Source organism: Haliotis cracherodii, unplaced genomic scaffold (assembly GCF_022045235.1).
Source record: "Haliotis cracherodii isolate W230 unplaced genomic scaffold, xgHalCrac1.p SCAF_15, whole genome shotgun sequence".
Classification (NCBI taxonomy): Eukaryota; Metazoa; Mollusca; class Gastropoda; order Lepetellida; family Haliotidae; genus Haliotis; species Haliotis cracherodii.
In genome coordinates, this window is record NW_027266270.1 from 35,091,017 (window position 1) to 35,198,166 (window position 107,150).

At 40.8% G+C, this 107,150-nt stretch overlaps 5 protein-coding genes and 1 long non-coding RNA gene across 8 annotated transcripts; 3 read left to right on the forward strand and 3 right to left on the reverse strand.

Annotated features, from left to right (window-relative positions):
- The first annotated feature begins 14,102 nt into the window (after positions 1-14,102).
- Positions 14,103-17,441, forward strand: LOC139462098 (uncharacterized). Its single transcript, XM_071243598.1, has 2 exons — positions 14,103-14,760; positions 16,891-17,441. Exons 1-2 carry the CDS (start codon positions 14,103-14,105, stop codon positions 17,439-17,441), a joined length of 1,209 nt encoding a protein of 402 aa, XP_071099699.1.
- Positions 17,442-25,638: 8,197 nt separating this feature from the next.
- Positions 25,639-36,018, forward strand: LOC139462099 (uncharacterized). Its single transcript, XR_011653012.1, has 4 exons — positions 25,639-25,704; positions 32,808-32,909; positions 35,203-35,413; positions 35,813-36,018. It is a non-coding gene; the product is annotated as an uncharacterized lncRNA (long non-coding RNA).
- Positions 36,019-54,995: 18,977 nt separating this feature from the next.
- Positions 54,996-61,731, forward strand: LOC139462100 (lipopolysaccharide-induced tumor necrosis factor-alpha factor homolog). Its single transcript, XM_071243600.1, has 4 exons — positions 54,996-55,158; positions 59,492-59,596; positions 60,439-60,679; positions 61,386-61,731. Exons 2-4 carry the CDS (start codon positions 59,539-59,541, stop codon positions 61,495-61,497), a joined length of 411 nt encoding a protein of 136 aa, XP_071099701.1. The 5' UTR covers positions 54,996-55,158; positions 59,492-59,538; the 3' UTR covers positions 61,498-61,731.
- Positions 61,732-70,535: 8,804 nt separating this feature from the next.
- Positions 70,536-77,539, reverse strand: LOC139462101 (lipopolysaccharide-induced tumor necrosis factor-alpha factor homolog). 2 transcript variants are annotated; one of them, XM_071243602.1, is made up of 5 exons: positions 77,458-77,504; positions 74,592-74,647; positions 73,984-74,470; positions 72,611-72,779; positions 70,536-72,105 (listed from the first exon to the last, which is right to left on the reverse strand). In XM_071243602.1, the coding sequence occupies exons 3-5, from the start codon at positions 74,459-74,461 to the stop codon at positions 71,994-71,996; spliced, it is 759 nt and encodes a 252-aa protein (XP_071099703.1). In that variant the 5' UTR covers positions 74,462-74,470; positions 74,592-74,647; positions 77,458-77,504; the 3' UTR covers positions 70,536-71,993. The 2 variants fall into 2 exon arrangements, with proteins under 2 accessions (XP_071099703.1, XP_071099702.1); XM_071243601.1 differs by lacking the exon at positions 74,592-74,647 and having other exon boundaries at positions 77,458-77,539.
- Positions 77,540-78,403: 864 nt separating this feature from the next.
- Positions 78,404-83,254, reverse strand: LOC139461669 (uncharacterized). The gene has a single exon (XM_071243127.1). The coding sequence runs from the start codon at positions 83,252-83,254 to the stop codon at positions 78,404-78,406; it is 4,851 nt and encodes a 1,616-aa protein (XP_071099228.1).
- A 5,581-nt stretch (positions 83,255-88,835) lies between these two features.
- LOC139462555 (cell death-inducing p53-target protein 1 homolog) lies at positions 88,836-106,704 on the reverse strand. Of its 2 annotated transcripts, none has more exons than XM_071244366.1 (4): positions 106,598-106,704; positions 93,146-93,326; positions 91,652-91,829; positions 88,836-90,440 (listed from the first exon to the last, which is right to left on the reverse strand). In XM_071244366.1, exons 2-4 carry the CDS (start codon positions 93,306-93,308, stop codon positions 90,329-90,331), a joined length of 453 nt encoding a protein of 150 aa, XP_071100467.1. In that variant the 5' UTR covers positions 93,309-93,326; positions 106,598-106,704; the 3' UTR covers positions 88,836-90,328. The 2 variants fall into 2 exon arrangements, with proteins under 2 accessions (XP_071100467.1, XP_071100468.1); XM_071244367.1 differs by lacking the exon at positions 106,598-106,704 and adding an exon at positions 95,956-95,998.
- Positions 106,705-107,150: the final 446 nt, after the last annotated feature.

Here is a 107,150-nt window from a genome sequence, read left to right on the forward strand (position 1 = left end):
AATTTCTGTACAATCCTGATTCAAGGAAACCAAGTTAAAGTTCAAAATCTTGTTGCCAAGCTGGAGCCTGTCTGTGTCTGCGGGAATATCTTATGCGCTGCTGTGCCCCACGAACAGCTGAAACACTGTTAAAGTCATCGATGTCAATCGGCAACCCAATCTGTTCATTTCTTGCCTCTCTGCAGGTCACCTCAAGCGAAACATTTCACCAGGATCTCCTGCATTTGTTGACTGTCCCTCTGTAACCTCTGTGTCCTGCGGGGCGGTCGGGTAGCCTAGTGGTGAAAGCGTTCGCTCGTCACGCTGAAGACCCGGGTTCGATTCCCGACATGGGTACAATGTGTGAAGCCCATTTCTGGTGTGCTCCGCCGTGATATTGCTGGAATATTGCTAAAAGCGGCGTAAAACCATACTCACTCACTCACTCTGTGTCCTGCAGGTGCATAGGTCTAGCAACATGTCTCTTTAGAATTCTGTGATTCTCCACCCGAGTGCGCCCTGATCCACCAAGAGGCACACTTTTGTATGTTGTCTCCGTCACCGTGGATGAATTTTACCCATGTCATGATCCAGTGTTGCTGTGTTCCCCGACTTTATTTCCGATACTGCTCGGTAAACTCCAGCGGCCGATATTGTACAGTGTGTGATCATTTGGTGTTAGAGAATTAGTCGCCCAACAACGGTAGTCTCATATATATCCCTCTGTGACATTTTCGTATGCTTGTGCCAGCCATAAGCTTCTCCTGGGTAGCCCATTTACAGCTTCTACTCTCGTAAATATTATCGCCCAATATTACTTCTTATAAATCAACTGTACACTCTGATAACTATTGTTCGTAATCGTCGTTTGTATTGTTCAATATCAAGAATTTTGGCAAACGTTTCATTCTTCTTTAATTCTCTGTACCATGTGTTCATATACACTCGGCTACAGACAGTTTCAGTTCTACTTTCTCCAGCATGTACAGCATGTACTTCAGTGACATGTCTGAAATGCCATCAAGATGGTATATTACCCAGCACTTAACGACGGAAAGCAGTCCCATGGCCACTGGCTTATACTATCGAGTGACTTTTAATATCTGGTATCATCAATGGGTGTTGTAGCTTTGATTTGCCAAGGGGTACTTGACACACTTGTTAAATGGCCGGCCCACCATTCGTGCACAACTTGAATCGGTTTTAACTTTTTTAAACTACTACTACTACTACTACTACTACTACTACTACTACTACTACTACTAATAATAATAATAATAATAATTTTGACATAGAGGTCCATACATGGTACGACCCAGAAATTGTAAAGGGCGTCATGGAAAATGATAAACACAAAATTCTTTAGAATAGGCCCGTATACAGCCTCAGACGTATCTAGACCAACAAACCTGATCTTGTACTTTTTGATAAATCCAACGAAATAATTTATATCATTGAATTTTCTGTCCCTTTTGACAGTAATGTGATTGACAATATTGAGGAAAAACATGGCAAATATGCAGACCTCGCTTTCGAAATGTCACGCTTGTATCCCAAGTACCAAGTTGTCCGACTCCCTTTTGGTACCTCCCAATCTGTTGACTGACATTGGGAGAGTACCCGGGTTTGCAGCCCTTCTGACAATCTGGGTAACCCAGAAGGATGTAGTGTTGGGGAGCCTTCACATTCTCCGAAAAGGTTCTCCGGTGTGTTCGACTAGGCAGCGCTTCCTGGGAGAAGTCCCATTCGCTGTCAGGGCTGCGTGTAGAGGGGGCAAGGGCCCTGAGCTGATGAAGAGCCTAACAAGCCTGACAGGGCAAGGATCACCCAAACCCTTTTCGCTGCATTTAGTTATTTTAATGCATTATAAATAATTTAACTCGAGGACGTCTTATCCCGCAAAAATATTTGCATAAAATACTAATAAAGTATGTTTTCTTCCAGTAAATATAGTCATACAATAAGCGAATACCAAAGTGCGAACACAGGGTTTGGGGCACATGAATGGACTGAGTGAGTATGGTTTTACGCCGCGTTTAGCAATGTTCCAGCAATATCACGGCGGGGGACACCAGAAATGGGTTTCACACATTGTGCCCATGTGGGGAATCGAACCCGGGTCTTCGGCGTGACGAGCGAACGCTTTTACCACTAGTCTACCTCACCGCCCTTAATTAGGAGCTACTGAACACTTAGTTTCAGATTCCCATGGGACATGATTTCCATTGTTATATTAATTTTGTTTTACGTTTTTGTTTTCCATGAATACGAAGTCTTATTTTTTATATGGTATTCTGTAAGCTTTTTCTTATGGTAAGAACAGTTTTTCACCGAAGTGTGTTACTCAGAATGCTATGATGAGAGAAAACATATGCTATGATGTATATATATCTAAACCATATCATGTCAACTTCCATAACAATAAGGATGGAGCGATGTTTATTTCCAAACATAAAGACTCCTAACTTGACAAACTGAGCTGGCTACAAGGGGATCTTCTTTGAGAGCGCCTGTGTGTCCAGCCTCAGTGCAGCCTGTAAATGTCATTTGTTTATCTATATCACTCAAACGTTGCACAGTCCACCTATATATCATCCCAACATCAAGTTATTGTATGAAGATGATATATATATAGTCAAAATTAATTTGTGGAAAATTCTGCCTTGCTTTCTGAATATTTAACATTTTAACTATCATTAAAGGAGGATTTTTAGAGAGGAACTTGATGAGAGCATGTCCACGATCGACGGCTGTTAGTATATATACGATATAAATCGTCAAAATGTATTTATAGAATGATCTGCCACGGATTCTCAATCTTGAAAATTGTGAGCATGTCCACGATCGACGGCTGTGAGAACGTGCGATGTAAGATACAACCTCGTCCTCATCAATCTCCTATACTGATTTCCAGGTCTCTCGCTGCCTTCATGAGTGGAATGTTTTCATTAAGAAGGGGGCATGCAGGTAAGTAAAAGACGAGATATCCTCTTCCTTATGAAACATTTAAGTTGGGCATTAAATTATTTAACAATAAATATGCTTGAATAAATACGGTTCTGTGCATCAGTTTTTTAATAGTCATCAAATGTTGTCCGGTGGTGGACGATCTCGCTAAGCCTAGAGTGCAATGTACATAATGTGAAATGTCGGCTTGTCTGTTGTGATGTTATAGGGTCTTACATATAAATTTCACATCGCAGCTCTGAGGTCTAAACGATGTCCAGGCCGCATGTGTGCCACTCAAATGCACCTTAAGAAAATACGCCCGGCAACGAATTATGATACAACGGCTTTGTATCGTTCAAGGCGTGAAGTCTATTTTAAACAATGTTTCTCGCCAGGCGTCATCAATATAAACTATACATTCCTGTACATGGAAGAATTGAATCTTGGGTACGTTACAGGCAGGGTAGATAAATGTATGTGAATGCATACGGTGTTCGCAAAGAAATGTAATAATTGATAAATGTGCGAGTCCCAATTGTCAGCATATCTGGGGCATTTTCATGTTTCACTATTCCACACAAGGCAACACCCTTCTACCATTTGTATGGTGTTATCAAGGAGGCGCCTGGCTTGCTGCAAATTGTTATCTACACCAACGTTTACTTACTTACTTACTTATATTGGAGATTTAACGTGCGCTTTCCGACTGCAAGCGTATGTCGCACACGGGCCCGGTCAGGCCATTTAATGTGTTTCCAAAAAGGGGAAAAGTGAGTTTGTGCAACCCAGGAGGGGGCTTTAGGGGTTACTTATATAGTAATTTTGAAATTTTGAGATTTGGAAAGAATGCCAAGAGTGGGTGGGGGACGAACTAAGGGAGCTGTGTGTGTTGGGTGGTTATCAAATAAGGTAGTTTTGGTTTTAATATTTTATTTGGGGTTTAAATGCGACTAATTAGTCCTGTTTTTATTAGGTATATGCCTAAGGCTTTGAATTTTTCTAATTTATTTTGTGGGTTTAGGATTGATTCTAGTGTAAGTCCGGTTTTAAGATTTAGGGTGGTCTGTAGTGTTGTTCGGTGTGTTTGGTAGTGTGTGCAGTGAATGAGTACGTGTTCTGGTGTTTCTTGTTGTTTGCAATGTGGGCAGTTTCCTGTTGTGTGTAGTTTAGCTATTTTACGGTGATTATTTAGTTTGGTGTGGCCTGTTTGTAGTTTGGTAATTATTCTGTCGATTTTTTTGGATGGGTGTAGTATTTTGGGTTTATTTAAGGGTTTTTTGAGTACTTTCCTGATTTGGCTATTTGAGTTTTGGTATATATTTTGCCATTTTTTGTTAATTTTTTGTTTAGTGACACTTTTGATTTCTGATTTTGAGCTGGGTAAGTTTAAGCTTATTTCTGGGAGTTTAAGGGATATTTTTGCTGCTTTATCTGCCTTTTCATTTCCAAAGATTCCTACGTGGGCAGGGATCCAAATGAACTCTATTTGTTTACCTACCTTAGTTAAGTTGTTTGAGCTATTGAGTATTTGATTTATTAGTTTGGGGCGGTTTTTAGTGTTTTTATTTTTGAGGGCTTGTAGTCCACTGAGAGAGTCGGTTAGGATGAGGATTTTTTGGTGTTTTTTAGATTGCTGATTGTGTAGTGCTGAGGCCATGCCCATTAGTTCGGCCGTGAATATGGATTGGTTGTTTGGGAGTCGGTAAGATTGTGTGTCTTTGGTTGGTTGTGCGATGTGGACTCCGAAACCTGTGTGTTTTGAGATCGGATCTGAGGATCCGTCTGTGTATATGTGACACCAATTTGGCCAATGTTCATGTATGTATGCTAGTGTGGTGGTTTTAGCGATGTTAGGATCGGTCTGTTTATTTAGTGTATCGGCTAGTGTTGTGTCTATTTTTGGTATTTTAAGTTTTGGAGTGAAGATATTGGATGATTTATTGTTTTGTTTAAGATTATTTATTTTGTGTTCGTTTAGGTAATTGGTTATTCTTTGGGAAATTGGAGTAAGTAGTGGATGTTTCCGGGCTAGGGCTTGGTTTCTAGGGCTAATATTTTGTTTTATTAAGTTTTCGATTAGTGGGTTTGATTGGGACGCGGCCCAGAAGTTTAGGGTAAGTTGTTCCCTACGTAGTTTAAGTGGCATTTCTCCTGTTAAGGCCTGGAGTGAGGTGGAAGAGGTGCCATGTTGAGTTCGTGTGATTAGTTTTAGGGCCTGATACTGGATTGAGTCTAGTTTTTTAATGAGAGAGTTGTTTAAGGTGTCGTAAATGGCACTGCCATAGTCTAGTTTGGACCTAATTAGTGATATATAGAGTGAGAGGAGGGTGTTTTTAGAGGCCCCCCAGTTGGAGCCGGTTAGGCATCTTAACGTGTTTAGGTCTTTGCTGCATCTGGTTACAAGGTTTTTAATGTGAGCATCCCAGGTGAGATGTTCATCGAAGATTAATCCTAAGAATTTGGTTTGTTTTTGGAATTTGATTGGTTTGTTGTTTAGTTGGAGGTTTAGGGTGGCGGGTTGCATATTTTTGTGTTTAAATACTATTCCTGTGGTTTTTTCTGAGTTTAGGGAGAAGCCCCATTTGTCAGCCCATTTTTGTATTTTATTTAGAGATTTTTGTAGTAAGTTTTGGGCCATTTTAATGCTTTTAGTGCGGATCCAGAGGGCTCCATCATCCGCGAATTTTGATGTGTTTACTTTGGGGGATAGTCCCTCGAATAAATCGTTAATCATAATATTGAAGAGGGTTGGGCTTAAGATGCTGCCCTGGGGAGTGCCATTTTCTAGGGGACATTGGTCCGATAGCGTTTGGTCTATGCCCACGGTGATTTTGCGGTTTGTTAGGAAACTTTGGATGTAGTTAATTATTTGACCTTTAAGTCCTATTTTTTGTAGTTTTTGTATTAGTCCGTTATGCCAAACCATGTCGAATGCTTTGGAGAAGTCTAGAAAGATGCCTGTAGTATATTGTTTGTTAAGTTGGCCTGTTTTAATGTCCTGCTCTAGTCGGGCGAGGTTATCTAAGGTTGAGCGTCCAGGAGTGAAACCGCTTTGGTCTGGATTTATTATGTTGTTTTGTTCTAAGTAGTGTTGTAACCTGTTTTTGGCCATTGATTCCATTACTTTGCATAAGTTAGAAGTTACGGAGATTGGTCTGTATGAATTAGCCTGGTCAGCTGGTTTATTGGGTTTGGGGATTGGTATGACCAGGGCTTGTTTCCAAGGTGATGGGACCTGTCCGTTTAGATATATGAGGTTATAGAGTTTCAGAAGAGTTTGGAGTAGTTTGGGTGGTAGTTGTTTAATTATCTGGTATGAAGTAAGGTCTAAGCCTGGGGCTGTGCCCTTTTTCCTATTTTGTAGGACGTGGAGTAGTTCTTCCATTGTGAAATGGAGATTAATTTCTAGGTTATTATCTTTTGGCTCTTTGGTAAATTTGGTTTCTGCTTTTAGTTGTTCCTGGAATTTTTGGTTGACCAACGTTTAACGTACAGAGCGTTTCATACGTTCTTCGGGCACTACGGCGCATCGGGGGACTAATCCAATCACAGCAAAAGCAAGGACAAGACACTACACATTAGTACAATAATTTCCCTTTGACTGCTAACATTTTGTTAGGCACGCTTTCCTCATTGGTGTACAGCTTTCAATACATTATCTCCCTTTAACTGTTCGCAACGGCCTCCCTGACTTATGTTCACACACACACACACACACACACACACATGTACATTGGTTGTGTTTGTTGTTTAATGCCGCAATCAGCAGTATTCCAGCTATAAGACGGCGGTCTGTTAATAATTGTCTAGACAATGTGACTATTAGCGCAGCGTGTACAAACTGGTGTCTATGTTTATAGCTCAGGTCAACAATAATAACTTCACAGACTGGTTAGTTAATAATAAACATATATATGTGGTTTACTGTTAAGACATAATCAGATATTACGAGTTTATTATAAAGCCCTACCCAACATAATATATACATTGCCTTAGGCTAGTAGATGTAGATTTTGTCGCTTCATACTGATTTAGAATAAGAATATAAGGAACTGTGAGACATTCTTTTAAACAATTCTTCCAAATAATGTTCATTTCATTTTCGACTGCTGTTTTTATCAATCATGCTTAAGTTTGCAAATACATAATGTGGTGAAACCATAGAAAATACTCATGAAAAAGTTCATATAATTGAAAGCAATCATTAAAAAGTCTTCTCACTTCTATGCAAGACTAATATAATATTTGCATGCCGTCCAGACATATGACTCCAATTTGAGGGTTTTAGAGTGGAAATAATTGTGAATGTTGTACTTTGTAAATGAACATGGCATTCTACGGGTTAATGCGCAATAAGAACACGTATTTTGTGAATGAATAATGAATTGCGCATGACGCCACAGGCAGAAGAGGTTGGTTACAGTGAGTTTGCTGATTTCTCTATATTTTTGTATGTACATGTAGGCTTAATGTGTTATAAACATGTATGATATCAGATCCAATTAAACCTTTAGAAACGATGATTACAGCGTGTGTATTTTTGTGGTTTATTGAAAAGCGATGATTAGATACGCGTGCATTTAGCCCTACTCAATAAACTTTTTAAGCACCAATGTCTAGGACGTCCATGTTGTGGCTTCACTTTAGTTCAGAATCATTATATACGGAACCTCTAATCCGGGTTGATACAATATTCTCATAAGTTACTTGACTAATGTCTACCAATAGTGGATAAAGGTAATTTTAAAAAAACAAAGGTTGGCGTTTAGTTGAGCCGGCGACATTTTAAACTGACTGCCGACTTGTCAAGGGGATTACCGTTATTGGTCAGCGTGTCAATCTTGAATTGACACGCAGCCGGTGACTGTAATCCGAACTGACATCTATTGTCGAAATTATGTCTCGCGGCATGTTTTTACAACCTAAGTGAGTTACCGTCATTTGTGTGAGATGCCAGCCTTTGTTTTTTTTATTACCTTTATCCACTATTGGTAAGCATTAGTAGGTAACCTATGATAATATTGTGTCAACCCGGAACAACACATGAAATAACAAAGGAACTAATGGTGACAATAATTTAAAATAATGTTTTCAAAACTTAACCAATCAGAGTTTGCTATGCGTCCCTCCACTATATAAGTAGGTGCAGTTTGACCACTTAGTCACACTGCAGCTGAAAAAAATCCTGGGACGCTAGCAACTCTGATGTTATCATTTGTTTTCAATTCTTCCATTCTATTTTAAGGTAAGACATTTCCATGCGTTGTTTCAATGGTTGTTTTCATTCATGAAATGAACATGGAAGAGCTAACAAGACTAGCTCAAACAGTAGGCAAAAATGGGATAATCCTTGTGACTTTAATGCCCACAGCCCTCTTTGGGAAGACAGGAATGATTCATGCAAATACGGCAAAATAGTAGACAAATGGGTTGAGGACGACAATCTCATAACTCTGAACAACGGCAGTCACACACGTTATGACCAAGTCCACAACACGTGGAGTTCCAATTGATCTCACAATTGCCACCAAAAACCTCGCCTCACATTGCCAATGGCAAATCCATGATGACACTTGGGGAAGCGATCACCTACCTATACTACATAGGTAGCCCACCACATTTAGAGAAACAGCCCAATCATCAGCCCACATGGGACTATGCAAAGGCTGACTGGCCTAAATTCAGGAAGGAATGTATATCATTCAAGTCCACAGAAACTGCCTCGGATGATCCTGATCTTTTTAGCCAAAATCTCACCTCAGCAATTATTGCCGCAGCTGAAAAATCAATTCCAAAAGAAGACCACAAAACTTGGCAAAACGCCGGTACCATGGTGGAACACAGAGACATAGCAAATGCTAGGAGAGTGAGAAAGAAAGCCCTAAATAGGTCAAAAAGGGATAAATCAGCCTTCACCCAAGTCCGAGCAGCCAGGACAAAAGTAAGACAACTCTTAAACGATTTTAAAAAAGAGTCATGGCAGACCTTCTGTATGAGAAAACAAATGCTAAAACAGTCTGGAGCAAAATACACGCAATCAGGGGTAAGCGTAAAGCCACAAAAATTTCCAAGTTAGCCAACGCCCATACAGTCAAAGAAAAGGCCAACATTCTAACTGAGCACTTCTCATCTGTCAGCAGCAACACAAATTGCAGCGAAGAATTCTAACAGGAAAAAATGCTTATGCCTAAGATCTCAAAACGGCCGCAAAGCAAGCATCTGGTATAAAATATACCATTTACTGTGACATAGTTTGATGATGCCATGTAGTGAACCATTCACAATATATATATATATAAAATACAAAAAATATATCAACATGGCGAGTGACATGTCAACGGTTCTTTCTAAATATCTTACACGGACATAAATATATTTGGACACATTTTTATATCTTTTAGCCTTTAGGTGAAACAGCTCTACAGAGTTTTAAAATATTTGGCCACTAGTAGTATTTATTTGGAATATATGTATACAGAATTCTTTGTTGGAGTAGAGCTTCGCATCTGTAAAGATAGTGAAACTCCTACTGAAAGTGAATCACGGAGGTGAAAAAGTCTTTCTTCTCTTGGTATATTCTGCCATCGGTCAAAGACAGTAAGGTTGGTTGGTTGGTTTGTTTTCAACGACGCACTCAGCTATATGACGGCGGTATGTAAAATAATCGAGTCTGGACCAGACAATCCAGTGATTGACAACATGAGCATCGATCCTCGCAATTGGGATCGATGACTTGTATCAACCAAGTCAGCGAGCCTGACCCCCCGATCCCGTCAGTCGCTTTTACGACAAGCATAGTCGCCTTTAACGACAAGTATGGGTTGCTGAAGACCTATTCTATCCCGGAATCTTCACGGGTCAAAAGTCAGTTAGGAGACAATCGAGTGGTAGGAGACAATGGAGTGGTAGATTTACATTTCTAGCTCTTTTTAATAAGCAGTGCATCTCTTTCGTCGCACTTCCAATCACTGCTTTTATTCCCATAACAGATCTTCTGTTTCTATTGAATTTTATTCCTAGGTATGTATACATGTAAGTGTCTTCTGTTTCCAGTGACCGTCTATTTAAAAGAATCATTTTTTTAGGATTTAGCCGGTCCTCCTCCAAAAATTAAAACCATGGTTTTTGATATACTAACGTTTAGTTTCCACCTAATACAGTAGGTTTGAAACACATCTAATGAATGTTGTAGACCTTGGTGTGTTTCGCTAAGAAGTACAGTGTCGTCTGCATATAGGGGTACATGATATACTAAGTCTTGTAAACAATTTATTTCATTTTCAATCACACATGGGAGTTCACCACATCCACTCAATATCACGTGCGCATACATCACATACAAACACTGCCCACATACTCATCCATCAATCACAAAAAAACATATACAATATATACATCACTGCCCGGCACGTTGTCGCCGGAGAAACATTGACGTCCCTTTTGCGGCCAGAGGTTTACACAAGCTGACACACTGCATAAGAAGCGAAGTTGATCACAATATATAGAAATGGGTTCCGTGTGTGCGTGTGTGTGTGCGTCCCGAAATCGTTTCCAGAGCGTAACTCAAAAACCGTTAAATAATTTCTACAAAACTTTGCATGTTTACCAGACACATACTGAACTGGTGCCTTTTGCTATTTAGGAATTTTATAAATTTTTATTTTTCTACGTTTCCAAAGCAACAAGTTGGACTTAGGTTCTATAGGGTAGAGTTTGTTTCCGGAGCATAACTCAAAACCCATTCAATACTTTCCAACAAAAACTGCATGTTTACCAGACACATACTGGACTGGTGCCTCTTGCTATTAAGGAATTTAGAAGTTTTTTATTTTTCACGTTTCCATGGCAATAAGTTGTACTTAGGCTCTACAGGGGTGTTCGTTTCCAGAGTGTAACTCAAAAACCGTTAAATACTCTATTACAAAACTTTGCATGTCTACCAGGCACATACTGAACTGGTGCCTTTTGATATATAGCACTTTTTATTGTTTATGTTTCCATGACAACAAGTTGGATTTCAGTTTTAATATAGGATTGATTTACTTTAGTAGTATAACAAAGAAACTGTTAAATATTTCCTTGCCAAACATTGCATGTCTATATATAAAGTGCATACTGAACTAGTGCCATTTGATATTAAGGAGTTTTAGAAATGTTTATTTTAGAATTTCCATTGCAGTTTTGACATGGGCTAAGAGGAATGTTGGGACATGATCAGTTACCTGGTTTGGGACCATAACGTGTTAAAATGGGCGGGGGATATAGATGACTTTGTCAACTATACGCTTGTTCCTGTTAACCATGATTCAGGGATTTCACCAGTTTAAAGAATTCAGTATGTAAAGGGGCTAATGAATCGACACGGTTAATGATAAAGTCGTTTTCTGCATTATCGAGACGTGCTGCTTTGTTCCGTTTTAAGTTTCTTTGCTGCCTTGATAATTTCATCGGTATTGATATCATAATTCAAAATATTGCAGTCACTTACATTCCCGTCTAAAATCTAATCATTAAAATCATCTTCGTCTTGTTTGGGGTTCTGGTTTATTTTGTTGTTGAAAAATTCGAAGAAGCTAGCAATATCCGGTATATTTTTCTTTCCTGTTTACGTTGTTTATTTAAAATTTTCCAAAATACTTTTGGCTAATGTTTGATATTTTTGCGAATATTATATTAAGTTCAGTCAATTTGTTATTAAAATTTCGAATATGCTTGTCTAGCATTGTTTATAACCTTTCCAGTTCTGTCGGTAGAAACTTAATGTTTTATTTTTCTTGAAACGACGTTTGCCTTTTCGCATTCATTTCCGAACCATGGTTTATCAGTGAATAATAGAACATCCGTTGTGAACAGCAGATGCAGCTGAGTTATCAAATTGTCCTGAAAGGTTAGTCCTATTGCTATATCTAGATTTTTTACCCCAGGGGCTAGAGTCTATACCAGGATCAGAGTCTTGTAAGCATGGGGTGTGAAAAATACCAGAATAGGCACACGTGAACCGTCACATTCCTATGCTTGACTAGATTGTTTTCGGGGAGTCCTGTATGGTGGTGGGGTGTGAACATCCTGAAGCACTCTGTTGATGTACAGCTTATAAACCACAAGGTAAGCCTGCTTACCCTTCTGTCGAGCCTCTCTCAAAAGTGGCATCAGCATTTCTCGCCTATACTGATAGAAAACGACAGTAAATGGGTTTACCCTTCAATTTATTCGCTGCTGTCTTTACCAGATTTCATTCCCCCGTGTAGATAAAAACTTTGCTATCAGGACACGGGGCCAGACAGATCTCCAGCATGTCATGGGGGTCGGGGCCTGCCTACTCTGTGGACTGGTATACATTTCATGTTTTCGGCTTCTAAATCCAAATGTTCTTTAATGAAGTCTTTCCAAAAATGCTCCCAATGTTCAAGAGTCGCCTCCGGTTCCTTTTGTGTTCCGGTTGAAATGTGTACTTGTGCGCTTCCATCTTATATAATTCTATCCGGTATTTAAGAACACGCAGCTGGCTATGTACATATATGCTACAGCAACCAGTTAAGTACTGCCTTATTTGACGCAAATTTACCAATGCATACAAATCGCTTACTAGCGATGGTCTTATAAGCCATGGACAAATTTAGTCCTGGCGACATAATGAATCCTTATTATTTATATTAACTGGCAACTTATAAATGTTCACCAGAAATCCAATTTTCATGCCTCGACACAATTCCTTGATTCTAAAAAATAATACCATTGGTTTTCTCAAGGTTTACCTCTGAACCCCTCTTAAACAGAAGGACCGCAATATATTAAGCTGTATCTGCAAGCCTACCACATAGAGTTGGACACCAGAACAACATCATCAGCAATAGCATAATATCTATAATGTCTTGTGTCACTAACTCTGAATTGGCCAAGACTTTGTTGTAGAATATTTCTGCCTGATTCCTGATTTGTATAACAATGATGTAGTAGATTCCGTGTACTATATCTAATACTCTTTCATGTTGTTTGTAAAATAAAACATCGTGCCATATTCTATCGAATTTTATATCAGAAAGCATCATAGATTGCCTTTATATTTAACATTGAATGCCTTCTATCAAAGTAAATGATATGACAAAATCTTTAAAAAATGACATAATAGCTACGTGTTTTTAAAAAAACTTTTTCAAAAAACAAACCTGTAGCATACCAGGAAAGCCTGGATAAGCCTTTGTCGTTTATATATGTTTTAGTATGTAATCTATACAGCCATGTTCCAATTTATTTGCTTAAACTGATGTAATTATTTATAACAATTAATATCTGTAGTACTGTGTGTATTCCATTTCATATATATATGTATTGCAATCACTGTAAAGTTATGTACTAATTATGTGTTGACTCTGTTCCTGTAAACTTTGGAACGCACAAGTTTCTCCTCTACATATTCTTACTTCTACTTTAAGGACTAGTTACCTTGAGACAAGCGCGATCTCAAAAGGATGACATCCCATTTGATGATGATCATTCAAGTATGTACATAACGGAATCTACCCCGACTACATTCGAGATAGCTTCAATGGCTGGCATTCCTAAAGAAATCCTAGGCTCAGGCATTTTATCAAAGGCCCCAATCTTCACATTCTAAACACTCATGCATAATTAAATGACCCCGTCCTCATTGTGACATCACGCATGTCTATTAGCATAACACTAGACTCATGAATATTCATAGGGCACTTGCAATGAACTACTCAAACAATGCACTACACTGACTAGTTCACTTTGATATGGCCCATAGTTGAAAGTTCTCAGGCTCAGAACATATTTACCAGTCCTCGTATTTCTGAGCATTTTCTTTTTTAACTATTATATAGTCGATCTCTACAAGGCAAAATATCGGTACGAAATGGTACGAATGGAACACATCTAAATGATACACCATAAATGACACCAGGTGTTCGCGAAAAGGGTAACTATGTCAATCAATACGGGTAGCACCCACCACTCAAACCATTTGTACAAATAAATGTTTGCATTACCAACATCATACTATAAACTACTGGTTTGCCCTTTTTACTACATTCGCTATGAATAATGCGACAAGAAAAATATAAACAAACATGCAGTAACTAAAAATATCAAATCAGCAGTTAACCTGCAGCAAGTCGTCCTTTCTGTAGTATATTTGCTTCTTTTTCAGCAGAATGAAGGGAACCTACAAAGGGCATATCACAGTTATAGTCCTAGTCCTCATGATTTGGACTGTAAAGGAGTATGCTAATTCAAACTACTGGACTCGAATGGACACAAATGACTTCATTCCCCCAGCAAAGTACCCTGGTGTGTCAGCTGAGAGTCCTCGGTGCCCGGATGTGAAGACAGGGATGATGAGAGGGAGATGGAGGCCTCGTATTCTGACAGCACAAGAGAAAGTAGACATACATGTAGGCTCATTTCTCAAGTCAGCCCGACATCGTACCCCAAAGCCAATGCAGAGAAGCGACGGAAAATGTGGGAACGTGGCATATGAAAACGTTTACTACATACGTGCGCTGTGTAACCCGGCAGGTCCTACGCCATGTTGCTATGGCGATACGTGCATCAACAAGACCCCGGATGACTGTAAATGTCCGAACTGTTACGATCTTCGTACTGAGATTCATGCAGAGTACTCTACGTGGGAGCCCGAAGACTCCCGATGTCAGGTGAAGAACTTCACATCTCAGCAGGCATGTGTTCTACTGGAAGGGCTAACAATAGCCTTTGTAGGAAATTCTTTTGTGCGCCACGTGTACACGGCGCTGCTGTTGTTGATGACCAACTATGATATTAATGGTGCCTTCATTGCTGGTAAACCAAAAGGTATGTATATACTTGCCATACTGAAAATATATGTTGCAAGTGGCGAGGGACGGGGAACTTGACATTCTTTGTGGGCTTGGTGTGGTGGGTTGGTTGGTTGGATTGATGTTTTACGCCGCACTCAGCAATATTCCAGCTATATGACGGCAGTCTGTGTAAATAATCGAGGCTGGACCAGACAATCCAGTGGGATGGATTGGGGTCGATGACATGCATCAACCAAGTCAGCGAGCCTGACCACCCGATCCCGTTAGTCACCTTTTTTATGGCAAGCATGGGTTGCTGAAGACCTTATCTACCCCGGGATCTTCACGGGTCTGGTGAGGTGGAATGCAGGGAGTTTTGTATGGCGTGAGTGAGTTTGATTTTACGCCGCTTTTAGCAATTATTCCAGCAATATCACGGCGGTTTTGTATGGAGACTAGATGTATTTTATATGGGTCTTAGTATGTTACAAAAGAAACACAGCAATATTCATGGCAGCCTCAATCTTTATTTTTCAACAATCTGAAGCATTATTATTTTAAATTGTTTCATATGCATTTCTTAGAAGTTGACGGATGGCAAAGTAGACATGGATAACAATTTCTTTATTTTTACTGTAAAGGCGACGTTTCGGTATAGGTCGTTGTCAAGGCTGAATAATGCTGCGACTGCTGCTAATGTATAGAGAATCTCACCCGAGTGTCTTTTGATATCAACTATATCAACACGAGTTGATAAAAGTGGGAAAACTTGCCGAGGATTTTTTTCCACTTTTATCAACGAGTGTTGATATAGTTGATATCAAAAGACACCAGGGTGAGATCATCGAACATCATTCTGTCATTTCAGTTTGTAGAAAGAAATAAGCAGTGTCTTAAGTGTTAAAAGTACTGCTAACAGCTTCAGTAGCAGAGCCATTAGTGATGTCATTTGATTGTGACGTCATGGTAACCAATGACAATGTCCTGCAAAGCATTGTGATGCAATTTCATTGCAGCGATATCTACAGTATAGATATCGCTTGATCTCACCCAAGCGATATCTCCCGTGCACGTGGGAGCCAGTTTTGGATGATAAATAGTCTTTACGACCGCTTCAGAAACAATGCCTGAGCGTTGCAGGTCTTGTGTTGTGGTATATTTGTTTGATTAGTTTATATGTTGGGTTTTGATTTGAGTTTGGTAGTTGAGGCTTATTTGGTTTCGCCTGAGGGGGATTGATGTTATTTATGGCTGATTGTAGGAGAATGTTATTAAGGGAGGTACTAGTTCTTGTACACAGGGCTTTTTCAAGGGCTTTGTATTGGATTGACATTAGTTATTGGAGTTTTCAGCAGATAGGGTGTGGCGGACTGGAGCGGCGAAGTCCAGTTTGGTCTGTATACGGGTTTTGTATGTGTTTTGTTTGTCCGCACGCCAGTCGGTGCGCTGATACATGTATCTCTCACGATTTATGTCATGTTGACAGGAATTGACCAAGTTAGAACTGTGTGGTGCCCAAGTTACGTGTAGGTCGAAATTACTTCTAAACATATTGCTTCTTTTTGGTGTGTGGTTGGATCATTTATCAAGCTGTAGTTAGGGTGATGGATTTGGCATGAAGGGTGTTTTATGTAGAAGAGGTCCAGAAGGAGATGTCGTCAGCGAATTTTGCTGTTGATATGGTTCATAACATAGTTATACATAGCTTTGTGCCAACCTCAATAACTGACGGAACATACTCCTACAAGCAAATCTCTCCGTATTTCCATTTCGGTATTTCCTTGTTTTCTTGTTTAACGCATAAATGTCAAGTCATCATTTCTAAGTAAACAGTGTTCTATTAGAAGGTCGTCTTTGTACAAGAAATTGTCGTATTTCTGTCATATGTTTGTAAATGCAGGCTTCAGAAGGGTCAGGTGACAGGTCAAGGTACAGGGACAGTGGGAAAGTCGAGTAGTAACAGGGTCGGCTATTCATGTCAAAGACTTCATTGCCCACGTGGACATGTTATGTAAAAATCTATTCTTGATGCTTCCCGCCGTATCATGAGAGGAAATTGCGGTTTAAAACCAAACACACTCTGCGTCTCCCCGAACGCGAAACATGACCTATTAGTATAAACCCTGTTTGTCAAGTAACAATATTTATTCTGATTCTATTTCAGACATCCTTTGCAACGGAATGTACGGATTCTCGGATGCACTATGTAGGAAAAGGCTCAAGAGACAAGTAACTCTCTGTGGCGGGAGTGTGACTGTCAAAATGTTGGAATACAATCGAGCCTTGGTGGCGACACAATTCCATAAGGATTTCCGTTCATTTCTCCATAAAAAGAAAACAATGGTTCTAGTTGGTATTGGGATCCACGATCATTTTAAATTTGAAAGCGTGTTTAATGAATATATGTATCCCGTTATTGACATGATGAGAAAGAGCAAAGCTTCATGGCCAAAGATGATCTGGTTTTCCAATCACAAATTTGGTATCCTGAAATCTCCAAAGATGCCAACACAAAGTAATAGTCGCGTAGCAGCCTTCAACAAACGTATGTCTGAGGCTTTGGGAAAGTATCATGTACCCATTTTTGACACTTATAATTTAACATCGGATGTGTCGAGTTCGGACGGGGCTCATTTTGGTATGGGTGTAAATGTCATGAAATCGCAACTGCTTCTGAACTATTTGTTGGAAATGAAATCAAAACGTTATTCGTGAACCAAAAAACTAAACATGACTTGTGTTAATACTTGATTCTGATCGGTTAATGAAGTCAATCAGAGATATACAATCACGTTATACGGGTCTCTGATGAGCGGCTGCGCAAATATATATTTTACGGTAATGTACTATTTTCGTTTGCCCACCAACATGACGACACAGTCTACCGACACGACGATGGAGTACGGCGATTTGGCTGTAAGCAATTACACACTTTTTCGAAGATGGATATAGTGATGATGAGCTCAAGTCATTACTTGCAAATTATAGATTTAGGTGATTATAAAAGTGAATTACTGCACTATTAAAAGCAGAGAAAACAATATTCAGTCGAACTTGGTTAAAGGATCGTCTGCTTTCCTAAAGATTCAGCAAGAATAATTTTTTTGTTAATTCCAAATCATGGCAAAATAGATGAAGCTTTTGATTGTGAAACAAATTACACATTTAGTTAAAATTATTATCAGATTTCGTTGAGGGTATGGCTGATTATGACCCGTTATGACATCGACATCGACATCGAACACCAAGAAAAAGCCCTCAGTCCCAATAAACATGGACACTTTTGGTAATAATTGAAACACAACCATATATTTAGGAGCAAAAGGTTTTTTTCAAATTAGCGGTAGTATGACATTAATATAATTATAAATGTCCTTCAAAAGCATACCGATTTAAGGCCCTACATGATATATTTTCTATAATTTTATTTACAACACTAGATTCAGTCATGATCCCATTGTTATTTGTTTCTTTTTTAACGCCGAACACAGCAATATTCCAGCTATATGACGGCTGTCTGTATATAATCGAGTCTGGACCAGACAATTCAGTGATTGGCATCATGGGTACGATCCACGCAACTGATGCGATGACATGCATCAACCAAGTCAGTGAGCCGGACCCCCCGATCCCGTTAGTCGCTTTTACCACAAGCAGAGTCGCGTTTTTCGGCAAGAATGGGTTGATGAATATCTATTCTACCCCGGATCTTAACGGGTCTATCCCATTGATAGATAACATTGCTTGAACTACCGTTTTCTGACGTACATTAATTTGTTTATGATTGATAATAAGTTAAAACATATTCCGGACAGATATTTGATTTTGATTTAAACATATTTATTCACAAGGAGTGAACGGGAGAGAGAGAGAGACATTGTTGAATGAACAGTTCTTTACACAAATCTTTTAGTTGTACATATATAATGTTGTACTGCCTTAAATATAGCTTCATTTTCTGTAACAGCGTGATCTGCATTGCCGTGTAACAGTAAGTGTACATCAATAGGTATGTTATGAACAATATGTTTAAGGCTGTTTAACATAATTTCACGCTGATGACTAAACAATGGACATTCCATGAGATAATGATATGCATTTTCACATGTATTCGAACATGTACAGTTCGGGTGATCTTTTATACCAATTCTATATAAATCATAATTCAACTGACTGCACATGTATCTCAGTTTTGTGTGTAAGATATTATATTTTCTTTTTCCATAAGCGAAGTACGCAGGTGACGTGGGGTGGTGCTTTTGTAGCGATTTTTTAAAACAAGAAATCGTAGAATTTCGATCTGATAACGGAATAGAGTTCCACAATCGGATAGACGATGGGTAAAAGGATTCACATGTCTTAGTCTTGTGACAGGAACACTGATGTTTTCAGAGTTTCTGAGACTGTATGGGTTTTTTGCTGCAACCGTTTTGGGTAGAATATCTGTTAGATAGGAAGGGGCCATGTTATGATTAATTTTGAAGAAAAGACAAAGTTTACGTTTCTTTCTACGCTCAACTAAGGTTTCCCAACCGGTTTCGTAATATAATGAATGCCTGGGGGCATATTTAGGTAGACCAGTTACAATGCGTGCAGCTTCTAATTGTAATTGTTCTAATTTTTCACTTTGTCCTTCGGTGCAACCATCCCAAACCTCACATGCGTATTCAAAGTGTGGTCTTATGAACATTTTATATATATTGTTAATAGTATTTCTGTGAAGTAGATGTTTGAGTTTTCTCATTGAGTAAATCATCTTGGAAGCTGTTTTAATTATGGTATCTATATGACAAGACCATTTGCCACCGGCTTCAAGTGTAACACCCAAGTGCTTATGACTGTTTACAGAGCTGATTTCTTTTCCGTTAAAATATATATACCAAGAGTATCTTACTACAAAGTCGCAATCTCCTCGGTATCTCCAGGTAGAACAGAACGTGTGTATTACATAAATCACCAGCTGTTGCAGACGGATCCATTTTTTCCGCTGTCAGGCATTTCAAGAAAATATGTAATTGTATACAAAAGTATAGTGTTTGTCAAATACAATCTCTTTTCAATGTCCACTTTGTACATCAAGCTTTAAAGAAATGTCATGCTTATCGATATGTATAGTATACAAGAAACTAAGATCTACAATAACTAAGGAGACTTAATAGGCAATAGTTCAAGCCAATAGTAATTTCATAAGTATGTCTTAGTTTGCTTTTGTACCCCCATTTAGGTTTACAGATATAGAGAAGGTTCAGGGACGCGAACAAATGGGGCGATAAGCCCTTCATCTCCGTGACATATACATGTATGAATGAGTTTCCCTTCACACATTGTACTGGTGTGAGATAGTGAACCTGGTAGGTTAGGGTATGATGTATTCAAACCTTGAGGTTTGCGATGGGACTCAAAGCTCAAGGTGAAGCTGAAAGCGTTGATTCCCAGCCGACCGAAGTGAGGTCGCTGACCATCTTACTGCAAGTAAAAATAACAGAAACCGGTAAACTGTCTCATCAATTTCATATTTAGATCTATTAATAATGATTCAGAGTGACAAAAATGACTTCAACATTCCAAAAGGCAACGTTCCCTTTATGACCCGCTACTCCAGCCTTTGTGGTATGTAATCGAGCATTCTCTTACTATGAAAATTTCAAAGAACACCTTTGACTCTTCCTTCAACGTTGTTGAATCACGCTGGCAACATTCAATGCATCAGTAAAGCTTTCAAAAGGCTTTGTGGTAGACATGTGGAGGACATTTCAAATTTGGCATATCAGTGACAAAGATCATGACACGTACTATATGTTCCCGTGTTTTTGCAGGTGAACAATTGGTTCCCTTAGCATATTCTGGGACGGGTGCTACCGATGGGGGTCACGGGTCACGGGTCAAGATTCGTGTTTTGATTTCTTATGATTATGGAATATATTTTGTCGCTTTTATTGACACAACATGGCCATGGGTTTGCCAAACAATGACAAGTGAAAACCATGTAATACATAATGCACATATAGTCTTCTTTGTATGCCAGATGCATTCTACAGCACTGGATGCACAGATCAAGGATCTACACCTCCTGCTTTACTGAAAGAGTATTGTGGAAAATCATTCAACATTTATGCAATAAATGTCATGAATATCAATAATGAAAATGTTGTTATATTTCACCCCATTTAAGTATTAAACGAATATTGTTTTATTGATTCCTCTTCTTTAAAAATAACCAATTATGCATTTTCTTTCATTTCTGCAATAGGTTAAAGACAGTGTTAAATGTCAGTTCAATGCGCTTTGGACCAAATATTAATAAAGATTGTTATACGTCTGAATATTTTTATTATTTGTTATATGTTTCGCAAATTTGTATGTTTTCCTTATTTGAACACCATGCACTGGTAGGCATTGTCAAATGTGAAGCTCGCTAACTTCTGATGAACAATATTTAAAACGTTTTAGTCGGGATAATAAATGATATCATTGCAGTGTTATATGTTGCATTGTTAAAATAATAACACTTTTTAATAGGTTTATTTGTGTGTAGTATTAAAAATGTACCATTGGCGCTTGTTGGGAGCACCTTTCTTTTATGTGTGCATTAGCGTTTTCAGTGTGATTTCCATATTTGGTTTATTTATAAACTACTCAGGTTTGGGGTAAGGGGCAACAGATAACTGTTGAAGTTGCTGACAGGATAACGTTGTTTGTGTTGGAGTAGAAGTTCATCATTACGTTGTAATGATAGTATTTACATACTACATTAAACGATTTCTATTTCACCAAATCTCACGATCTTTGTCGATCTGTTTCGTTATGCATATAAATCGGAATTTCTGCTCAGGTTGACAAAATCAAAACACGACCAAGAAGTTAAATCTTATGTAAAATGCTGTTCTGACAAAGTTCAATGTTGGTCAAATAGCTATTCCATTCACCTGAAATAAACTAGTGTCCAAAAGAAACGATACCAACTTATTTTCAAAATTGTTTTTTACTAAGTGAATTGTCTAGTATGAAAACATGTCAATTCGTATTGCACATCCCAAACACAGCACAGTCGATAAAAAATACCGGGAACATGTGATCACTTCCGGGACAAAACATAAATTTCGTGAAAGTGACATTTCCCTCTCTAGCATGTTCTGCACGTGCATAAAAACTGTATAAAACCGCTGATCAGACACGTTGATATCACAGCAACAAAAAGAACACAAGATATGACACGTTTGACAGCCATCGAGAGAGAGAGAGCCGTTGGAATGGTCCAACAAGGAGCGTCACACGTCGACGTCGCCAGAAGGTTGGGCTGCGCACGCATCACTATCACCAGGTTGATGCAGCGGTTACGTCAGACAGGTCAGACGTCAGACAGGCCCACGAGTAACCAGGGACACAGGATCAGTCGACAGACCGTCTACAGGAGACTACGGCAGTATCCGGCCACGTCGTTCCTACCGCGGACCGCTCCTGACGCCTCGACACCGGAACAACAGACTGATCTGGGCCAGGCGAGTTCGACGTTGGCAACGGCGGGACTGGGCAGGTGTTATGTTCTCTGAGAGCAGATTCCTCATCTTCAGAAACGATGGACGGCAGCTTGTATACCGACGATTTGGTGAACGTTTGGCGCCTAACTGTATCCAACAGGTCCGGCCGTTTGGAGGTGGAGGGTTAATGGCATATGTGGTGACGTCAAAACGATGCTTGTCGTAATTCGTGGAAACCTGAATGCACAGCGTTATCTTGATGACATCCTACGGCCTGCTGTGGTGCCCTTTATTCAGCAACAGCCTCGTGGACTCCTTTTCCAACATGACAATGCAAGGCCACACACAGCAAGATTGACACAGAACTTCCTTGCCAACGCCAACGTACAGGTTTTGCCATGGCCCGCCTGTTCACCGGACATGAATCCCATCGAGCACTTATGGGACCACCTCGATCGGCAAATCCGACGTCGCCGTGTGCCTCCAGTCAACGTCCAGGACTTGGAACGATGTCTTCTCGAGGAATGGCAACGCATCACTCCCAACGTCATCAGACGTTTGACGTCATCAGTCCGTAGGCGTGTTCTGGCATGTATTGATGCTCACGGTGGACATACCCGCTACTGACTTGACTTTGAGACGTGTTGTGTGACATTTGCCGTTGTTTCTGTGATCAGTGCTCTAACGAAATGTTCATTTTTCGACCCCACCCATCTTTAAAGGCTTGTCATATTGGTTGTACAGATTTTATTGAAATGAAATTTTTGTACAGATGTTGTGAAAGGATTTTTCAAAAGCATAACACCAATCCTAAACTTCTGCATTGTTTAGTTTTTCTTTTATGTCGTTGCAAACAGGTGGTATCGTTTCTTTTGGACACTAGTTTATATATAAGTTAGACCAGCGTAACCGCCTTACCTGTTTCATATTTAGATCTGTTCGTTCAAATTGTCGTTATACGAATCTTGTTCAAAAGTTATTGACCAGGGATATAACATTCTAGTCCTTAGTAAAGCTTCCAAACGTTTTACGGTAGACATGTGGGGACATGTCCAAATCTGACGCATCAGTGACAGTCGGATGAAATTCCCTATTTTGACTTGTACCAGATGTGCTCGTGTTTGTTCAGATGAACACTTAAATTGCCTTAATATGTGTTTGTGAATGGTACCGCCGGTGGGACAGGATACGCCAACCTGGTATCATCACACATGCTTATGCTATTGCCGGATTCGTATTATGAGAGATTTCTTTTGATTATGGACAATTTTATCTCTTACATTTCGGTACAATATATGTGTATGCACCTTTGTTCAAATGGATAAATATTACATGGTTCATGCACTCTCATTCTAAAACTCTCATTCATTTAAAACATTCTAATCATGCCTTTTTGAAGACATCAAACGAAAAATATATTAGAATTATTTTATTCTGCTTCTATTAGGAAAATAATTTGATATACATCTAAAAACGTTCATCCTAAACTGAAAGGGGGAACAAAGCCGTCACACCAACCCTGCTATCAACTCAAATGAAACACTACATCCAATAAGCTGCACATGTGAAATTCAAAACATGTACGTGATTTTTTGGTCTGTAATGTACCCTCCAAACCCAGGTGAATATGTCTTGTTACCTTGTTTATATCTGCCACTTGGAAATATAAATAATCATAGATTGCTGAAAGATAACTATTTGGCTGAAGATGAGTGAAAATGTTTTGATGTCACGCGCATTCATTGAACGTTCGACAGTTACCTGCAGGGATGTAGGCGAAATACTGTCTAAATCAACTTTGTTTCTACTAATTCATGTGAAGTTCCACAGCCTCTGCACTACACTCCATACTTCTTAATCGACAACTGAAGAGCTAACATTTACTCGTCTGAGACAATCTTACAGTTCCCTTAACGCAGATCTCTTCAAAGTAAATGTATCTGAAACTTTGTCCTGCTCTTTTGGAAATGTGAAACCAACATTCACTTCATTCTTGCTCACATTATAACAGCTGGAGCTACATGTACATACAAAATATTATCTACGGTGATGAATCTCTTGCCGAAGGTCACAATAATCTCATTTCAACAGCGTTGTGTTACATGTATGCGTCGTATCGTCCAGTGAAACCGCCTCTTCTGTATCATATTTATATTAGATCTATGCATTATCAAACATATCAGTGTATTCGACATGAAGTGTGCCAAACATATAGGCACTCTTTATCCTAGTGCATTCATGTTTTAAAAGTTTAAGTGTTTTGCTTTATGGCAGTGTATTCGACATGAGATGTGCCAAACATATAGGCACTCTTTATCCTAGTGGCTTGTAGTTTTTCAGTGCATTCATGTTTTAATAGTTTAAGTGTTTTGCTTTATGGCACGAAGTAAATTACTTTTGTTGGGCTGAGTTATTTCATTTGAGGTAATCCTCGCGCCTTTACAGTTGGCGTTAACCATGGTTATGTTACTCACATTTGTGTCTTTGATAATTTGTTCTACCAATACAAGCACATTATAGCCAAAACATTATTGTGAAATATGTTCTTCATTTACAAAGCTCTTAGCATCTTCATGTCAAAAGGGATATCCTGAGTGGGTTTGAACGGTAATTTCAGTTATGCCATGGCGCGTGAGCATGATGGAAAGTAACTGACCTAATATGGTGAAACCCACAAGCATTGGTATAGTTTCGAACCCGCGATTGTAGGTCTCTGACAAGCTTAACGGCGCAATTGCAAGGCCTAAGACGACTGGGCCTGGCGTGCCCTCTCATCAAGATGAAACGGAGGAGTGTCTGTTTATGAAAACGACACCGACTATAAAGAGTGAGTTAGTTGGATTTAACGCCGCTTTGAACAGTATTCCAGTTATATCACGGCGTGTCAGCTTAATGTGGGAGGAAAGCCCGAAGTGAAGCAGGTCTCAGACGTTTTACCACTTCGGTGAAACCCACGAGCACGTGTATGGTGCAGACAAACCTAGAAACATAATTTGGGCGAACCAGGATTCGAACCCACAATCATAGGTTTCTGGCGAGCCCAAGGGACGCAACTTTGCACAGCGAATCGTTGCGCCTTAGACTCATGATGAGGAGACATTTGATACAGACATTTCCACACAAGTACATGGTTATCTATTCATATTGAAGATGCTTAGTGATCTTTTCGTATAATTTTCATCATCATTTTGACCTTTAATCCCAATGGAATCGACACTGGTCATATTCTAGCGTTGACGTTTTGAACTGCTACTGGCTGCAAAAAGTTTGCCTTTAAGGTGCCATAGATTACAGGGTAGGCTAACAGTTTGTTCCCTCTGTTATCTGGTAGCATAAAAACAAGTGCCCTTGCAATAGCATGTATTGATTACACTGTGTACCAGTAGAACCTTGACGACAGCAGGCTAAACATAGCTGCATATGCTCACTATCTGGTCGGAGCCGTACTGGTAGGAGGTGCAGTGTAACTGTATTCCGTATTTACCTCTTTGGTACACAAGGTAAGATTACTTTTCCTTCATTTATTTCAACATTATCCATCATTCATTCAATCCCGCGGCCCATTCAAAACTCTAACCCTAGCCTACAAATGCTACATGGAAACAGCCCCATTATATCTCACCGAACTACTGTCTCAATACAAGCCTTACAGATTTCTCCGTCCTCAGACTAGCCACCTGTTACAAGTCCCGGAAACCCATCTCAAAACCTTTGGTCAGAGATCTTTCCAGTTCTGCGCTTCCTCGCTATGGAACAAACTACCCTTTGATCTTAAGCTGTCGCCATCGCCTTCATCCTTTAAGGCTCATCTGAAAACACACCTTTTCAGACAACACAATCAACTCTACTCCCCTTTCATTAGCGTTATTTGCTAAAACTATGTAGCGTCATGGGCATTAACTTGGTGAATGGAATCTGGCGCAGAATAAACGGACTTTTTATTTATTTATTTATTATTATTATTATTATTATTATTATTATTATTATTATCATTATTATTATTATTATTATTATTATTATCATTATTATTGTAATTAAACTTCTAACCGCCTCGGTGGTCTAGTGGTAGAGCGTCCGCCCGGGGAGCGGAAGGTCAGGGGTTCGATCCCCGGCCGCGTCATACCAAAAGACGATAAAAAATGATACTTGTTGTTACCCTGTCTGGCGCTCGGCATTAAGGGGCTAAAACAAGGACAGGTCGGCTCGGAGTCAGTATACTGTGTCTGAGTGGGGTATTCATGTTAAACTGCGGCATGGTATCTCAGTGTGCTAGCACTATAAATCGGCATCAGTCCGGACTAGTACAAGCAGCCACACAAACACACACACGTACATGCACGTCGCTATATAAGTGCCATAATCATGGACGTTAAACCCCATTTCACTTCAACTATTAATGTCCTGAGTCTATATTAAAGTATGGGGGTGACGATTGTCTTAGCGCTACGATCGCTTTGTGGAACTGGGTCCTGGACGCACCTGCAGAAGAACCCAAAAGCATGGGTTCTCCACCATATGACGTTCTTGATTGGTAGCTCAGGGACCACGGAAGAGAAAAGCAGAGATGAAGCAGATGAAGATTACAGCAGCCAGGTTTATTAATATTATTACCTGGTGAAAAATGTTTCTGTCACTTATACACTTACAGGAAGTCGGACTGGGATTCTTCATCGTCGAGGTAGTCGTTGCTGAAGGCCGTAATGGACGCCAGGATTAGCCGTGCAATCCTTCCGCTCCTGTCGATGATCTGGGCCGGTCTCTGTTATAACATGTCGATCAGATTTTGTTGGTTGATAGATTACATGAGTGAGTGAGTGAATGAGGTTTTACGTTATAGCAATATTCCAGCAATATCAAGACGGGGGACACCAATGTATTACATGACATAGGGCAAGGTCAGTGAACCACGTACATGTACATAGTAAGATCCGGCAACGTAAGAGGGTGTTGACTGACATTTATAGATAGCCCTGGGGATTAAGAGTGATTCCTGGAGGAGGCTTTTAATGATTATGGGGATACGACGAACGTTTGCTGAATACATTATATATTAAGCAACTAGTTAGAGACTGATTAACCACTGGCATTGACGTTTATATTTACTAGTTACAGTTGCCCTATGTGGTATCTGTGTCTCTTCACTGTACTGTTATATTAACATACACGTACACACACACACGTACACACATACACACACGCCGCACGCACACACTCACACATATATTATATTATTTGCCATAATGTTAAACGTGACCCCATTTCACCTGATTATGCTATTGACCAGATCTACCACCCAATCAAGGATGTTAAGTACACTTCTAAACCAAGTGTGTGTTATACTAATTTGCATTTATGAAGAGCCAAGGATAAGGCATATAGAAGCCGCTATTGGTAATACAGACATCAGATTAGGCTGCAACATTGTGTCATGTTGAAGGCAGGGGACCGTCTTACTGGCTGCATATTCAGTGCATAAATCCGTACCCTGATTTAGATGCCCCGGTAGTACTTCAGTGCACGTTTATTTTGTCATCGATGGGATAGGTACAATTCTTATGTGTACGTCAACAAGGACCGGACTAAGTGTTAGGTAACAAAAACATACAGAAAGTCAACACGAGTAAACAACTATCAAGTCTTCATGATCAAACTTTTTAGTTTTATAAATGTGCAATGTTTATTGCAGGTGTGTTTGTAATTCATCCCCGAGAAAAGTAAGATAAACGTGTTTGCAGGCAAATGTGAGATTCTTCACACATAAATTTAAAAGTATTTATTGCGACAGTCTGCAGGGGACTGTATGTTTGCTTATAGAGTAATCTGAACCCTGTTTGATATGCAGTATATCTACCTATTCCCATTATTTACAAGGCGTCGCCATGTAACTAACAATCTAAACTAGGTTATATTTGTTTGAGTGTGAGTCATTTAAGCATTCTTGTGTGCATATCAATACTTCCTGGTAGAGGTAACAATGTTATCGCTGTACAAATACTCTAAGTATAAACCTGCAGCTTTATCAAATTACACGTCTCTTTTAGGTAAATATAGGGCCATATTATTCTAAAACAAAACTGTTGAAGTCTTCTGTGTCGTGCTGATACTTGAATTCTTCATTGTCTACGATCTCCTCCGTGGTCTACCCGGAGAGCGGAAGGTGGGGTTCGATCCCCAGCATCGTCGTAGCAAAAGACGTTCTCCTTTCTGGCTCTCGGCATTAAAACAAAACAAGGACTGGTTTGCATGGAGTCAGTGTAACGTTTCCGGGCATTTGTGTTAAGCTGTGGCATTCGCTAGTACTATATAACCGTGATTAGTACAAGTGCACGCACGCACGCTCACACGCACACACACAGTGTCTCTCTCTCTCACACACACGCGGTGTCTCTCTTTCACACACACACACGGTGTCCCTCTCTCTCTCTCACACACGGTGTCTCTCTCACACACACACGGTGTCCCTCTCTCTCTCTCTCACACGGTGTCTCTCTCACACACACGGTGTCCCTCTCTCTCTCACACACACGGTGTCTCTCTCACACACACGGTGTCCCTCTCTCTCTCACACACGGTGTCTCTCTCACACACACGGTGTCCCTCTCTCTCTCACACACGGTGTCTCTCTCACACACACACGGTGTCCCTCTCTCTCTCATACACGGTGTCTCTCTCACACACATACGGTGTCCCTCTCTCTCTCACACACACGGTGTCTCTCTCTCACACACACGGTGTCCCTCTCTCTCTCTCACACGGTGTCTCTCTCTCACACACACACGGTGTCCCTCTCTCTCTCTCTCTCACACACACACGGTGTCCCTCTCTCTCTCTCACACACACACACGGTGTCCCTCTCTCTCTCTCACACACACGGTGTCTCTCTCTCACACACACGGTGTCCCTCTCTCTCTCACACACGGTGTCTCTCTTTCACACACACACACACACGGTGTCCCTCTCTCTCTCTCACACGGTGTCTCTCTTTCACACACACACACGGTGTCCCTCTCTCTCTCTCACACACGGTCTCTCTCACACACAAGTACACACACACACACACACACACACACAAACACGCACACACACGCACACTTCTGTTACAATACACATTCATTGTTGCTCAGTGACGACCAATTACTACCTCTCACGCCCGTCACTCCTGTTTGTGTTTAAGTTGGATACGGAGTTGGAAAATGGGGAAAAGCCAAAACAGATTACGTGTTGTATTAATTTGATTTATTTATTTAATTATTCCTTTATCCATGAATACATCCGTTTCAAGTGACAAGTGTCACCCAATATCCTTCAACAATTCAGAATTGACCTTCACTTTGTGTGAATTCCTTGGAGTATGAACCTACATAGAGTGAGGGCCAAACTTTATGAACTTCGGAGCTTGCGAAAGGCAATTCTTATATTTTTTTATCACAATTTCCTACCTCAAAGGATGTAGACCAAGATTCAAACACAATTTTATTTAGTACGTATGACTTCATGTTTACACTGACAGCCATACAACAACCAGCTATATCGCGGAATAAAATAGTTCCTCAAAAAGAGAGGTGACATGAGCGTATGCATGCACAATTTGCTCTTCCGAAACATCTTGCGCAACACATATTCGAATAATATCACCATTAGATGAGAAAGGTCTGTAAAGAACTACCTCAGTAAGTCGGTCACAATGACAGCGCGTCGTAATACATTTACATCAAGTACAAGACGTCAAAATGACCGACACGATAAACGTGACGCAAGAGATTTCCGAAGTTGTTAATGAACCTGTGGCAGTTACATGGGTTGGTCATCTTTGATCAACTGGCCGATCATTGAAAGATGATTAAAGATGCGTCAAACAGACACTGAGATAAATTCATAGATTGCTAGAGACGGTCACTGTCAGCCTAGACACGGATCGAGTCGATACAACGATAGTTTGGATGACATTGTGCATTTCTTCGTTTGGTCTTTAGGATGGGCCGTAGCGAGGAAATTCGTGAAAATCATGCAGTCAAGCTCTCTGGCGTTTCTCAATGTATAGTTACTGAAACGCTGAGACCAAGATTGAAGGTGAGGTGAAATGGGGTTTAACGTCGCGTCCAAGATTATGGCAATTATATAGCGACGTGCATGTACGTGTGTGTGTTTGTGTGGCTGCTTGTACTGGTCCTGACTGATGCCGATTTATAGTGCTAGCCCACTGAGGTACCATGCCGCATTTTAACATGAATACCCCACTCAGACACAGTATACTGACTCCGAGCCGACCAGTCCTTGTTTTAGCCCCTTAATGCCGAGCGCCAGATAGGGTAACAACAAGTACCATCTTTTAACGTCTCTTGGTATGACGCGGCTCCCCGGGTGTGTGTGTGTGTGTGGTGTGCGTGCGTGTGTACGTGCGTGCGTGCGTGCGTGCGCGTGCGCGTGCGCGTGCGCGTGCGTGTGTGTGTGGCTGCTTGTACTAGTCCGGACTGATGCCGATTTATAGTGCTAGCTCTCTGAGATACCATGCTGCCTAAATGTCCAGAAAGAACGCTTATGTATGTTTTCGCGCTAGGGAAATCCCATGGTTTTCACTAGGAATGTGGAAATTGTCCGTCAGTGTTTACGTCATTTCAAGAATACGGTCTTGTGAAAAACGTATGACCATCAAATTGTGTCGTTCATACACTTATGAACGTCAATTTCGCGGTCATGTGACCGACCTCTCGTCCAATGGAAAAGACGTATATCGTGTAAACGTCAAATTAAAAAAATATTGTTGTGTGCCTCTCTGAGAGTAGCTCACACTTTTGCTAATACGTCACACGCTGAATATATGCAATAATCGTGAATGCGACGTTTAACCCATTTCAACTCACTGGTATTGAGTGAGTGAGTGAGTGAGTTTGGTTTTACCCCGCTTTTAGCAATATTCCAGCAATATCAGGGCGGGGTACACCAGAAATGGGCTTCACACATTGTACCCATGTCGGGATTCGAACCCGGGTCTTCGGCGTGACGAGCGAACGCTTTAACCACGAGGCTACCCGACCGCCCCACTGGTATTGGGTACCATTGTGATGTAACGTCTACGTCACATTAATTGCAGTAATTGTCAGACGTATGAACGTCTGGATGTACTGTTTCGAATTTAGATCTGAGCATAACAATTCAGTGACGACAAATAACCATAAGACTAGGGATTACTTCTATTTGACAATAGTCAACTTTAATTTCTCTTTATGCCAAGCAGTATCCAGCAGCTCCTGCTTTTGGTGTCTACATTTCACAACTATTGAAATACAATCGACCATGCACTTTCTTCGAAGATTTCATTAAAAAAGTTGTTTGATCGGCGTTACCGGGTACAAGTCCTTAGTGTAGCTTGCAAAATGTTATGGTAGACATGTGGAGGACACCATTACGAATACTTAAATGTGTTGTATTGATTCCTATTCCTTCTTGTGTACATAGTTCTTCATTTTCACATTGTTTACTATGTTAGCCTCATTCCCAAAATATTACAATACAGCCCTGGGTCCTTGGACATTTATCAACTGGCGAAAGGCGGTAGGTGTCCACACCGTTCATTGTTAGCTATGAACCAAGGGGAAAACGCCATACAGTTATTTTGATTGGTCCGTATGTGATAAGAACCCATTTGGAAAAGCTATACGTAACTAACGGTCATGCCAATAATCATACAGTTTGATATAAATATGCAATTATTAGTCGTAAGTTATAAACCTCATAAGCTACACCGCCCAGGCATGAAGATACTCTCACCTCTTTGCTCAGCATAGATTTTATATTTCATGTCTCACCTTCCAACACTGCACCACGTATTGTGACTATTCCTTCGGATATTCTTTGGAGTGCAATTCGTAATCCTGAAGAAGCAGTATGGCAAAATATGATAGTTAGCTCGTTATTACGCAGTAGTTTACTTGTAATTACTCGATAGTTAAGTTGTAATAACGTAGTAGCCAAGTCGTGATTACGGGAGAGCCGAGTCTTAATTACGCCGTAGCTACCTTTTTACGTGACAGCTGAGTTGTAATAGGGCGACAGCTAGGTTGCCACTACGCGACAGCTAAGCTATTATGCCGATTTAGAAAAAAAGATGATTTACCAGTGGCATTTACTCCGAACATGTAGGACCAGAGACAGCTTTCCTGCAACTATTTGTTTGAAGGGTTATAATTCTCAAAACGTCACCTGTTCGGTGAGTGAGTGATGTATATTTTTTTTATCTCGCCTCATCCAGATAGACACAATTCTTAAGGAGCTTAGATTTAATGGTGAAAGTTGGAATGAAATATTGACGTAATGAGTGTGAGTGATGTGACGTTGTATGTGGCGTTGGCAAACCAAGGGTCATAATCAGTTAGAATCAGGTGTTAGAATCTGTGATCAACTGCACATGACGTCTAAATGGACGCAATTCTGCCTCGACTAAAGACACTGGGACAAAAGTGCGGTTTGGCTTATGTTTTAGTTGTGCATTGCTAAACTATTCTCTCTGTCGATTCATATCACTTCCTTTAAGTCATCCATGAGTTTTTCATGTTACAGAAATATTGCTAAAAAAAATGTTATCTCTTGTACATCCTTTTTAAAGGGAGTCCCGGCGTTCAGTGATCTACGATGTCTACAGCAACTCCACCTCCTAAAGGCAGCATGGCTGACAACCCCCCTCCTCCACCACCATACTACGAACCTGGTAGGTATACAGCACCCGCAGTCTAATGGCAGAAAGGCTGACAATCTCCCTCGCCCGCCACCCAACTACGGGCCTGTTAGGAATACAGCACCCTCAGTCTAAAGGCAGCAAGGCTTACAACCTCCCTTTTCCTCCACCACGCTACGGACCTGGTAGGTCTACAGCACCCTCAATCTAAAGGCAGCAAGGCTTACAACCCCCCTTCTCTTCCACACTACGGAACTGGTAGGTATACAGTACACTCAGTATAAAGGCAGCATGGCTTACAACCTCACTTCTCCTCCACCACACTACGGACCTGGTTGGTATACAACACCCTCAGTATAAAGACAGCATGGCTGACAACCTCCCTCGCCCGCCACCCAACTACGGAAATGGTTGGTATACAACACCCTCAGTATAAAGACAGCATGGCTGACAACCTCCCTCGCGCGCCACCCAACTACGGGACTGGTAGGTATACAGCATCCTCAGTCTAAAGGCAGCATGGCTGACAACCTCCCTTCTCCTCCACCACACTACGGACCTGGTAGGTATACAACACCCTCAGTATAAAGGCAGCATGGCTGACAACCTCCCTCGCCCGCCACCCAACTACGGGACTGGTAGGTATACAACACCCTCAGTATAAAGGCAGCATGGCTGACAACCTCCCTCGCCCGCCACCCAACTACGGGACTGGTAGGTATACAGCACCCTCAATCTAAAGGCAGCATGGCTGACAACCTCCCTTCCCCTTCACAACACTACGGACCCGGTAGGTAAGACAAAGCAGACATGCTGATTAACCTATTTTACTGTTAACAGGAGTGCACAAAAATAAAACAAAATACATTTATATCTTATTTCATCAATTCTTTGATCTGTCTTAGCACGTGAGTAAAATGGTTATCAACAAATATTAGGCAGGACTCATCACCACAAGCATGAAAGAAAATGTCGGGTCTCACGTTGAAGTTTGTGTCGGCTTTTTCTTTTATAAGTTGGAATACTGTTGTATAGGTGATCAGACTCTTGTCTGATGTCCTCATTGCATCAACGTGGGTGGCGTTTCGCAGAAGTTTTTCACTGGCTTGATCCTTCGTGAGGGCTGCTAGTTGCAGATAGATGCCGGGTACTGGCGTGATCTCAGTGTCCCCTGTCTGTGCATCTCCGGTACACACGGCCGTTCTTCTCTCTGTGCACAGAATACTTGTAGCCAGCATGATACACACATCTACTACCATGAAGGTTAGGGAGGAAAGATAACTGTGCTAGAGCATTTGCCATAACTTATCATCGTATTGGAGGACTGAAGAGACATGGTTGTTAGGCAGAAATTGGTGTTTTAGGAACTGTAATAACGTCCCATATGTTTAAAACAAGTCCCCCACTTGCAAAACTTGCAACACTCCATTCCAAATCTTAGCTATGTTCACCCGTACTCCAACTATAAGCCTCAACTCATTTAGTTACTTAATTCACTTACAGTTCTTATTGAAAACTAATGTAATTAATCTGATCCCAGTACTAAATGTTTCAATCTTTTATCTGATATTAATCTCTATATTGTCAAACTATCTTAGTCCACTTACATTTCTTAATTGAAAAAACAAAACATTATCCGGTATTAATCTCTATATTGTAGCACTATCTTAACTTATCCCAACCTAAACACCCCTATTCCCATTGATAATCGCTCCCAAACAAATTATACAGGTCTGTGACTACTCGGGTGGGACTGACTCATGGAGTAACCACCCGTGCATGGTTAGACAAGCCAGACATTGTGAAGCTTGTGAAATTGTGAAAATTGAACGACCCGGGTTTATATCCTTTTGTGGAGGGTGTCAGATTAGAAATACACCACCTCTAATACGGGCACGAACACATAATTAATATTTTGAGGGTCTTTTAACATAAGGTGTGATGGATTTATCATTCGGGGAGATAAGTAAGCCCGGTAAATATTATTTCTATCAATGACAAGTATGTCCGGATTTTTTAGAGGAAGAGTTACCCTTCCTCGTCTGAATATTGTTTTGCCAGGTTGATTATGGTTTTGATGTCACTTTTCTGTGTGGACAAAATACTTATCATGAAAACACCTGCATCATGTTCTCATTCCCTAACTGTAAATAGTCAGTGACCCTGGCAAAACTAAAGTAAAACAATGATTTATCAGGTTAGCCAAACCATAAACAAATGCTGGCGGTACAGGCATTGTATTACGCTGACATTGCATTGCACAATGTTGTGCAGTTTTTCTACATGCACATGTATCAATATATATATAAAAACGTTATCATAAAAGGAACGGTTCCACAACTAATGCCCCAGCAGCAGCAACAGCAGCAGCTGAACGTTACCACAGTCAACATGGGTCTTCACGGAGCCCTTGTCATGTTTCCAAGGGTACCAATAAGCCTTACTTGCCAGTTTTGTCAAGCATCGATCGTGACGTCGGTGGAAATGGTCTACGGCGACGCAACCTGGCGAGCAGCATGCATTTTTTGCTTCATTCTGTGAGTCCTTTATCCTGTTCATTTTTGTAAGATGTTTTATTTATAAATACCTTTCCCATTGAAATCGCCCGGATTAACAAGTATTCACTTATGTCCTTTGTATATATGAAGTGGTCCCTAAGATGCCGTTCATATCTTGTGCTTCCCATCTCCAACCTCAACCAGCAAGGGAGCGGGTGGGCGAAAGGAATTTGTCTGTTTATTTTTTGTTCCGAATTCCAAAACTGTTTTTTACTAATTATCTTATTTGAGGACATTTTTAAGTGAAGACCACTTTGTACCAGTCTTTAGATATATTTATGACGTAGATCAAGTCTCTTTGCTTTTGAAACGAATTTTCAATAAATATAACTAAAGAAAGATCAATATTCTATCTATCTAGCGAAATTATTATTTCAGAGGTGTTATCGGCTGTTTCATTCCGTTGTGCATGGAGTCTACCCAAGACGCCGTTCACAAGTGTCCAAACTGCAAGGTCGTTCTGGGAACAAACCCGGGACAGTTCTGCTGAAAGGCGCGGTTTGCGAGAAGATATTGTATAAGACCATACATACTAAGCTTTCATTCCTCTGTTTCCGAAACAGAAATCCCAACGCGTAGCTTACCACTGGATCTTCACCACGTGGGTAATAAAATACGATATGTCCTTCTGTCTGTTCTGATGTAATAGGGTCTTACGTATCAATTTCACATCGTATAATGGAGTTCTGAGCGATGATCAAGCCGCATGTGTGCTTCTCAACTACACTCTTCTGCCACAAGATACTCTACCCATATGGTCAGCAAGTATGTCCAGTATGGGTGAGTATGGTTTTACTCCGCTTTTAGCAATATTCCAGCAATATCACGGCGGGGGACACCAGAAATGGGCTTCACACATTGTACCCATGTCGGGAATCGAACCCGGGTCTTCGGCGTGACGAGCGAACGCTTTAACCACGAGGCTACCCGACCGCCCCCGTATGTCCAGCAAAACGTATCATAAAATAACAGCTTCTGTAGCGTGCGATTTCGGCTTTCTGATTATTTGTATGTTGGCTTGAAGTCTATTTTGAACAATATTTCTGATCTGGCGCAATGAATATGGACTATACACTATACATTCCTGTTCATGGAAGAATTGCAGCAAGGTAGATAAATGTACATAAACGCATCCTATGTTCGCCAAGAATTGTAATAATTGAAAAATAAGCGACTCTCAAATATCCCCATACCTGAAGCAGTTCCATATTTCACTAATCTACACAATGCACCCCAAACACACAAACACACAAACACCATTTTCATTATGTTTTCAATATGGCACCTGGGCTTCTGAAAATGGAAGTGTACACCAAAGTACAGGGGATTTGATACTTCAATCTTCAGCGCATCGGGGGACCACTTCAATCTTTGCAAGAGCACTTCACAGTAGTTCAGTTATCTCCCATTGACTGTTAACATGGTTGAGACACGCTTTCCTCAATACATTATCTCCCCTAAACTGTTCACAAAGATGGCATCGTCTAATTGTTTATACATTTCATCCTCAACAGATATATGTAGATTTTCATGACAAAATTTACGAATCCGGTCTTGTTGGTCTATTTCACTCCAACTTCCTGTTTCAATTGCAAGCTTATGATTTCGCATCTGGATCTACGCAGAGCAACTCTTAATCGTTACTTGCAAAGGTGAATAAATATGGTGCTGGTACTAACAAGGATCTAATTATACTGTAATTTTTTAAATCTAATAACAGTTTGTCCTTTACCAGCAATCCTGTAATCTTTCTTCCATGAAATGAGAGGCACCCCCTACGCCTTATTGTAGCAAACCCGAGCCAAATCCCCCCAAAATTAACCATTTCTCCATACATTTTGCCCAGGTTAGTCTACCTGCTTAGTCCAAATGCTACAACATTACATGATTCGCTTCTGGTACCATTAGGGCAGGACATGGCCCAATTCACCATAATAGCTTATTTTGATTTTAAATGACATATACAACAGTTTTGTACCTTTTCAACTCTGTGAACACACCCAAAACCCAAGCCTTCCATTCCATATTATTACACTGAGGCAACTCTTCTATCAAAGACTAAAAGAGCATATGTTATGTTACGCAGTGACGCTGGTGTTGGGGACTATACATTCATTAGTAGTACAGGGGCAAGCGTAAATGACTATATTATCTCCACCGTACATATGTTTGAACTCCGAACTTGGACCCTCCAACCTCCGAACCTCCGAACCTCCGAACCTCGAACCTACGAACATGGACCCTCCGAACTTGCACCCTCCAACCTCCGAACCTCGAACCTACGAACATGGGGTCTCCGAACCTCGAACCTTGAACCCCGAACCTCGATCCTCCAAACCTCGAAACTCCAAACCTCGAACCTCAAAAACTCATCGAACCTCAAAACCTCATCGAACCTCAAAACATCACCGACCCTCCGAACCTCGGCAAACATCCGAACATCGTCGAACCTCCGAACATCGTCGAACATTCGAACATCGTCGAACATTCGAACATCGCTGTACTCCCGAGGTGCGAAAGTCGCGTTCGAATCGTACAACTTCGAACAAACAAAAGCGATTCGAGCCTCGTCGTACATCTGAGGTTCAACGAACATTATCGAACTGAACTTCGCGGGACATACGTACTAATAAAGTGTCGACATACGTACTCCTAAGTATCGACACACTTCAAAGGAGGTTCAAGGAACGGAGACATTCCCCTTATATGCGACGTTCACCTACAGATCGTTACTCGTCTTATGACAGGCGAGCGGATTATCGCTCATCCCCTTATCATGTCTCACGCAGAGACTATTCAAACCCATCACGTCTAGGCTCGGAGGATGAAAGCTACAACGAGTCTATTAGCCATTCATCCTACATGTCTCGATCTTCTCCTTCACTCATCCAACCGGAGTTTCGACCAAGAGATTACCCTCACACTTTTGATTTTCATCAACTTGGTGATTACCCTTGGAACTTTACTTCATATAGTGCCTATGCACATGAGTCGGAACGATACCAACACTACGGGGATCCCCATCCTCCATGGCATGGGCATCCTCCTGATCCGGATTACAGACCTTATCGGTCAAGCCGGAAGACTAGGCACTTTTGCTTTAAACTGGATCATCCTAGACGACCCATATGTGTCTCGTCTCCTACAAACAGGTTATTCTCTACCTCTTGCCACCACACCTCCGACGACGTGCAAACCGCCTCATCATCCGTATCCAGCCAAACATCTGCCAGTTCTCATAGACACCATAAACACGTTACTTGTAAAGAACGCAATAGAGTGTCTGGGCACTCTGCCAATGACACCAGGGTTCTATTCCCCCAATTTTTCTGGTTCCCAAGAAAAACACTCCTCAACTACGTCTCATCTTTAACATGAAAACCTTCAACAAACTATACCTAGAGACTCCTCCACACTTTCGCATGACATCAATCGCTCTACTACGAACGATTATTCATCCCGGCGACTTCATGATCAGCCTAGATATACAAGACGCGTACTTACACGTCCCTATCCTGCCAGAGCACCGCCATTTTCTTCGGTTTGTGTTCCTAGGCCAACACTACCAATGGCGTGTGCTCCCATTTGGAATTTCTTCGGCCCCGTGGCTATTTAGTCGCTTCACAAAACCTATCTTCAAGTTCCTACATACTCGAGGCATCGTCTTGGAAACGTACATCGACAACTTCATTCAAGCCTACAAGGATTCGAACACTCTACTTCATCACTTCGATTTTTCTCAACGCCTACTTCATCAGCTAAAACTATTCCAACACAACGTCTCCAGTTCATCAGAGCCCTCTTCGACCCTCTTCAGGACGACGATTGTCAAGTCCTAATATCTCTTCCAAACCATCTACACCCACACCTCAAATGGTGGTTAACTCCATCAAATGTATGCGGAGGAGTCTCCTTGCAACCATTCACCCTGACCCTCCACCTGTTCGTCGACGCCTCAACCGTGGGATGGGGATGCTCCGTCATCCGTCGCCAACAACTCTCAATCTATGCGTTTGGCACATTTACAGAAATCATTGATAGCTAAGGATTATTCTGAACGAGTGGCCAAGACCATTGCGGGGGCGCACAGGTCATCTACTAAAGCACTATATGACCATAAATGGAAGGCATTTGAATCGTATTGTCATTCACAAGACATTTCCACACAACAAATTGCTGAATACCTTCACTATCTTCAATCATCTCGTAAACTAAAACGTTCGACTCTAGCTACCTACTTAGCTGCGATCAATTCTGTCATCGCAACTACAACGGGCTCTAAGATTTCTACAATCGCCGAATACCACTGTTAAGTTCCAGCTTCCTCGTAAATATCCTACGGTTGTGATCTATAGACAAGGGAGTTCCGCCGCACCATCCAACCGTGCATAGTAAAATGCAAAGTGCGAGATAGGATAAGTATTAAAAAATTAAAATTTTATTATAAATTGTATATTTATATACTTATCCTATCTCACACGTTATATGCCCACCCGTCCATCCCCACATCGCAATTCCTTAGTCTATATGCTCTTGAAAGAGAATGAGTTGACTGGGATAGACACCTGATCAGTGCAAGAAGGTCAACCAGCATGCATAGCGCGCATGACCCACATCTGTGAGGTGACCGTGACGATGTGAGGTATGACAGGGTTAATTAACTTTAGAAGCTGGAACCTTTATTTCAGATACGCTTCCACTCAGAATCGAAAGAAGCAAGAGAAATACATAGTGTGAGATAGGATAAGTATATAAATATACAATATATAATAAAATTTTCAAGTTTGTTTGTTTGTTTGTTTGTTGTTTAACGCCACACTCACCAAGAATCCAGCTATATGACGGCGGTCTGTAAATAATCGAGTCTGGATGATTGACATCATGAACATCGACCCACGCAATTGGAATACGATGACATGCATCAACCAAGTCAGCGAGCCTGACCACCCGATCCCGTTAGTCGCCTCTTACCACAAGTATAGTCGCCTATTACAGCAAGCATGGATTGCTGAAGACCTATTCTATCCCGGACCTCTACGGGTCCAATAGTTTCAAGTAGGTTTCACACAATTTAGCTGACGTGTACCTGTTACGTAGTAACCTTTGAATATCTGCAATTCTAATATGTGTAGGTGAGTGTATGCTTTCCTGCACACAATACGAATTTTTACATGCAGTTTACCTGTCAGATCTTTTGCCGATGTTGTCCCATTCCCACCAGAGTCATCCATGCCAGATTTATTTTCATCCTGAATTGTTCGTTCCTCGAACAAGCGTCATGTGATTGACTGTACTTTCATCTGTGGTGGAAAATACACTCAACAGCAAAAGTTCCTGTGACACCAATATTTTAGTGTATTTTTCATACAAGTAAAGTTTGGTTTTCAATATTGTAGTAGATGTATGGAATCAAGTCACAAAAACGCAACTGCTACAGAAAAGCATGCATTCCATGCAAAAAATTACTTTTTTTGCAAGCCCCATGCATTTCACTACCCAAGAATGGGTATAAAAACATATGCAGAAAAACAACAAAATTACGCAATTATTCAACATTACCGCTGAAATGCCACGCCTGTCCGAAAATGAGCGTCTGCGAGCCATTGGTATGCTTGAAGCAGCATCGAGTCAACGTGATGTTGCAAGACAATTTAACGTCCACAGAAACACCATTTGGTGTTTATGGCAACGTTGGCAACAGACGAATGCAGTCAGAGACCATCCTCGGATCGGCGTCGTCATGGCCCAGGCATTACCTTTCAACATGACAACGCCCGGCCTAATATTGCTCGACTTGGTCAGGATTCTCTTCAACTAAACAACGTGAATGTCATCCTGATCTCTCATCAATCGAGCACATGTGGGAGGAGATGGATCGGCGCCTTCGACGTCAACCACGTGTTCCACAGACACTCCAGGAACTTCGAAACATGCTCCAGCAGATATGGACAGATATCCCACAGGACTTTGTGCGACGCCTGGTCCATTACATGAGACGAAGATGTGTTGCTTGCATCGCATCCAGAGGTGGACACACACGCTATTGATTTGTAAATTGACATTTTGGCATGTTCATGTGGTTTTTTTAATGAAATCACGCATTTTCTGAAGTCAGTATGGCAAATTAAACCATTTGAACACTTACAGGAGTCTTTTATCTGTTTCATACCGAAATTGTTTCAGATTTGGTAAAAAACTTTGCATTAAATCTTATTCAATGTCACAGGAACTTTTGTTGTTCAGTATATATTTTCATATATAGATCTTCATGCTAAACGTTGTATTTTCGAAGCTTATATTCACTATTTATTTCCTCATCAAACCGTTCAAGACATCTCTCATCCGATTTCTGGCCTTTAATGTGGATCAACAGATTCTAATCTCCACTGTTCCTTGAAACTGACACCACCTTATCTATTCTCTCAATAACTTTTTTCTTTTATATGATGCTTATCTGAATATGCGTGCGTATGCTCGTGTGTTTGTATATGTGATGTGCTTGTGTGGTATTTTATTTTTCATTACATATGGATGGAGGAAATAAAGGAAAATATACTACATGAAGTCATGAATATGGCAACGTTGCAACTGCACTGCAATGAGTACAACAAATCACAGCAATTGTGTCAATCGCCTGTACACCGTCAAACATGGCGTGTCATCATTGCGGAACCATGGTAAGACAATACATGAGTTTAGCACAGAAAGGATAGTTGGTTGGTTGCACTGGGTCCGGAAACCCTGAACGACACATACTGCAGCAGACAGTCAGATATCGGTCAGTGTGGCGTCACGACTGTGGAACTTCGAACTACGAGGGGCGATTGATAAGTTGTTAGATGAAGGGGTGGGGTACGGATGAATTCCTTTGTGGTGGTGATAGACTGATCAAGTACAGTGACATACACAGGAGGATTGTTGTATTGGACACATTATTTAGTTTAGTATAAGCTTTTGACTGCAAGGGGGGTTATGAGGTGACTTAAAATGGAGAAACAGGAAAAGCGAGCTGTTATCAAATACCTTTACAAGAAAGGCTTAACACCCAATGCCATATATGAGGATATGTTATCCACACTAAGGGAAGATGCCCCGTCATATGCAACAGTGAAAAGATGGGTGGCAGAGTTTAAACGTGGGCGATCGAGCACTGACGATGAACCCCGTCCATGTCCACCTGTTCTTCAACACCTGAAATGGTACAGCGAATCCTGGACATAGTCATGGACGACCGACGAGTGACACAGCGACAGATAACCTACTTAGTGGACATCTCTCAGGAGCGAGTGCATTTCATTCTGACAGATATTCTAGGAATGCACAAGGTTTCTGCTCGATGGGTCCCCAAACTGTTGACAGCTGATCAGAAACGTCAAAGACAGAATCTCTCACGGGAGAACCTCAAGCTTTTTGGTGATCCAGATAACTTTCTCAAACGATTTGTTACAATGGACGAAACATGGGTCCACCACTTTGAACCTGAATCAAAACAACAGTCTAAACAGCGGAAACATGTCACATCTCCTACTCCAAAGAAAGCAAAGTCTGTGCCTTCAGCTGAGGAAAGTCATGGCATCCGTGTTTGGGGATTCTGAAGGTGTGATCATGGTGGACTGGCTTCCTAAAGGCCGTACTGTTACAGGGGCTTACTATGTGGAACTTCTGAGACAGTTAAGAGAGAAAATCAAAAGTTACGCGACGTGGAAAGTTGGCGAAATGTGTGCTTTGTCATCACGACAATGCTCCAGCACACACATCACTGATAGCCATGGCCAAAATCCATGAGTGTGGCTTTGAACTTCTCCAACATCCATCTTATTCACCTGATTTGGCTCCGTCGGACTATCATCTGTTCCCACAGTTGAAAAGGCATTTAGCTGGAACTCATTTCCAGTCAGATGATGACGTCATTACAGCGGTCAACAACTTTTTGAGTGACCAAAAAGTTGACTTCTACAAAAGTGGCAAAATGGCATTGCAACATCGCTGGCAGAAGTGTGTTGACCTTAAAGGGGACTATGTGGAAAAATAAAAAGCTTTGGTATCAAACTGACTTTGTTTTCTTTGTTAGGCTTAGAACTTATCAATCGCCCCTCGTATAGGCAAACAGCAACGTTGTGATAAGACGCGGTCGTGAAGGGGAGCCCAAAACCAAACTTCGTGAAGATCGCAAAAAAAGACTCTTAGCTTAACGGAATCTCTATACATCAGACGTCGTGACTGTACGAGCCGTAATCGCCTCAAATCGTAGGTTCTCAAAAGTCGTCGTCATCTGGTAGGCATCAGAATGCCAAATACACATAGACGTTTTCATTTATGGTGGTACGGTAGCATGGATTTCTAGATTTACGCTAATGGTGTCATTTCATGTTGAGTCCAGATGGTCGGGTCAGCGTTGGGCAGCAGTTCCACAACCGTCACGTGCAAAGCAGCATAAAAACCGCATGACAGATGATGAGGGTCTGTGATCGAGTTTTGCGGGATCACGTTTGGGATTACAGGACTGACCTCATTCGCCTCCATGGCTGGGTGACTGGTATCTGCTACCGTGGGGGCCAGTTGCGGGACCGTTTGCGGGCGGGGTGACTGTCCTCACACTGCTCAGGTATCCATGTATGTTGCACAAATTCAACAGCTAAACTGGGGTTCCAAAAGTTTCGACTTCAGCCCCATTAAACATCGGAGGTCGTCGTTTCCAAGACCATGTACGACAGCCTCCGATGAACAGTATTTAGCTCTCCAAGATGAATGGCTAGGCATTCCAGAAGCCACCATCGGGAGCCTCTTACGGAGCATGCCCAAACTGTGCCAGGGGTTACTCGCGTTGTTAACATACGGAATTGTGACACCTCAGTATGTTCGTTTTGTCAAGCGTTCCCTTGTTTTTGATTAAACATCTATAAAGATTTGCCAAAAACCCATGGGTGATGAGAGAGATCTGTACAAGATGTTAATGTATTTATATTTCGTATGATCTGCCAAAAGTGTGATCATAATAATCTCACCTGGTGACCTAATGCATAACTTTCTAAGGCATGTAAACATTTGAAAATTTACATAATAAATATTTGGATCTAAATTCATTATAGCGTGGTTAGATCTACTCTCCAACTCCTATATAAGTTTACAATCAAAAAGAGAGAAAACAAAAAAAATCCCCTGATCTCATCTCATTTATGTCGTGGCCTGTTTCTCATCGGAAACCATTAGTTCAATGTAGTTGAAATGATGACAACCCAGTATGTTAAAGGGGTCAAACCTAAATTTCAACATGGCCGCCACGGGAGATTTTTTGTTCAAATGTAATAATACATATGTACCATTGTATCCGATAATTTAACGTGAGACTTTAGTACTTAGACCATGCTCCTAAATTACCTCAAAATGCATTTCCTCTTGTAAACATCATCTACTGAGAAACAAATTGAACCAATGACGTTGAAACATGCTCGTTCCAAACAAAGATGTCACCTGAATTTGTTCGAATCCGATGTTATGTCACATGTGAAACTCTATTCATAGTCATTGCTCTAAAATGCAAGGGAATTGTGTGAATATTTCTATAGTGGCACGGAGGGGGCCACCCCTAATCCTAGTGTTGTATGCAGCACAAGCTGTGATATGTTATTAAATGTTGCCATTACAAGTAACCCCACTGACATTTTATTCAGTGCAATGCATCCGGGGCCATGCAGTCATGTAACAGATGAATACCCCCTGCCTGTATGCACTTCTTTTTGTATTTATAACACAGGTATCAATAGCAGAGTCAATTTTCTAATTATAGTCTACATTCAAGCACAGCTTTTGTATTTTCGTTTAATGTATTCCCGGGCACGCGGACTTTCTGTGGTCTCACTGGCAACACTGTGTGCATCCGGGACCTGTTATATGAGGGGTGGTATAACCATAGACAGGCTATGAGACATTCATAAGTACTCGTGTGTTTTACAGACTGATTGTATCACTGGTGATGAATAAGGATGTTTTTGTAATAATTCTCATATATATTTAACCTAACTGGCGTTACTTTGTATTCATACAAAAGGTAACATAGAACATATTAAATCAGACGATAAGGACTGAGTTGACTGATGTATTTCAATTTCTATATTCTTTCAATGCATCATAGATAGATGATCGTACGCCAGTTATGTATAACAGAATATGTCAGGGTTGTGAAAATTCTCTGATGATGTGTAAGTTCTTACTGCGTATTTTCATCCGTCAACAACATTGTGTTCTGTAGCACTCTCACCCTCGATCACCACTGGTGAGTACGTGACTGTGTTCAGTCAGTACCTGAAACTGTATGTTGCATTGTGCCATGTCAAGAATCGAACCCGTACCTCCGGTTTTAACTGTAGGTTTAATTTTAATTTACAATAATAAAAGATTCACGTACATATGTACCTGAAATCAGAATACTGACACCGACAATAACATCATCAGCTGCTTTAGTTTCCATATACATGTGAAAATGAAATACAAGTGCTACCAATCTTTCTGTAGAATGGACTGGCTCTCGGTATTAAGGACACAGAATAAGACATGACTGGCTCGGAGTCAGTATGTATGTCTGAGTGGGGAACCATGTTTAAACTATGGCATGGTATCTCAGTGTGCGTGCACGAAATATTCTGTGACACCATTTCAGCTAACCTGCAGCATGGGAATTTTGAAATACTCATGGGAAATTAATGGAGTTTATATCACGGGGCACATCTCGCGGAACGTCTGAAGGTTTCAAATATCTTAACCAATAACACATAAACCTAATAAAGTTTGCCAACACAAATGAGACGTGTCTAGTGTTACTCCCATGTGTTTAGGAGCAGTCACATACAACTTTGAAACACTGTTCACAAGTGCTTTTATTGCCACTCGAGTGTAAACGACAGCAATCTCAGTCAGGAGTGAGATCAATCACTCAAATAGATCTAAACGTGAGTGACAAGAGGGGTATTCATGTTTTATTATTGTCCCACCGAAGTATGTGTAGCTTGGGTTGTATCAGCATACATTTCAACTGACTTTAGGCGTGTTCTGCAGTGAATCTGCCAACACTGTTGACGGGATTGACTTACAAAAACGAATACAACAGTAACCAAACCATATTCAATAAAAGAAAGGCGGGTTTGCTGAAAAGTGAAAGGGGCAACTCGCTGATTTAGGCTTTCGGTCTGCTTGGTTATTCCCGAGGAAAGCATGAATCATTTGGCTATCATGAGAGATGTGTAAACATGTGTCATTGTGTAATCCTTTGAGTGGTTCTGTAATCCTTTGAATGTTCCAGAAGCAAAAGTGTTACACAACATATTGAACTTTTTTTCTTGCAGAAAATGACATCCATTAATATACCATTTTCATTTAAAGGTGAAGTGACAAGACTGCTGCTTCATCGATTAAATGTTATAAGGTACGTTTTTTATTATGTATGTTTGAATTTTCTTAACTTTCCTCCATAATAGCGTGCGGTTTTAAATGAAAACTCCGGAGGTATTAAATGACGATAACCTTTCTCTAAATTGTAAACGAAGTACGTTTATCTCTATACTACTATGACGAATTTACGAACGATTTTATAAGGAACTCTCTCATTGTGTAGCCTCGATGTGTGATGCGGTCACTGCCTTCGACGAAAGTTATGCAGAGGGGTGTAGGATTTTGTCCACAAGCTAAATGAAACAAAGTATATATCAAAGCAAAAGAAGTAACATTAAATATGTTAAATTCAAGATTAATAAAAGGGCGTTAAGTGATTTTCCATCAATTTTCGCAACATACACCATCAATTAAGTTATACGCCTCCATCGCATATTTGGTTTCCGCCTGATCAGCCTGCATTGTGATGCTAGCATTATCATTGTGACGCAGCGGATTATCATTGTGACGCTAGTATTATCATTGTGACGCTGGTAGTATCATTGCGACGCTTGTATTATTATTGTGACGCGAGCATTATCATTGTAACGCTAGTATTATCATTGTGACGCTAGTATTATCACTGTGACGCTGGTGTTATCATTGTAAAGCTTGTGTCATCATTGTGAGGCTAGTATTATCATTGTGACGCTAGTATTATCATTGTGACGCTAGTATTATCACTGTGACGCTGGTGTTATCATTGTAAAGCTTGTGTCATCATTGTGAGGCTAGTATTATCATTGTGACGCTAGTATTATCATGTGTCCTGTGTTCGCTGGGTATTCTGTTACTGTTATTAGAAGCTTGACCACTGTTGCTGCCAAGTGAATATTATTACCACTGCTCTCATATGTCATTCTGTCCTTGTCCTTGTATCGCTCATGCATTTAGTACTGGCACTGTACTGTGAACTGCCATTGTAATAACTTTGCAGTAATTTGTATTGATTGTAAACCTAGTTCATTTTATGATACAATTGCCATTTCTTTGTGGTTTGTTGGTTTCACGCTGAATACTTTCACGAATAGATTTCTGGGTAAATTTAAAGTTTAAATTTGGAAGTCGTCACATTCCAATATTTACAGCATGTACACCATACTCCCTCTAAGCCATTTTGAAGTTAAATAAGTTACAGCGCGTAATAACCAAGACGGGATATCCAGGCAGAAAACAATGATCTTCACACAAAAGCTGGCCATGATGTAATGTGAGATGATATAGTCATGCGATAGCCTCACTTACATAGTCTAAATATATCCCAGAGTCTTCTAAACAGCGTTGGACTAGCCCTGTAGTACTAGAACATTCCAGAAGAGTGATCCCGCACGCATCTCAGTATAGTCACTTCCACACTACTGCTTACATTAGATAGTACTACATTCCTGACAACCAATCTTTGTCAAAACACAATGCAGTCAGATGTCCCGAACACACAAAAGTAGGCCAATTCAAACTGTTGAATTCGAGAATGACACAGCACGAGTAAGATAAAAGGGACCGACACAATGGCATGGTTAAATTACACAATATAACCTGATTTGCCTTATTTGTTTTATTGTACATTAATTTCACACAAACGATAATTTTCCGTGTAACTTTTCAACAGATTATATTTTCACAACTTTTTGTAAGCCTATCCTTTTTCATGTGCTGTTAAAATTTTCGTTTGCTTATTTTCTGTGAAGATAACCGGAGTTTTGTTATTTTTGAGCAGGTAAATATCGCAGGTGCAGGACATGAAAGAAACTTTGTCGGAAGTTATAAAGGTTTGGCCGTCCGTCCGTGTGTCTGCCTCTCACTTTTGTTTCCGGAGCAAAAACCATTGAATATGTTTTAACCCAAACTTAGTAAACGGATCAGTCAAGTTCAAAAGTGGTGCCCTTTCCTATTAGGTATATTTGATGTATATAATTGTTCGGTTTTCATTGAAAATTTGACTCATTTTGTGGGGTAAGGTTCATTTTCGGAGAAGAACTTGAAAAACGTTTGATATATTTTAACCAAACTTGGTACACGGATCAGTCAAGTACAGGAGTGGTGCCTTTTGCTATAGGGTATATTTGATGTTTTTGTTTGTTTCAGTTGGAAACGTGACTCATTTTGCCTATCAGCGTAATTTCTAAAACATTACTTGAAAAAGTTAAAGTATTTTTTTACAGTTTAACTTTATTCATATATCAGCCTAATTCTAGAAAGGTGTTGTTTGCTATTAAGGATTTCTGAAATTTACACATATCAAGAGCAGAACTAAAACATCATTTTGTATTTGTCAAGAAATATTTTAACACACAACTAAATTCCCAAGCAGAAATTGAAATTGGTTTATAACACTTGCAGACCCCCAAATCCAAGATCTTTGACATAACTATGGAAAAGTGTTGACTGCATCTGCTATGTACGTACATATAAATAGTCAAATGCTCTCAATTTATGAATTCCATACCTTCCATTCTGTTTGCCCATCATTAAGCATTCATACCGAATGCTGTCACAAACTAGGAACATATTTGTTTTCAATATATGTATTTGGATGCTAGCGAAAGCTGCAGCCCGGGGTATGTGAGCTTGGCTAACTTTCCCCTTGTTCTGAAAATCGTTCTACTTTAAATTTATCACCCACGAGGGTGGATTGATGAGGTGATTAGGAATTTCCACCCTTTCAACAATATACTTTGCCATGACTTAAGCGGATACTCGATTCTGATTGGTCAGTCGACTGCAATCAGGGGTATTACATTAAATTAATTTTTGTCTCTGATTTATCGGCGTATGAAAGTATCAATAAATCGCACTACTTTACAGACCAGCGTCAAAATGAACATACTAGCGTCAAAATGATAATACTGGCGTAGCAATGATAATACTAACGTCACAATGATAATACTTGCATCACAATAATAATACAAGCGTCGCAATAATAATACCAGCCTCACAATGACAACACAAGCGTCACAATGATAATACTTACATCACAATAACAATTCAAGCGTCGCAATGATAATACTTGCGTCACAATGATAATACTAGCGTCGCAATAATGATACAAGTGTGGCAATGATAATACTAGCGTCACAATGATAATACTAACGTCGCAATGATAATACAAGCGTCGCAATTATGATACCAGCGTCACAATGATAACACAAGCGTCGCAATGATAATACCAGCGTCACAATGATAATACAAGCGTCACAATGATAAGACTAGCGTCACAATGATAATACTAACGTCTCATTGATAATACCAGCGTCCCAATGATAATACAAGCGTCGCAATGATAATACCAGCGTCACAATGATAATACTAGCGCCACAACGATAATACTAGCGTGACAATGATAGTGCAAGCGTCACAATGATAATACTAGGGTCCCAATGATAATACTAACGTCTCAATGATAATACTAGCGTCCCAATGATAATACAAGCGTCACAATGATAATACCAGCGTCACAATGATAATACCAGCGTCACAGTGATAATACTAGCGTTACAATGATAATACGAGCGTTACAATGATATTACTTGCATCACAATAATAATTCAAGCGTCACAATGATACTACCAGCGTCACAATGATAATACTAGCGTCACAATGATAATACAAGGCTAATCCGCAGCGTCACAATGCAGGCTGATCAGGCGGAAACCAAATATGCGATGGAGGCGTATAACTTAATTGATGGTGTATGTTGCGAAAATTGATGGAAAATCACTTAACGCCCTTTTATAAATCTTGAATTTAACATATTTAATGTTACTTCTTTTGCTTTGATGTATACTTTGTTTCATTTTGCTTGTGGACAAAATCCTACACCCATCTTCATAACTTTCATCGAAGGCAGTGACCGCATCACACATCGAGGCTACACAATGAGAGAGTTCCTTATAAAATCGTTCGTAAATTCGTCATAGTAGTATAGAGATAAACGTACTTCGTTTACAATTTAGAGAAAGGTTATCGTCATTTAATACCTCCGAAGTTTTCATTTAAAACCGCCCGCAAACGGATTCAGTTTAAATTACATTTAGTACGTTTGTCCCCATAAACAGTTGCATATGTGCATGGGCTGGAATCGAGAGATAACAGTTGATACTATGGGTTACAATCGCCTTGTTTCACCGACCATGTTAATGAAGTTGACTTATGATAACTGTAGTGCTCGGGCTACTTTGTGAAACGTGGCCCCGACCTTTAGCATTGCATCCCCCTTATATGCGCGTGGAACTCTTTTCTACTGCCGCACACCTCGGAAATATGTGAAACGTTCCCTACAACCAGAAAGGTGTTTGCGGTGCACGGCAAAAACAAACCAGCCCCCGTCCCAAGTCCATTTTGACATGCCTCAAGTTCACCTGACAAGCATATAATGTTCCTATATGCAGAGAACAGTTAATGAAAATGATCTGAAACAGTAAGAAATATTGTAAAAATATAGACCTACAAGTCGTATTTGTAGCAGATACCAAAAAACAGAAAAATCAACCTCCAGAAAGTGGGTCACCATGACCTACTTTTGATACTGTCAGATGGGTATTCCCCAGATACATCAACATGTCCAATATCAAGACTTTGCAACAAATATATGTAGTAGAAGTCACTGATGGGCAAAAGAAAGTATACATCTGACTTTTGTGATGAAGCTGAAAAGTGAAGGAAGTTTTGATAAGTTTGATTATGTCGAACTAATCATCAAACATTTCTTCAATACTTTGTACACAAAACCCCATGTTTGGGTGATATGGGGTAAATAAAAGTGAAAGTTGGTTTAATGAAGACTGGGCTGTGAGTGAGTGAGTGAGTGAGTGAGTGAGTGAGTGAGTGAGTGAGTGAGTGAGTGAGCGAGCTTGTAACAGTATTCCAGTTATATCACGGCGTGTCACCTAAATGTGGGAGGAAAGCCCGAAGTGATGCAGGTCTCAGACGTTTAACACTTCGGTGAAACCCACGAGCACGGGTATGGTGCTGACAAACCTAGAAACATAATTGGGGCGAACCGGGATTCGAACCCACCTTCATAGGTTTCTGGCGTGCCCAAGGGACGCAACTCTGCACAGCGAATCGCGCCGCCTCAGACAACTGGGTCACCCGTGCCCCCGACTGGGGTAAGAAATGAAATATACACCCACATGACCCCTACAATGTTTAGAGTGCTATTCATTAGTGCCCACAAACGCAAATCAATTGATTTTCACAAATAAGATATCCAATATGTGAGCTGACGTTTAATGAATAACTGTGTTTATTGCTTTGCAGCTGGGCAAGAGGGTATGGCTGTTGGAATGAACCTGGGTATAATTTGAACATTGTGAAGAATAACCTGGTCAAAAAGCAAACATTAAAACGTATGCGCGTCAAAATTCCAGAATGCAAGTGCCAGCCATGAGTACCGACACCCCCCATAGATCACGTCGGTGACATAATCGGAAGACGGGTGCGCCAAACTAGGTCAGGCGGTGCAAGACGTCATTTTGAGATTGATTCGGACGGTGCCATGTCGTAATAACGAATGTTTGACCAATCGTGGGTTTATGACCCATTAGGGTGTCGCAGAAATAATTTCGATGCATAAAATGTACCTATTTGTGCGATTCACATTTGCCCTGCAGTGTTGAGCCTTCAGCCTTGGCGGCTTCCTGGATCAATACGTGACTCAGTTTTTGTGTTATTATGTCAACACCATACATGTACATGTGCTTGTGAATTTCTCCCACATTTAAATAAGAGATGTGATAAAGACGTTAGCCCCTAATTGTACTATCCCAACGACTAGCCTGGAGTTATTGGCGTTCTTCATAGCTACACGCATATATATATATATATATATATATATATATATATATATATATATATATATAGATAGATAGATAGATAGATAGATAGATAGATAGATAGATATACACATACATATATATATATATATGTGTCTGTCTGTGTGTCTGTGTCTGTGTGTGTGTCTCTGTGTGCGCGTGTGTGTGTGTCTGTGCGTGTGCGTGTGTGTCTCTCTGTGTGTGTCTGTGTCTCTGTGTGTGTCTGTGTGTGTGTGTCTGTGTCTGTGTGTGTCTGTGTCTGTGTGTGTCAGTGTATGTGCGTGTGTGTGTTTTTATTACTTTCTTGAGGGGGGCGGGGGATAAAAGCTATTTCAAATACTATAACTCGATCTAATTTGTGACCACCACTGTTTGAAATGTGTTGACACAAATGGATCTGAAATCACACGTAGAACCACAGAAGTACTAATTCTGTCAGTTCAGGAACACACACATACTGACATAGTTTACTTTCATAACACTCCGTTCCAGTCAATCACCTTAAGTTTCAATAAGTTACTGCAGTGTATAATCATACAAATGCGTTTGATGTAACTTTCTATACGTATGACCCTCTCTTTGTGACATATTGAGTAAATAACGGATTTCATTTTGAATTATCACCATGTTAAGTTAGGCAAGATAACAAAAGTACGCATGGCACTAATACCAGAGCTCACAACAGACACCACATACACTTCGTATTACATGTCCCTTATGTAACAAAAGTACGCATGGCACTAATACCAGAGCTCACAACAGACACCACATACACTTCGTATTACATGTCCCTTATGCTTTTGTATTTAGTCTATCGGGTACTCTGCAAAAACCATAACATGTAAAATGTTCTATATTTGTAGTGTTTCGTATGTTGCAAACATATATATATTTAAGGAGTGAATGAGGGAACGTACTGTAAAATGGGCGTCCTTTTGTGTTGCAAATTGATTTCTTTATTGGTGATTTGTTCAATTAAATACACAAATCTATATTCACTTTTATAAGCAGTGGTTAAATTTGTTACAAATTTGCACTGTAAACTGTAGCCTGTGTGAATGAGAGCCGGATTTCATGGAAGGCGTCAAGGTTAGGTGAGGTGAAATTGGGTTTAACGTCGCGTCAAAGATTATTGCACTTATATAGCGACGTGTATGCACGTGCGTGCGTGCGTGCGTGCGTGCGTGCGTGTGCTTGTACTAGTCCGGACTGATGCCGATTTATAGTCCTAGCCCACTGAGATATCATGCCGCAATTTATCATGAATACCCCACTCAAACACAGTATACTGACTCCGAGCCGACCAGTCTTTGTTTTAGCCCCTTAATGACGACAACCAGAAAGGGTAACAGCAAGTACCATCTTTTAACGTCTTTTGGTATGACGCGACCGGGAATCGAACCCAGGAATCGAATCGCTCTCCGGGCGGACGCTCTACGACTAGACCACGGAGGCGGTCCTGGAAGGCGTCAAGGATACCACGGTGCTATACTGTAGCGTATGTGCGAGCATGTGTGTTTTCATGTACATTCAAACACCGTTGTGTCGAACTTACGGTTGTCTCGAAGTAAAAGTTTGGTTCCTGCCTATTCCTTCTTTACTCATATGCTTTCGATTGTGTCGAACCTCGGATTATCCGAAGTATTTACGCAAGTCCCTTCAACTTCGGCGGTATCTGATTGTATATTTGTATGAGTGATGTACTTGTGTGTTTTTTTACTGAATATTATATTCTCCAATATCCCATGAGGGCGGGGAGGGTTCTGTAAAATGTTTTGATACTTGGTACGATGTGCCGGAGGTGTGATCTTAATAAACTCCCACACTCCCACACACATTTGTCTGAAGAACCAACGAAGGGACGGTAGTACACAGGTGACTTAATGGCAATTTGAGATGATAATGTATGTGTAAATTTTAGCCCATTTCCAAACTGACATTTCGAAAATACCCTTACATCTTTATATTAATGTACAGAACGGTTCTCTACGATAGTGTCGTTGGAATATTGTCGTTAAATACCATCTCGTTCCTTTGTTGAAGTAGATGTCTCTATTTCAAAAGAAATTGTTGCAGAGTCTATGTCCAGAAGGTACGCATGTGCAGTGAGTGAGTGGGTGGGTTGCCCTAAGGTGCCTTTCATATTTGTTAAATATGAGGATCCCTTGGTTTCTTCGAGAGGATTCCACACCACATTTCTGAAAATAATTCAAATGTTTGCTTTTTTTAAATCAAAAATATTCCGTTCTGAAATTGCTGATTTACTTGCCTGTGAGGTCAGCGTGTTTATCATACACGTTCAGGGCCCGGTGAATGTGTTCCCTGACATGTTATCTCGACTGTACCTTGTACAATGAGGAACGTGAATATAACATCCGTGTTGCTACTTACCTGTGACTAGACACCTAACACACCTACACTGTACTCAGCCGGGCTACATTCGTCAGGGGACATTACTGGTCAGACTGGTAACAGGTGGCATACAAGGTGAAGTACTACCCCTTCATTTTGTGTCAATTGCGTTCAGTCTCCTTTGTTCGTGTGATCTTTCGTAAAGTAACATTGTCCTTGTTTGAACAGTATACACGCATCCATATCCGTTTTTGAGGGAATGACTAGATTAAAGATGAATTGTAGGAACGATTGCGTGGGATGTCGCTTGCAATCAGTAAATTGATAATTATTTTCCATGTGTCAAACTCTTGCAAACCGTTGATTTTAATCGTGTAATACAGCCGCCAACGTCGGCGATTGCGAAACAGGATACACGGATTGCGAAACCCATACCTTATGCTCCATGATAAGGATACGTGCATTATCTTCATTTAGACTCAATGTTATTACTTGAAACATCTTTAGTGTAGTCAGTAGTATTGATCAGTCCTTCTCTTAGAAGTAGTTTCATCAAAATTAGCAAAATTAGTTTCATCAAAAACAGCAAACGTTTCACGAGATTGTCCTGCCAAGACAAATATGTTTACAGACCGCCATCGTATGACGAAAGTACTGCCGTAAGGGGTCAGATAACAAATATACTCTTTCTTATCCATGCAAATTGTGTGAGTAGCGGATGCTACCGTTAGAGCAGGACATGCTTACCCTTTTTCTCGACACCTGGTGTCGTCACTGACTTTAAGTGATCCCTATATATACCTTTCACCAATGTTACGCTAATGAAATCGATACAGTTTATTCTCAAGTGTTGACGCTCTACATTTCCCTGTCTCTTTGTCCTTTTATCATTTCATCACAGTAATATCACTCGGTCAACCAATTTCTCCAGTACTTCATCCTAAACATGAGGTACTCCTGTACATGTCCTCCTGTACTTCTGTCACCCCATCTCTGTAGTGTGACCCTGTACATGTCCTCCTGTACTTCTGTCATCCCATCTCTGTAGTGTGACCCTGTACATGTCATCCTGTACTTCTGTCATCCCATCTCTGTAGTGTGTCCCTGTACATGTCATCCTATACTTCTGTCATCCCATCTCTGTAGTGTGCCCCTGTACTTCTGTCATCCTGTCCTTCTGTCACCCCATCTCTGTAGTGTGCCCCTGTACATGTCATCCTGTACTTCTGTCATCCCATCTCTGTAGTGTGACCCTGTACATGTCATCCTGTACTTCTGCCATCCCATCTCTGTAGTGTGCCCCTGTACATGTCATCCTGTACTTCTGTCATCCCATCTCTGTAGTGTGACCCTGTACATGTCATCCTGTACTTCTGTCATCCCATCTCTGTAGTGTGCCCCTGTACATGTCATCCTATACTTCTGTCATCCCATCTCTGTAGTGTGTCCCTGTACTTGTCATCCTGTACTTCTGTCATCCCATCTCTGTAGTGTGCCCCTGTACATGTCATCCTGTACTTCTGTCACCCCATCTCTGTAGTGTGACCCTGTACATGTCATCCTGTACTTCTGTCATCCCATCTCTGTAGTGTGCCCCTGTACATGTCATCCTGTACTTCTGTCACCCCATCTCAGTAGTGTGCCCCTGTACATGTCATCCTGTACTTCTGTCATCCCATCTCTGTAGTGTGCCCCTGTACTTGTCATCCTGTACTTCTGTCATCCCATCTCTGTAGTGTGCCCCTGTACATGTCATCCTGTACTTCTGTCACCCCATCTCTGTACTGTGACCCTGTAAATGTCATCCTATACTTCTGTCACCCCATCTCTGTAGTGTGCCCCTGTACATGTCCTCCTGTACTTCTGTCATCCCATCTCTGTAGTGTGACCCTGTACTTCTGTTACCCCATCTCTGTAGTGTGACCCTGTACTTCTGTCATCCTATACTTCTGTCATCCCATCTCTGTACTGTGCCCCTGTACATGTCATCCTGTACTTCTGTCATCCCATCTCTGTAGTGTGCCCCTGTACTGCTGTCATCCCATCTCTGTAGTATGACCCTGTACATGTCATCCTATACTTCTGTCACCCCATCTCTGTAGTGTGCCCCTGTACATGTCCTCCTGTACTTCTGTCATCCCATCTCTGTAGTGTGACCCTGTACTTCTGTCACCCCATCTCTGTAGTGTGACCCTGTACTTCTGTCATCCTATACTTCTGTCACCCCATCTCTGTACTGTGACCCTGTATATGTCATCCTACACTTCTGTCACCCCATCTCTGTAGTGTGACCCTGTACTTCTGTCATCCTGTACTTCTGTCATCCCATCTCTGTAGTGTGACCCTGTATATGTCATCCTGTACTTCTGTCACCCCATCTCTGTACTGTGACCCTGTACTTCTGTCATCCTGTACTTCTGTCATCCCATCTCTGTACTGTGACCCTGTATATGTCATCCTGTACTTCTGTCACCCCATCTCTGTACTGTGACCCTGTACTTCTGTCATCCTGTACTTCTGTCATTCCATCTCTGTACTGTGACCCTGTACTTCTGTCATCCTGTACTTCTGTCATTCCATCTCTGTACTGTGACCCTGTACTTGTCATCCTGTACTTCTGCCATCCCATCTCTGTAGTGTGACCTTGTACATGTCATCCTGTACTTCTGTCATTCCATCTCTGTACTGTGACCCTGTACTTGTCATCCTGTACTTCTGCCATCCCATCTCTGTAGTGTGACCTTGTACTTGTCATCCTGTACTTCTGCCATCCCATCTCTGTAGTGTGACCTTGTACATGTCATCCTGTACTTCTGCCATCCCATCTCTGCACTGTGACCCTGTACTTGTCATCCTGTACTTCTGTCACCCCATATCTGTACTGTGACCCTGTACTTGTCATCCTGTACTTCTGCCATCCCATCTCTGTACTGTGACCCTGTACATGTCATCCTGTACTTCTGTCACCCAATAACTGTCTAAAATAAACCCGACACGATAACACATGGAGCAACATAGCAGGGTATCTATCTACCTTAATGCTAAGGAAGGGTTTCTGCTCTCGGTTGCTGTAACACCGTCGTCGTAGAAACCAATGACATGTTGGATTGGGAAATGAACCTGTATGTTGCAACATTTATTTAAACCGCCTCCTTTAGCTTACACATAACACTTGAGCATACCAACTCGCTTACTAAGGACATGTCATCCTGTACTTCTGCCATCCCATCTCTGTAGTGTGACCCTGGACATGTCATCCTGTACTTCTGCCATCCCATCTCTGTAGTGTGACCCTGTACATGTCATCCTGTACTTCTGTCACCCCATTTCTGTAGTGTGACCCTGTACTTCTGCCATCCCATCTCTGTAGTGTGACCCTGTACTTCTGCCATCCCATCTCTGTAGTGTGACCCTGTACTTCTGCCATCCCATCTCTGTAGTGTGACCCTGGACATGTCATCCTGTCTTTCTGCCATCCCCTTTCTGTAGTGTGTCCCTGTACATGCCATCCTGTCCTATCATCCTATCTCTGCAGTCTGCCCATATGCATTTCCCCTCTACAATTTTATATACCTATATTGTCCAATAACTGTCTAAAATAAACCCGACACGATAACACATGGAGCAACATAGCAGGGTATCTATCTACCTTAATGCTAAGGAAGGGTTTCTGCTCTCGGTTGCTGTAACACCGTCGTCGTAGAAACCAATGACGTGTTGGATTGGGAAATGAACCTGTATGTTGCAACATTTATTTAAACCGCCTCCTTTAGCTTACACATAACACTTGAGCATACCAACTCGCTTACTAAGACACCATGTACACCAGTAGCGACAAACATTTCTTGTCTTATCAGACTAGATAGCACCTAACCCTATACAATGAACACCATTAATCGATTGGGAACAATGTGAGTTAACAACACAAGGAATTTAAGGGGTACAACGTGAACAATTGACATGATAATTGTATTTAACAAAAGTAAGAATAAACATATTATGTGTACGTCAGGTAATACGTCAGAAACTGTAATGATACGTTGCGCAAAGTGACAGTCGGTCTTAACACGCTATATCACGGCGTTCTGTAAATATCCTGGGCCAGTGTTTTGAAGCAATAATCAATGTCTCTGGTCGCGATGACCCGTAAATCAGACAAGTCACACACCGTAACCACCTGATCCTAATCTCTTACAAGTTTATTGTATTGAGGGCCCTGCTCTGGATTCCCAACGGGCTAATACGCAAATCCGGGTTGCAAGATTGAATCCCAGACACGGTATGTTTACAAGTAGTTCGACGTCGATTTTTTTAAATCTTATCCAGGTGAATGCACAAAGGATACATTAATGCTGAAGGCATGATCATAAATCAGTGTTTGTCAAAATTGACAACGTTTCAAATGTAACCCATTCCATAAAGGCGATGTAACCTAACAAATTATTAAAGTGATGCATTCCAATTTCAGATACTTGTGAGATTGCAAACGGTCCATCAGTTGTCATACCATCAGTCATGTCGACCGAGAAAAGCGCTTTTCCTGACAACCCCCCTCCTCCTTATTCGGAGCCAGGTGAGTGTGGAGGCGTGAGGCAAGGTGCCGTTCTACGGGACAATGTTGTACTGGTTGTTGGATGCCTAACTAGAAAGGGCATGTATTTGTGAAGAGAGCTACGTGTAGTCCCCATGTCAGTTAGGAGACCACTGATAGCGGTTTGTTCAGGTTTGCTGGTGTTATTTACAATTATACCCGGGAAATAAATTTGAAACCGAAAGCCAAAAATGTGAAAACATATTAAGTGTGGACGTCGTTATTAGAAGATTATAAGCCAACGACGTTGTAACGCAGTGACGTCATCAACCAACAGATGGCGCCACTTAGGATGTCCATCAATATACGAAATTCGTTATACGTTTCGTTTTGCCAACAACAATGATTTTCTCGCTGCTCAGCAATTTGAAACATGACCCTGTAAAGTATATGCCTTGTGTTTCAAATCTGATTTAACTACACGTTTTATCAACCAATCTGTATCGGATTCCGGACCAGAATTGTGAACACGGATGGGTATAATAACTTCAAATCAGATGTTCGGACAATTTAGATATTAAGGTAAACATTATACACGAGGAATTAATTCATATTTAAGATGTATTGATATAATATTGCGTATTGCTATCACTGGCAATTCCTTTTAACGAATAATTGTGCACCCACGATACACCTATATCGCAACTGTAATAAAATTCAGTGCGAACGGATCGATTATTTACAGATAGATATTAATTCTTTCATTTCTGAAAAAAATGCTCAATTAATACCTTTTAATATGGTATGATTTATACATTAGAGAAAATGATCATGAATAGATAATGCTGAGTTCGAACCCGGTATGTAATGTTTTGTCTAACTAGGTGCGGCCACGGGGTCTTACCAACAACCACCAATGATGACGTTGCCACAACAACAACAACAACAGCAGCAACAGCAATTCGTCACAGCTGTGACTATGGCACCTTCCGGGACAGTCCTCATGTTCCCACGTGAACCGACATTACTCACGTGTCAGTTCTGTCGGGCGACTGTCACGACGACCGTAGAGATGGTCAACGGGGATGCCACACAGCGAGCTGTTCTTATTCTCTGCCTACTTTTGTAAGAAATAATCCTATCTCTACAGTGAATCTCTCCACACGCCTCCCTGAAGTCCGTCATCCTGTGCGTGCATGCATCTCTCTCTCTCTCTCTCTCTCTCTCTCTCTCACTGTCTCTCTCTCACCCTCTCACTCTCACTGTCTCCTCACTGTCTCTCGCTTTCTCTCTCTCTCTCTCTCTCTCTCTCTATCTATCTATGGGTGGATGGGTATCGGCTAAGTATTCTATTACCCCGTTTCACATTCACATTATTGTGTTTGTGGCTAAATCTTTGATAACTTTATATTCACATTGCACCAGGTCAAACTTCAAGGTGTCACATTCTTATTAACAATATGATACGTGTGAAATGAAACGGGCTTAGCGTTACGACCGACGTCACTCATTTCATTGACATAGACTTTGGGAAGTTAGCGCTGGGGTGGCTTTTTTGACGGAAGCCAGTTCTATGAAATGGTTATTCCATGATGATGTATTTTTAAGGGTGTTATAGCTGTGTGTGTTTCAGCGACTGTTTTCAGCACAGTATCGTATTATGAAAATGCGATAATCGTGGGTTCTTATCTGAGATTCTCTCTTATTAGGACTCTTGGTTAGTCAGCACCTCACCTGTGATAGTTGGTTTCCCCAAAGTGGTGACCGTTTAAGAAATGCATCACTGATCAAGGCAACTCACTCACTCACTCACTCACTCATTATATTTCAGTGGCGTTATCGGAGCATTGATCCCCCTGTGCATGGACTCCACCAAAGATGCTGTTCACAAGTGTCCAAACTGCAACGTCGTCGTCGGCATGAACGCAGGCCAGTTTTGTTAAGACAAGTGCCAACTCAGAAGCAAGTGCAGTTTATGATGGCGGATGATTGCATCCACTTACTTACTTCGCTTTCCGACATATAGGTATTCCGCGCACACGGGCCCGCCATCCCATTTAGTGATGTAGTCGAGAAGGGTAAGGCAACCTGGATGGGCTTTATAGTCGCTTAATTAATTTTAGCGGAAGTTTGGAATTTTGGAATATGCCATGCTAATAAGGTTTGTATGTGTGTGTGTGGGGGGGGGGGGGGGGGGGGGGGGGGGGCTGCTTGCTCTTTATCTTCGTACCCAATGAGGATTGTCGGAAGAACTTGTATCTAGAATTATTATTTTATCAGGAATAATATATTCCAATATCGTGTTATTTTAGTTGAAGCTTCCACCATATTTACTTAAAATTATAAGAACCATAAGCATAGCACTTTGGTACAGATTGTATGCAGGATATTTTTTACGTATGGTACGATTTGGACCAGGCACCGTAGGGACTTCCCACGCTACATGTATTTCGATTGCGAAAACGTTATGTTGAGAATTAATTGTCAAAATGGCTCAAATATGACTTTTAGCAAGTCGTGGTACGGCATTTATGATATGTGTATCCATTCTCTTGCAACTAAAGTTCGTTTCAAGGCGTCAATAGAGGTAATCTGACCTTGGTTGCTGTTAATAACGGTGAGTTGTGCGATCTACCGATCACTTCGCATACGATTTCGCCGAAATTATTGTAAACATTATTATAATTATTGAATGAAATTTTGAATATAATTAAAAAAATATTTTGCAATTTTAGTCCAGATAATCAATGAACACACCCGAACGCTTTGTGGCGTATACGTAGTCGCTATTTGTAACCCACAAAACATATAACTGTGATGAATTACCATAATCATTTGTTTTGTTTTTAAATCAAAATACATTTTTATTGTTTCAATACATATTGATGGAAACGATATAAAATATTGCTCAATGATTTTCTAACGTAAACATGTGTCGTGATTAGCCTGAAATAACAAGATGGTTATATATATATATAAATGACGGGTATTTGTATTAATGAAAGTTTACACGATATATGGCTTTTCAATTGGACGAGAGGTCGGTCACCTGACCGTGAAATTGACGTTCATAAGTGTATGAAAGTTTGAGAAAACATGACAATTATGTTTGTGCAGTGTTTCTGTATATATTGTAAAACGTCAATAAAGTTTACCAAACTTAGTCTTTGTCAGTTTTTCTTCCAGATGCCAATGACGTCAGGCGATGACAAACTGTTCGTTATGGTACTGCGTGAAGGGTCGACAATTTAATAGTTAAGCCTGGGATGTTTTGGGAAAAAAAGATTGGTTTCTGAAAATACTGGAAAAAATATTTGTCCTCAGGTTTTACCAAAAACAATAATAGTTCATCTTCATATTCCGAAAACGAATAAGTTTTGGGTCTAAAACATCCAATTTTTGTATCACCCTGTGATTTATAAAATCTCAGGTCTCAAACAAAAGTCGATAACAAATGCCAAAATATATAAAGCACGCTCTGTAAAAACACATGCTAGATATGATTAGCTCTAAACGTGATAAGGAATAAGTATAAATTCTGAGCGGAACAAACATTTCGCATGTTTTATCTAAACACGTTTATATTACAACATTCAGTTTGTGTTTGTGTAATTGCCACGCTCTTAATAACAGAGGCTACTTGCCCACATACATACCCACCATTGCTACTGCTATTTTAATACAATTTAACTGAACTAACTTCAGTCCTGAACTGTGCATAGGATTGGTAGCCAGCTGAGGAGTTTGGGATATAAGAAGTACTTAATACCGCATGCCAGAGTCAAATTTGAAATGAGAATCGTGGGTCCCCGTTGTGTGATCTGACTGACGTGACATCGTGTCCTCACGGGATGTGTCTATGTTCATGTTTCTATGTCCATGTCGTCGTGAAATAACTGGAATATCGCGAACACGTACGTAAAACAATATTCATCCACCCGCACTGTATGGCCCGTTTTAAAGACATATACAGTTCAATTGTATATAATTCTGTAAGGTTAACATGTACTTATGATAGACTGAGTTTAGAAATTCAACATACAATGCATATATCATTTTATTAAAAGTATTTACGACGCCATGAAATTTGAAAATATTGTTCATTTTATTATCTGTTTGAATCCAGTTGTAATTTTGAGACGGTCCCCTGATATGTGGCGATAAATTGATATATCATAACATACTTAATGTATCTTGTGATGTATGTCAACATACAAATATGAGATTAAATTACGAGAGATCATATGACCCATCGTCAGCACGTTGATATGTATGACATGTGTCAAGTCTTTGCAATTCACATGTGACTATTGAATTAGTAATTAGTAATTTCACACCATTAAGAAAGTATTCCGTAACACAACGATTTGATCATGGAGCGACGTAGGTAAATGTAAACGTGATCAATATCGATACACACACTTCCATTTAGAAAGGCGTCATCGAGGTAAAACTTTCTTAGTAAAGTACACACTCTCGTACTTTTTTGGGTTAAGTCCCGTCCGAGATTCGAACCCACACCGCCAGAGTGAGGCACCTAGGCGCTGCACTAAGTCAGCGATCTAACCCACTCAGCCACCGAGACTTCCACAAAAATGAAAGTCCGACAACTGGTAGTCTAGTGGGTTCGAATGCCTCACGGGACACAACCCAAAGAAAGTACGAGAATCTAGACTTTACTAAGAAAATGTTATCCCAAATATGACATTTGTTACATCGATACATTACATTGAGTATAAGATTAGTTTACGACCAGCTAAAGCCGAAATATACGAATAGTGTGGACTAAGACAATGGGAGTCACAATTCACGTAAGGTGAAATACGCTTTAAATAATGATGTATAGTTTATGTATATTTAAGTGGATTTATCATATTTTGAGTGGCGGGTGCTCCTGTAAGGGCAGGACATGCTTACAGTTTTCGCGAACACATGGTTTCAACATTTATTATAAATGATATAAGTTTCACAACTATTTTGCCTTTTAGGCCCGATTTTTTCTGGTGTTGACGTTGTATATTTACCTCACGTAATTATTGATTCAAAAACCTGTGGGGCGGATAAATGTGTATTCGCAGCAAAACGACAAGCCACCAGTGCCCTGTATTTGCTACAACCACTAAAGTAGTCTCCTTCCGCTTTAAATACACCTTTAATACTTCTATACGACACCGGGACTCATTGTCGGACTGATTAGCCAATCAACATCTTCCAACATGGCTATGCTGATTTCCAAGAAATGTTGGTTATTCAAATATGCAACATGATGCTATGAAATTAAATATATATCTATGGAGGGTTATTTCATAAACTCTTTGTGAAAAAAACTATGTTTTTTTGTAACCATTATTAAGAACTTGTCAAGAATGTAAGTAAATAATCTTGAACTATAAAAAAGAAATTGTTTGTCACGAGTCCTTTTCGGCGCGTTATACGTGAGTTGGCCTTTTGGCCAATGTATAAATACGCGTTCGAAGAAAGCACTGTTCTCAATGCACTCTAGTCGTCATGATAGAATGGGTATACACCTATTGTGTTGTGCATGTGAAATAGTCTCGTTTATCTCCTTAATTCGGACGATTTTGCCAGGAACAGAGTTGTCCATTACACATACCTTGAGTAGATTCCATATTGTCCACGGCCACGATACTGTATTGCACACTATGAATTATTACTTGTTAAATAGTTTCCAAAGTCCACCAAAATCATTTTGGTGAAGCAGAGGGTCACAAGTGGTCATAACGGCCTGTGCATTATGACTAAAACCCCTTCTTGACTAAAAATACTTTATCTGTATACGAGAACGCTGCTTAAAACTTTTGCCTAAGATCGAGCCGACATTGGACAAGTCTCCATGATCGAGTGACACTTTCGAGGTCTAGACGCCATCTGTAGCGCCGTCTGTGAAATTGAGTTCTGTCTCTATGTTGTTATGGAGTTAGTTATTTATAGTGGTTCTGGATCATAAAACATACAGACAACAAATTGGTCTTTAATAGACGTTATTCAGCTTTGCTAGGAGTACTGACTGGTCCGAGTTCATGGCCATTCTGTGAGGTTAAAATGGAGTTAGGTAAAACACTCAAAATATCTATATGTGTGTACCTAATGCTAATAAAAGCGACTTTAATGATGGACAATATCCTTGTAATACTCTTTCGGTGAAACTATTTTTTATTAAAATACGCCTTACTTCTTTCAAATTATTCTCAAACTCTCACAATAAATATATACGTTCGTGAAATATACCCTCGGTCTTCAAATATATTCATGATAAACAATAAATATTTTTCTCCTTACACAAGCCATCAGTTATGATCCCTATCTCAAACATTATGTCAAACTAGGTTCATGCAGAAGACTTTCCTGCAAACCTTGTAGTGTCTGCTTCGCGTCCTTGCAACCATTTATGTAGAATGGTATTACGAGTGAGTGAGTGAGTGAGTTGGGTTTAACGCCGCTTTTAACAGTATTACGAAGCAAAACACGCATCTGAAAACGAAAAATACACCTCAATATACATAGGATTACGCCTCTTTTGATTTTAAGGAAAGGAATGATGTGTTTGTTTCTTCTTTAACGCCGCAATCAGCAATATTCCAGCCCTATGGCGGCGGTTTGTAAATAATTGAGTCTGGACCACTGATTGACATTATGAGCATCGATCCCATTTGAACATTATTTCAGTTGTAGCACAGCGTGTTAGCTTCATAGAATCGGCATACTAGCATCGGTTTTGGTGGCACCCTCTAGAATCCACCTCTTCCCTGACACCTATCATAATCTCAGTTCAACATCGCGGTGCATTGCTGCATTGGTGAATCGTTCCACCAATCGCGTGCCCAATCTTTTGTTTCTAAATTTAGTTTCAATAAGTTTTATCGAATCAGATGACTGATCTCTTCCCTTGACAACATTTAGTTTAATAGAATGGAGATATATTTCAGTGGAAACTCGAGGATGACTATGGTGCTGATAAGAATACCATGAGGATCGTGTACACATGTTGGAAACATGTTTTCTTACCCAAGTAGAATGGGAACGACAGTCATGAAACTTACTTGAGACCATATGTTGTCTTAACTCTTAAGATTTAGACTTAAGGCCAAATTTTGTCTTAAATTTGAGTTAAGACCACATTCATGATGCCGATGCCTGGTCTTGGGCGGAGATGGTGAGCGTGGTGTTGCTGTGCTGGTAGATGATGACAACTGGTGCAGCACCCCTGGGCTAAAAACACAGATGTTAGGGGAGCGGCATCACATGTGATGAAGAATACATTTTGAACATTTCAGCAGCGAGCTGTAAGGTAGCGTAGCCCAGTTTTTAAAGTGTTCGTTCGTCACGCCTAAGGTCCTTGTTTGATTCATAACCAAACTACTTGGTCATATTATGATATGTTTTAATGAGTAAGGGCTTGACATTGTATTAACTTCGTCTCAGAGTCATACGTTCATACAGTTTGGTCCCCACTCTAAGAAGGTTCATGCTCGAGAGAATTCACAAAAAGGGAAAATCAAGTCTTTCCTTGGAATACGCAGGGTGTACGTTCATGTAATCATGTATCTGAGGGTGTCACGTGTGTATGCATGTTATTTATACAGCAATCAATTATTAATCTTAAGACAATATGTACGCCAGACTACGATTGTCAAATATGTAATTTTATTTATAATTGTGTGTTTGTGTTTGTTTGTCAAAGGGGTTCTAGCTGTATCACCATAAATAATCAAAGACCCGTCAGTGGTTGTGAGCATGGCATCGATCCACGCCATCGGAGTACCCTGAAACTTGATTACTCAGGGTTCAGAACCTGACCCCCAATCCACTTTAATACGACTTCTTCGACAAACTCAATCCCCCAACACCCCCTCCTCCCTCACCTCTCCTCCCTCACCCCTCCCTTCTTCCCTCGCCCCCGCCCCCTCACCTAGCTCTAGATGTTGTAATTACTAATGGGTGATACTGAGAGAGTGCATCTGTGTATTTCGTCAATAACCAACTGCTTAACTAATATATTTTATATAATTTCAACTAACCGACACAAACAGCGGTCTTCGGTGGAATTAAACAAAATTGCCTGGGACTGCATATTTGCCCGAGCCTGGTCCACCTTTAAACCAAAGACAAGCAAAGACAGTTTTGTGTCAATGCTGTTCATGTGATTTGCGAGGACGTTATAAATTGTTTAAGATTTCCATTTAGCCTGTAAGAGTTACCTCCCTTGCATCGCATTAATGCTTGTCGTAAGAGGCGACCAAAGGGAACGGAAAGTTCGACCCGCTGACTTGGTTGATGTATGTCATCGTATCCCATTTGCGTAGATCTATGCTCGTGATGTCAATCACTGAATTGTCTGGACCAGACTCGATTATTAACAGACAGCCGCAATACAGCTGTAATATTCTTTAAAGAACAAACAAACAAACAAACAAACAAACAAACCCACATCCTTCTCTGGACCATTCGCCCTATGAAATCGACTATTGCATAAGTTTCTGTTTTCGACGATCTTATGTTGGTTATTACCTAATTGTGATTGTGAAATAAACCATCTATACTATCATACTTATCATCTAGGTTTGGTGGTCTTAATTTAACTAAATGCAGATGCTGCACAGTCATATTACGACACTATATAGTCTTACACTGTCCGTAGGTACACGGACATGGTATACGTAGGTACATGTCTGTTAACAGTGTAATTGACATCACCTGCTATATACCCCGGGCCCGGTCTATGTTGCAATGGGCACTGTCAGGCTTCACTGAACCCACAGCCTCACCGGCTATATACACCTGCGTTGTATGTGAGGACACTGCCGCGGACCAGGTAAAGACGAACGCTGAAACATAGTACAGTCGTCAGTTTCAAATCGATTTCCATCATGAAGTGTTGGTTCTGACGCACAATTCCATTGATATCTAAAAATAGTATATTATTATTATTAATATTTGTTTGTTGTTTAACGCCGCACTCAGCAATATTCCAGCTATATGACGGCCGTCTGTAAAATACCAGACAATCCAGTGATTGACATCATGAGCATCGATCCAGGCAATTGGGATAGATGACATGCATCAACCAAGTCAGCGAGACTCACCACCCGATCCCGTTAGTCGCTTTTTACGGCAAGTATGGGTTGCTGAAGACCTATTCTACCCCGGAATCTTCACGGGTCCTAAAAATAGTGTAGGAGTAACACTTACCTTTACTTGTCAATATCATGTACATTTCTACCAATATGATGTTTATTTCCCACTACCAGCTACACGTGTATCTGCACGATCCCTAGTCTATTCCAGAGTAGGACTGTTGTTGCACTGGTATGTGGCTTCCGGATATTTATGAAATGAGACAAGAGCAGGGGATGCTTTGCAACGGATTTATATTTGCCTGGAGTCATGTATCAGTAAGCTGTGACACATGTGTAGACAAACCATCAGTTAGGCTTACCGTGTGGTCATTGGTTACTCGTTGCCCTGCAGGTGGCGGGGAGACTGCCGTGGGAAATGTCATCTCTATCATTGGTTGCTTTGTTATTTTACGCCGCACTCTGAAATATTCCAGCTATATGACTGGACCAGACAATCCAGTGATTGATGTCATGAGCAACGATCCACGCAATTGGGATAGATGACATGCTTCAACCAAGTCAGCGAGCCTGACCACCCATCCCGTTAGTCGCCTCTTACGACAAATATAGTCGCCTTTTACGGCAAGCATGGGTTGCTGAACTGTCATTGGTCTTATACACTTATATACACTTATATATACTTATTTGAACTAAACTGTGGTATGTTTATATCTGAATGTATATTTTAAATCAATAGTTTTACCTCGTATTGGTACTTTAGCACGTTGCTAGTACTGTGGTGTTATTATGGTAAAGGTGTGTTTCATGGGCCTTATAGGCCGAAGGTATCTCTGTGAAAATATGTTTAATTCCAGTGTAGCGTATGCCGTGTGACACATTGATAGAATGCTATCTTATCTTAACAGTCACAAGCTAATTTGCATATCACGTGAGGGACTTTCTCTGGTTGTAACCGAACACACTTACTTTGAAACTAGAATTAATCCTTTCGGTGTGTTTTACATATTGTTTTGTACTATTATAAAGAAATGCTAAAACTGTGACAATGAGGTGCATGACAATACACCTTCACTCATCAGAGTGAAGGTGTCGCTATAACTCCCCGTAGGGTTTCCATGACAATACGTGAAACCGTACAACCAATGGCGACTAATGACAATACGCAAATGGAAATAGTTTTCATATTTAAGGATATTTTCTCAGTGAAGTAACCAATTCCATGACAAAATTTTTCGAAAAGTGCAGAGTTTTCAAAAATGAAAAACATATTTGTTGAATGGGATTTGTTATCTGTACAAATCGTCACACCAGGCAAACAGAGGTCAAAGGTAAAACAACGTCTCGTTGGCAGATAGTGAAAACATGTTCAACATGAACACCCGACTCAAACACGGTATACTGACTCCGAACCGACAAGTCCTTGTTTTAGCCCCTTAATGCCGAGCGCCAGGCAGGGCAACAACAAGTATCATTGTTTAACGTCCTTTGGTATCACGCGCCCGGGGATCGAACCACCGACCTTCCTCTTTCCACTCAATCAGGTGGTCACTATGGTGTGACCTGACTGACTGACGCGGTCCTCGTGAGCTGGCACTTGCTCGATTGAGTTTGTTTATTTACATATTTACATGGCGATGTTAAATAGCTGGAATATAGCGGACAGTGACGTAAAACAACATTAACTCACTCACAGTGTATGACCTGTTTTACAGACAGAAAATGTTCAAACTTAGCTTCTTATGTACCAGTAGTTAACAGATAAAGCGCGAAAACTACAGGATATATATCTAGATAGAGTGACGGTTTCGTTTGAAAATGTGTAAATGATGACAAAAACATACATATTGATTATTGTTTATTGCAAATGAAATTTACAAGCGTCTTAATAAATAACACAAGTTTAGTTTCTTTTTAAACATACGTACAGTGTCACTGAAATCAGTATGGTATGTCCAGACACGACACAGGCAAACAACGAACCATCTGGAGCTATATAACTGTCTGTTGTTTTACATAGCATTGAAATAATTACCTTGCACTTTTCACTGTGGCTCTTTTACTTAGGGAGTAACGGTATTGACTGAGTGACTGAACCATGTCATATCTTTATACTGTGTAGTTTCTGTAATGACTACGGTGAACGATGTTTTGTAGCTCAAACCCAATATTCTATCAGTATCATCCATCGACTCCATCCAACCACCCACCACCCATCATCCACCCATCATTCATTCATCCATCCATCCATCCCATCCATCCATCATTCATTCATTCATTCATTCTCAGTAAAACATAAGTGTAGCGTTGCGGTCATCTAAAACAATTAAACAAGGTAATAAGGTTGGACGCATTTAAAGAATACATCATTCATCATGGAATTTGTTACTTTGGCTACGGTAGGTCTTCCAGGAGGTGGCGTATGAAAAACCAAATAGTGACGGTAAGATTTCCAGGTTTTATCTCAGACAGTTCCGGCTCATGTGACACCCTGTCAACATACAGTGACACCTGTGCCGCCCCCTCCCCCGCCCCGCCACCAGCCTTCCTACAGGCAGTGACGCTCTATATCTCATGTCTATTTAAGGCGTATGTTTGTATGACATATGCTCATAGCTAGGTATTCTTGACGTCGTCTCAAATATAAAACAGATGTACCGAGATTGCTAAATACATCATATTATTTACATTATAGTGTCTTAAAAATGACCTCATCCGCCCTCAGAGGGTTGAAACAATAATTACGTGGGGTAAATTTGTTTAACGCGACACTCACCAATGTTCAGAGTATGTGGTAGTGGTGTAGAAATGTTCGATCCTGGCCAATCCAGTGAGTGATAGCATGAGCATCGCTCTGCACAATCGGAACTGTTGTATGCAATCGACCAAGTCACCCAGCCTGACCACCCGATTCATTTTGTCACGTCTGACGACAAACATCGTTGTTGGGACCTATCCTACCCTAATATCCCAAATGGCTTACATATAGTAAAATGCAAAATATATGTATATACACAAAGCCTACAGAAGCGACACTAATGAATAAAAAACATCATTGTGACACTCTTCCGGTGAAAGTATTTTCCTCTCTATCAGATACATCCTACTTGTTAAAAACATACACAGGCCTCTCGCAAGCAATATATGGACAGATGAAGAAGCCATGTGACCTGAAATAGGTTCATGATGCACAAGTCTGAGGTCAATCTTTAGGTTCCCTGGAGACTGTTCAAGCATGACACCAAGACACTGTTCAGATTATTGTGTAACATGGCAAATATGTTTTGTCTCATTTACCAAACCAGCAGTGACGGTCCCTTTCTCGAGTATTATCTCAAACTATTTCAACCTATTTGAGAAAACTTTCCAACGAGCTGCCTGCAATTGGGACACGAGTGCTTTGCGTCCTTCAAGTCGCTTATACAGAACGGTATTAAGCAGCAAAACAGCGCGCACCTGAAAACAAAAAAATGCATATCATTATACGCATGTTTAAGACCGTTTGGACTTTAAACAAAATTATGAGTAAGTTGGTCATCTCTTTCGAAAGGCATGGGTAGGTGAAGATCAGTTCCAACACAGATCCTCTCGGGTCAAGAATAAGTGATTAAATGTATATTAAATCAATCGATGGCCAACGAAATATTATTCTCTTAATCAGCCGCTTCAATCAGAAGTAGTTATAGTGATTGAAACCTGTTAATGACCAATCACAAAAGAGTATTTTCCAAATCCATGGTGGAATTTATGTGTAAGTTTAACGCCGCTGTGATTTGTTTGGATACGATGACATGCATCAACCAGGTCAGCAAACCTGACCACCCGATCCCGTTACGACGCCTCGTACAACAAGCATAGTTGTCTCTTACGCAAGTACAAGCATGGGTTGCTGAAGGCCTATTCCAACCTGAGATCTGAGCTTTCAGTGAGGAATATGTACACTTGTACACTGTTATCTTACCCAAATATACACATGAAGAAACACGCTATCCACTGCAGAGTACTGGTCTCGTCGTCGACGGAGGTGGTGACGGTGGCGTTGCAGTGCTGGCAGATGATGAGGGCGGGAGTCCTCCTGTACCTGATGGTGTTGCCGAGCACGGCGCCCCCGGGCTGATTGATGACCACAGCTGTTTGGGACAGTAGTCGCATGAGATGAAGAATACTTCTTGAACATTTAAACCGTTTAAACTACCTGACTACCCTCACCCTCTCTCTCTCTCTCACTGTTTCTCTCTCCCTCACTCTCTCACTCACTCTATCACCCTCTTTCTCACTGTCTCTCTCTCACTGTCTCTCTCACTGTCTCTCACACTGTCTCTCTCACTGTCTCTCTCTCACTGTCTCTCTCACACTGTCACTCTCACGCTCTCTCTCTCACTCTCTCCCTCACTCACTCTCTCACCCTCTCACGCTGTCTCTTTCTCACTCTCTCTCTCACTGTCTCTCGCGCCCTCTCTCTCTCGCTCTCTCTCTCTCTCTCTCTCTCTCTCTCTCTCTCTCCCTCTGTCTTTCTCTCTCTCTCGCCAATCATTTAATTGCTAGATTGATTCACATTATGGAATTTTGAATTTCAGACATAGAGATTGGTGTTTGATGGAATTCAACCAAATTGTCTGGGTCTGCTTATTTGCCTGAGCGTTGTCCCCAAGGGCTGGGTAAGACAGTGTATTTGTATCCCACGGTTCTGTTCGTGTGATTTCGTGAAGCGGTAATAAATTTAACATTAGCATAAAGACGGTAAGAGTTAGTTTCGTTTGAATCCCATGGAATTTAAAAGTGTCACCGTCCTAAGAAAACTGAAAAATTGCTTTTGAGTCTATTCGAGATATGTATGTGGTTTGATTTGGTGATTCATCCCAAAAGTTTGCTTATTCATGACCTAAAGTATTTGACATCATGAATTTTATGAAAGTGTTTACAGTAAGACCTTCACAGGTTTACGTTACAATTTTGATGTCATCTGTGTGTGAATAAAGGTTTATGTTCCCTGTGAAGCCATATTGCCAGAGTACATTGTGAACATCAACTTTAGTAGAGTATCATTCATGATCATTAAGTAACGTTAATTTCTTATCATTAATACACGCAACTCAGAGCTGCGCAGTTATTTAATAAATATCCCCTCAAAGATATGGATGACTGAATATGGTTCATTCCAGCATCACGACACCATCTATCCATTAGTAAAGTTCAAAATGTGTACTCTTAAACCGAACCGAACCGAACCCGGGTCTTCTACGTGACGAGCTAACGAACCACCCACAAATCCCATCGCATCTTTAGAGTTGTATAAATGGGGGAAGCTTGTCCATTGAACTATCAAATACTCACTTGTACTTGCCGCTGATCCCGCTGGGTACCCTCCTGTGGCATGGGGTGGGAGGTTTCCATGGGCGTATCCTTGGGGCTGGCCCGGGGCAGGTTGTAGGTAGGGTGGTTGTCCCGGGGGTGGTTGGGGGTACTGCGGTTGCCCCATGGGTGGTTGTGTGTAAGGTGGTTGTCCTGGGGATGTATGCGAGTAGGCAGGCGGTTGTCCAGGAGGCGGTTGTGTGTAAGGTGGTTGTCCTGGGGGTAATTGCGGGTAGGCAGGTGGTTGTCCCGAGGGTGCATATGTGTAGGCAGGGGCTTCACCTAAGGGTGGGAGTGGCTGTGGATAGGGCGGCTGTTCCGAGGGGGGTTGTTGAGGGTAGGCAGGTTGATGTTGGTAGGATGTCTGACCCAGGGTAGGATCCTGGGGACGGGGTGCAGATGCAAGCGACATATCCCCGGGGGGTGCGTCGTCAGGGACGCGGTACTTCTCCTCGCTCATCGTTTAAAGCTGAAAGAAATTGAAATAATATAGTTCATGTGTAAGTAATATACCGTATCTGGGGGCAGCTAGCCCTAAGTATCCGTTGTACAAAGCGATCAGAGTGCTAAGGTGATCGTAAATCTCATACCTTAACATAGAGTTGCGACAGTCGTAGCACTGAGGTTAGTTTTGTACAATGACACCCTGGAAGTACAAGAAGTATTATATACGTGCTTTGCAGAAAAATGTCATGGTGCAAACCGTTGGCTCTTTCAGCAATATAAGCATATATTTGTACAAGCACACCCACAACCACACACACACACACACACACACACACACTCCCACATCCACACCCACACCCACACCCATACCCACAACTACAACCACAACCACAACCACCTCCACACACACACACACACACACACACATTATATGTATATATGTTTTGTTTCTCCCTGCAGTGTTTTATTGTACGATAAACAACTCCCACTCGTTGATTCTTTCTTAAACATATTTAAAAAAAGAGACCTGATAGGTCAGTCACTATTGTAATCTCTACACATCTTAAACATTGTGGCTCAAACAAGGAATGTTTGACCAGGATTATTTTACTGAACATTTGACAAATAGAAGAATCTTTATTATTCACAGCCATGACAAATATGCCAGTCACGCATTTCCATGTGAGATGTTTGTTATGAAGACGTGCCATTTGCCGGGAAGCTGTGAATTATCAGGACATAATTTGAATATCTTGAATGTGCTCGAATATTACCTTTAGGTGCGCAAAAAAGTGCGATCAGAATAACTTTTCATCATAAGATTATCGATATGTAGTTATTCGTTTGTTGTTGTTTTTTGTTGTTTAATGCCATACTTAGCATTATGTCAACTATAAGATAGCACATTTATATAGATGAGAATATGTGATGTGAGTGATTTTGACGACAAAATGAATGAATCAATGTAATGTGTGACCCAAACTGATATTTAAGGTAATGATGTGTGATAATTGTGCCGATGTTGATTATACTGTTAATAATTACATACAATTGTGATTTCAATGACTTGGTTGCCGTACAATTAAGAACTTGTCCCTTTACCAGTGTATACTTGGAGGTATTAAGGGTGTTAAACTGTTGGTTTAAGTTGATAAAAACGACAAAAAGTATTTGGAAGTAAGACTATGATATTTTGCTTAAGTTGTGTAATAACGACATTGGGTGGGTGAGCGTAACATATGACATTGTTATTTCAAATTTTCGATATGTATTATGTGTGATTGCGTAAATAAAATTACTTCTTTTTTTAAAAATGACACCATGACCCTACAATTAGTTGTTGATCACTGGGTTGTCTGGTCCAGATTCGATTATTTACAGTCAGCCGCCATATAGCTGGAATATTGTGCAGCACTAAAAACAAACAATCAAACACAAGTAGCATCTAATTTATCTTGTAAAGCAATGATAAACATACCTTTGGATATGAAATGTATGTAGGTGTACTGCATCCTAAGGATATGAGATATGGTACCATGTTGGGATTATCATGCCACAAACATAAAATTGAAGCGGGAAGATACGAACATATTTGTAAGGAGATGAGATATTGTGAATTTTGTAATAAAAATAATGTTTACAAAATTGAGGACAAAAATCATTATATTCTGAGTGGCCCAAAATATTTTTCATTGCGGCAAACACACATCTAAAAACTATCGGCAAAAACCTGTTTTAATTTGTTTAATTGATATCTCTGCTTCTCAACAAAGTGTCACAAAGTTATGAAAAATAAATATGGATTAAACAGTGATTCTCTGTTCAAGTCTCAAATACAATGCAAATACGAAGATATGTTATTAGTCATACTCATATTATGATGATGATGATGATGATGATGATGATGATGATGATGATTATTATTATTATTATTATTATTATTATTATTATTATTATTATTATTATTATAATAATAATAAGCATATTGGCGAGGGGCATATAGCCAAAGTCCAATTTATGAAATAAATAATCTGATCATTGACATAACGGTCATCAATCCTACAACCGTATCAAGCAAGCAGCCGCGTTAATAACTTCCTTTAAATATAGCACATGTAATAATGTCAATATCAAACAAAAAATCAATTTGATATTGCTATGATATCACCCATGAGTTCAACCGAAATACCTGTCTCCTAGACAAACAATTACACTAGCTAGGAACTCAATTATTGTAAATAAACAGGTTTTAATTTAATTCAGTTTTAGGTGGTTTTTTTTATCAAATTCTGGTTGTGAACTACAGCAGCTGTACTTGCCTATTTATATCATCTCTAGGTGTTGAGACCTTTAAGGAAACTAACGGCAGATATTCCAGCCACAACGTTGTACTGTTGTCTGTCAGTGCACGTGTACTGGTTGACCCCGACACGGAGTACGCGTTTGTTGCTGTTTGTGTTAAATGTGACTGAACCATCTGCTATTTACGTCCAGGTCCTGGCTTTGTTGAAATGGGTAACGGTTCGTGTCAAAGTATATAGTACAGACACAGCCTTAGTTGCTAGATACACCTGCGTTAGATGTGTGGGCACTGTCATGTTATATGCATAACACCAACGCTGAAACTGTCTGCAGATCAATACACTCATCAGTTTCAAATCGATTTCCATCATGAAGTGATGTCGCGATTAACGTGATAGCTGAAACAACATCGCATAGGAGATAGAATAACCTTTACTTGTCAATACCATGTACATTTCTACCACTATGGCGTTTATTTCCTATATCCAGCGCTAAGCGTGTATCCTGTATGCTCGAACCCATGTGTATTCCAGAATGGGACTGTTGGATATTTGTGCGCTGAAAGTCCTCACACCATAATGTGGCTTCCGGATATCTATAAAATGAATCGCTGGTAGCTGCATGCTAAAGTACTATTTCATTACTTTACCTGGGGGCAGCTATCGGTAAGCTGTGAAATACATGACCAAACAATACTATATCTCTTACCTGGGTATCAGAGTCGGCTCGCTCCTGGAGACAAAAACTCAGGTAGCCAGGTCAATAGACCGTGGAGGCAGGTCACGCGTTAAGATATGCCAGCGTGCCGTGTGCAAACATGCCAGGGAGAATAATATGCTGGTTTCACCTGCTGAACATTTGACGCGTATTAGCTGTTGCTTGAAGTACCGCTATATTACAGACGGACGGACAGACAGACAGACAGACAGAATGAATGAATGAATGAATAAATGAATGAATGAATGAACGAACGAACGAACGAACGAACGAACGAACGAATGAATGAATGAATGAATCTGGAATGCAATCACTGGTTTGTCTGATCCATACTATTATTTTCAGGTCGCCGTTATATAACTAGAATATTGCTGACTTACAGAAAGTTTGATTATATTACAAGTAAGAGCTCGTGGATCTTTACGTAGGACCCAAAGGTTGTGGATGTCCTTAAACTGTGTCACTGGTTTTACTCTGGAAGCCCATTGTCGGTTCTTCATGATGCCGTTTGTAATACAAGCGCCAGTTAGGTTAGGAGGAACTGTACACTTGTCACACATCGACAGGACACATGTAAAGACTTGATGATATTTATTGGCAACACTCGAAACGAGCCGCGAAACCCAAGCGAGCCTCCCAAGACAGGCGAGCTACCAAGGGGAGCTAACCCTGTTTACATTAAAGCATGCCAAGCAAACCTGCGTTGGCGTGACTGTCTTTTTTTTCTTCATGATAAACGTTATCTAAACAAACCATAATGAAGGAAATAGGCGTGAAAAACAACTTGGTAAGTAAACAATGATGTATTAAAGATCCAATTTCTGGTTAACCATGAAACCAATTGGTAAGTAAACCATCATAGGGTAGACTGCCCTCTGGTCGATGGGGATTATTCTGCCCCTCACAAACATAACATTTAATAAACAAACACAATACTTCAAAAGTCCAAAACATATTCGTCAAATCGCTTTGGTCGTTGACGTTGACGCGATGGCCTTGAAGTTGAAGATGACTGTATACCTGGGTCAAATTGATCCGACGCAGAACTGATGTCGGTTGGGTGATTGTCATCAAACACGTCATTCTTAAGCGGTGGCAGAGGAGGAGTAGAAATTTCCAGAGGAATGTGCGGAGTCTCCGGTGTCTGGTGAAGTGTCTCAGGAGGGTCATCATCGATGTCAGATGTGTCCTCACTGTTCGCTTCATGCACACGTGTCTTGTTCCAAAGTGGGACTTTAAAACATTCTGAGAGCTTAACTCTGTATGAAGTGTTCCGCAGTTGGGTCCCAACGAACTTGCGGACATTGCACCAGAGGCCATCTTTGGTGACTACTAGGTAACGATTCCGTGCACATGTTTTATTGCGATCGTTATGAAGGTACACCAGGTCGCCTATCTCAATTTGATCAATAACAGGTCGATGACTCCGAGGAGCCTTGGATTTTTCACTGTGACTGTGGTTTTTTTGGCGATTAACATGTTGCTCTGTTATCAACTGCTTGTCGGACAGAGGCAACTGACAGTTTGTGAATTGGTCTCTCTGGGTCCACATCTCTCGAGAAGACAGGCCTCGTGAACGAATGCGTGTGTTTAGGCGGGCGACAGCGATGGCAAGAGCTGTTGGTGTAGTGGGGCCCCGTACAGGGTCTTGGCGCACAAGCTCATCCTCTAATTCTTGTATGGCCTTTTCAGCAACTGGGTTCTTGTTCACATTCTTCACTCTGCCTATTTCTAGGGTAATTCTATGTTGCTGGAGACGTTCATCCGTGACTAGACTGCTAAAGCCTGGGGCTGGGTCAGTGCGGATAACAGCGTGAGGGCCATCAAGTGGACGGAATTCAATGCAAAGACGAATCAATGCCTCACACAGGGTGGAGCCACGCTCATCGGTAATGATGCACGCCGCAGTGTAGGATGTGACACATTCACGTAGAACGAGGATTAGTTGTCGTTCCCTGCGCATAACATCTGACGCAAATGCAAACCCAACAGTTTCAGGTGGGTCACTGGTGCTTTGGTCCACAACAACATGAGGTGTCTTACGCAAGGAGGCGCACCGGTGACAAGATTTTGAGACAGTGTTTATGGATCTGTCAAGGTCCAAAGCAAAGAAGTATCTATGGCATACTTGCTTGAGTTGGTGTGCAGATGGATGATCCAGTTGTATGTGTAGGGCGGTCAGGACTCCATCTAATACTTGTCTTGGAACAACAATGCACTCTCTTGGTGAACCGAGTGGCTCAGATTTTCGGACAACAAGCAATCCATCCTTGGAGATGGTTGCTGTATTTAGGTATCGTTTGACATCCCTGATGTTTGTTACCTTCTTGGAAGGTCGGGTACCTTGGAGAAGATGAGCATGTGTTCGTCGAAGATCCTGGCACTCCTCTTGCAAGGAACGCCAAGCAGACCTGCTTGTGAAAGGAAGGCGGGTTGTTCCATTCATGATGTCCTCTATAGACAGTTGTCGAACAACAGAGCTTTCTGTGCGCTCAATGAAGGAGCAGATTTGGCAAGAGGGATTGTCACATTCTGGTGCATTTCTGCTTGCAAAATCGGATGGCACATTTGCAGAACCAGCGAGGTGTTGTATTGTTGCTTGGTAGCGGCTAACTGTCGATAAGAAGGTAGACACCCGAGGACTAGCAGAGAACTCCCCACGGCATAACTTCTCAAATGCCAAAACACATGGTCTACTGTCGGTAAGGACACATGCTTTGTGTTTTGACTGGATAATGAAAGGACTGAAATGCTTTGTAGCGATAGCAATTGAAAGGGCTTCCACTTCACATGGTAACCATGCGACCTGTTGTCGCCGAAGCTTGGCACTGAAGAATCCTGCTAGTCGTGGCGAGTCACTACGTGTTACATAAAGTGTTGCTCCAATTCCTGGCTTCCTAACAGCACCATCAGTTACAATCCAGAGTTGGTCATCGGGGTGGGGCAGTACTATGGATTTGTTGGATGCGAGACCAGCCTGTGCTGTTTTGAAGGCATTGAGCAAAGAATCAGACCACAGAAGCTTTTCACTAGACTGGCGACCGCCCACTTCAGCATCAAGTGGGGCAAGGAGTGTGGAACAACCAGGTATTACACGGGACAAGACCTTGTAAGCTCCTATAAATGACCGTAAGCCAGTCACTGTTTCCGGAGGTGAACAAGAAGCCAGAGTTGATATGCGGTGTTGACTTGCCTGAATGGATCCTTGGTGCCATTGCCATCCTAGGATGGTTGTTGTCCTGGGAGCAATGACTGTCTTGTTAGGAGATAATCTGAGATTGTTGTGTTTGAGCGCTTCAAGTACGCGTCTCCAATGACGAAGTAACTCATCCGGGCTATCAGCACCACAATAAAGGTCGTCAGCAAGCTTAGCAATCACCCCTTCCTCTAAAAGATCCCCTAGTACGCGGCACATGAGCTCCTCCAATGCAGTTTCAGACCCCGGCATTCCCATTGCAGACCTGGCATATACTCTCACACCACGGAACGGGGTCACTACACCGCAGTATTTCATCGACTCCTTGGACAGAGGAATCTGATAAAAGGCATTGGTTAAATCTGCGGTTATAATGTACTTCCACTTGGCAATCTGTCTTAGAGTAGAATCGACATCAGGCATGAGGGAAGGTTGTGGCTTACTGTATCGTCCTACATCAGAGAAGGCGGTCACCAATCTGTAACCACCACTGGACTTCTTGATTAGGAAAGAAGGGTTGAGGTATTCTACTTGGATACCTGCATCTTCAGGTCGTACAAATACACCCATCCGCTCAAGTTCATCGAACTTTTGTTGGAGCTCAGAAAGTTTATCTCGTGAGTATTGCGGGACACGACCCTTCCGTTGTGGAGGTTGTACAGGTCCCATGTTAACAAATGCTTGAAAGGGGCCTGAAGCACCATTATAGCCATCGATATGTTGGTTAAACACATCGTCGAACTCCGTAAGTAGTAACTCAAACTGAGATTTGGTATCTTGCGGGAGGATATTGTCTGGGTCTACACAAACAGTGGATGAGAAACCAATGTCCTTAATTTGAGGGGACATAGTTGGTGGTAGCAGATGTGCCGGCTCAACATCATAATCAGGGTCGCAGTCAGGTATAAAAACTGGGCGAATCTGGCAAAAGTGCTCGTGTTTCTTGAGCAGTTGTGGAGTGTCGGACAGATTCGGGATCCTGATTTTGCCTGAGACGCTTGAGATAATTCCTAATTCTGGCCAAGTGGATGATAAGGTAGAGCGTCCAGGTCTGGTATCTATGCGGGGTTCTATGGCAAATGTGAAATCCGAAGGAGCAAAGCTTTCAGGAACCGGCACCTCAATAAAGTCTCCAGGCCATATGGTAGTAGAAGTGTCTGGGGCTCTGAGTACACAAGCTCGTCTCACAGTATGTTCGTCACCAGTTGTTTCTGTGGAACCGTATGTGTATGTCGTGCCATCACCAAGTATGATCTGATGTTTTGCAGGGCGTACTGCCACATCGTTGGCCTCCATAAATGGTATGCCTGCAAGGACTTCTACGTCCAGGTTTTCCACCACAAGACCATTAAAGTCGAACTCCTTGTTGTCGCGTGTGAAAAGTATTCTTGTCTCTCCAACGACCTTCAGTGGGGAAGAGCCATCTGCCTGATGGGCTGACTGAGAGCTAGTCTTGATGTCAGCGCCGAGGCCTGTTGCTGTTGAGAGGCGGATCATGTTACCAGTAGCTCCACTATCTACAGTGACTCGTGCCGTCTGGTGGCCACAGAAACAGTACATATAGGGCGACTGACGGACTTGCACACGAAGAGTGGAGACAGGTTCAGTAGATGGCACTGCACATGCATTTTCAACTGTATCACTAGCATCGTCAGCAGGGTCATCAAGTATACTGGCAATTTGTCTTGCTTTGACCATGTATCTCCGGTCATGATCTGGAAGGAACTTACACTCGCTGAGATAATGAACGTGATCGCTGCGTCCTGCAGCTTTACACAGTGGGCATGATTTTTGAAACTTTCTACCCGTTTGTTGTGCTTTAGCAAAACGTGAGGATGACGAGCGCTGTTGTGAAGTGTTTGTCCTCATAACCTTAGCATCCTCTGCTGTGCGGATTTCATCTAAAAGTGAATCTAGAGCCTGTGAGATTTCAGGTTTCAAAGAGGAAATTGTTCGTGAGCGAAGATCTGTCCCATAACGTTGTTTGACGAGCTTTGGAAGTTCAACGTGTATCAGCCTCAGCCATGTGAGCACAACAAAATTTTCTAACGATGGTGACAATTCCTCGTCCTCTTCAGGTGCATTGCCATAGTGGGTTATTCCCCCTTCACGGCGGAGTAAATTGTCCTCCACAAAAGCCATTAGTCTCTGATACAAATCTTCCGGTCTCTCGTCATTTTCAAGTTTGATTTCGGCAAAGTCAATGAAATGAGCGCCGGTTGCTTGGAACCCGAAATGTAGGCGTATGGCATGCCATATGGCATCTACAGACGTTGAGGATTTTATTATGGTGTTCCGTGAAATTATCGGACAATAATTGGCAATCTGGCCGAGCATGAGCTCCAAACTGCTAACCTTCTGTCTTGCAGTTCTTCTAATAGCTTCACGGACGTCTTCCCCGTCGTCAGTCATGCCCCTGAGTGGCGTGGCCCTAGTTTTCTTATGCCAGACTGCCCCGTCGGCAAGAAATGGAGTAAAATTTGTGTCCAAAGATAATGTATAAAGGAGATTTTGCCTCCAGTTCTCGAAAGAATTTACAGTCTCAATCTTACCGAGGCACCATTGCTTCGGGGCACGTTGAGCGTTGGCCATAATGACAGTCTTGTTTACTCTGCGTTCAGTGAAAGTATGCAAGTACTACAGTTCGTTGTGTCGCCTGCTTCGTTAGACGAGAGTTCAAACCCGCTGCCACCACGCCAGTTAGGTTAGGAGGAACTGTACACTTGTCACACATCGACAGGACACATGTAAAGACTTGATGATATTTATTGGCAACACTCGAAACGAGCCGCGAAACCCAAGCGAGCCTCCCAAGACAGGCGAGCTACCAAGGGGAGCTAACCCTGTTTACATTAAAGCATGCCAAGCAAACCTGCGTTGGCGAAGTCCCATCCCTCCTTAATTAAATCATCTCATTGGTGTCTTATCAAAGGCCAGTACATTTTGTGTTTGTGTGAATATACAGTAACTTATATTATTTACCAAACAGATTTGTAAATACAAAACCTCAATATAATCTCGATTATCCGCCGAAACCGATTCAACTAGGCATAAAAGTAAAATAGTGAAAAAGTGAAAATTACATAAATGGATCACTGAAAATAGATGACTTAAGGTGTTCACGAATAGGGCAATCGCATTTTTTTGCAGTTTAACAGCACGTAGTGTTCAAATATAAGTTGATTACACGCGTTCGTGTTGCTTACAGAAACATTGCTGCAACACATATATACTAGATGATTTATGAATGAGTCTTGTATTTGTTTGTTGTTCAACTCAGCAATATGCCAGCTATATGAGTGTGTACTGCAAATACCAGTAGGGACCTGACAAACTAATGATTGACATTATGAGCACCGATCCGGACTCGCCACGGGACTTTCGTGTTCACGCCGCAAGGGTTGTTATTTTTGTATAGTAGTGTAAACTAATTTCACCTGGTCTGTGTTTCTACGATTAATACATTGTAGCAACGTTACGAGGCACCCGCGACATGGTTTGTGCAACAGCCCCACAGGCATCATCACTGATGATGTGACCACAGCTTACTTCTCTTGAGGAGATTGCTGTATCTGGGTCACCTTGACCTGTTTGATATTTGCACGGCTGGTATCGGTGACGCCCTTCGGTTTCTAGGAGACACGTGTGGCGGAGTGATCTGCTATAGAAATCGTGTATTGTATAAACAGTGTTACGTGTTTGGGTTATATTATGCAATTAGTCGAGTCTGGCTTTGTTACATATTGATCAAAACTTAACCTTTAATACATGCGGGAACGTCATAGGGTTAGTGTATACCTACTGTATGTTTACATTGTGGAATGTCATAGTGTTCGTGTATACCTACTGTATGTTTACATTGTGGAATGTCATAGTGTTCGTGTATACATACTGTATGTTTACATTATGGAATGTCATAGTGTTCGTGTATACCTACTGTATGTTTACATTATGGAATGTCATAGGGTTCGTGTATACCTACTGTATGTTTGCATTATGGAATGTTATAGTGTTCGTGTATACCTACTGTATGTTTACATTATGGAATGTCATAGTGTTCGTGTATACCTACTGTATGTTTACATTGTGGAATGTCATAATGTTCGTGTATACCTACTGCATGTTTACATTATGGAATGTCATAGTGTTCGTGTATACCTACTGCATGTTTACATTATGGAATGTTATAGTGTTCGTGTATACGTACTACATGTATACATTGGGGAATGTTATAGGTGTTCGTGTATACGTACTACATGTATACATTGGGGAATGTTATAGGTATTCGTGTATACATACTACATGTATACATTGGGGAATGTTATAGGTGTTCGTGTATACGTACTATATGTATACATTGTGGAATGTTATAGTGTTCGTGTATACGTACTACATGTATACATTGTGGAATGTTATAGTGTTCGTGTATACGTACTATATGTATACATTGTGGAATGTTATAGTGTTCGTGTATACGTACTACATGTATACATTGTGGAATGTTATAGTGTTCGTGTATACGTACTACATGTATACATTGGGGAATGTTATAGTGTTCGTGTATACGTACTACATGTATACATTGTGGAATGTTATAGGTGTTCGTGTATACATACTACATGTTTACATTGTGGAATGTTATAGTGTTCGTGTATACGTACTACATGTTTACATTGGGGAATGTTATAGTGTTCATGTATACATACTACATGTTAAAAATTGTGGAATGTTATAGTGTTCGTGTATACGTACTACATGTTTACATTGGGGAATGTTATAGTGTTCGTGTATACATACTACATGTATACATTGGGGAATGTTATAGGTGTTCGTGTATACGTACTACATGTATACATTGTGGAATGTTATAGGTGTTCGTGTATACGTACTATATGTATACATTGGGGAATGTTATAGTGTTCGTGTATACGTACTATATATATACATTGGGGAATGTTATAGTGTTCGTGTATACGTACTATATGTATACATTGTGGAATGTTATAGTGTTCGTGTATACGTACTACATGTATACATTGGGGAATGTTATAGTGTTCGTGTATACGTACTATATGTATACATTGGGGAATGTTATAGTGTTCGTGTATACGTACTACATGTATACATTGGGGAATGTTATAGTGTTCGTGTATACGTACTACATGTATACATTGGGGAATGTTATAGTGTTCGTGTATACGTACTATATGTATACATTGGGGAATGTTATAGGTGTTCGTGTATACATACTACATGTTTACATTGTGGAATGTTATAGTGTTCGTGTATACGTACTACATGTATACATTGGGGAATGTTATAGGTGTTCGTGTATACGTACTACATGTATACATTGTGGAATGTTATAGGTGTTCGTGTATACGTACTATATGTATACATTGGGGAATGTTATAGTGTTCGTGTATACGTACTATATGTATACATTGGGGAATGTTATAGTGTTCGTGTATACATACTACATGTATACATTGGGGAATGTTATAGGTGTTCGTGTATACGTACTGTATGTATACATTGGGGAATGTTATAGTGTTCGTGTATACGTACTATATGTATTCATTGGGGAATGTTATAGTGTTCGTGTATACGTACTACATGTATACATTGGGGAATGTTATAGTGTTCGTGTATACGTACTACATGTATACATTGGGGAATGTTATAGTGTTCGTGTATACGTACTATATGTATACATTGTGGAATGTTATAGTGTTCGTGTATACGTACTACATGTATACATTGTGGAATGTTATAGTGTTCGTGTATACGTACTATATGTATACATTGGGGAATGTTATAGTGTTCGTGTATACGTACTACATGTATACATTGGGGAATGTTATAGTGTTCGTGTATACGTACTATATGTATACATTGGGGAATGTTATAGGTGTTCGTGTATACATACTACATGTTTACATTGTGGAATGTTATAGTGTTCGTGTATACGTACTACATGTATACATTGGGGAATGTTATAGGTGTTCGTGTATACATACTACATGTTTACATTGGGGAATGTTATAGTGTTCGTGTATACATACTACATGTATACATTGTGGAATGTTATAGGTGTTCGTGTATACATACTACATGTTTACATTGTGGAATGTTATAGTGTTTGTGTATACGTACTATATGTATACATTGGGGAATGTTATAGGTGTTCGTGTATACGTACTACATGTATACATTGTGGAATGTTATAGTGTTCGTGTATACATACTACATGTATACATTGGGGAATGTTATAGTGTTCGTGTATACGTACTATATGTATACATTGTGGAATGTTATAGGTGTTCGTGTATACGTACTACATGTATACATTGTGGAATGTTATAGGTGTTCGTGTATACATACTACATGTTTACATTGGGGAATGTTATAGTGTTCGTGTATACGTACTATATGTATACATTGTGGAATGTTATAGGTGTTCGTGTATACGTACTACATGTATACATTGTGGAATGTTATAGGTGTTCGTGTATACATACTACATGTATACATTGTGGAATGTTATAGTGTTCGTGTATACGTACTATATGTATACATTGGGGAATGTTATAGGTGTTCGTGTATACGTACTACATGTATACATTGTGGAATGTTATAGGTGTTCGTGTATACATACTACATGTTTACATTGGGGAATGTTATAGTGTTCGTGTATACGTACTATATGTATACATTGTGGAATGTTATAGGTGTTCGTGTATACGTACTACATGTATACATTGGGGAATGTTATAGGTGTTCGTGTATACATACTACATGTATACATTGTGGAATGTTATAGGTGTTCCTGTATACATACTACATGTATACATTGGGGAATGTTATAGTGTTCGTGTATACGTACTATATGTATACATTGTGGAATGTTATAGGTATTCGTGTATACGTACTACATGTTTACATTGGGGAATGTTATAGTGTTCGTGTATACATACTACATGTATACATTGGGGAATGTTATAGTGTTCGTGTATACGTACTACATGTATACATTGGGGAATGTTATAGTGTTCGTGTATACGTACTACATGTATACATTGGGGAATGTTATAGTGTTCGTGTATACGTACTACATGTATACATTGGGGAATGTTATAGGTGTTCGTGTATACGTACTATATGTATACATTGGGGAATGTTATAGGTGTTCGTGTATACATACTACATGTATACATTGGGGAATGTTATAGTGTTCGTGTATACATACTACATGTTTACATTTGGGAATGTTATAGGTGTTCGTGTATACGTACTATATGTATACATTTGGGAATGTTATAGGTGTTCGTGTATACGTACTACATGTATACATTGGGGAATATTATAGTGTTCGTGTATACGTACTATATGTATACATTGTGGAATGTTATAGGTGTTCGTGTATACGTACTATATGTATACATTGGGGAATGTTGTAGGTGTTCGTGTATACATACTACATGTTTACATTGGGGAATGTTATAGGTGTTCGTGTATACGTACTATATGTATACATTGTGGAATGTCATAGTGTTCATGTATACGTACTATATGTATACATTGGGGAATGTTATAGTGTTCATGTATACGTACTATATGTATACATTGGGGAATGTTATAGTGTTCGTGTATACGTACTATATGTATACATTGGGGAATGTTATAGGTATTCGTGTATACATACTACATGTTTACATTGGGGAATGTTATAGGTGTTCGTGTATACGTACTATATGTATACATTGGGGAATGTTATAGTGTTCATGTATACGTACTATATGTATTCTTATATCTATATATTAACTCAATACGCATACAGAGTATTCAGCTGATGAAAGGTAAGAAGTAGCCGTGGGACGTCGTTACAAACAATAAAGAAGTTGTTATTCATAAAACTATTACCAAAGACATGTTACATTTCTACATATTGAACGCAAGAATGTACATACAATATTTATAAACAATGCACAAAAACAAAAACAAAAGGTAATTCACTCGCGGAGTTCTATATAAGCCTTAAGTTTCTTTCTTCCTAAGTTGTTGGTAGGAATCATACAGTAGCCAGTTCCATGTCGTTCAATACAACACTCTCTTAAGGGATACCATATTGTTGTCATTTCATTATTCAAACAAATTATTAAATAATACACCAGATTTATGAAATCGTTTTATTGTCATTTCCGCAAAACTACACATATTTTTTTTCCAAAGAGCAAAAAAGAACATGGAAAGACAGATTTTATTATAAAACAATTCAGTCACAATAGTTGACCATCAATATTTTTTTCCAAAGAACAAAAAAGAACATGGAAAGACAGATTTTATTATAAAACAATTCAGTCACAATAGTTGACCATCAATTTCATTATATACAAATATCACAAAACAGGTAGATACAGACACAAGTGTACATTCTCATTAATCACACTCCAAACAGAAGAAAACGATAGTATGTACAGCTTCCACCACCACAGGCGTACACGCATGGTATTAAGTAGTCATTCTGTACTTCACATATAATCTTCAACAATTTCATACAATCATTTGTTATATATTTAAAACAAATGTATGTAAAAACATATTACCTGCTGGTTTTCATGCCTAGGTTATACGACTTGGCTATTTGTTTTTCGGGATATCCTCAATTTGGTTTCGAATAATAAACTGTTATTTTTGGTAATAATTTAACGGTGTTGCTTACTTAGCTGTATAATATTATATAGCAACATAGCTACCCTATTGGTGTTGGGCTCAGACCAGAATGATTTCCATAATGCACTGTTATCACCATGCAGTACCAACTTCTGAATCGTCATCCGCATCTCTCACTTTGGAAAACAATTCCAAAAAACAAATAATTAGTTTGTAATAAAAATAAAAAACTCATTGTCTGCATTAGTAGCTATCCATTACCCCCATCCTCGCACGCAAGCGCACACACACGCGCACACACGCGCACGCACGCACACACACACACACACTCCCTTTAAGACGCATGTACCTTCCTTTTTACCTCCGGGTACGAATATGTATTATGGATCAACAAAAAAGTCTTAACAAGATCTCTAATAACAAAGTGTTCCACTGATTAAAAGAACCAAGAAGTAATTATACACGTATATACGCAAGTCTTTTTTGAACAACTGGAGTGTATAGTGTGGGAAAAGACAACGTCGGGAATAAATTATGCTGAAAACAGATGCGTACATTGGAATATACACTGGTGTTAGCGATAAGTCAAGTAGATTTTGCATATACTGCTGGTGTCTATATTCGTAGGGGTAATATGAGAGTTGATATATTTCAATGCATGGCTGCACCATTTCAGATCATTATCTTAACGATAGCATGACAATATAAATGTGGATTTTCATTTTATGACCAATATACATAAATATATGTAGATATGTTATAGATCTATAACGCATGTATTATTATTGTGAACGTGGCGTTCACACTATCGACAATACCAATGTTGTCTATGCGAGGGAATTCAGCGTGGCCTAATATGACAAGTTGTTTCAATGTTCTGGTCAGACGACGTGTGCATCGGTTTAATCGACATGAATAGGAAATGATGTGACAATCCTATATTGAAATCCCATGGGAAATAAGGCCACGTAAAGGAACGAACAATCCCGACTTCTAACTGAATTGACGGAATTTTCCCACAATCTGCTGACAGTTGGGGCAGGAGTGGTTGACGTCTTTGCTGGCGTCCACGCAGAAGGGAATGAGGCAACACCCAAGCCAGCACCTGGAAGACAGAGGCAGAGGTTATCTCAAACATTGGTTCATCAGTTGATGTCTCCGGCTTGTATTTGGACGGCAACACCGGGCACTGTACTCAGTGTCGTGGGAGATCTGGGCTCATGCGATTTCTGTTCTAGCTTGGATAAAATCCTAACAAATAGAGCCACGGGGCTCTGTAGCTCACTTGAACTGTGATGAATCAATAGGGGATATAATCAAAATTGGATGGAAATTCTATGAGTTTTTTTGAGTCACCATAGCACTCTTTCAAAGGAGATGTCGAAAAGGTAATCATTACACAAACAGGAGTATGTGAAGGGCAAAGGTCTTAGTATCTAAAAAATGTATCATATGTTTTACCACATACTGCATACTTAGTAAGGATTAAGAATTTATGGATGAACAACTTCTTTATTACAATTAAGAGCGACGTTTCGGTTCTAACACCGTTATCAAGCAAGTGATATACAGAGTGTGGTTGACAAGTATATATACAGGTAGGAGGTAATGTTTATACAGTAGAGTAGAGTAGATGTCAGATGTAGTTATACTGGAGTGGAGAAGACTGTTATGTACACACAAGGGTAGTAATGACAATCATCAGTGAAGTCAGTGACATAAACAAAGAATGAAGCATGTAATATAAACAACGGGATTATGGCTGATTGGGATCTTTGATGAGTTGGTGGTACGCCGGGGGAATGTAATAGCCTTGGTCACGGTTGATTGACGGCTGGAGTCTTTTAATGTTGATGGCTTCTTGCCGTATATCAAATTTCACGATACATCCAGCAAGATTGATTGTTTTCAATATTGTGGCCATGTTTGATGTCGGATCGGAATTCCCTGAGCAGTATTGGGGGACACCATAGTTGGGATGATTCATACAAAGTTTCCGCTCGATAGACCAGAGGAGATGTAAAAATTCTACCGCACGGACAATCGGTGTCACGTGCCACGACATGAGCTCACATGACTTTCAGGTGCCTTCAGGAGCCTTCATGTGCTTTCAGGTCTTATGTTTAAACCATCCTCGATAAACTCGTGTATTACATCTCCGACCATTCCATGATGTTAAATACCCCGGGACCTATTCGCCACTACAGCTTCATGTCTGCGTCCTATTCGATACAAACGACACAATATACCCTGGATACTGCTTTGTGTTACTCGTCACATTACTGGTTTCCATGTTATCAAATAGAGATTATTTACCCAAATAGACAGATGAGTCCGGCAGCAGCCCAGGTGAGAAGGCCAGTCTCATACGTCATACTTGTGGTCACGGTGGCGTTGCAGTGCTGGCAGATGATGAGGGCGGGTGCGGTGCGGTACCGCATGGCGGACCCGGGGACAGGACCGATGCCATAGCCAGGCTGTTGTAACACCACGGCTGGAGCAAAGAAGGGACAGTACTAGGTGATCAATGCAAACAATCCATGTTTATACGGTTCAGGGCCCCGTTCCACAAAGCAACTTTAAGATGAACTCCCATTCTTTAACCTAGGCGTACGGCAGCCGTAGCGCTGCAATCGCATTGTGGACTGAGACCAAGGTGTAAAACGGGAAATCCGGTTAGATTAGATCACCTGCAACAACCGATGCTTGTCGTAAGGTGAGTGAGTTTGGTTTAACCGCTTTTAACAGTATTCTTGTTATGTCACGGCGTGTCAGCTTAATGTGGGAGGAAAGCCCGAAGTGATGCAGGTCTCAAACTATTACCAGTTTGATGAAACCCACGAGCACAGGTATGATGCTGACAAACATAATCGGGGCGAACCGGGATTCGAACCCACAATCATAGGAGACGCAACTCATCACAGCGAATTGCGCCACCGTGGACGACTGGACCACCTGTGCCCCCACTGATCGTAAGGAGATCAGGTGGTCTTGGTCACTTGGTTGTACCGTGTCATTGAATACCCAGACGGCATTGATCGTTGGTCATGATATCAATCACTGGATTGTCTGGTCCAGACTCGATTATTTACAGACCGCCGTCATATAGCTGGAATATTTCTGAGTTAGGCGTTATACAAGAACAAAGAAACATAAGCCGTAAAAAGTATTAAACGAATTTACGCCGCTTTTAGCAATATCACGGCGTCGGATATCAGAATGTGCTTCACACATTGTAGCCGTGTGGGGAATCGAACCCGGGCCTTAAGCGTGACGAGAAAACGCTTTAACCATTAGGCTACCACAGTCGCCCCACCACATATGCTTGTAAATAGATAGGTAAATCCAAACACTAGTATGGATCATGTCATACCTATGCGATGTATTATTTAGAAATTATGACATCTGATCTGTCCATGCTACATGCCAATAATGTCACAATAAATCCATGCACACACTAAAACAAATAAATAAATATAATATAAAATAATGATAATAATAATAAATATCATACCTATGGGGTGAGTAAGTGTTGTTTTACGCCAAAGTAAGTTCCAGATATATCACGAGTATGTCGACAGCTGATAGCAAGAGAAATGTCTTATGTCGAGCCGTGGGGATACGATGCCAAACAACAAAGTCAAATACTGTGACAAACACTCCTCATATAGTCATCTCTTTAACACGACATACAATGGGAATGATTTTGACCCGATGCCCAGAGTTGTTATAACTAGGAATGCATCACAGCAACATTTCTCAATACAAGTATTTCTTAAGATTTATGATAATCTAGAGCCATAGACATACTTGTCTGTTGTTGTCCTTGGAGGTAGGCACCGGCCTGGGGGTAGCCGCCAGCTTGGGGGTAAGGTTGTGGTTGGGGTCCCTGGCCGTAGGGCGGGGGAGCTCCTTGGGGGTAGGCAACAGGGGGTGGTTGGTTCATTCCCCCGGGAGTTTTATCGTCTGCCATGATTTAAGTTGGTGAGACCTGCAAGAGACAGAGAAAACAGATTTAATAACTGAAGGCGAACATTGGCGCTCGGCTGTATGTGGTTAAACATGAGCAGTTGATAAGTGATATGGTAACATTCTGGTTTAGTAATACCGACATCATAAGACGAGACAGCATTGTAGTTTGTACTATAAATGAACCCGACCCGCGAGCTCCATCAGCTCACAATGTTGAGCTGAGGTGAAATGGGGTTTAACGTCTTGTTCAAGATTATTTCACAGACATATAGCGACGTGTATGCACGTGTGTGTGTGGCTACTTGTACTAGTCAGGACTAATGTCGGTTTTATTGTGCTAGCCTATTGAGATACCATGCCCAGTTTAAAAAGGACGCCCCACTCAGACACAGTATTCTCAATCCAAGCCGACCGGGCAGGTAGAGTAACATGTAGCATCTTTTAATATGACACAAACGGGGTTCGAACAACCGACCTTCCGCTGTCCAGATAGACATTGGGGTTTCATAGTGTGAGCAACGAGCCACGCCGTCGGGGTAACCCAATCAACCAATCACAGCCTGACCGTAGGGGACCTATTCTAACCCAGAATCTCCTGGCGCAACGAAATTACAAACAAATGTACTGCAAAAAATTTTTAAAAAAATGTTTCGTGAAATTAGTATGACACATAATCTCTCCCAATAATCTTTAAATATATTTTTCATTTAATCACTGTACCATCCTCGTAATATATATGTTAATCTCGTTGAACAGTCTGTTACCAGCCCATGCTACATGAGTGTAATCTAACACCCTTGTCAACGACGTACTCGGAGCAATATTCACAACAGTACCACTGTAAAATGGTCATTCGTGACCAACTCGTGTTATTCCGTGACAAGCCGTTTTCTTGCAGGTTACGGAAAGGGGCGAGTGATGACGAATGTGAAAGGTGAATCGCCAGCCTGGGCTCTATTAGTGATCGCCCAACTGTTCTCCATACAATGTATATGTATGCTGTATCCATGGAGTCACAGTGTTATTGGTGGGTAAAGCCAGAGACCATATAATAGAGCACATACCAATGCTGTATCCATGAAGTCACAGTGTTATTGGTGGGTAAAGCACATACCAATGCTATAGCCATGGAGTCACAGTGTTATTGGTGGGTAAAGCACATACCAATGCTGTATCCATGAAGTCACAGTGTTATTGGTGGGTAAAGCACATACCAATGCTATAGCCATGGAGTCACAGTGTTATTGGTGGGTAAAGCACATACCAATGCTGTATCCATGAAGTCACAGTGCTTTTGGTGGGTAAAGCACATACCAATGCTGTATCCATGGAGTCACAGGGTTATTGGTGGGTAAAGCACATACCAATGCTGTATCCATGAAGTCACAGGGTTATTGGTGGGTAAAGCACATACCAATGCTGGGAGGGAATTTTCATAAATGATTATTTGGTTCATAAATATGCCCAAATGCATAGTTTGTTGTCAGTATGTTGAATATAGATGAGGAAAAAATAGATTGTTCCAAAAAAGTCCCCACCCCAACAGCCTTATAAAATCAAATGCTCCCTTTACATTCATTGCCAGCAATATTGCACAGGGAGATCAAGTGTAATTCCTGGATTAGGGTTTCATATCTGAACCGTCTTAAAATAAAAAAATATTTTACATTCGTGGTGCATGCCGAACCATGTATCCTACACGGCATGTCTCTTTTACGTCTGGTGTCAGCAAGCCGTTTTCATAATTATTAAGGAACTACCCATATCATTATCTCTATACAACATGAAATGTATTCATGATATGTGTTCTCAAGACATTAAAGTTATTAATAACTATTGCTATATGTGATTACTGATGAATTGGAGTAATGATATCATAATTTGCATTAATTTGACATTAATTGAATAGCATTAATCATTAATGATCATTATTATGTTTTATCATTAATCCATTGTTAAGTACTCATATAAATTGACAACAATGTGTGTATATAACACACACACACACGCACGCACGCACGCACGCACGCACGCACACACACATTCAGGTAGGCGGGTTTTTTCATGGTGAAGATAAGAACCAGACTCCTTTATTTATAGACTGACATTATTGTACACTACCATACAAAAATAACATCCCAAGCGACGCGAACAGAACAACAACGTGGGGATTCCGGACCGTTGCTCATAATGTCAATCACTAGTTTCTCTGCTCCAAACTCGATATATTAACAGGACACCGTCATATAGCTGGAATGTTGCTAGGTGCGGCTTTAAACAACGAACAAGCAATATTTTTGGCGAGTCGGATCATCCGAAGTTAACTCAGAAACAAGTAGTCCCGAGTCAGCACAGGTTGGGCACGCCGTATAGCACGAGGCCACACACAGATATAGGTTCCATTGAATATGTTGGCGTCACCAGGTAATAGTCTACTAAAACTTAAATTTAGCAGCCATCTTAACAACCCAATTCTAATTTCAAATATCATGTTCTGAACAAAATTCCTGACAAAGACAGAGCCGAAGAAATTCCTCACAACCATATCCTAGCTTACTCGCAGATAAACACCGTGAGAATAATTCAATTAGTTCACAACTCGATCTAGATTAATGATTAGTTAAAGAGAGGAAATGACTAGTTGTTACAAATTGCACAAGGTCAGACTGGCGGCGTCTGGCCCAAGTGAAAGGCCACTTGTTCGAGATGTGTTATACGCTGATGTATGTCAGGAATGTCTGGAGAGATTGAGCCGGCAGAGCCACAATTTAACATGCTCCCAGTGGGAAGGTGTATCAGCAGACTTTCCAGATGTACCAGTATATAACTGGATGAAAAAGGAAGAATTAGTCCTCATATTATATAGAAACATACGTATGCAGTACAGGTTCTTTCAACGAAGTTCATAAATATTATATAAGGTTTACATAGTAATTGTTTTTTTAGATATACACATTTCCCAGTATGGTGCACATGTAGGAATATGGCGATAGAACGACAAAAACATGCCCATTATATAAACAAACATCGAGATAACGTTTGTAGTGAAATGTTTCGTGTTGGTAGAAACAGCGTGAAGCCAGTGGGGTCTGGGTTAGAATTGTATGGTCGTTAGAGGCACTTAAAGTGGTCGGGCTGGCCAACTTGGCTGATTATTTACAGGACGCCGTCATACAGCTGATATATTGATGAGTGAAACGTTAGACAACAAACAAAACAAATCTGACGTTACCGAGGTCAAGATGCATACACCACCATCCTCACACTAGATCCCACTCGGCCCAGTTTACAAGGCCATTCGTGGCAAGCCGTGTGGCACTGTTGTATGCTACACCACCACTTGCAAGATCATTATCAACTAGGTCACTGTGACCTAGCGGGGTCATGTAGTGAGTCTGTAATGACGTCAGTAAGTTAGACCTGACGAGTAACAAGGAGAGTTTCTCAGTCGGCACAGCGTAACGATGTCAGCTAAACCTCTCTCCAGGAACCCGAAATACAGGACTGGTATAATCTGTATTACGTTGCCTATTTCTTTGTTTATTGTGTAACGCTACACTAAGCAAGTCTGGACCAGACGATCAAAGCCGTAGGGTTACGGTGGCCACCAAGTCACCGACCTTGACCAACCAATTCTATCAGAAGCCGCTTAAGTGCTGATGACCTATAATGTTGCCGCTGTGTAAGTTGATCGATCATTATCGTCACAATCAAAACCATTACAATCATCAAATTAATCACAAGCCAGCCTCACACACATCATTCAACAAAACCATTATCATTATGATCATAACCATTAGGATCAGGACCCATCAGCCATCAGCCATCACCATAAGCTTCTTAAGAAGCATTATCATCATTATCATCATCATCGCACTCTGTTACCAGCCAATGCTACATGTGTAATCTGACATCCTTGTCAACGATGTTATCGGAGGAATATACACAACATGCGTGACATGGCACCACAGTAAAAAGGTGAATCGTCAGCCTAGTCTCTATTAGTGATCGCCTGGCTGTTCTCCATACAATGTATATGTTTGCTGTAGCCATGGAGGCACAGTGTTATTGGTGGGTAATGCACATGCCAATGCTGTATCCATTGGCACCCGGTTAACTCTCTCACCATGGCTTGTTTGGTTTTTAATGTGGCACCCAGCATTTTTCTAGGTGTATGACGGGTGCCTGTACATAAACGAGTCTGTACCTGACAAACCAGTGATCGATATTACGAGCACCGATCCACGCTGTCGGGATACGATGTCATGCAATCATTGAAGTCTCCGAGCCTGATAACCCAATCCATTTGGTCGCCTCGCCACGGGGCTGGGATCATGGTAAATATTATTTATCGATTCATCTAACATAGGCAACCTTGATAGGCCTTCCTCTGTCATGACCTATATATTTTTGTTTAACACAATAGTAGTATTTGCATCTATAAATTCCTTATTGAACGGGTTATCGTGTCGGGTCACATAAAGCCTGAGGCTTTGCCAGATCACCGGGTACAGTAAATAGATGTGGAGAGAGGCTGTGTGTGTGTGTGTGTGGGGGGGGGGGGGGGGGGGGGGGGGGTGGGGGTGTATGGTGTACGAAAAAAAGAAATACACTACTTGAAAAGAACACACGATGTTTTCGTAAGACTTCAGTTAACCAGTCGCGCCATAATGTCATCGATCGTTAACAACTTGTACATACGTAAATTTACATATCAGATCAGTTCTGTGGCATGTCAAAATGTCCTAAAAATATTTTCAAATGCGGTGTGAATTTGAACAAGTAAATATGTTTATCCCAGCTTGTCACGGTACAGAATTCAATGAGGATTACCATCATTGACGTTTTAATTGACTCAGTAATCTGGGTCAACGGACAAGCGTGAATTTCGACATCTTCCCGAGGCAAGAGAGTTAACTGACTTTAAAAGTCAAGTTTCCACCCTTGCCGAACTAGGCTGGAATTCCTGGGCTCGATCGTAGCGCCACCAGTGGCCATTACGAGTTATATCCTTTCTATGCCTCTCCTATTCACCAATCAGATTCAACCTCTCGTATCACTTGCATTTGCTTCAAACAGAACGGTGGCGCCCAGTCAAGACGATCTGATTGATAATCAAGATCTATTTTGTGATAAAACGAGTCTTACATCGCGAAGTGCATCAAATCAGGTGAGCACCTTGATTAAAAACATGAAAAGATTTAGAAAATATCTGTTGACAACGAGTTAGCGGTGCACATGCTTTGCAAATCCTGCAGTCGACCGAAATCTGCATGACACTTTACGAACCGGATTTCGATTTCGGTGCGCGATTTTTATTAGACTATGCATAGACTCGTTAGTCCAGCCAAAATGTAACTCCATAATCCCAGCCTAATTGGGCAAGGGTGGAAACTGGACTTTTATAGTAGGTTAACTCACTTGCCTCGGGAAGATGGAATTTCGAAGGCTGACATGTCCATGCTTTCGATGCATGAACTGTCTCTCCAGCATATGCGTTATAACTATTCGCAGTGACTCAACATCCGGTCATAGTGATTGCTTCCGTGGTCAAGTACCACCACAGGCAATATCTACTTGTACATGGGGATGGCCTTGACCCTGCAAGCTTGAAGTAGCTGGTGGAGATTTATAGACGAAATGCTAGGGCTCACAACAGCTGGGTTATAATCATTGGTTCATCTATGTATATCAATGGATTGTATATGTCCGTGACAGCTGTGGACACACATGACAGTAGTAGACACAAGGCGGTCTCCGACTGTCCGTGGTTTCTAACACAGATGTAAGTCAATAGTAGTAAAAATGCTAGTTTTCTGAATTCAACACCTCCAGCTATGTATAACATATTACTGGTGTAAGACCAGATATTATGAAAGATAAAACAGATAAAATTTACTTAAGTACATCATGGACTTGGGGGTAAAACAGCACAAACACGCTAGCCTCAGGCAGTGTTGTCTAAGGGTAAGAGTATCCTGAGGTTATCAGAATTACAGACCGTTTAGGTGATGTACTTAAATCTCACAAGTCGGGCAGGTGAACGTTTCCCTTTAAGATGCATCGTGGAGGGGTATGCTTGTTACAATCCTAACATGATACCACATATATTATGTAAACTCTAGTCCCATTTATGAACTGATTAACGTTTCATTTTGGTACTACACATTACTGGTGTCGCAGGCAAAGGTCTCACCCTCTGACACTGGATTGTTCAATTGGTCCACTGATAGTACAGTACTACACAACTCAGTTAATTACTGCCTTGAACTAATCAGCACACCGTTCATGAGATAAGTGCCAAATGTTTACTCAATATATCTGATTATTGGATATCGCTGAAATGTGTTTCACTATAGGCAACGCGAAAATGTTTGTTTGTTGTCTGTCACATCCTGCAACGAACATTGAGAAGTCTTCAAACAGAAGGGCTCGTCTATATCGTCTGCTACAGACATGTACTTCGGGTAACTTTCTGTCGGGCGGGGGGATCGTGGGTTAGCCTAGTGGTTTTTACTCCGCTTTTAGCAATATTCCAGCAATATCACGACGGGGGACACCAGAAATGGCTTCACACATTGTACCCATGTCGTGAATGGAATCCGGGCCTTCGTCGTGACGAGCGAACGCTTTAACAACAAAACTACCCCAACGTCCCTACACAAGCTGGAAGCATCTAGATACTAGTATTACACGGAACATGACAATTCAGGTGTGCTACGATGGTATTGTGTGTAGGATAGAAAGAAACCATACGCCTGAAAATTGGATTTGATCAAACAACAAACGTTATCAAAACGTTACTAGGCTGAAGAAAGTCGGCGAAAAACAGCAATCGTAAGACCCAAACACATAACTATGACACCCGTTTCAAATACATCACCTTCGAATAACAATTTCTTGTTCCATTTTAGCTATTATCATACATGAGTGTATACTTTCTTTTGCCCATCGATTTAGGGGATTGGTTGACTAAACTGAACTGACTTCAATATGTTTTGCCTTTATGGAGTAAAGGCGTTGCTTGGTCAGCAAAGAGTATATATTTTATGTGTTGCAATAACAACATAGTAAACAAGCTGTAATTCAGCCCTTCCTCACCATGTTTAAAGTCACTTAAAGGTCCCTGACACACTCGTATGGGAAGAATGCTCACGCAGGGGATTGCTACGCGACAACCTGGGCTGCAAGCCTACCGAGGTTAGGTTACATCTGTCATCTTGGACTTTGTTCAGTAACACGTCAGCGTTAGCTGTGAAGCCCTCCCCAAAGGAACTTCTAGGTCACGTCTTATCTGTCAAAGGGGTTGCTCATTTGTAACACGGATACGCTACACAGTGAAGACAAGACGAGGAGAGAAGCCACCTTTAAAATACTCTCTTTGGTACACTCTGTTGTAACTGCTGTATAACTGTAATCGTGAGCTTACATAGCTGTCACGCAGCTCCTCTGTGAATGTGTTCTGCTGCCGCAAATGGGGACTAAACCTTTTGATTAAATAAACAAAATGCAGATTACCACCACGAACGACCAAATCTTTTTCAGATATCGGGATAATTAATTGTGAACCTACCCGTCGTCTGGATCGATGAACACACTACTGATCACTAACATGCAGTCATAAAACAGCTATGCGGCATGTGTACTGAACAGTTCAAAGACGTGTATATATCTTTATATGTCTTTGAATAGTTCGATTAGGCTAACCAGTGCTGTTCAAATTAATATTGCACAAATCCAAAAACATTAAATACCAAATCCACTAAAATTGTTCACATCGTTTTTGGGTCGATAGGGTAGCCTAGTGTTAAAGCGTCCCATCGTCAAACTTAGAACTCGGGTTCGAATCCCCATATAGGTAGTGCTGTAAGCCTATTTCTCGTGTTCCCCACCGACATATTGCTGGAATATTGTTGCACCATATATATATTCTAAATCTACTTTCAATGGATAGTAATCGTACTGAAAGTTTAATCAGGGCTTCAACTGAAAAAAGATTACTGAACTAACTACCTTCACGGATGGCAAACGGAGCGACATACTGCAGATGAATTACCTAATTCCATGATGATATCCATAACAGACGTACACCAGAAATGAATCGTCACGACTGCATCCACGCTCCGCATCTGGTACAGTGATACATGCGACGTCTATCAGACTGTTTGCACAGCTGGATCATAACTCATTGCCGGGTAAGCGTTATAAGCAATAACACCCCGAGACATAAAGATGTTACGCTACAGTGTTATTGTAAAGGTCAGCACTTGGAGAATAAGTATCGTAACGCGAAGCTCTGCCATGAACAAAAATCCCCTGGTTAATATTAACGAAAAGCAATAAAGAATCTAGGAGTAAAATGCCTGCGACGACAGCTGGTAATTTGGCGGAAATTGTACCCCGGCGGCCCTTGTCGGTCTATAGTTGATTGTTGACAGTTGATGCGTTGAGAGTTGTCGTGCCATGAAAATTAGAATGCACACGGGTAGTGATAGACTAATAACCTTGGATCCATTGAGTTTCTAATGTGTGATTGAACGCCATCGTCCATCGACACACCAACAGCCCATCCCACCCTAACTCATCCAACTCAACCCACATACCATACCATAAAATACCATAATATACCATACCATCAGGCGGACCCAACCCAATAGAATATAACATAACTGCTTCATTGATCTAAGTTACATAAATGACTCGTCAGCACACATCTGTCCTCCCGTTTCCTGCAGTCTCCCCGAGAGTAAAAATTATTTACGAGCTCAGAGTAATAACATCATATTTAACGAGCCAATGTGTGTATCATATGACATGACGTAACTAGACCCGACGGCCAACATTCTTGTGCAGTTGCTGGGCACATCGACAGTGGGCCAGGACTTCGTCATAGTTATATTAGGGCTGAGGTTCTTCCCCAGCAAGACACTGACATGCTGGAGGTACGCGTTAATAAACCAACTTGCCTGAATACACGGCACAGAAACAGGATTAAGTAAAAAACGCAGCTTATTCCAGTCGTACACCAATACCAGGAAGTGTTCTGTGTATGTATTGTCAGCGGATATATACCAGTCAGACGTTCGCACGAGTGATACTTTGCTGCAATTGCGCAATGGCCATGGCGTGATTATACTATAAATAGGGGGAGATTTCACTTCTCAGCCCACATAAAAGTGTCAGAATTCACTGACCTCAACGTCGTGGTGATGGTGTGTCGAAATGCTCTTATTGGATAGTAAATATCCTGTATTAGGAATAAACATTGTATTAAGGAGCATGATAAACACTTTATCATATAATTCAATGTTCTATGCTCGAAATATCTCTTCCCATCTCTCGCAAACATTACCTAAACATTGCAAGTTATCCTGGAATGTGTGTCGTAATATATATTACGCCAGAAGGTAAGTGATGTGTCAGTCGGACAGTGACAGTCAATATAGCTCCAGTGTACAGTGACGTATCAACATATAGGCAATACAACAATGGCCTACACACATTAAATTGTTTCTACTTGCCATTCGCGGCAATCCATCAGTCTGTCCGCTAGAGTAACTGCCCTTTATCAAAGGGAGGCTACTCAAACCCTAGTCTATGAGACGTCACGTTTGTTTAGAGTCTGTCTGTCCTGTCATGACGTCACGTTTGTTTAGTGACTCAGATTACACACAGCGACAAGACGAAACAAGGACATATTTGGCCAAATCCAACTGTTTTAATTTGGGGAAACCGCAGGGGTCTACAAGTACAGATATGGAAACTGATCCCGCTGGGCTAGTGTCCTCGCTAAATTGTTTCGCAATGTATATCTCCAAAGTTGCCAAAACGTGTAAAATGCCTCAACTACGTCACTGATGTTCAGTATATTTGACTTTTCTTTTGATAATGACAACAATTATCCCAGTAATTTCTCCGAATTCCCGATGGTTAATAGACTCGATGGATATCGCTTTATCCGTTGGCTTTATCTTGCCGAGAAACCTATCCATTAAATGATAATGTGAAATATACACCACCCATTCTATTTATGGCACTGATTTTGACAAATGTCCAAGACACCAGGGCCTTGTTCACGAAACGATCTTAGCGCTACAACTATCAGAAACCCATATACCTTAATGCAATCGCTTTATGGGGTGGGACCCGGGTGATATTTTGGTTTATCATATAATGGGTAGGTTTCTCGGCAGGATAAAGCCAACGGATAAAAACGATATCCGTTGGGGTCATATGCGGATAGAGATGTAAATATCAAAGGTCAAGTAGGGACTACTTTCAGTGTTTATAAACAAACATGGCGTCGTCATTCGGCAATCGAGTCAGAATTAACCATCGGGAATCTGGATAAACTACAGAGATAACTGTTATCATTATCAAATGAACAGTCTAATATACTTAAAATCAGTGTCTAGCTGTGACGTAGCTAAGGAATTTTATAAGTTTGGAGATATAAATTTCGAAACAATTTTTCCAAGGGCACTAGGCCTAGCCAAGCGGGATCAGTACTTGTAGACCTCTGCGGCTTGAAACTTTTTCCACAAATTATAATAGTTGGATTTGGCCGAAATATGTAAGAATTGTTACCTTGTTTCGTTTTGTCGCTGTGTGTACACCTGATTGCACTGTTTATCGTTGTGACAGCACAGACCGACTGTCAACAACGTCTGAACGTGGCCGTGACGTCTCATAGACTAGGGTTAGAGTAGCTTCCCTTTGACAAAGGGCAGTTACTCTAGCGGACAGACAGATGGATTGCCGCGAAATGCAAGTAAAAACAATTGCTGTTTTGCGTATATGTTGCTAAGCCAGTGTGTAACAAACAGATTTCAGTTGGAACTATATTGGCTACTGTCACTGTCCGACTGACACATCACTTACCCTGTGACGTAATAAATATTAATGCTCGCATTCCAGGAAAACTCGTAATGTTTAGGTAATGTTTTTGAGAGAGGGAAAGCGATTTTCAAGCACAGAATTAAAGAATGACATTATATGATAAAGAGGTTATCACGCTTGTGTGTTTGGGGATGGTAATATCCTGTATTAAGGATACAGACTCGCTAAATACAATGTTTATTCCTATGCAGGATATTTACCATCCCAAAACACGCTCGCATGATAACTTCTATAGACTTGCACAAGTCTCTGGGACATTGATTATTAATTTAAATAATAATTCTAAGATGATATAAGTGCAAAGCGATGTTAAACCAAACTCACTCACTCGTTCACTCACACCTATGTCTTGGAATTAGTCCCATGTAGCCTGTGTTTGTTGTACGACGAGACTTAAATGGATCGGGTGGTCAAGCTCGATGACTGGATAATGGCGTGACAACGTACCCCTACAGCATGAACCTCTCATAGTAGCAATCACCGTCTGGTCCAGACTCGGTTATTTCCTGACAGCCGTCATATAGCTAGTATATTGCTGAGCGCGGCATTAAACAACAAACAAACAAATCCAATACTCAGCATCATACCGCTCCATCATCCTCTAGACGAAATACTCTGACATGATGTTGCTGACACAGTACACACCAGTCCGTAATTCGTCCAACGGCTCGGGGCAATACGGGCTACGATGTTGATTTATGTGAACCTCGAAACCCACTAATTGTAAACACAAAGCATACTCGGCATATGTGTATGAAGTAACATGCACCCCATGTGGTATTGTTGCGTTACTCAGACATTCTCCACAAACTCCCAGCTTTGTCTGAAGCTAAATATAAATATGACGGTTCATATAGTGTAATATAAATGTCTGGTTTAAGTGTGGAGTAGTTTGTTTATGGATGTGCGTTGTCGGCATGAATAATGTTATCGAGTGTTTCTGACATCTGGTCTTTGTTTTAGATCACGAGATACGTGGGTTTATGTCCTCGCACTTATTTGCGGGAGGCGGAACCGAAATACGATTGTTTTCTGCATATCCTTATCATACTACATTTTCCTTATTAAACAATGAACACACACAATAGTCATGTATTATTATTATTGTCACCATCACCACAATTATTATTATTATTATTATTATTATTATTATTATTATTATTATTTAACAACGTTTAACAATATCCGGGTCTGTGCTTTCGATGTGCGTTCTCAGCTCACTTAGGAGACTACATCGCACGGACGCTTCGAATTCAATGCTGTCCCAACCATACAAACTACACTCAACCTACATTCTATGGACATTTTGACGTCGCGGTTTGTAGGCTCACACCTTTTACAAGCCAGTATGTTTCCATAATGTAAATATATCGGACAATTAATTCGTCATACCATGTCTTCGCTCAGTACCAACACGGGTAAATAGTCGGCATAAACAGTAGCGTTATAACGGGGCCCTACCCATATCTGTACCATCGAGCGAAATCTACCCTTATATGAGGCATGGTCTCTGACAAAGGTAACGTAATGGCCTCTAGCTTATTGTTAAAAATCCTTTCACCGATCTGTCAAAATGTGTTGCTAGAATAGCACTGTAGGCGTGTTTGTTTACGCCATACATGACAGCTAGTTCGACCACTTCCATGTGACTTCATCAAATAAATACAATTAAGAATAAAAATAAGTTTGTGAAACTGTAAATTTTTACCAAGCTGTGAGATTCCTGTATTCAGAACGAGCACTTGTTGAATCAAATTTATATTTTTTTTCACGTACTATGACGTCCACATGTGCCCTGTAATGGTGATTGTGATGATTATGGTTATCAATGTGTTGACAGAAACGCTAAATACTGATAATCAAATATAGTTCATAATATGAAATCATAGTATATATAACTCAATGAATCTCCTAATCTCCTAGTTATTAACCAATGTGTCTGTTCAATAGACAGATGGGAAATTAAAAAATAATCAATCAAATAAAATAGAATTTCACTATCACGTTTTTATAATGGAAAACCATAAGGAAAGAAATCTCAACAATTCACTAAGTGATAACCGTACCAGGTTATCAACACCAGTGTGAAACGTGTAAATCCCCTCCCAGTTCTATCCATAGTATGAGTGGATCTAGATCTGAAGGCGTATTCAAGCCTCATACATAAACAACATCCAGCCATTAACAGTATCTGCCGTTCCTGCTCGCTGCCCTTATACAGGTCATCGGTAAGCTGTCGAATACCAAACGTATTCAGTGAACGCCAGCAGATTTCTCTCGGAAACAACTATACACAAACCTCAAGTCTATTCCTATAACAGCAAGTATATATCAAGGAGGTTTCATATAGAGGAATTACACCTTAGAGAACCTTAGTTTTAGTGAGCTTACCTGAGCGAACGATGTCAAAGCAGTATCCTAAATACCGATTGCCGTCTGGTGTACGCTTCGCTGGGCCCTGCGTCGCGAGATAAGTGCGTGCCGTGTGCAAAACACGTCAGAGCATCCTGGTTGAGTAAACAAATACTTGTCGCTTTCGCAATTACAAAATAAAATCTCTCATCTGAGTTGTTCAGTTTGTTGTCGCAATATTCCTTTACTACAAGAAGAAAAATGTTAATGCTCGCATTATATACTGTGAGAATTTCAACTTGGGTTAGGAATTATTTTTTTCTGGAGAGATGTGTTTGTTTTTGAGATTTACAACAGCGTGTTGTGAGATCAGCCGACGGGTGCGGTGAATGAAGAAAGGGTATGTCTGTCTGTAAACAATGGAGTCTGGACCAGACAATCCAGGGATTGACATCACGAATTTGTATCTACGCAATTGGGATGCGGTGACATGCAGCCAGCTCGCCATAAACACACCCGGATTCCTGTATCGGCGTTAAACACTATCTACTCAGTCACTACTGCTCGCTACTACTCGCACAACTACCACTAC

Bases quoted from the DNA above. Each gene is read 5' to 3' on its own strand.
- LOC139462101 (XM_071243601.1), bottom strand. From the start codon at position 74,461: ATGAGCGAGGAGAAGTACCGCGTCCCTGACGACGCACCCCCCGGGGAT. The intron at 72,780-73,983 runs GTGAGTATTTGA...TGTCCCAAACAG, and splicing joins GGGATCAGCGGCAAGTACAA to CTGTGGTCATCAATCAGCCC. The intron at 72,106-72,610 runs GTAAGATAACAG...TTTTGTTTTCAG, and splicing joins TTCTTCATGTGTATATTTGG to GTGCGCGCTGTTTTGCTGCT.
- LOC139462098 (XM_071243598.1), top strand. From the start codon at position 14,103: ATGAAGGGAACCTACAAAGGGCATATCACAGTTATAGTCCTAGTCCTC. The intron at 14,761-16,890 runs GTATGTATATAC...ATTCTATTTCAG, and splicing joins CATTGCTGGTAAACCAAAAG to ACATCCTTTGCAACGGAATG.
- LOC139462100 (XM_071243600.1), top strand. From the start codon at position 59,539: ATGTCGACCGAGAAAAGCGCTTTTCCTGACAACCCCCCTCCTCCTTAT. The intron at 59,597-60,438 runs GTGAGTGTGGAG...TTGTCTAACTAG, and splicing joins TCCTCCTTATTCGGAGCCAG to GTGCGGCCACGGGGTCTTAC. The intron at 60,680-61,385 runs GTAAGAAATAAT...ATTATATTTCAG, and splicing joins CTTATTCTCTGCCTACTTTT to TGGCGTTATCGGAGCATTGA.
- LOC139462555 (XM_071244366.1), bottom strand. From the start codon at position 93,308: ATGGCAGACGATAAAACTCCCGGGGGAATGAACCAACCACCCCCTGTT. The intron at 91,830-93,145 runs GTATGTCTATGG...TCTTTGCTCCAG, and splicing joins CCAAGGACAACAACAGACAA to CCGTGGTGTTACAACAGCCT. The intron at 90,441-91,651 runs GTAAATAATCTC...TCTGTCTTCCAG, and splicing joins GGACTCATCTGTCTATTTGG to GTGCTGGCTTGGGTGTTGCC.
- LOC139461669 (XM_071243127.1), bottom strand. From the start codon at position 83,254: ATGGCCAACGCTCAACGTGCCCCGAAGCAATGGTGCCTCGGTAAGATT.